The 137,784-nt window shown below is 33.5% G+C and overlaps 9 protein-coding genes and 3 pseudogenes across 11 annotated transcripts; 8 read left to right on the forward strand and 4 right to left on the reverse strand.

Annotated features, from left to right (window-relative positions):
- The first annotated feature begins 8,781 nt into the window (after positions 1-8,781).
- LOC142610174 (chromatin-remodeling ATPase INO80) lies at positions 8,782-21,084 on the forward strand. Its single transcript, XM_075781919.1, has 23 exons — positions 8,782-9,137; positions 9,351-9,438; positions 9,632-10,022; positions 10,129-10,555; positions 10,708-10,908; positions 11,107-11,217; positions 12,121-12,545; positions 12,653-12,761; positions 12,902-12,982; positions 13,055-13,227; positions 13,997-14,122; positions 15,006-15,167; positions 15,273-15,330; positions 15,559-15,789; positions 15,962-16,108; positions 16,702-17,262; positions 17,374-17,634; positions 17,740-17,847; positions 18,584-18,678; positions 18,821-18,977; positions 19,242-19,439; positions 19,805-19,960; positions 20,453-21,084. The coding sequence occupies exons 1-23, from the start codon at positions 9,078-9,080 to the stop codon at positions 20,744-20,746; spliced, it is 4,620 nt and encodes a 1,539-aa protein (XP_075638034.1). The 5' UTR covers positions 8,782-9,077; the 3' UTR covers positions 20,747-21,084.
- Positions 21,085-23,820: 2,736 nt separating this feature from the next.
- On the reverse strand, positions 23,821-31,054 carry LOC142611299 (S-formylglutathione hydrolase). Its single transcript, XM_075783406.1, has 7 exons — positions 30,820-31,054; positions 29,202-29,319; positions 26,901-26,948; positions 25,741-25,937; positions 25,487-25,585; positions 25,334-25,399; positions 23,821-24,248 (listed from the first exon to the last, which is right to left on the reverse strand). Exons 1-7 carry the CDS (start codon positions 30,964-30,966, stop codon positions 24,066-24,068), a joined length of 858 nt encoding a protein of 285 aa, XP_075639521.1. The 5' UTR covers positions 30,967-31,054; the 3' UTR covers positions 23,821-24,065.
- Positions 31,055-36,645: 5,591 nt separating this feature from the next.
- LOC142609254 (uncharacterized) lies at positions 36,646-37,344 on the forward strand. The gene has a single exon (XM_075780841.1). It carries the CDS (start codon positions 36,646-36,648, stop codon positions 37,342-37,344), a length of 699 nt encoding a protein of 232 aa, XP_075636956.1.
- A 6,997-nt stretch (positions 37,345-44,341) lies between these two features.
- LOC142609960 (uncharacterized) lies at positions 44,342-50,197 on the forward strand. Its single transcript, XM_075781686.1, has 3 exons — positions 44,342-44,470; positions 45,244-46,922; positions 49,433-50,197. The coding sequence occupies exon 2, from the start codon at positions 45,464-45,466 to the stop codon at positions 46,898-46,900; it is 1,437 nt and encodes a 478-aa protein (XP_075637801.1). The 5' UTR covers positions 44,342-44,470; positions 45,244-45,463; the 3' UTR covers positions 46,901-46,922; positions 49,433-50,197.
- On the reverse strand, positions 49,437-50,161 carry LOC142609961 (protein DMP4-like; annotated as a pseudogene).
- A 13,640-nt stretch (positions 50,198-63,837) lies between the features above and the next one.
- LOC142609340 (putative glycerol-3-phosphate dehydrogenase [NAD(+)] 1, cytosolic) lies at positions 63,838-69,846 on the forward strand. Its single transcript, XM_075780911.1, has 6 exons — positions 63,838-64,059; positions 64,654-65,314; positions 66,978-67,199; positions 68,054-68,301; positions 69,148-69,287; positions 69,572-69,846. The coding sequence occupies exons 2-6, from the start codon at positions 64,657-64,659 to the stop codon at positions 69,693-69,695; spliced, it is 1,392 nt and encodes a 463-aa protein (XP_075637026.1). The 5' UTR covers positions 63,838-64,059; positions 64,654-64,656; the 3' UTR covers positions 69,696-69,846.
- A 5,212-nt stretch (positions 69,847-75,058) lies between these two features.
- Positions 75,059-77,951, forward strand: LOC142611068 (uncharacterized). Its single transcript, XM_075783095.1, has 5 exons — positions 75,059-75,243; positions 76,305-76,347; positions 76,441-76,532; positions 76,614-76,715; positions 77,497-77,951. The coding sequence occupies exons 1-5, from the start codon at positions 75,169-75,171 to the stop codon at positions 77,551-77,553; spliced, it is 369 nt and encodes a 122-aa protein (XP_075639210.1). The 5' UTR covers positions 75,059-75,168; the 3' UTR covers positions 77,554-77,951.
- A 996-nt stretch (positions 77,952-78,947) lies between these two features.
- On the reverse strand, positions 78,948-85,886 carry LOC142609537 (uncharacterized). Of its 3 annotated transcripts, none has more exons than XM_075781140.1 (13): positions 85,731-85,886; positions 84,534-84,589; positions 84,325-84,393; positions 83,894-84,228; positions 83,132-83,329; positions 82,801-83,007; positions 82,488-82,703; positions 82,190-82,396; positions 81,728-82,075; positions 81,405-81,617; positions 81,119-81,295; positions 80,627-80,824; positions 78,948-80,342 (listed from the first exon to the last, which is right to left on the reverse strand). In XM_075781140.1, exons 2-13 carry the CDS (start codon positions 84,568-84,570, stop codon positions 79,317-79,319), a joined length of 3,231 nt encoding a protein of 1,076 aa, XP_075637255.1. In that variant the 5' UTR covers positions 84,571-84,589; positions 85,731-85,886; the 3' UTR covers positions 78,948-79,316. The 3 variants fall into 3 exon arrangements, with proteins under 3 accessions (XP_075637255.1, XP_075637256.1, XP_075637254.1); XM_075781141.1 differs by having other exon boundaries at positions 85,638-85,884; XM_075781139.1 differs by lacking the exon at positions 85,731-85,886 and having other exon boundaries at positions 84,534-84,722.
- An 8,379-nt stretch (positions 85,887-94,265) lies between these two features.
- LOC142609571 (F-box protein At3g07870-like) lies at positions 94,266-98,196 on the forward strand (annotated as a pseudogene).
- On the forward strand, positions 96,869-97,927 carry LOC142609255 (F-box/kelch-repeat protein At3g06240-like; annotated as a pseudogene).
- A 10,373-nt stretch (positions 98,197-108,569) lies between the features above and the next one.
- Positions 108,570-109,754, forward strand: LOC142609986 (F-box protein At3g07870-like). Its single transcript, XM_075781707.1, has one exon. The coding sequence runs from the start codon at positions 108,570-108,572 to the stop codon at positions 109,752-109,754; it is 1,185 nt and encodes a 394-aa protein (XP_075637822.1).
- An 8,191-nt stretch (positions 109,755-117,945) lies between these two features.
- LOC142611216 (uncharacterized) lies at positions 117,946-121,913 on the reverse strand. The gene is made up of 2 exons (XM_075783263.1): positions 121,786-121,913; positions 117,946-120,377 (listed from the first exon to the last, which is right to left on the reverse strand). Exon 2 carries the CDS (start codon positions 120,372-120,374, stop codon positions 118,515-118,517), a length of 1,860 nt encoding a protein of 619 aa, XP_075639378.1. The 5' UTR covers positions 120,375-120,377; positions 121,786-121,913; the 3' UTR covers positions 117,946-118,514.
- Between the last annotated feature and the right edge of the window lie 15,871 nt (positions 121,914-137,784).

The following is a 137,784-nucleotide window of genomic DNA, read 5'->3' on the forward strand; positions in this document are numbered from 1 at the left end:
TTAGATGCAAAATTATTACTAATTAACATGAATAATGTAGATTTTTTTTAGAAAGTCTGTAAACACAAAAAATTGACAAAACTTTGACACCTATTAATATGGTAGATTGATAGTGGTAAGTAAAAGAGTAATATTAGAGGTGTACTTAAGTAAAAACTAATAAAAGTTTGTCAACTCAATTATTTGTGGAAAACATTGTGAATTTTTTTTGTGAATTGCTTTTTTTTTTTTAAGATGTTCACAACAAATCCTAATTGTTAAGTTGTTACTAATTCTAATTTGAACTCACTACTGAAATTATTTATTTTGTTATCAATAAGTAACAGCCTTTAATAACCTACTTCTTAGGATTTGTAGTAAAATATTGTAAACGTAACATTTCTACTCGAACATTTTTTTTATGTAATGGCTAATATTTGAGCTTAATTAAATTAAAATTTAGGGCATTTTTTCTATTTGTGCCTTAGGCGAACCCATCAATTGTTTACCCTGTAGAGTATCTTGAGTGCTTGAGGTTGAGGCGGTGAAGGCTGGGTCAATGGGTTTGGTTATTTGGGGTCGGCAGCAACTGGGACGGTGGGTCTATCATTTGGAGATGAAAGGGGCTGGAGTTCAAATTGTTTCCCAAGTTACGATTTTTTGGTATAAAATTTGATTGTTTTTTTTTTTTGGGTATTTGGTTTATAGCAATTTAATTTTTATTAACTTTTTTTTTATTTAAAAATCTGTTTGAGGAGTGAGGACCAATTTTGGGCTTTTAAAATATTTTTATGAGATTTTAAATTTATTTGGAGGTTTTCATTGGGCTTGTTATTATTATTATTATTTTCATATTTTAATTCAATAAAAAAATGTGGGCTTTTTCTTTTTGTTTGAATAGGCTTAATATATTGTTAAGAGGACCAAATTATTGACCAACATTTAATTTTAATTATTGGGCTTAAAAAAATTTAGGGTGATTCCAACTTTTTTATTTTATGGCATGTTTGGATGTTTAAAAAAGGAGGGGGAGTAGAGTAGAGGGAAAGGGAGTAATTCAATTACCTTGTTTGGGAGTTTTTTAAGGAAGGAGGGGGAGAGATTTGGAGGGGTTTGGAGGGGTTTCAACTACCTCCAACCCCTCATTTTTAATTCCCCCAAATTGGAGAGATTTGGAGGGAGAGTAGAGCACATAAAATTATTTATAAAGTAAATTACATAATTTACCCTTATTATATTTATAAAATTACAATGTTAAAAACAAGAGAAATGGCTAATTACTCCCTTCCCCCTTACTAATTATAAAAACATCCAAACAAGGTGGAGGGTAATCATTCTCCTCTACTCTCCTCCCCACTACTCCCCTCCCCTCTACTCTCCTCCTTCTCTAAACTCCCAAACAGGCCATTAAAGATGTACAAATATAAAATTTTAATTATTATGTAAAGCTTTTTTTCTACATGACCACCCTGACCTCACCATGGCGCAGCCTGATTGATAAATAAAATGAGAAACATGTAATTTCCTTCCACGTAAAAACTCAGCAAAAAGGTTTATGTCATATTTATTTCTTAGGCCACAAGAAAAGACTATTATTTTGAATTGGGTTAAGCAAAATAATAATCACAAAGTTGGCGAAGCTTCTGGAAAGTGCATGTGCAACAACGTGACGCCGCGTCCATTGACAACTTCATGCAGAAGATTTTTAAGATGTTTGGATATGATAATATGATATATATTGATTTGATATGACTAGTGGTAATTAATTTACAAATTACCGAGTCTTGTTTGACCAAAATATAATCATTCAGCCAGCCTCTCAAAAATACTTTGAAAGTTTGAACGTGTAATTATTATTATATATGTTTTGCTCAAACTTCAGATAAATATTAATATTCATGTAGATAGAAAGTAGTGCTTCAAGAAAATTATTTTTCTAGTGTGCTGTTGAGGTTTTCGAAATTTCAGGCAACCATATCCAAAACTTGATGATGAGTCATTTATCAAAAACATTGACAAAGGGACACATTAGCAATGCACCATTTTGTTGACTTTTCATCAAAAGTCAAATTTCTCTGGAGGATTTAGCAGACTCACAAAGGGACACGTAAGCAATACAACAAGCTAGAGTTTCCTTAATATTAGTTGGGTTTTACTTACGTATGCCCTAAGGACATATATTAGTACATCACTTAAAAAAAAAACATATATGAACAAATAAAAAAGTAATTAACTGATTTGACAATTGTTTTCAAAAAGTTTTGGTGCAAAAGCTGTTTTAAAATATTTGTCAAATGCAGGAAAGGTACAAAGCACTTTTTGGATGCACAAAAAGAGCTATCCTTTAAATCTTCTCAAAAGCTCTCCAAGTAGACTATTCAATTCAAATTAAATGGATAGAGTTTTCTTCTAAAATGTGTTGTTTTATAAAATTATTCAAATGTATTAAATCATTTTTAAACAAGTCATGTGAATATTAAGTTGGTCATGTATTTAAGGTACGTGTGTGCTCGTTTGAGTTCTAACATATTTGATTGGAAGAACTTTCATCTAAATTGGTCCGGAGATAAATTTTATCCATGTTCAATAAATCAAGGCACATAATTTTCCATAATTGTGACGTCAATGCAGGGCCGGCCCTAGACATTTTGGGGCCTAAGGCGAGAATTCAAAATGAGGCATTTTTTATACCTATATATTAATTAAATTAATGTTTTATTTAATATTTTTATATTATAATATATTTCATTTAAAATCTATTTTTCTTGCCATTTGAGATGCAAATTGACTAATTAAATTTTTGTATTCAAGTTCTTCTAACATCTCCTTTTCAATCGATAATATAGCTAATCCATTTAATCTTTCTTGAGACATTGTTGATCTTAGATATGATTTATTAATTTTAATTTTGAAAAACTTTTTTCTGCAGAAGCTACTATAACAGGTATTGTTAGTAAAATCCTATAAGCAATGCATGTATTTGGAAATGAATCTAATCTTTTTATATAATTTAATATGTCAATTGGAGTATAATCTTTTATTTGTAAAATTTCTTTTAAAATGTTTAACTTTGAAAATAAATCTAAACCATCAATATCATAATAAACATCATGTTTGAGAAACTTTTCAAGTTTAAGACAGTATTTTTTTTCATATCTAGATGTATATTTTCTAATAGACATTTCTAATCAAACAATACATTTATAAAGATTAAAATAAAAAATAACTTTCAAGTGTAGAGCAAATGAGAATTAGAACCAGATTTATATAGAAATTATTGTTGTAGTTTCACCGAACAATAACAAGTTTTTAGCATTCTCAACCTGCATAAATAAAGACTTATTTAATATATTATCACTAACTAATATATATATAAACACAATATTACATTTTTTTTTTTAAAAAGCACAAGCATAACAAAAATTTAAGCACAACTATAACACTAGGCTTATTAATTTATAATACCCACCCAAAAAATAAACACAAAACAAATCCTATATATAACAAAAAAAAAAAGGCTGAATCATTACAAATACGTAGGACCGAATCATTGAAAAAAAAAAGGGGTGAATCATTAAAAAAAAAAAAAAAAAAAACTTGAAGGCCCAAAACTGTTACAAAACCAGGCCCAATCTCAATCAGTCAATCTTATTACAAGAATACAAGTAGTGCTCCCAATCTCAACCAGTCAAATCGGACCCCAAATTATTTATAAATTATACCTGAAAATGAAGATAAGTGAACGGCTGGTGAGTCTGTGAGTGGTGAGCTGTGAGTAGTTGACTGATGAGGGAGGGGGAGCCGTGGAGAGCAGATTCGGAGAAAGAATGAGAGAGGCGGCGAGGCGGACTGATGAGGGAGGTGCCAAGGCAGTCCAGCCATCTAGGCTTGCTTCAGTTCAGCTGCTTGAGCTGTTGCCTGTTGAGCAGATGAGAAGTGATTCAAGTGAACAATGGAATGGAGAGAATCAGAGAGAATGAGAGGCAGAGAGCAGAGAGAAAGGTAAAATTTTTAGGGTTTGAATTGTTTTATTTGTTTTGATTTGTTATTGTTTTGTGGTTAATCTCTTAGACTGGATTTGTAGTTTATCTGGATAATTTTTTGCTTGTCCAAAGGATAACAATGTTTAACCGGATTTTTGGTTTGTTTGATACTAATTTTTTTTCCCCCTACTACCCCTTATTTTTTAAAATTTGGGGGTTTCCCTTCCACTTGGGGGTCTTAGGCAATTGCCTAACTTGCCTAAGGGAAGGGCCGGCCCTTCGTCAATGATTGACCCAAGTAAAAGTGACTTGCTTTAATCACAATAAATCATATAAACAATTGTGAAAAATAATACATCCCTAATATAATTTTGTAATTTGGGCTTATTAATGTTACAGTGATTGAACTCATTCTTTGACGGAGATAGCTAGTGCTAGTGCTAGGGCTAGGGCTAGGGGGATGAAGAGCTTAGGCCCAAGAGTAGCTCAAAGGGCCCACACTTCAATGAGCAAGCCCAAGCATTGTTTCACCACGGCGAGAAATTATTGGTTCCTCTGGGTGGACCACTGATGTGGAACTCCCTGCTCCTGCCAGCCAATAGGAGTACGACAACTGTCCTTTTTTTTTTATTCAGCTCCACCTCAGCACTAACCCATTACTTACCCATTACCTTAACTCTTGTTAGCAACTAGAACCATGGTTAAGACTAAAACAAACTCAACACGACAGCAACCCAAACCTTCACCGTGTACGCTTCTAAGTTCTAACCCAAGTTCTAACTCAGCAACCCAAACCTTCTCACCCAAATCTTTCTTCAAAACTTTGGGACATCAATTTGACAATTTCGCAGCATCAACAACAACATTCAAATGCCAAAACCATGAAACCCAACATTACAAATTTGAAAAAACTTAAAACATCTTTATGCCCTGTTAAGATCGAATGGGCATGAATCTTAAAACCAAAACCCAAAATTCCCATAACCACCAAATCCGATACCAAAACCGATCGGAGCTTGTGGGCTTTGGGTCCAATCTTTGCTTCTTGGCAAAGATGCTGGTTGAGAGAGATTTCGACCTTGTCGCAAATGAGAAGAATGACGCCGGCTTCGTCGAGAACCTGAGAGAAAGTGGCTGCCTCTTCGTTCGATCTAGTGACGCCCATGCTTTCGCACACTTGGGGAATTTGCATTTGATGATAATTTTGGCATGATTGAACGGGCCAAATGCTGAAATTATTTAAAGTTGGTATTGAATGTCCAACACAATGATGAAGAGGGTTGGATTTGTTCTTAAAATTGTAGTGAGGGACTGAAGGTTGTATCTGTGCCACCGGTGCATCAAACTACTCTTGTTGTTTATATGCACACACACACCCAAGTGTGTAAAAGTTTGTATGTGTGACATCTTTGAATTGAAGTTCACTAGGTGAGTCTAGCTGGGTTTCCCTCTTTTGGTCTCTACTTTTGTGTACTGAATGATTGTGAGTCTTACAAACCATAGAAGAAACAATATTTATGTTCCATTTAAACTCATAGTAATTTAAAATTTGTTTTTTATTTTACAGAAAAGAAGAAGGGCTTATGGATGTTCTGCTAACTGTTGGGTTCAATCAGTCCAACCCATAAATTTTGACATTAATGATACTTGTGTAGTTTGTTTATATTAATTTTAATATATATAATTTGAGTTTCCAACATGCTTATGGATACGTATGCTAGCATCTTGTGAAATTGTTGTTTTGGGTTTGCTCTTGAAAATGTTCTTGGGACTGAGACATTGCAAATGGCTTTAATGGTGCTTGTGAATGACTATGAACTTCATAGATTTAATGAAGCAAGGATCTGGCTTTTCTAAAGCTGTGGCAGAAGTTTCTGGTTCATTGGACAAGGCTGTCATAGAATCCCGTTACATGGTTTTTGTGTTCAGTATCAATTTGAATCTCATCATCATCTTTTTGGGAAAAGTCTATCTTGTTCATGGAACTGCATTTATCCCAGTGCACACAAGGACAATAATTTTTTTTTGTTCTTCACTTTGTTTCGTCGCAATTGCAAAAATAGACATCCACATTTGGAAGACAATGCAAGCGCGAGAAGCATATACTTTCACCAAATGCTGAGTTAGAACTTGGGTTAGAACTTAGAAGTGTACACGGTGAAGGTTTTAGTTGCTGTCTTGCTGAGTTTGTTTTAGTCTTAACCATGGTTTTAGTTGCTAACAAGAGTTAAGGTAATGGGTAAGTAATGGGTTAGTGCTAAGGTGGAGTTGAATAAAAAAAAAAGAACAGTTGTCGTACTCCTATTGGCTGGCAGGGGTAGGGTGGACCATAACCGGAGGAACCAATAATTTCTCCACCACGGCCTAGTTTTGTGTTGCCCAATACTGCCAAGTCTGCAACCTAGTCTAGTTCACATGCTCTAATAGTTTGGTTGAGGGCCTTGGGCCAATATTTGAATTCAGACCAATTTATTTGGAGACGTTACCTTTTATATCTTACTTTGTGTAATAAATTAAATTTTATCTCTATATATTAAGAAATAGTTTTACCTCAAAAAAAATATAAAAAATACCCATGAACTAATTAGATTATCTTTATTCTTAAAAAATAAGGTTAAAATTGTAATTTACCAAAAAAAAAAAATTCAAAAACTTTTTTTTTTCTTCTAAAAATTAGCACTCTGTTTAAATATATTTCACGACACCTTTGATTATTTTTCCCTAAAATTTAGCACATACTAATCCCTTCGTGTGCAACCTCACTAACCATAGATAAATTTAAATTGAAAAATTACATTAAACTAAAAATAAAAGAAATAGCCTTATCACACGTGTAGAGCATGTGTGATGAAACTAGTAATTTTTTAAGTTATGAATTAAATTTTAAGGTTTTAAAAAGTAAAAGAAAAAAAATCAATTTCAGTCTAATGGGGCGGAAATGCGGAATGATGTTGTGAATGAGGTTTAATATGAGTTATGAATATATATATATATATATATATATATATATATATATATATATATATATATATATATATTTTTTTTTAGCTTTTCAAATTTTAGGATTTAATCTGTCGCGTGCCATAAGTTTTAAAGAAAGTTGTGTTTTGTTTTTGAAAATAAAGAAAGTTGTGTTTTTAAAATGGAAGAATAAGAATACAATTTCAAATCACAATTGGTATTTGGTGGGGTGCTTTTGAAAATTGACTTCTGAAAAAAACAGGGGTTTTCGCATTGCAATTTTTTCAAAACAACATTTTGTAATGAGTCATCAATTATTTAGATAGATATTAAAATGATGATAATTAACATTTATTTTTTTTATAGAGAATTTTAACATATGACGTCTGCTCCTGATGAACGCCTTTTGTTATCAAACTAAGACACCAATCAGTTTTTGGTGTAGGCGCGGATCAAACCCTAAATCTCTTATTCAATCATCGGAGATTTTATCAGTTGAGCTAACTGGAACCCACAATTAACATTTAGTTAAATGCTAATGATGCAGTGAAATTAAGTCTCCACTCACTCTAAAATGGGTGGAGAGTTTTTTAAGAGTTTCACAAATGGAAAAATTATATTGTGAGATTGGCCACAACATATGGGTCCTATTTATATTGCATTGCACAATATCCATAGGTGGGAGGGTACCGTGAAATAAGAGATGGTGTTACATATAATAATTTTTACAAAATAATTTCTTTTGTTTTATTGGGAGGATGAAAAAGTAAGAGGATATAAAATGTGAGAAAGATAGAAAGGAGAATGATAGAAAAATGTTTTAATTTTTTCTCATGTGTATTAGGTAGAGTCGTAGAGATAATGGAAAATTAACAAAATTTTTCTTTGAGGGGAGAAAAGTGAAATGATTGAAAATGTGATTTGAATAAATTTATTGTTATACCCTTATTATATGAAAAGATTATAGAAAACATTGTAATAAAAACTTCAAGCCTAAAGTCTAAACTCGATTGTTAAACAAGCTAAGATTTAATATAATAATGTGTTTGAAAACAAACTATGAACATGGGGGTTTGATTTAATTATTATATATAATATTGAATTTTTTATATGTATACTTGTCCAAAATATATATTTATATAGATTTAAAATTAGATTGTATAAATTTGTCAATATGTTTATATGATATTAAATTATTATTTGTAGCTTATCGATGATATAAACAATCTTTTTGTAATAAAAATTCATAGAATTGTGAAAAGGTAAAACATTTTAGTTATAATTTTACAGTATATAAGAAAAAAGAAACAAGTTAATCAAGATTATATGTATAAGTTCATTTTTGCTCAACGAGAACATGAGTTAAACTTAAATATATAATCTTGTTTGGTGTTGAGTTTGTGTTTGGAAAAAAAAAATTAAATGAAAAAATTTGAACTTAAAATAGTAAAATCAGCTTAGCTAGCTCGGCTTAACTCGAATAAAGTCATAAAGAAAAGAAAATTGAGGAAAGATACTCCAAAATTATAAACCCAATTCCCAAAAACTTCGAACAGTTCCTTGCAACTCACAAACAATCAAAACCCATACACTCCTTTTCACGAGAAAATATACTCTGTTACGAGTGTATACTTTCTTTCCCTCACAATTGGTAAGACCAGCAATAGATGGGTCCCACCAACAGGGTGTATTTTTTCTCCCTTTCCACAACTCCATATCCTTTTGGCTGGTTTCCTACCGTTAATTCAATTCCACCCACAACATACATACTCTCTCTCTCTTCCAAGACCAACCAAAAAAAAAAAAAAACTATTAATAAAAAAGTAATTAAAAAAAGAAGAAGTTAGCAGCGCACGTTAAGAAATGTCACCAATGGAGCGTACGTTAGCAAGATCCGATGCATCCTACGTCGCCTGTGACAGCCATCCCAAACACGCGCACTCTCTCTCCCCCACCTTATCCTACGCACCCCTCCCATTCTCTTCCTTTCGTTTTCAGGAAGAGGAGTCCATTAGGGTTAGGTCTTCTTCTTCTTCTTCTCATTCTCATTCTTTCTTATTACATCGCAATTACTTCTATTCTTCTTCTTCTTCTCCATGCTCTTCGAAGAGGAGCTAGGGTTTTTTAATATTACAGTAATAGCCACGGAAACACATGGAACACAGGAGACAATCCAAGGACTCGCATTCCTACTCAAATCTCTTCAATCTTGAGGTATTTCCCACATGGGTTTTCGCTTTCCTCAATTGGGTTCTTTTTGTTTTCTCCAATTACTGCCTCCTTTTGAAGTTTATGGCTTAATTTGGTGTTGTTCAGTGGAGAATTTTGGGGGTTTCTTGATGTTTCACTGTTTTTGGAATTTTGGGTTTGGTAATTTTAAGCTTAAAGTTTTTTTTTTTTGAAATTGTGTGTTGGGTTGTGCTGTAGTCTTTGGTGAACTTTCAACTTCCACAACAGGATGATGATTTTGATTATTATGGGAATAGTAGTCAGGATGAGAGCAGAGGTAGCCAAGGTAGGCTTTTTTGTTCTTAATTTAATATTATTTTACTTGAAATCACAATGACCTGTTTGATTGAAGCTTGTGATTGCAATTTTAGTGTGCAAATTATGCACTTTATGTATGTATGGACTTTTGGTTTAGTGGGGTGTGCACTTATGTATGTATGTTTGCCTGCATTGTGGTTTATTGCTGGTTACACAAACAGGTGGAGTGAATGTGAAACACGGTAACGGGGTTATGCGCGAAAGAGAATTGGGTTTGTTGAAGAAAAGGAGGCAGGGTGAAAATAGTGAGGACGAGGAGGATAGTTATTACGGGACACGCATTACGGAGGAGAGATATCGATCAATGCTTGGAGAACACATTCAGAAGTACAAGAGGAGGTTCAAGGATTCCTCAGCAAGTCCTGCATCAACCAGGATGGGAATCTCTGTTCCAAGGAGTAATATGGGTTTAAAAGCTAGGAAACTAGGGAACGAGCATCGAGGAGCATTACATGAAGTTGAATCCACGTCTGACTGGCTCAATGATATTAATCCTCAAAAACAAGGGAACTATCATGAAGCAGATTTTTCACCACTAAATGGCACTGAAAGGTTTGCCATCTTCTCTGGTTGTTTTATGAGAATTTTTAACCCCAAAATTTTGGAATATTCACAAATTATTTTGGGTGATATATTTTCATTTATATACTCTTTGCAGAACAACATATGAACCTGCTTTTGTGGATATTGGAGATGGTATCACGTATAAGATTCCTCCAACTTATGATAAGGTGGCAGCATCACTGAACTTGCCCAGCTTTCCAGATATTCAGGTGGAGGAATTTTTCTTAAAGAGTACATTGGATCTGGGGTCCTTGGCATCAATGATGACAAATAATAATAAGTTTGGGCCTAGAAGCCAGGCAGGAATGGGGGAGCCTCAGCCCCAGTATGAATCACTTCATGCAAGATTGAAGGCCTTGTCAGCTTCTAAATCACCCCAAAAGTTCAATCTCAAAGTATCTGATATGAATTCCTCCATTCCAGAGGGGGCAGCTGGAAACATAAAGCGATCTATTTTGTCTGAGGGTGGCGTTTTGCAGGTTTACTATGTGAAGGTTTTGGAGAAAGGAGACTCATATGAGGTTCATATTCCACTCCTGATTGTTCAATGATTTTTTTTTTTTGAAAGGGGGGATGGTGGATCACAATAGGTTGCCTTTTATTTTCCATAAGGGGCTGGTGAAGGTTAATATTATTATTACTAAATTCAGTTTTGGTTCTTTCTGGGCTGCAGATCATTGAACGGGCTCTGCCCAAGAAGCCAAAGGTAAAGAAAGACCCTGCTGTGATTGAAAGGGAGGAAATGGAGAAGATTGGGAAAGTGTGGGCAAACATCGTAAAGAAAGACCTACCAAAGCATCACAGAATTTTTACAGCTTTTCACCGAAAGCAACTAATTGATGCCAAGAGGTTCGTAGAGAGCTGTCAAAAAGAGGCAAGTATAATCTTATTTGGTCCATGTAGATTTACAAATTCCATTTTTGATAAACATATGGGATGTGGGTTTCTGTTCTTCAATAGTGGTTACTTATCTTTAAAAAAGAAAAGAAAAGAAAAGCAATGGTTAATTTCATTCATACGTCCTTGCTGTTATACATCTTGAAGAAATGGTATCATCTGTTTCTTTTATCAGGTGAAAACAAAGATGGGAAGATCGCATAAACTGATGAAGGGTGCTGCGATTCGCACTAGGAAATTAGCTCGAGACATGCTGCTGTATTGGAAGCGAGTAGATAAAGAGATGGTATCTTTCTCATTGTCCTTTATGAAGTTATTTTAACATACATTACAAGTAACTGCACTATAGGAAATACGATCTGTCAAAGAAGTAAGTTTTTCTGTGGAGGCAACATGTTGTATTTGTGTGCATCAACATGCACACGCACACATGCTTTCTCTTCTGTCTCTTCCATGCATATTTATGTTTTTAGAGTTCTATGCATACACATGAACGTTGTTTACCTGATTATTTATATCAATCAAAAGGAAAGAAAAAAACATATGCATAAATCCACATATACATTCATGTTCATCTGATGGGCTAAGTTCTTCATCTTCAGTGATTGGTACATCACATGAATCTGTTATGCATACAAATTACGTTGTAGGTTCTGTAAATATCCTGCCAGTCCTCACTTTGTTGACTAAATTTGCCCATGTCTCAAAATGATTAATATGTTATCTCATCTTAATTAACTATTAAGCTGGAGGGGAATCTTCAGAGTCCTTGAATAAAAAGAAATTAAGGTTGTCAGTTGTGAATTGAAATCTGTAGCTGTCTTCTAGGTTGGTATTTGATACTTAACAGAGTGTTTTGGTGTTGTGGCACTGCATACTAGTAAAAATTTACGACTGGAACTCTTTCATACTCTGCTGTCTTTGGACCAAGTGGCATTTGCTACTCCCATAAATAAGGGGTTGAGGGTGAGGTCAGAGGTGTAATCGCCTAGGAGTCATTGAGTTCTATTTATGTATAATCAAAGGGAAAAAAAAAGAATTCCTAGCTTATGAATATGTTGGAAGATCATCTATGTGTTACAAAAAAAAAAGAAAGATCATCATGTATGTTTATTTTAATTTAAAATAAATAATTCAAGTGAATAATTTATTTCAAAGAGTCAGTAATATTCAATCTCTTTGCTTGCAGGCCGAAGTAAGGAAAAGAGAGGAGAAAGAAGCTGCTGAAGCTCTGAGGCGCGAACAAGAGCTACGAGAAGCAAAGAGACAGCAGCAAAGGCTCAATTTTCTTATACAACAAACGGAACTCTACAGTCATTTTATGCAAAACAAGGCAAATTCACAGCCCTCTGAAGTTTTGCCTGTGGGAGATGAAAATCTAAATGACGAAGAAGTACTTCTGAGCTCTTCAGATGCTGTACCTGATGAGGAAGAAGATCCTGAGGAGGCTGAATTGAAGAAGGAAGCCTTGAGAGCTGCTCAAGATGCAGTTTCTAAGCAGAAAAAGTTAACAAGTGCATTTGATAATGAATGTTTGAGACTGCGACAGGCTTCTGAATCTGAGACTTATCCACCTGAGGTTGCAGGAGCTAGTAACATAGATTTACATAACCCGTAAGTTATTCTTTTCTTTCCTCCCCCCAACCTTCTCTCGTCCTTATTAAGCACTTGGGGAAAAGCTTTTCTTGTCAATTAACAAAATTTATATTTTATATTTACAGAACTACAATGCCTGTAACATCAACAGTTCAGACTCCGCAGATGTTTAAAGGTTCCCTTAAAGGATATCAGCTAAAAGGCCTTCAGTGGCTAGTTAATTGCTATGAGCAGGTTGTTAGGCAATTTCTACATTATAATTTAATATCTTTCTCATGATTTTTAATCTAGGAGATCCTTTGTCCCTCAAAAAAATGGAAATTAAGAGTGGCTGCAAGCAAGAGTTTCATTTCTTTTGGCTTCTTTTCTTTCAGGGTTTAAATGGCATACTTGCTGATGAGATGGGCCTTGGGAAGACCATCCAGGCCATGGCATTTTTGGCTCATTTGGCAGAGGTAAGTATTGAACCTAGTGTTTTGTACATATAGATTTTCTTTATAGTAACTCTTGTTGCTTGTCCCATTCAGGAGAAAAATATATGGGGCCCTTTCTTGGTTGTTGCCCCAGCTTCTGTATTGAATAACTGGAATGATGAAATCAATCGTTTCTGCCCTGACTTGAAAACTCTCCCATATTGGGGTGGGCTTCAAGATCGAACTGTACTTAGGAAAAAGATCAAACCCAAGGACCTGTACCGCAGGTTACTTTCTATTTCACAGTTGTTATTTTACTTTATCAAGAACAATGATTATGATATGCTGGCCTATGTATGTGTTTAAGTGCTTTAGATGGTGCCATGTTTCGTTAAATTCTATATTTTTGTAAAGAAGCTTGTTAAAGTATATATATGTATGTATATATTTGATAATTAGCTCGTTAAAGCATGTATTTAAGGCATAGACATGAGATTCTATACCACTGAAATGAGTAAGCTTATAAAGAAATCTGGAACAACTTGATGTTGACGCCTGAAATGGTGTCTGACATGCTTATGAGTTGGTATATCTGGTATATTTGAAGGCAAAGATTGAGAAAATTAGTCTTCCTTCTGAAATATCCTTCTTCAATTGCTTCAATTTGGACTGTGGAGAATTGAGGAAGAAAAACACTTTGTTTGAGGACATGGTTAAACAACTATCAAATATGCATATCTTGATTTTACCTCATGCCTTCTCCAAAAGCAACATTAGTTCCTCTTTAATTTTTTTTTAACACCGATAAAGAAATATCAATAGTAAACAGATGATCAACTAGCTTCCTTCGTATAGTCCAGGTCTTCTAGAGTATTTGAACTTTTCATTACCTTGTCAGCTCTTAATGCTTCTTATCTGGATAGCAGAGCAGTCAAAACATTTGCCATTATTTAATTTTTAAAAAAAAAATCCATTAACCTGATTTTTTTCATAAATGAAGTGCATTATATCGTTTTTTTTTATTATTTTTTTATATGAGCTTCTTTCTCTTGCCAGGGAAGCTGGATTTCACATTCTCATTACCAGCTACCAGCTGCTAGTGTCTGATGAGAAGTACTTTCGGCGTGTGAAATGGCAATACATGGTGTTAGATGAAGCCCAGGCAATCAAAAGTTCGAACAGGTTCTAACTTTTTTCTTTGTTGTTGTAGTGGCTTTAGTCTTTGAGATGTTTTTATTCTTTGGTCTTAGTTGCTATCATTTTGTTTCTTGCATCCCACTAAAGAGTCAACCGTGGGGAGTCATCTTATTTTGTGTGTATGTAATAAAATGGACATATAGTGGGAAGAGAGTAATACCATTAAAAAAAAGGGTCATACCTAGTACCTATAAAAAAAGGGGTCATACTTAGTGCACAAGACTCCACTTTTGCAGGTTTGGGAGAGGCGATTGGTAGGCAATCTTACCTCCAAATTTTTCTTTTTAGAGACTAACTTCTAGATTCGATATTGCAACTTGTTGATTTTGGTTGAAGGCACTTGCCATCGCATCAAAGCCTAGAGTAGTACCATAAAAAAATTGAAACAAACCCAAGAATCTACTGAAATCGTTTATTTATTCAGCATTCTTTTAGTCACTATGTAGTCACTTAAAGTACACGTTTTCTCATCCATCTGATCTTTCCTTTCCTTTTTTGAACTCCACTTTTATTTCTTTTAATAAATTGATACCTGCTGTTACTTTAGTTTTCAATTCATATCCATTGTGTTCTTTTTATTTCAATGTGCTTTTTTATCATCATCATCATCATCATCATTCTTGTTGATGTTGATATCATTATTAGAATTATTTTGTTAAGAGAGATTAAGATTCAACATAAAACGTCATCCAAATAAATTGTATCTTTTTAGTATTGCAGTATTGACATGTCTATAGCATCACATAAGAATTCAGTGTTAACCATTACACCCCTCCTAAAGTTTCATGAATCATCTATCTGGTGAATAGTTTATGTTTCTAATCCTTTATATTCTCATCATTAATTCATTGGATATTTGACTTGGCAGTATAAGATGGAAGACACTGCTTAGCTTCAATTGTCGGAACCGATTGCTGCTGACTGGTACACCTATCCAGAATAATATGGCAGAGTTGTGGGCCCTTTTGCATTTTATTATGCCAACCTTATTTGACAGCCACGAACAATTTAATGAGTGGTTTTCAAAAGGGTAAGCATTTTTTCTTTGGTTGGTTCATCTTTTCGGTTAGTGTAGCCTACAGTCTACAGAATTATAATATTTTCCTATCAATGATCTTTTACTGCATACTATCAGAATTGAGAACCATGCAGAGCACGGGGGTACTTTGAACGAGCATCAGCTTAACAGATTGGTGAGTTTGCCTTTTTCAGTGTTGTCATTGTGAGAGTGAACAATAAAGTTTTTTTTGTCTACTTGCTGCCATGTACCATCCTTAACATATATGTATGCTATTTAAAATAACTACAATAATTCTCAGTTTCTTTTTAGATCATGATCTCTGCTGCCTTCGCTTTTGACCTTTGATATTAATATAACTATATCTTTCTAACTTGTATTTTGGTTGCCTTTTTTCTTACAGCATTCAATTCTAAAGCCTTTTATGCTGCGAAGAGTTAAAACAGATGTAATTTCTGAGCTGACCAGGAAAACTGAGGTTACAGTGCATTGCAAATTGAGTTCTCGCCAGCAAGCTTTTTATCAGGCTATTAAGAACAAGATATCTCTTGCCGAGTTGTTTGAGGGCAATCGTGGGCATCTTAATGAGAAGAAAATACTAAATTTAATGAATATTGTCATTCAGCTGAGAAAGGTATATTCTCAATTCTAATGGCGTTCTGTTTGGTTCCCCTTCTTCATTTAAAAAGTATAATTTATCAACTCTGTGGGGGCAAGAAATTGTGGAATTTCGTGCATTTTGTCTGTCATGTGGAATATTTCTTTTTACTAGTTGTCCATGACGTGTTCCAATTGTGCAATGGTAGGTGTGTAATCATCCAGAGTTGTTTGAAAGGAATGAGGGAAGAACATACCTCCACTTTGGGGAGATCCCAAATTCTCTTCTGCCCCCTCCCTTTGGGGAGTTGGAGGACGTGCACTATGCAGGAGGTCACAATCCTATAACATACAAGGTACTTTCTTAAAGCTTTTTCTGCCTTACAATAATGTTTTTGTTTGTTATATATACTACCAAAACATTAAGCTTCATTGTCATGAAAATGCCAACCCTACTAAATACTCAATTCTTAGGTTTCTCTCGTAGCTTTAAAAGTGAGGAAAGTTGCTTTGCTTTTCTTTTTTTTTAATAAAATAAGTGAATACTTCATGCGTTTGCACTTGCTTTATGTATTTGTCTATAGACACGACACATGTCTATAGTCACCTAGGCCAGCAGGCCAATATTCTTTTCTAGGACAGGCCATTTGGTGAGCTCAAGTATTTTGTGGGGGGGGAACGGGGTGGGCAATTCAATTTTTTCGAATCCCAGCCTTTGGCAGGCCTCTATATATGTGCGTGTGTGTTGTAAATGGGAATTCAAATTTTGGTGGGCCCCATAGCCACCCAAGGGATATTTTGACTCTTCCAATGTGATGAGAATGCACGCTCCAGCTTCATTCTCTGCTTTAGTTTATGAGAATGAGGAACTTGAGCTCTTCTTTTTTGGATAAATAGGGACTTGAGCTCATTCTGTTATGGATCTAACTTTCCTTTTGTATTTTCCCAGATTCCCAAACTAGTTCATGAAGAAATTACCCATAGTTCGGAAACTCTTTACACAGCAGTTGGGCGTGGTGTCTGCAGAGAATCTTTTCACAGACTCTTCAATATATACTCCCCCGAAAATGTCTATCGATCTATATTCCTGCGAGAGGATAATTCAGATGGATTATCTTTTGAAAGTAGAACTTTTGGTTTTACACGTTTGATGGATCTGTCCCCGTCAGAGGTTACATTTTTGGCTACTAGCTCTTTTATGGAGCGACTACTGTTTTCTGTAATGAGATGGGACCAGCACTTCTTGGATGGACTCATAGAATCACTTATGGAAACCATGGATGATGACCCTGAATGCAGTTACCTTGAGAGGGGGAAAGTGAGAGCAGTTGCGCGGATGTTACTGATGCCATCAAGATCTAATACAAATGTACTACGAAGTAAATATGCAACAGGGCCTGGAGATGCTCCATTTGAGGCTTTAGTTGTGCCTCATGAGGACAGGTTTCTATCCAATAGTAGGCCTCTTCATTCAGCGTACACATTTATTCCGAGAGTTAGAGCCCCACCAGTATGTTTTTCAAGTATTCGTTTTGTACTCTTTATTTACTATTAAAAAAAAATCATTTATCTTATTAAAAAAAAAAAAATTTCATCTCCAATTTTTATTTTACCTATATAGGTTGGTGCTCACTGCTCCGATAGAAACTTTGCCTACAAAATGACTGAAGAACTACATGACCCCTGGATAAAGAGGATGTTTATTGGGTTTGCACGCACATCTGACTGTAATGGACCCAGAAAGCCAGTTGGTCCTCCTCATCATTTGATTCAAGAGATTGATTCTGAACTACCAGTTTCACAACCTGCTCTTCAGTTGACATACAAGATTTTGGGATCTTCTCCACCAACGAGAAGCTTTGACCCGGCAAAGTTGCTCACTGTAAGCCTTTTCTTTCCTGGTGTCCTTTTTGTTATTTAGTGAATATTGTTTTCTTTTGTATTGAACTTAATTGCTCAAGTGTTTGGTTATGTTACATCTGAATAGGACTCTGGGAAGCTTCAAACACTTGATATATTGTTGAAACGTTTGCGGGCAGAAAATCACCGTGTTCTCTTGTTTGCCCAAATGACAAAGATGCTGAATATTCTTGAGGTATTTTTAGTTCTTTAATCTTTGAACCTTCTTCTGCAGCTAACATGAAGCTGTCCCAAGTTTAGCCAAATCAGTACTATTTCTGATCAGTCCTAACATGTTTAAGATTTTGTCAAAATCATGATATTGGCAGGTCCTAATAGACAGAGTTGTCCTTTGGAGGAAATTTCCTTCAACCCACTACGTGAGACTTAAAAAACTATCCATGCGTACTTTAGTCACATGACCTACTTAAATAGTCGTGATGTTTTTAAATGATTTTATAAACCATGTGATTTAATACGTGGGGGGTCATATTAGCTGCCATGTAATGGGTTGGAGGAGATTCCTCCAGCCCAGTTTGGAGGAAAACTTTGTTCAGTCCTAATACAAATTGGTGTTGGTGTTATGGATGAGCCTTTGCATTTGTGTGTCAATGCATATGTTTAGTTATGATACAAAAAGTTTACTTAATAATTCACTTATGAGTTAAAGAGATAAGTTCGTGGTAGCCTGGGTTTGACTTGCCTTGGTTTCATATCGGTTAGCAAAATAAACTTTAAAGAGGATCTGAGATGAGAAACAAATTTCAAATCATTATCAGGTCTATAAATTGATTTTGCAAGCCAGCTTGGCAGATTGGAAATCTTACCACAATAGCACTGTAGTTTACTACTTCACTTGTCTTTTTTAATGGCTTAGCAATCTTCTCTGGACATTCTGTTTTGTTGTTCATGAATCTTTCATTTACGTGCAGGACTACATGAACTACAGGAAATATAGATATCTTAGACTCGATGGATCCTCCACCATAACTGATCGTCGAGATATGGTCAGAGATTTCCAGCATCGGTATGATTTCATAAACATACTGATTTTTTGAATGGAATTTCAAAGTTGCTCTCTCTCTCTTTGGTTGCTTGTTCTTATCATATATTATATACATGGGAGGTGTAAGAGTTTGGTACTAAGATTTTTATTTTTGTTGTTGCAGGAATGATATTTTTGTATTCTTGTTGAGCACAAGAGCTGGTGGACTGGGCATTAACTTGACAGCAGCTGACACTGTCATATTTTATGAAAGTGATTGGAATCCAACTTTGGATTTACAGGCAATGGATAGAGCTCATCGGTTGGGTCAAACAAAAGATGTTAGTTCCATTTTTTATTGCTTTAGTTTGGTTTTTCCTTTTCAGAATGCTACAGGCGTATGGATGGCTTGAGAGCCTCCAAGCAAAGCCATTTATTTCTTTGCTTTAGGGATTCCTTGCTTCCTTATGTGTTTGTTGTTGTTTGTCCTCTCTCTTGCCCACAAACACACACATCCACTTGGAGACAAACGTTGGTTTCTCAAAATTTTAAATTGTTTTAGATTCTCTAATTTAATTTGAAATACTAATGATTTCATGGTGTAGGTTACTGTTTACCGACTTATTTGTAAAGAGACAGTTGAAGAGAAGATTCTTCAAAGAGCAAGTCAGAAGAATACTGTTCAGCAACTTGTAATGACGGGTGGTCATGTTCAGGGTGATCTATTGGCCCCTGAGGATGTTGTATCCTTACTTCTGGATGATGCCCAACTGGAGCAGAAATTGAGAGAAATTCCATTACAGGTGGGTTTAAAATCTGGTTATCTGTCTGTCTATTGTTCTATTCCAACTTAAAATCCACTTTGCAGGAGATTAGTATCTCTTGTGCTTTTCTTGTAAACACACAAACACACACCAAAGGTTCCTGTTTGGCTTCCTTTTTGAGAGACTGTATGTTGAGAATAAAAGCACATCATTTTTTATGTTCCCTGAAAATAGGCTATGCAGATTTTTTTTCCTGGAAAAAAAAGTTCTTAAAATATGTTAGTAGACATGGTTTTACACCTACTCTTTCTTTACTTGGAGAAAAAACAAAAGATTTTGGAGACCAAAGTCAAACAGCTACTGGAACTATTTTCAGAAATTTTAATTATCTTTTCTCTGGCCAGGTTAAGGATAGACAAAAGAAAAAACAATCAACAAAGGGTATTCGGGTAGATGCAGAAGGTGATGCATCTTTGGAAGACCTAACAAATGCTGGATCTCAGGGTACAGGACCTGAGCCCTCTCCAGATCCAGAGAAAGCAAAATCCAGTAACAAAAAGGTACTGACATTCTTTGTCACTTGTCTATGTATTTTATGTTTAGTTCTAGTTCTATGTATCCAATCAAATCATTCCTTATTAATTGCTACTTGTTAGAATATTAGCGAAACAAAATTATTAGAGATCTTTGTGTACTGTGGTGGTTTACCAATACCTGCATTGTGTTCTATTACATGGGTTTGACAATTAGAATAAGTTCATGGGTTCAATTCTCAACCATCAATACATTTCATAACACTGTAGTGAACAACATTCCATATAACTTTATCAATGGGATAATAATAAAATAATAAATAGGCCTGGTTAGTCTAGTAAGTACTCTGTCCCCTGAATGATGATATGCAGATCTGTGGATCTGCCCAACTCCTCAGGTGCGCAAATTATGCACCCAGTTTATTAAAATTAATCTCATGAGTAGCATTATGAACCTTAGTTCTTATAAATAATGTTTTTGGTGCATTCAATGTTGTTTTCGTTAATGTCTTTGTGCAGAGAAAGGCTGCTTCTGACAAACAAGCTCCATCAAAGCAAAGGAATCCTCAAAATGTGACTTCACCAATGGACTACGAGTTAGATGACCCCCTTCAAAATTCTGATCCACAAGCACAGAAGCCCAAGAGGCCGAAGAGACCAACGAAGAGTGTAAATGAAAATCTTCAACCAGCATTTACCGGCACACCCATGGTAGTTTCAGAACAGACCCACTATCCACCCGTGAATGAGTTAGGATCTGGTGGTTTCAGAGCAGGGCAAGATATCTCACAGCATACCAACCCGTTCACTTGATAGTTCAATGAAATATAGAAGACTCGCATTTGTCAATCAAGCTGTGGGTACATCCAATGGGTGATTACAATGTTGCCTTGTTTAATCAGCAATGAGGGTTTTTTTCCTGCCTTATGGCTGCTGCGAGATGAAAGAAGCAACCGGCGAAGGCAGGTGGAACCAGAGGATTGTATATACTATTTGTACGGATTAGGTTGTAGATTACTGGCTATATACATAAGAGGGTTGGGGCATGTATAGATGGGCTCTCTCTCTCTCTAATTATTTTGACTGCACAAGCTATGTAGTCTTGATGTTGTAGTCAGCCCCATTTTGAAATGTTGGTTTAGTGACAGAAATCTCATAGCCTTCTCTCTCTCTCTCTCTCTCTCTCTCTCTCTCTCTCTCTCTCTCTCTCGTGTGTGTGTGCCCCTGAATCGGATCATCTATAAACCCTTATGAAGACATGGTATGTGACTTAAACTTGGCAAATCAAGAAATTATAATCTAACGGAAACCAGAGCATTAAGCTTTCAATATGCCATTATATAGTGTCATGAAGTTTTCTTGGTCCCTTAAGTAAGAACATATTATAAAGATGAGATGTAAAGTTTCATATAACTAACACTTATCAAAAAGTTTCATATAACTAACACAAGCCATCAACAATAGTTTTACTAAGTTGTCAAGGGTCTTGTAGCTGAATTAATACATTTCAATGCACTTTGGAGGTTTAAGGAGAAAAGGCTTAGCATCATATTATAATTTATAATTGTGAAAAAAAAAAAGAAGCTTTTTCGAGGTTTTTTTTTTTTTTTTTTTTTAATCTTAGCTCTACTGAGTTGGCTTTTCACTTAAGGCAATAGCAAATATCTGTTACTAATTAAAGCAAGGAAGACCGAAGACCCAAAATAACTTAAGTATTAGTAATTAAAAAAAAAAAAAAAAATTCAATTAAGGAAGTAATAGATAAAATAACTTCAGATATAGTAAATTGAGAGAAAAGAATACATGTGAGCTATGTAGCCGACTCTAACTAATTGTTGAGGATTCATAGTCAACTCTAAAAATTTTGGGATTAAGACTTATTATTATTAATTAACACTAGGACACCCTTGGATTGGCTTAGCCAGGCCTAATTGGATTTTCAATCATAGGTGACTCTCTACCTCTAGAGCAATTTGCCAAATAAGTTCAGTTCACAGGTTTTTTTACCATCATAACAGAGTATGATCCTCTAGCGTTGTTCAACGGAAATTTGTCAAGCACTTAATACCTCACAACCATGCTTGCATTATCTTAAACATGTTTTAAAACCCAGCACGCCCCAATAAAAGTAGATCAGCAGCACAAATCTAAATTTTGTGCCGTTCCCTCTTTAATTACAAGAGCAACAAACTAAATTTTTTCAGCACTCTTGTTTTCATGAAAATTTAACATAGAATCTAAACAGGAAGTAAATTTTAAAGCATTTTTGTCTATTTTAGCATAAGATTCTACTTATTTATTTATTTTATATACTCATTTTACAAAACATCTTACATCAAATTATTTATTTTACATTACGTTACATTAAAATTTTTCTTGATTTTTTATAATTGTTTCCGATGTTGGGAGAGTCAGAAAAAGCACACACGATATTCTCTTGATGAAACAAAAACTAAAATATTAGCTTCTGGTAATAAATCTCAAATCCATGAGAGGTTTTCCTGAATCTACAAGGAGATAAAAACTAGAATCCACAAACGTTTGTGTTTATTGATATAAGTCTAGTTTGCCTCTGACAATTACAAAACATATAAATACTAAGAAAAACGTTTAAAACCCTAATTTGCATTAATTATGCGATTAGGTGACAAAATACCGAAATTTACCAAAACATGGCAAAATTGAGTTAAATGCAGAATCATAAACTACTAACTTTAAGGGTTGTCACAAGATAAGCAGGACCTTATTTTGACTTTTGAGCAAAAAGTTATTAAGGAAACAAATATTGCTATAAATGGTAAAATCACAGTTTTCGGGGCCTAAATGAAGGAATTCACCATTTTCAAGGGGTACCTCATGGCATAGCAATAACTATTGCTTAGAAGGCCGTTTTGCTTCAGCCTACCAAATTTCTTGCGATTCCGATTCCGACTTCGAGGTCTATGATTTCTACTAGTGCCTTTTTGCCTTGTATGTTGATTTCAGGCAAGCGTGAGAGTCCAAGAAGGCCATGGTGGTCTGTTCTACATCAATTTCTCTTTCTTTACACATAATAACCACCATTCACTATTTTCCTTCAATCTTGGGAAGCGTAAACAAATAATAAAAAATTATATACGAAGTGAAGTTTCCTCCTGGAAACTTAAATCCTGGCTCTTGTTCACCACACCCAACAAACACGTATACTTGTTAAGCAACCATTGCACCAAGGGTGCATGGTGATAATTTACACATTTTGCTTGACTAATATGAGTGATTTTGAAGGTTTTTTTTTTGTTGAGATAAAGTGATTTTGAAAGTTGAATGTGTAAAATTGATACCTTTTACCATTTTGTGCATTGATTAATGCAAATGCTCTTACACATTTTGCTTGTCTAATATGGGTGATTTTGAAGGTTGAATGTGTAAAATTGATACATTTTACTATCTATTTTGTGCATTGATGAATGCAAATGCTCTTACGCAACATACTGTACATTCTATAACTGTAATCAATTTTCAATTTAGTCCATTATGTTTAACAAATTTTCATTTTAGTCCATTAACTTTGATAAATTGTCATTTTAAAAATTTTCAGTTTAGTCCATTGGCTTTGAATAACTCAAAGTTTGAAATTTATATTTTTCTTGGTTTAAATAAATTAATAACATAATCTCTAAAATTATTTTATAATGTTGAAAATGCAGAACACCATTATTTTAAGGTAGTTAGCGCCAACTTTTTAACAGCAATAGATGGAAGGACTAAAGTGACTGTATAATCAAAGTTCATGGACTAAAATGAAAATTAAACGAAGTTACAGGTGTAAAGTTATTTTTGCCTATATTTTACCTACTTCAGTGAATGGATGGGGTAGAAATTTCGCTAAGGAGTTAGGAGTCACTGGATATGGAACATTTAGCTATAGTATTATCAGAGAGGCATAAGTCACACCATGTTTATCACATAATTATATCTCAAGTACCAGCATGTTTACCAGTGCATGTATACTAAATATTTCCATGGGAAAATCAAAACCACTTAAATAAAAGCAGAAGAGCGACAATCGTCAAGGCCGACAGTTTTTATGAGAATCTAGTGCCCATAGTCCAGGACAACAGTTCTGGTTCTAGATTCTCGAAAACTGTAAGCTTCATTTAAGGGACAGAGCTTGAGCATGGTGGCGGATGTGATCATCAATGAAGGTGGCAATAAAATAGTAAGAGTGATCATAACCAGGTTGCAATCTCAGAAGGAGTGGAACATTAGAATTTTTGCATGCCTCTTCAAACTTGTGGGGCAGGAGTTGATCATGCAAGAATTTGTCATCATCCCCCTGCACAAATTTGGCAATAAACAGTAAAATGAATGGCCACAATATCCATTATGTATATTAGATTTGAAAACACAGGAGCTGTTTTCCTTTTAATTTTTCCTTTTTTTTTTCTTTCCCCGGATGGTTTAAACCCAAATGCTCCTTTTTTCTAGAAGGCAGAGAAGTCACAACATTTAGGCTTCATAGAGGACAAATGTGTAGCAAAGAAAGCAGCAACAAGAGAGTATGATAATATATTTGCAGATGGTAAATCCATCCACAGAAATATTTCAATTTACGTGTCACTTACACATTATTCACCTCGTCCACTCTCACATTAATACATTATTCACCTCGTCCACTCTCTAAGGGTACATTTGGAGCTAACGAAGATGAGGAGAGTATACTCCTATCACCTTCCCCTCCAATCCCCTCTCCTCTCCCTCCATCTCTCTCCATCCAAACACAAGATAAAAGAGTTACTAAAGAACTTTAGTGAGATCCTACTAGGAATGGTTTATTGTCTTAATTTCTTCCAAAAATTTTACTTTCTTGTCATGCAAGTTAGCAATCCTTTATCCAAATTACAAAAATGCATAAACAAATTTTATCAACCATCTGTAAAAAGACTCACTGCATTCTTTACTTTTTAATTTTGGATGTTAAAGAGTGTAATCAATAAGTAGAAAAAGTTAACTATAGGGTGCTTTATTTAGCATAGATTGCCAAGTATCAGTCACCTAAAAGCATAAATTGCTTTAAGACTGTTTTTCATGGCTAGTCATATAGTATTAAACTTTTCTTTAAATCAGCTGGGCTTTAGTGAAATCTTAAATGAGAAAACCGAAAATTACATTCACATATAAGGAAATTGCTGAAACCATCCTCTATACATGGAATCAAAGTGACAAACAACACAAAATTAACCAACACCACATCAAATTATTACTACCCAAAAAATGCTACTTTTGCTTATCATTGGCCTTGGTAATTGATATCAGCATGCTATAATCACCTACTCATTCGATTGTCAACTTAAAGTGGGAAAGTTTAAATGACAGATTTATATATGCATGTGAAATTAACTTAAGAATATGACCTCTTACCTGATCGATCAGAATGGTAGCAGATACATCATGGAACTTCGAAATCAGGAAAGTGGCATCATATTCCTGCATTTTTAAAAATTCATTTGTTATAACTAAGGCACCGTGATGTTATAACTTTGCTGTGATTTCTGAAAATTTCTAAGAAATTACCTCCCAATCGGCTTTGTAGCTGCCTAGATAATTTGTGAAAGCCTTCTGGCCCCAGGGACAGTTTATAGGATTCACAATGGGAGAATAAGCAGACACCGACTGAAAAATGAGTGAAGGAAAGGAAATAAATCAAAAGCCAAAGTGATTACAAGAGGTTTCCATGTTGAAAGAAAATGGTCAATTTCAGAACTCTGTTAATTTGTAGAAATCTTAAGACCTTCAAGTGCATAGAAGTAAATATTATCATCTATTACCTTATACTTGTCCAGGTTTTTAAGGTAGATTGTTAAAGCACCATGCCCACCCATAGAATGACCAAATATAGATGCCCGTGAAGTATCAAGCTGTGGGAAATTTTCACTTAAAAGTTTTGGCAATTCTTTGACAACATAGTCATACATACGCCAGTTCTTCCACTTCTCTTGTGTAGCATTCAGATAGAATCCAGCACCTGTTCAAGAAAAACGAAATTAAATACTGCAATTAAAGACTAATTCAACTCCACCAGTGTCTGTACTTAAGTGTGATATGTTTTTCTGATCCTACGCCCAGGAAAAAGGAGGATAGCAGTAGGCTGATGGCCAGCGTAAAATTTAGTAATGTTATTACAGGGGAAAAAGGGGGAAGGGGGGGGGGGGGGGTTTTGGTAAGAATAGAGGCTAACTTACTCTCTAACAGATCTTGCACTCCCTATTATTTAGAGGGTATTCATATGCAGTAACCTTTGATACATTATTTGATAAAATTGACATACCAATGTACTTAATGCAGATTGTGTCAATAAAAATGAAGCACCAACCAGCATCAGTTAAACTCCGTGATGTAATGTGTCAGTAAAATGCTACCAAATTGTCAATATCAACAAGAATGAACAATTATGATAATAGTAACAACAAAAGCAACAATCCTCAAGAGAGACTCATCCAAATTTACACTAAGGCATGCACCAAAGTTCACAATAATTGTACAAATAAAACTAATTTCTCACATCCATACGAACCACTGTAGTGCTGTATTGTGAACAGTAAAATTACAAGTAGTTAGACGATGATATGCTTGTTTTACTTATTATATATGCAGAATAGCATATGAATAGTTAAAGAATAGTAACTAATGATACAAGCCACCTACTGAAAGCAATTATAGCATAGGTGTCATACTCAATTTACTTACTACCACACTTCTTTAGATAGAAGATATATAAAATCAAACATCTCTATCATTTCATCATGATTGAGGACTGCCCAGTCATGAAACATAAAAGAACTACCCCACAGTTCATAATATGGTACTCCAAAATTGAATATTCAAATGGGTCAAACCCATAGCATTTATCTGACAATTCAGATGGTTAAATTTTTCAAAAAGATTTGAGAATTCAGAAAACAAAATTTGATGGCCTGATGTTGCATACCTACACCAAAATCCCAGCTGTCTGCCTCTCCTTCTACATTCAGGCCTCCTGTAATAAGGAATATCATGTAAGAAACAGTTAGCATTGAACATCCTGGAATGCAACTACTAGTCATAAGGCAGTTTAAAATCAAAATTTGACATCTTAACAATAAGATCAGGAGGAAAAAAACAATTTTAAGAAAATAAGTACTGCATAGGCTTGGTTACAACAGCGAATAAATGCATTCATGCTCATTGAGGTTTTTTTTTTTTCAATTGGTAACGTTGTCATACCCACCAAGGGTTGGATTACTTGAGCATTATGTTTCCTAACACAATTACTATATCTTTCACTCGTATGCTATATAATGCTATCCTCTACCTCTTTCCTCGTCTCAGCAAATGAGAGAATTAATATCTCAAATTATGACAGAAACATTACACCTAAATAAAATGACTATTTTGGTTGTTTATCATACTGTACATTTGCTTTACCAGTCTCTCAGTGTGTGTGTGTGTGTATTTTCCATTTGACAAACTAGTCACCTGTTTTTAAAGGATTCTTTTGAATTCAGAAACAAGAAATTTCAACAGAAACAAGATGAACATGGGCATAAAGTCTGATTCTAATTCTTAGTAATTATAAAGGGAAAAACCCCTCACAGAGAAGATAACACAGATGGTGAGTTCCCTAAGCCCAATACTTGCATTGAATGCAGTCTAGTTTGAAACAATGTCAATAGATTTTGCTGATGAGCTCTAGCTCAACTAGCACCTCCTCCCCTTATAAGTTCTAGGTGGAGGGTGAGGTCACGAGTTCAAGATCCATTATGTGCTAATTTATCAATAAATAAAAAAATTCAATGAGATTTTACTTCTGGTTAGGAAACATCAAAGACAATAAGTCAACCCAAAATTTTTTAAAAAACGAAACAAACACATCCTTGGATTCAAGATTTGATTAGATTATTTTGAAAAGATAAACTTAGAAATTCAAGTATATATGGTATATCATTAGCCATGGCATGCTAATCAGTCAACAAGCTTTCCCAATTCTTTGAAAATTGAAAGAGTCCCTAGAGAGTGGAAAAAAAAAAGGGAATATAAAACCTATGGCTAGTTGGCATGATAAGCCAACAAGGCGACAAACTTCAGCTATTTGGGATAAAAATCGTAAAATATTGGGATGTAAAGCTATATTCCAAATTGTAAATACACCATTTTTCATAAATTCTAGCATTTCACTTTGCAGTTATAAGATAGAGATGTATTAACAATAATGTGCAAAGCTAATTCAAGTTACATAATATAAGAAAGAATTTATGATGTATATCACAGGCTTGTCAAATACTTGAATACAGCAGATGTTAAAACAGTTCCACTCAGTTTTCACTTAGCGTCTATTTGGGAACAACTTATTTAGCTGTTTGCTGAAAGTGTGTTAAAGTATATTTGTACTTTGAAAAAGTAAGAAAAAGTGAGGTTTTATAAAGTTGTACATAAAAGCTAAAAGCTGAGCTTAACTCTAGCCAAACAGACACTTAGCCTACTCTAGTCTTTTTGGTAACTGTCTTAGTTGCACACTAAAAAGCATGGAAAATAGCCATTTTGCTAACTGTCTTAGTTGCACACTAAAAACCATGGAAAATAGCCACCATAACTGAGGATGGACACATTTCTCAGATTAACCACCTTGCACACATCTTAAATAGATATGCTAGGATATTGGAAGGGATAAATATGACACAATAATCAAGTGCTTGAAGAGCTATGAACACCCATGCTAGCACCCAAAAAAAAAAAGGCATGGATAGGTTTCGGGGGTACAAGTTGAATTTATTAATAAAAAATGGGTTTAAATGTAAAATACAAGATCTAGTGTTTTAGAAAGCTAGAGACCTTCAGAATTCTATATTCCTATATCAAATATGGATCATAGATCAAGTTTTTTCCCCCTATTTTATTATTTATATTTCTATATTAGTTTCATCATTTACACATATTTTGTATATTTTGATTTTTTTTTTTAATGTAATTATCTTAAAAAAAAAAAAAAAAAACTAAGATAATGTATATTTTAAAATATTTTGTATCCCTGCCATCCATATATCCTAAACTTTCAAGAATTGACATATTGCTTTGTCCATATTATATTGTATTTATGTCCCATATCCATATCACTGTTTCATGGGTTGCATGTGACTCTTATAGCATAAAGCAAAACAAAGACATCATGCGTTTTAAGTTCTAAATGTGTGATTAAAACTGGTGTCTAAAAATAATAACCCAAAGATTGATTCTATATGGGTTGTTGACTTACTTGGGGATGTATCAGGGGCAATCAAAGCAACACCCTCACTTGAAGCAGCACGTTGAGCTCCTGACTTGACTATAAAGTTCTCATCTGTGCAGGTAAGGCCAGAGAGCCAGTAAAGTACCTGCTCATGATGAAGGAAAGACCTTTAAACTGCAATTATCATACATTCTAGAGCCCTCAAATGCTACATTGGTATATAAGAGTAAGAAAGTTGATAAATTTATTGCAAATATGTTTAAGTGTATTTTTTTTTAGAGGGAGAGGGTAGGGTTCAGAAGTGCTTTCTAATTATAATATGTAGTGAACAATGAGCTCTACCTCAACTGGCACCTCCTCCCCTTGCAAGTGCTATGTGGAGGGTGAGTTTTGAGTTTGTGGGTTCAAGACCAACGGATTCACATGTATAAAATTATAATATGTGAGAGTGCAATAACACACCTCAAGTATTGCTCTTTGCTGACACAATTCGATGAGTTTTCTTTATTTAAAAAAAGAAAAATCAATTTTACCTAGTGTATCACATTTTTTAGCCTCTAGTAAATAATGGTATTTTGGGAGATGATTGAAGTTGCAAATTAACAAGGGCTCATTAGAGGATTAATAATCGTTTTCCAGATTTGACGACTACTCAGTGTTATCAAGATTCACGATGAATCTTGTTTAAACTAAAGAAAATATAGCCACAGACTCAGATCAATGATTAAAAAAACATGGATAAGTCAACAGTTTTGATTTATCTATTTGTTTCAACCAGAAATTCACATAAATAATTAGAAACTTCACACAAAACTTGACAAAATTTCACTAATGTCCTTTTTCTAATAAAGCAATGTTCTATAAACTTGGCTATAACTTCAGTAACTTAAATCAGGTATGGCTTCAGCATGGGAACAAAATCAAAATCACCACCTAATTTTCAATCCAAAACCAGTTATCCAAACTCCATCAATCACCAATTACCAGTTAAATTATAGTGAAGACATATTCCATGAACAAAAAAAACATGCAACATTTGCACTAACAATAGAACCCAAAACACTAACAAGATTCCACAAGCTAAGAAGCATGGAGACGGATACTGACACGAACACAACACCAGACACGGCAATTCTTGAAAATTTTGGACACAACATGGTAGGGGTACAACAATTAAGTGTGTGTTTTTAAGGTAAATTCTATAATATAAGCATATTTTATGTTTATTTTAAGCTATTAAAAATAAGAACTATCAAAATCATTAAAAACATGTCTAAAGTCAAAGGATTGTTTAAATAAATAAAAAAATATTTTTCCCCCAACACACTTAGGATACGCATGCAGGAGTGTTCACCGTGTCGGACACGCCAAACCCTGAACTACAATATTGATTGTTAAGGTAAGCATGCAAGTTTGATCACCCAAAAATTTCAAACACCCACATAATAATTTACACCATATAGCAAGTAAATATGCTTAGATGTAAAATTCATCACATAATGTAGTACTCAACATTGGCATGGAAATCAAAACCCAGAAATTAATTTTGGGTATAATTTATCTTAAAAGGGAAAAATTGGAAATGGGTATGTGAGGAAATGGAGAAAAAAAGAAGAAGAAGAAGAAGAACGTTTTGAGGACTTACAGGGAATTTGGATGAAGAGGTAGGAGAAGGAGGGAAGTAGATGTAGAAGGTCATGGAACAGCCCAGAGTGGGGCTGAAATGCTTGTACCTCTTGTTGTACCCTCCAAACATCTTTGAGCTACTGATCTCTGTTGGTTTAGTCTCCATTTTCTTTTCTTTGCTTTGCAGTGGTGACTGGTGAGTGGTGTGTCTCTCTGGGGATCAGAATTTAGAGGAAATGAGCTCTACAGAGCTATTTATAGAGTCTATGATTAATTTTGACATAATAAATAATAAAAAAAAGGTTATTAAAAATAAAAATAAAAAACAATTTCAGTGTGTACGACGTTTTAATTGAAAGCAATCCACAATTTCTGTTAAATTGTAAAATTGTGTTTTTAAGATACAATTTTACAACTTTAAATTTATAATTGAAATTGTGTTTTGAATTAACGTTTTTTTTTAAAGTGTTGTGTGAATGATGCGCCCACTTTATATGGGCAGTAACAATTTCTCATTAGCATTAATTATAATATGCCTTTTTTTTTTCTTTTTGTTTTGTGGGTATCATAATGCATGCAATCACGGTTAATTATGGTGGAATCAAGTAGAAGATGTTAATACATGGTTGTAATGGGTGATCACACCATAAAATGATATACCTTCTCACATATGTATTATTATTATTATTATTTTTTTTATATTTGGAATAGGGGAAGACTCAATACTTAGCGAAATAGAATAAGGACTTAAACTCAGATGAGAGTTTTACTTATATATACACTTAAATTAGATTAGAAATTTTTTTTTTCTTGTATAATATATATATATATATATATATATGATATTTGGGTAAAGTTGTTACTCTTGGGTTGAATTATAATATATTGTTTCAAGGGCTACAAAACTCCTCAAGTGAGGATGAATCACTGCTTTCATAAAGAAAAAAAAAAACGTGGATGCAATGGCTAGAAAAGGATTCGGATCAAGTCAAGATCTTTTGTTTTTTGATAGTCCATCTATGGACCTATGTATACTTTTATTTTATGATAACATCGGTTTGTATTATGACATGCTTTTATTTTAGGCCTATAACTGCTGTTTCTACTTAGCTTAATGATATTCGGTTTCTACCACACAAAAAAAGGGCTACAAATTTGTAAATAAATATCAGTACACTCATTTGCATTTAGACTCATTTTATGCCTTTTGTAGACACTATAATATTCCAAGAGAACTCTCGTACTTTAATCCTAGTTTCAGAAAATTATTAGGTACTTCCGAAGTACTAGGAACGGACCCACTAAGAGGTTGGGGGGGGGGGGGGGTGCCTCCCACCATCTCTTTGAAAAATTTAAGTAGTATATAGGATGACTCATATTTTAGATTTTGGGTGTGAAATTGCTATAATTGGCCTCCCTCAAATTTTTGGATTGGTCCAAATAGCCCAAAAGAAACTAATCACCTAACCCTTTATTTGGGCTTGTGGCCCCTCCATAGTCCAATTACAACACAACAAAAAATCCCAAAATCACCAATATCGTATGTAACTCTAAGTTAAAAGACCCACACGGTGCAACGTTTCAGTAACTTAAAATAGCAAAGTTATTGCGTTACGCTTTTACACACCGTTTAACTTAACAATTCAATAAAACCTGTTAACTAAATATAAAAACCCAAAAGGATCGAGAGAGATACAGAGAGTTTGAGGGTTTGTAAGGCGCAGAGAGAGAAGGAGAGACATCTCATGGCACCGGCGCCGCCGCCGTTCGTCTACAGCCACCGAAAAACTGGCTTTCCCCAACGCCCTAACACCCCTATCAGACGACTGAAACCACTATACATAAACGCCACAAGGTGCGAATAGAGAGATCAAAGGGTCGCTATTGGTAAAGTTTTTTCTTTCTTCGTTAGGTTTTGGCTTTGAGTATTTTGGCCAGATTGGTTTCAATAATTTATATGACTCTTTTTAATAGTTTTATAAATTATGGGAAAGTCAATTACAATATTAAATTTTTTTTTCAAAAGATAAAATGCAAAATTCTTTTAGAAGCCAATATTGATGATATAGCATTGCCAACTCTTAATATTGATATCCCAATTTTTTAAAATCCTCAAACCAAGTTTTGAAAACTTCATTAGTTCTCGTCCGTCTGTCATGTAAGCCTTAGCAGATAATTACTGGGTAGACTCACTGTGATCACCTACTTGCTTCATGTCAGTTAGCTACAGTCTCATTCTAAAACCCCAGACACTTCACTTCTTAACTGCTAGTTTTAATTGTTTGCACTTTTAATTTTTCTTTTGTTGGTTGAACTGTTGTAAAATGTATTAACAAGTCTTAGGCCAACACTAGTAGGGAGGAGAGCTTGGATATAACTAATTTGTATGCCTAGCCAATTTTAGAGGGGTTGTGTGTAAAGTCAAGTAATGACTCTATTGAGTGCATACTAGTCTCCTTATGCTTATTCTACTTAAGCCCACACTACCTTCCCAAAACATAGTATGTAACAACAATGAGGCCAAACAAATAGTGCCTTGGCTTCGTGCTTTCGGATTAACAGTGCTGAGGGCTGACTTTAATAAATGATTTTCTTTGATGCTGGTTATATGAGCTTGGTTGTTCCCTTGTCCTGAACTATTTAAAATTGTAACAATACCATACACCATTATTAATGGTCATCAAATAGCCACCCATGGGCTGGCCCAGAAGCCCGCCAGCCCACCAGGCTAATGGGCAGTCCGGCCTGGTAATATTGAAGCTCATGGATTGCCCATGGGCTGGTTTCTTTATCCATGGGTGCCCATTGGGCCAGCCCCAGCCTCTTTGCCCGACCCGTTAGCTTAACCCATTAGACTAACTCTGCCCAAAATTCATAACAAAACAATTTGGGAGGTGGGGATGAGGGATTGAACTCTAGACATTATAAACACTTTTAAGACCACACACCTACCTAACCGTTATATACTTAGTGATTGTGAGCTCAGCGTATACGTAGTCCAAATATCATACATGGGCCTAGCAGGCCTTTTTAAGATATCGAAACGGGCCGACATATACCAACGTTTATACTTTTTCACTCTTCAGCACAAACAGTTTCTCCAAGACAAGAAGTACTGATTTATAATAATAATAATCTGGAGATCTGAAGTCCTCTTTTTTTCTTTTCTTTTTTTATTCTTCTTCTTCTTCAAAAAGGTTAGAATATCATATTGTAACTTTCAACTTTTTTGGCTCATATTATTTCCTTCTTGACTTAAATATTTAGGTAATAAAGTGCAATTGTTTTGTCTACCATGATTTTTTTTTTTAATAAACCATGTCACTTGAAATTTTTTTGGCTCATGCTTTGGCCCCCTAGGTTCAAATCCTGGTTCCCACCATTCATGTGAGAGAAGAGAGTACACATTTATAGTATTCCGGGAATACACAATAATTTCCCGCCCAACCCCACTAAAGTTTCAGTAGTATCAGTCAATTGGCATTTGAGAACCAACTTCCCAAAATATTCAAATCCAAGGTGTTCCAAAATCCAAACAACATGGGTGTAAATATTTGCTACTAGACCACTCGTCCTTGATGGATAATAGTTATTTAGACATATATTTGGAGGGTTTTTCAAGAAAAGTTAGTCCTTTTTCTTCTTATTTTTTTTCAAAATTTTTATATTTACTAATTCTGTTTCTACCACAATTTATATTATTGGGACTTATTTTGGGTTCAATATTTTAGTGTAGTGGATCCGTCAAAATGATGACTTTTATAACTGTTCCAACAAACTTTACCCATATTATGGGGGTAAATAATAACGTTATAGCCATGGGCACAAAGTCTTTTGGTTGAATATTGTATAAAATGATGTTTATTTATGATATGGACACTGTTCAAACTTATTTGGAAAAATGAGGAGAGATGCGAATTTCAGTAATGTCATTGCCGAAATTTTGAGAAAAGTAAGAGAGAGGAGAGAGACATGATGTGATAGAAAAGAAAAAAAATAAATTGTGGCAATACTATTGCTGAAATTAGGAGAGAGAAAAAATTTACAATTGTGACAATTTAGTTGCCGATATATGAGAGGAATAGTAAAAAGAGGAATTTGGAAGTTTGGCAACCATGTTGCCGAAATTTAAAAAAATTTGGGGCCCAAAAGAAGAGAGAATTAGTGGAGGGAGGAGAGAAAATTTGGTAAAAATTGGTTGCGATTGTTTTTGGCAAGAACAGAGGGTTGCCGAAATTTAGAAAATTTTGGGGCCCACAAGGAGAGAGAACTAGTGGAGGAAGGGGAGAAAATTTGGTAAAAATTGGTTGTCATTTTTATGATGTTTATTTGTGATATGGGCATAGTTTAAACTTATTTGGGAAAATGAGGTGAGATGCAAATTTCAGTAATTTTATTGCCGAAATTCTGAGAAAAAGTAAGAGAGAGGAGAGAGACATGATGTGATAGAGAGGAAAAAAATTGAATTGTGGCAATACCATTGCCGAAATTAGGAGAGAGAAAAAATTTGCAATTGTGGCAATTAAGTTAAGTATCAACCACTTGGCTACACTAAGCTTTGTTGTTTGTAATGAAAGCTAATAATATTTATTACAAATGTTGATAGTAGCTACAGTTTCTTTTCTAAGATTTGCAGCTTTTAAAGAAACTAGATATGAGAGTACAATACACCACACTTTATTGTCAGTATTGAAAGCTAAAATTATTTATTCTTAGATTAATTAAATATTTCAACAAAATTTTTTAAAATAAGGATAATTATGACAAAAAACAGATATGTTCGAAGTATAGAGGTTAAATCCATATTTAATATGAACTAAATACAAAAAATATATTAATTTTGTAAACATTAATAACCCTAATTTAAAAAACTATCCACTAAAATTTAAATAATTTTCAAAAATATTACACGAGTTAGAAAAAAAAGAGAGGAGATAATATAATTAATACTTCAAGTATGTGGCATAATTTCTAAACAAACACATAATTTTAAATTTATAGAAAAATGTATCTTCTATTTTGAGAGAAGACTAATTAAAATTTTACAATAGAAATAGAAATATATTAATTATAATAAAAAAAATTTTAAAAATTATTTATTTTACTGATATATGCAGGCTGCATATATCAATAAAATAAATAATTTTATTGATAATGCAACCATATCCAATTTTTTTAAAGCTACAAATCTTAGAGAAGAGACTGTAACTACTATCAACATTTGGAATAAATACAATTAGTTTTCATTACAAACAACAAAGTTTAGCGTAACCAAGTGGTTGGTACTTAATTAACTCACCTAATTTACAAAGATCTTTGAACCCCATGCTAGTGCATGACACAAATGTGGAGGCTAGTGCATGACACAAATTCACTTTTCTATAAAGTGTTTAAAGCCAAATATTTTCCTAATAGCAGTGTGTTTGAAGCAAAAGCAAAATTGGGGTCATTTGCATGGAGAAGCATTTTACATGCAAGAAAGCTCATCCTAAAGGATGCCAAGTGGAGAATTGGTGATGGCTCTCAAATAAATATTTATGGGTCAAATTGGCTGCCTAGGAAGTCACAAGGCTGAGTGGTATCACCTCCATCACTTACACTAAGATCAGCAACTGTCTCGGCTCTAATTGATCCACACACAGATGGATGGAACTCCTACATCATTGACAATAACTTCTTGCCATTTGAAGCAGAGCAAATAAAGTCCATTCCTCTAGGACTAATCAATCAACCTGACATCCTATATTGGCCGGAGAGTAGAGATGGGTCCTATTCAGTAAGCACGGGGTATAAGTGGTTGTGTGCTGAAGATAATAAAGAAGTGGCTTCAACCTCAAACTCAAAAATGACTCACGCCTTTTGGAAGCAAGTGTGGAGAGCTGATGTACCTGGAAAAATAAAGCATTTCACATGGAAAGCTTGTTCAAATGCTCTGCCAACTAGAGAAAACTTAATGCAGCGAAAAATTATAGCAAAAAGCTCATGTCAACAATGCAAAAGTCAGTCCAAATCTGTGTTCCATGCCCTCTGGGATTGTGCCTCTATCCAACAGGTATGGGAATCAGATTTTGGATGGGTTGATCGCCAAAAAACTTCAACGGGATCCTTCCAAAACTTGGTAGAATTGATCACTCAAAAGCCATGCCAATTAGAGCTCTTCATCACCATTGCTTGGTTCCTATGGTCTAGGCGGAATAAACTCAGGCTGAAAGAGGAAGCTCTCCCTCAAAACCGTGTGGTTTTTGAAGCAAAGAGATACTTGATTCTACATCAGCAACCGGTCAACACGCTCCCAAAGAAACAGTCACAAGCGAATGAAACAAAGTGGAAGCCTCCAGATTTCAATAGTTTCAAAACAAATTTTGATGGAGCCATGTTGTCAGACAGGGGAGAGGCAGGCTTGGGGGTGGTAATATGTAACCATGAAGGAGAAATCATCGCGGCTCCCTCTGAAAAATTCCCACAACCCCCTTCAGTTATCTGTTTAGAGATATTAGCAGCAAGGTGTGTTGCCATTTTTGTCCATGAAGTAGGTCTCCATTAGTCCATTTTGGAAGGAGACTCAGAAATTGTCATCAAATCCCTCCAAAAAGGGGATATGTTTCAATCTGCTTATGGTCATCTCTTTAGAGACACTATGTTCTATGTCAATTCCTTGAGATCCTATAGTTTTTCCCATACCTATAGGAAAGGAAATTTTGTAGCTGATGCTTTAGCAAAAAAAGCTAGATTTAGTTCTGATTTAACTGTCTGAATGGAGTCTGTTCCACCAGATATCAACAAATTTGTATTGGCAGATATGCCTCTTTCTTGATTTAATAAGACATTTCAGACTGGATTCTCAAAAAAAAACTCACCTAATTTAAGAGGTTCAATATATGCCAAAAACAATGATAACCAAATTTTCTCTCCTGCTTCCCCTAATTCCCTCTCCTTACCGAATTTTCAAGTTCCTCTTTTTACTAAATTGCAACAATTGCAAATATTCTCTCTTCTAATTTCGGCAATGGTATTGCCACAATTCATTTTTTTCCTCTCTGTCACATCACGTCTCTCTCCTCTCTCTTAGTTTTTCTAAGAATTTCGGCAATGACATTACTAAAATTCACATCTCTCCTTATTTTTTCAAATAAGTTTGAATGGTATTCATATCACAAATAAACATCATTTTATACAATATTCAGCTAAAAGACTCTACAAGCACACACACTTGTCATTTTTTCTATTTTAGGCTTATGGTTGAAAAGAGTATGGGAAGGTAATTAATTTGAAAAAAAATTGAATGTTATTATATTTGTTTTTTTAGGCTGGTCTATATTTATATTTTTCCTGTTCCTACCAGTGAGTTTAAGTTTTGATGCCATAATTGTATGATATATTGATGGTGACTAAGCAATTCATCACATGATGCTAAATAACCTTTGTGATGCAAGTACAAATAAGGACAAATGGATTAATGGATGTTCATATGGCGAGATATCATTAAAGTGATTTTGGGGATGGTATTACAATAATTATGTAAGGGTTGTACAAAATTCTAAATGCATCAATAGATATTATGATATTACTACAAAAAACAATCACAACCAAATTTTCTCTCCTCCTTCCACTAATTCTCTCTCCTTGTGAGCCCCAATTTCTAAATTTTGGCAACATAGTTGCTGAAATTTCAAGTTCCTTTTTTATTGAAATCCCATAATTGTAAACATTTTCTCTCTCCTAATGTCAGCAATGGTATAGCCACAATTCAATTTTTTTTTTCTCTTTGTCACATCATGTCTCTTTCCACTCTTACTTTTTCTTAGAATTTTGGCAATGACATTACCAAAATTTGCATCTCTCCTAATTTTCCTAAATAAGTTTGAACAGTGCCCATATCACAAATAAACATCATTTTATATAATATTCAGCCAAAAGATTTTATGGGCACACATATTTGTCGTTTTTTCTACTTTAGGCTTATGGGTGAAAAGAGTATGGGGAGGTAATTAATTTGTAAAAAATCTGAATCTTACTATATTTTTTTTTTTTTTTGGCTGGTGTATATTTATTTTTTTTTTTGTTCCTACAAGTGAGGTTAGGTTTTGACCCATAATTGTATGATATATTGGTGCAGACTAATCAATCCATCACATGATGCTAAATAACCTTTGTGATGCAAGTACAAATAAGGATGAATGGATTAGCGGATGTTCATATGGTGAGACATTATTAAAGTGATTTTGGAGATGATATTACCATAATTATGTAAGGTTTGTACAAAATTCTGAATGCATCAATAGATATTATGATATTACTACCAATCAAAATCATTTGACTTTTGGTTGACATTATAATATTTTGTCACATAAATTTGAGGCCTCACAATTTTACACATTATTACTCTTTTTTTCTTTGTTGTTGAGAAGATACACATCATTACTCTATTACATTTATTTTTAATTAAAATTAAATTATATGATATATTTAAACCCACTATTAGAGTTTTGGTACATTAATTTTTTTTTAAATAGTAGAAATATATAATTTCATGTATAAGGGTTAGCACCGGTGCTTTAGTGCATTGGAGTCGACACGATATAGACACGTCTTTCTTGTATGTTACACATATTTCAAATTATTATTTAAATATAAGAAATGACTCCTTAAAGGTTTTTAGGCCCCAAAATGCAAAGATAGATAGTTACCTAGTTATGGTAGATAGTTTTTATTTATTTATTATTATACAAGATAGAAATTTTACTCTTAACATAATCTAAATGTATGTATGTGAAACTCTCTTTTGAAAACTTGAATCTCGACCTTTACCCTCCACCCCATCCCATAAGAACTTTGTACTTGTAGAATGATCATCATGCTAAGAATGCGCGATGGTTATGATAGATAATTAATTAGTTATGATTTCAAATGATTGAAATAGTATAAATTCTTATTAATATGAATTTTTATTGACATAGTTCTTATTGATGTGCTTAAAAAAAACCCTATAAATTTTTACTGATATATGCTTGGTTTACAACAGTTTTTGTGTTACATTCACAACTTGCCCATTAAAAATAAGAAGAGATGAGACATTCATTATAACTCAAACACGAATTACTAACTTAGATACAAATTAATGTATTGATTATATATAAAATCCAAAATAAGAAGAGATGAGACATTCGGTATAACTCAAACACTAACTTAAGAATTACTGACTTATATACAAATTAATGTATTTAAAGATGCAAGCTAGTAACTTTGAGGATGTGGAATTGCAAAGCATGGCTATGCAACATACATACTTAGTTGAGAACATATTTTCAAGACTACATATTTGCAAGGCATGGCTATGCAACATATAGACTTGGTTGAGAACATACATACTTGGTTGAGAACATATTTTCAAGACAACATATTTGCAAGGCATGGCTATGCAACATATAGACTTGGTTGAGAACATATTTTAGATTACATATTTTCAAGACTACCATTCAAGTCTCTCATTTGTGTATCCAAACCATGCAATGCTTTTGCCATTCAAGTCTCTTATTTGTGTATCCAAACCATGCTATGCTTTATCACCGATTATCAATTTGCTATGTGCCACTCTCAGAAATCATCTTTGAATACCAATGCTCATGTCCTTATAGCATGTATAAAATAAAAAATATTTGACTTTTGGTTGACCTGTGACACAAGTTTTTCAAGCATCACAATTTTATATGTCATCATTTCTTTATATATATAAATTTTAATTATATTCTATATATTTTTTTTGAAACAAATTCTATTCTATATTTAAACCCTCCGTTAAAACCATGTACATCATATTTTCTTTAAATAATAAAATATATAAGTCCATATGTAAACACAAGCACAAACAATTCTTAAGAATAAAAATAAAAATATATACATATACAAGCATAATAAATGTCTATTAACTACCATATTTATCAAATTTCATATTTAAATAAAAAAATAAAAAAATTATATAATGTTAATTTTTTCGTGCATTATACAGTTTACTGATTAGTTATATACCTGAGACAATGATTCATATTAATTCCCTCCAATATCTTATGAAACTTTTAAACTCATAAGTTTTCTAATTTTTTCCTATCAACTTATCTAAATAACAAGATATTTTGTTTTAGATTTATACGTGATACACATATCTTCTATATTTTATGCATCTTTCCAAAAAAAGTGTGATAATCAGATCATGCCAATTATGCCCTTGCTCAAATAAACCTTGTTTGATATTTTGTAAATATTACTTAAAATTTTCAAGCCAAATATACTTGCACAATTTCTTGGTCCTAATATTATGTTAGACTTGTATCATGCCATATGAAGAAACTATTTCAAAATATAATTAAAATTTATTAATAACATAGGTGGTGAAAAGAAAAGAACAAAAATTACGTTAGGTTACTTGACAATTGCACATCATATAAGACCAAGTTTTAGAATTACTAAAATAAATAAGGGCTAATTACAATTTACTCATCTGTGATTTGGTCAAAATTTAAGTTACTTACCCGTAGTTTGAAATTTGACACTTTACCTACCTGAGGTTAGCTCAGTTAGGGTACTGTTACCCATCTCTGTTAAAAATGATGCTAAATATATATTTTTGCTCTCTTTTATGTCTCTCACCCCTCAAAACATAAAAAATATAAAAAAATAAGAGAAAATAAAATCAAAATGTAAGGATTTTGTAAAAATTAAGAAACCAGAGTTATTGGTCTAATGATTAAGAAACCAGAAGCTCAATTGAGGGTTACTCCCTATCTTAGGTAATGTCTATCTTAAGGTTACTCAATTAAGAAACCAGAAGTAATGTATATCTTAAGGTTACTCCCACGAGGTTCCTTCCTATAATAATCAAATACTCAAAGAGTTGTGGACACCCTTAATAGCAACCAAAGAAAAAAAAACCATTTTTACTTGTTTAGGAAACAAGTAAGCATATATATCAAGGGGAAAAAAAGAGAGGCGAAAATACTTTTTTTTTTTTTGAGAAACAAATACACACACACACACACACAAGGGAGAAGGAAAAAGATTCTAACATAAAGAAGAGGCGAAAACACTATTTTGGTTCATACATTTTGGGGTCATTATTAATTTGGACCATATATTTTGGTAACAGTAAAATTGGTCCCTATTATTTACTTCAATTTAATCCCTATTATTTTCAATTTGTAATTATTTTGGGTTCAAATTTGGTTTTTATTTATTTTAAATACCAATTTGAAATGTGTGTTTATCAGACTTGGAAATTGGTAAAATTGAATTATGTTTTTGTGTTTAGTTGTTAAGAAAGTGCAAGAAAATGTAAGAAATTTATGTGATTAAACTGTAGAAATCAATTTGAATTCAACTTGAAAATAACATAAATTAAATTAAATTCTATCAAAATGCAATGTACGATATTTTTCCTCCTAAGTGTCCGTTTGGCAAAAATTATTTTTGTCAACTTATTTTATTATTCAGCTTATTTTTGCTACTATTCATGCGTTTCACTGCACTATTTCAGCTAACTTTTACTTTTATCTATAGTACTTTCAGTAAAAAATTTTCAGTTTCAGTAAAATAAACGGATCCCAAACGAATCCTAAAAGGAATAAAAATTCAAGCGTTCAATGCTTTCATTGCCCAAACTTATTAATGGGAAAGTAACATGTCATTTTTTTTTAGGTAAGAGCATTCTTATCAAGAGTTTTAAAAATTTTAGCATTTAGCACCTAAAAAACCAACTTTATAACATTTAACACATCACTTTACAATACACTTAACATAAAAACTTCTATTTATTTATCATTTTTTATTCTTTTTAAGAGAGAGCAAAGAGTGAGATCTAAGGGGAGAGAGAGAATGTGAATAAAAAATAATAAAAAATGAGTAGCAACTTGCTATTGTAGGGTGTTAGTAATAACATCTTATGCTAAAAAATTTAAAATTTAGCACCATTGATGTAGGAGTTTTTTAGTGGTTTTTTGTTGTTGTTGTTGTTGTTGTTGTTGCTAAAAATAGCTTTTAGCATTTATCCCACTTTTGATGAAAATGCACAAGTAATATGTCATTGAATGCTTGTGTTTGGAAGAAAAATAGGTGGAAAGAAAATGAAATGAGCGAAAAGAAGAAAAAACACACACACTCGATTATTTATTCATTGTGATTTCTTCTATGTTGATTTTAGGGATGGCAATTTAGATCCGGCCCGCGGATACTCGGCCCGGCCCGACCCTAATGGGCCGGATTTTACCCGGCCCGATAAAGAATAGGGTTGGGTATGGGTTTTTAAAAAAAAACCCGAAGCGGGTTCGGGTCGGGTCCGGGTTTTATAAAAAAATCCGAAACCCGCCCCGGATAAAAACCCGATTATGGAGGATAAGACATTTTGTAAGAATTTCTTAGTCTTTTTCATTTGTTAGTTGGAGGATAAGCCATTTTGTAATTTCCTAGACTTGTGGGATTTATTTTGTAACTTTTTAAGTGATTTGTTGATTTAAAATCTTAGTTGTGATTTATTGATTTATGATTAACTTATAATTTGGTTTGATTTGGTTGCCCTATAATGTGGCCTAAATGCCAAATTTTGGCATTTGGGCCATGTTAAATGGCTTGAATAGGCTTGAATCTAGGGAAAAAATTTAATGGGCTTAAAAAAAAAAAATTTGTTAGGCTAGATTTGGGCCCAAGAAGATAAACGGGGCCCGTGGGGCCCGGCGGGGTGGGTATGGGCCCCGGGAAAAAAACCCGATTAATAATCGGGCCGGGTCCGGGTTCCGGGTCTTGGCCCGCGGGTCGGGTCCGGGTATGCAAAAACCCGGCCCGAACCCGACCCGTTGCCATTCCTAGTTGATTTTTTGGAACTACGTGTGAATTTGAGTTAGTTTATTTATTTATTTATTTATCTATAAATGTCATGTCCGTAATATTTTTACAACATTTTTATAATAAATTCTAAATACTAGGTTGTTACAAGTTGTTATTCGTGAGACAAAAAAGTAATTTCATTGATAGGTTCAAATTAGAATCAATAACAATTAACCATATATAATTTGTTGTGAATATATTGTGAAAGTAATACTTCTTCTTATTTAATGTTTACTACTAGACTCACTTTATTTTTTGTGTCAACCTTATTTTAAAAATAATTTAATTTTCAACCTTTTGAAAAAAGTTATCTTTTATTTTCTTCTAAAAAAAAGTTATCTTTTATTTTCTTCTAAAAAAAAGTTATCTTTTATTATTTATTTTTGTTTCAATTTATACAAAAAAAAAAAAGAGAGTAAAACTACTGAGAATAAACAAATTTCATACGGACACGTCCTATTGTTGCAACATTAACACCATTTTTATCAGCATTAATTACTAGATGTCACGTTTCTTTAAATTTTTGATAATTATCCAAACTTATGTTTCATTTAAGTACGAATTACACAAACTTTTAACATGCCACATTGCTGTATCCAAACACCCCTGGTAGAAAAAAAGAATTGTCATATTCAAAAAAAAAAAAAAAAAAAAACACATAAGAAGTGTCACACGCCAACGTTGATTTTCACTTTCTTATGTTTTCTCTGCCTATGTCTCTCTGTTTTAGCCAGTTTTCTCATTGACCCAGTTCTCGTTCCCATGTCCCTGATGTTGTAAGAGGCCGGGCCAAAAATACGGTGAGCTAATTCTGGCTTTAGCTATCTACTCTTCCTCTTAAACTGGAATCCCCCAATTGCTTTCTCTTACTATATCAGCCTATATTTGATGCGTTTACCACCTGTTTGATAAAATGTGTAAGAGAGTTGTATTTAACATTGGCTTGACAATCACAAATATAACCAGTGGCTTTGTTCGTGCATAGACTTTTTGGATGGTTTAAAAGACTATTAGAATAGAAAAATACTATCTTTCATGGGAAAATTGCCTGAGCATTGGGGGGGGTCTGAGTATGTTTGTTGTTTGAAGAGAATTTAAGTTTGTTTTAGGCCAAAATACAATTTTGGTCCCCTAAAGTTTAGCCCGTGAGCGATCTTAGTCCTTGAAGTTTAAAAAGATTGCTTTTAGTCCCTAAAAGACTTAAAACTGATCTCTTTTAGTACCTAAAAATTAAAAAACTAAAAAGTGGTCAATTTTACTCCCTAACAAAGTTGAAGTGCTTGCTTTCTTTTAGTGCATACGGAGTGATGACGTGTCAGTTTTTGATTTGGCATTGTTATCTAAAGGATCGAAAGCGATCACTTTAAGCTTCAAGGACTAAAATTGCTCATTGGCTAAAATTTAGGAACCAAGAGTGTATTTAAGTCTTTATTTTATTTTTATTTATTAATGTTAGTTTACATGTTAAAGGTATTGATTGTTTGCAGAATTTCCAAGCATCTGATTTAGTTATGACACTATTGGGTCTTGATGAGTATTAAGAACTTCTTGTCATTGTTTATTACTCTTACAGGTACCATGACCTTAACATTGGGAGACTATGTATTGTAGCTTAGAGAAGATTTTTCAATTCAGAAGTGACCTATTTCCTTACTTATTAGCCAATGCTCATCGGATGCTGCAAGTTGTCAAAATTGCATATTTTTGTTGGTAGAGTGTTTGGATATGTGCCATGAATAAATGGATTTGATTTCATTTAGAATGTGGTGATTCAAGAAAGAGAATTTCCAGTAATGGGTAGTAAGGCAATGTTTAAATGGTCGAGACAAATCACACCTTCCCTAGTTGAGCAGTTGTTACGAGCTGAAAGGGATGTACAGAAAGCTGTTCTGATATTTGATTCAGCGACAGCTGAGTATGGTAATGGGTTTCAGCATGATCATAATACCTTTGGTCTAATGATTTCCAAATTAGTCTCCTCAAACCAGTTTAGATCAGCAGAGGAGCTCCTAAATAGAATGAAGGAGGAAAAGTGTAATATTACAGAAGACATATTCTTGTCAATCTGCAGAGCCTATGGTCGCGTTCACAGGCCACTGGATGCTGTTAGGGTCTTCCACAAGATGGAAGACTTTCAGTGCAAACCAACCGAAAAATCTTACATTACTGTATTTGCCATTCTTGTTGAAGAGAACCAGTTAAAGATAGCTCTAAGGTTTTATAGGCATATGAGAGAAATAGGCATTCCACCTAGTGTTGCTTCTCTTAATGTTTTGATTAAAGCCCTTTGCAAGAATAGTGGGACAATGGATTCTGCTCTTTGGATATTTCGCGAGATGCCTAATCGTGGGTGTACTCCAGATTCATATACATTTGGTACTCTGATTAATGGGTTATGTAGATTTGGGAAGATTGGTGAAGCAAAGGAGCTATTCAAAGAAATGGAGACAAAAGGTTGCTTGCCTAGTGTTGTGACCTACACTTCTTTGATACATGGTTTGTGTCAGTCCAATGATTTGGATGAAGCTATCGGATTACTCGAAGAGATGACAGTTAAAGGTATTGACCCAAATGTGTTTACCTATAGTGCTTTAATGGATGGTTTTTGCAAGGGTGGGCGTTCTTCACAAGCCATGGAGCTATTGGAGATGATGATAAGCAAACGCCAAAGGCCCAACATGATAACTTATAGTACTTTAATTCATGGACTCTGTAAAGAAGGAAAGCTTAGGGAAGCTTCGGAGATTCTTGACAGGATGAAGCTTCAAGGATTGAAACCAGATGCAGGATTGTACATGAAGATTATTAATGGCTTCTGTGATGTTTCTAAGTTCCAGGAAGCTGCAAACTTCCTTGATGAGATGGTCCTTGGTGGAATCTCACCAAACCGATTGACATGGAGCCTTCATGTTAGGATATATAATATGGTGGTACAAGGCCTTTGTACCAATGGTGATCCGAACCGGGCTTTTCAGTTGTACCTTAGTATGCGGAGTAGGGGTATCTCAATCAACACTGGAACGTTTGATTCTCTGGTGGAGTGTTTCTGTAAGAGAGGAGACCTGCACAAGGCTGCTCGTATTGTTGATGAGATGGTGATTGATGGATGTGTTCCAGCTGAAGGGACATGGAATGCAGTGGTTGGTGGATTTTGGGATCGAAGGAAGGTGCGGGAAGCTACTGAGTTGTTGCAGGTTGAGCTGATGAGTAAATTTGTTGAGCCAGAATGATAGATCTGAAATTTATGAGTTAGTAAGTCATTTTGTTGTATGGCACCTGTTCTTTCTATTCATAAGATGCTTTGAAATGCATTTCTTCTTTTCTGAAAGCATGCATTAGTCAGCTCAGGATATTATGATTTGCTTCTTGTGAGACATGCACAACTTTGAGGTGTCTTTTGTATTCCTAACCCAGTCACACCCACATATGAAGTGATAAGGAATTTTCACAAATAAGCATTTTAAAAGCTTCATGTCAATAAACTTGAAGTACGTTGCACTCTTTTTTATAATTTTAATGGATATGAGAGTTTTTTAAGAGTTAAAACCGTTATTCTTATATGCGTGAGAATGAAATGGGAAAAAAAAAAAATCCAGAGCAGATAAAGAAAATATAGCTTCCCTTGTGTCTGAAAAATTGCTAAATGATTAAATTCATCATTTCCTAATAGCTTAAGTTATTGGGACAGGTGGTAATTTATCATGGTATAAGAGTAGAATGTCTAGAATTTGAATCCAATCTCCACTTTACCTCCCATTTAAAAAGTTAAAATTTCACATATTTGGCCCACATGAGGGGCAGTGTTAGAATAATGGCTAAATGTCACTTCCTAACAACTTAAGCTTTTGGGTAATTTATCACCTTGGAATGTTGGCAACTTGATGAAGAACATTCATTTTATGGCTTTGCCATTTTGATTCTCTACATTTGGCCAGCTATATAGATAATCAAATAGAGTTTCTGAGTTTCTCAAAAAAAAAAAAAAAAAAAAAATTTCTGGTGCTCAATGTGACAAGTTGATAATTGTTGGACTTGGGATTTTCATGGCCTTGGATAATTGGCAGGACAACTATTGAGGACATGGGGACTGCTTTTTTCAAGTTGTATCTGGATATCTTCTTGTAATTTATATTTCCTTTACCAAAAAAGAGGAAAACTAGGAAGGAGTATGTTTATCGTCTCCATTAACATTACATATTTATGTATCTATATACTGACATATGCCATCTCTTTTACTTCAGAACCTTATTCATTTATCTAATGAATTATACAGTTTTAATGTATAAGAGTTGTAATTTGATGGAGTATCTCTTAACATTAACATATCCAAGTAACTGATATTGTTCATAAGAATGTATCGAGCTGTTTGGTATTCATCAGAAAATTTTTAGCAGTCCTTAAAACATTATCTGGACCATCCTCTATAACTATCTAGTCAGAAGATTTGATCAAGAGTTGTTTCTGTAAAAGCGTCATAGATGTTGGGAATAGGACTCATAAACACTCCATGTGTTTATTAAGTTTATGAAGTCTGCATATTCTCTTAAGAGTTTATTATGTTAATTATGACAATAAAATAATTGGTGAGTGATGAAGTTGATTTCTGAATTTTCACGCCTACCTAACTAGAATTTAAGGCATATGCCTCAAAGCAGAACTATAGTGTGAAGGCCTTAAAAAGTTCTTTAACCCAGTGCTTGCCCAACTCAAGTGGTGTCCTGAGAAGGGTGGCTTGTATAGCCTACCATTCAAAAATTTCTTGCATGTGTACCTTGATTTGCAGATTAATTAATTATACACTTCCCTTTCATTTCATGAATAGTAATGCCATAAAACTGACGTTGATCAATGGGAATGCTATCCTTAGACTATAAACACACACACGCACAAAAGAATTCAGAAATTAACTCTGCCCTTTCTGCTCTTAGCCAAGCAAGCTTCTTTCTCCTTTTCTCTAAATATGTAATCTACTTTAATGGTATTGGTCTGGCATTTTGCAAATCTTACCTTCCTACCTACGCTTTTTACAGGAACATTTTCTCTTTCAAAATGTAGATTATCACTTTGGTATTTTCAAATCACCAAATTATGCTTTATGTTGCTTGTATAGAGTGATTTGGGTGAATGAGTTAATGATTAATTGTCACATTCTCCAAAGTGCATCATATGGTTTATGGCGATTCCAAGTATGTATTGAGCATTGAATTGGCTCAAACGATCATTTTTTACACTACTTTTTTTCCTTTCTTTTTGATAATTGCAGTGTGGTGGTTCTTATTGAAATGGTTATGAACTTATGATTTAATTCCGTAGTGTCAATCTTCATTTTTGGCTGAACCAAGGGGCAAATCCCAAATATTATCTGATTTTTCTTGAAATAACATGATTTGGCAAATTTCACAAAAGCACTGTGGCTGGTGTGCAGAAGTGTGTTTGCATATGCATGTGCATTTGAATTTGAATTTACCCTTTGGAGTTCAGTCATTATAGTTCAAATTAAAATTGTACATTCTTTAGTACACGGTTCAGTGATTTACTCAAGATTTTGATAAAAGGACTGTGGCTGGTGTGCGTGAGTGTGTTTGCATATACATACTCAAAATTATTGATTTTAGCCATTATTGGCACTATAATAGTGATTACATGGTAAAATCCTTTCCCAACACTATTGTCATCTCCTTGCATTGTCAATATTAGAAGTTCTTGTAATTTTGACAGGCAAAAACAGGCTATTTCCAACTAATATAGTGGTTCAATTGCAGAGAATCATATTGTCAATTCAAATGGAGCAGAATGTAATAATGTTGTGACCAGATGAATCCAGAGTCTGTAGACTTTTAAAAGGCCAGGTTGACACCAAAAAGAGATTTTTTGTTCATTTGCAGAGAGTGGGAAGCCAATTCCATTGCGGTTGGTAGGAAATATAATAAACAGCATACTGCAAATGTCACCATTTCCAACTGGCAATCTTGTATTAATCTCTTGGGTCTCATCTGATAGTGTTGGGAAGAAGCAACTTATGACATTCTTATCAAAGGGCGCAACTGCTACAAATACCAATATTGAAATGAAAGCATGCATGAAATCTATGAATTGTAGCTAGTACTCTGCGGCAACTCCAGGTGAAAGGGTGGCTGAACCCTGGGTGGTGGCAAACCCATACTTTCCCTTTTTGTCGCTGAAGCTGTCAGTGGAGCCTAGTAGGAAACATGACACCCCACAGGGGGTCACAAGTGCAGCATTCATGATCTGGCTGACCATGTCACAGTTACCTTGCTTGGTGAGAATGTGTGATAGAAGTTGGCAAGCTAGGACTGATCCAGTGGGTAAAAGACTGGCCAAATGCCCAAATGAGCAATGGTCTGAAAAGTCTGGCTAATGGCTTTCTGTGTTAGTGTTCTCTTCCGTTTCAGTTATGTGTTGCAGGAGGGCATGTTTTAATTCATCTTGATGCTTGGAATCAGATTGACATGTTCTACCTTAATCTCCATTTCCTGCAATTAAAAAAAATAAAAAATTCTATAACTATCTAAAGATTTTTTTTCAGATAACTGGTAGTTGATTTTTTTTTTTTGTGTTGTAGTAAGATGTAAAATTTTCCTTTATATTAGTAAGAGTTTTAAGTAATATAGGGATTATTTAAGGTTTTTTTTTCATCGTTTTTGTCATAATTTTCTAAAATTGTTTATTTATTTGCCCCTAAAGATTAATTAGAATGAAATGAGAGACAAAGAGATTATGCAAGAGAAAGAGCGTCTATCGACAGATTTCCAAGATGGACATGAAATTGTTTAAAATTGTAATGCTTGACGTGGTGTTTAAAGATATTCATTTAGTTTAAGCCCACCTCTACATCTTATTTATCATGCTATATTCACATTTTAATTTTTTTTTATAAGATTCACATATTATTACACATTATTTACCATAGCTTTTGATTGGAGTTTGTGACATGCCTTTGTGTTAGAATCTTTTTCTCTCTCTCTTGTGTGTGTGTGTTTGTTTCTCAAAAAGAATATAAATATATATATCATTACTTATTAGTACATGAAGACTAGAGGAGCAACAAATAAATACTTTAATTACCTTGCTCTTTGTAGGTTTCGTATCTCTTTTAATGCTAGACTAAACCTTCTCAAAAAAAAAAAAAAAAAAAAAATCTGTATATATTTTTTTTCATTGGTGTTTTGTTCTCATAAATTGTTGGAAAACTTTGGAAAGGATAAATGAATGTAGATTTAGGAATTTTCTTTTATTATTAATTTTATGGATTGTTCTTAATGTCAAATAATGTTTTTCTATTTTAAGTTGGTTCTAAAAAAAAAGCTTTTATTTATTTATTTTTGTTGTTGTTGCTTTAGTTAGTTTTCTAAAAGAGAAGATTGCTTTGCAGTTATTTCTTCTTTGAACTAATGAATATATTTTATATGTTGTTTCTATTCAAATATTTCAAATACAAAAATCTTGGACATAACAAAAATTTGTAACTAAGCTATTCGATCCCAACTCCCCATTAAGCTTGGGAGATAATATTGAATCATTTTGTTCTTCTATTTTGTGTTGTATTTGGTAAAATTTTACGAATAGTGATTGTGAATTGATATTACATGTGTAAGTGTAATTCCAGTATGATTAAGTTGGAGAATTGTAGTTAGTGATTAAGATTTGGTTACCACTAGTTGCTAACCCGTGCTATGCATGAGAACTTACCCATTTGTGAGGCAAATTAAAATAATTTTATAATATATTTAAGAAACTACACCATTGCATGATTTGCTCTTGTATGATTTCAATTTGTGTTATAATTTGATGAAGAAGCCATTGCTTGAATGTGCAATGACTTACAAAAAATTTGTCAAACAGTTTTAGATATTGCAAAAAAAAATCAAAAATTCAGATATTAAAACTTCTGAAAGACCAAAAAATATTAAAGAATCAGATGATTCACTGCTTAAAAATTATTGAAACAAAACAAAATATATATGACTAAATAATAGAGAAATATAAGAGAAAGATGAGTTACATTCAAAAGTATAATTTCAATTATTGCAAGCTTTTCTATCTTGTAAAAAATGGCTAAAGAGAGTTTGGTAGTTCATGTATGAAAATTACTTTTTAAAAAATACATGAAAAACCATAAATTTTTTTTTTTTAACAAAGTAGAGGAGAAGAAAATAACATAAGAAGAGCTCATACCTCTACTTGGCTTTAAAAAAATAATATTGGGGTTTGCTTTGCTTTTATAGTGTTTATGATTAACCTCGCAAATTTGGAGATAATGTTCTAAAAAAAGTCCATTTAATGTTGAAATTTATTTCAAAGAAATCTAGTGTTTATAATTTGAGACTTATTTTTAATTTAATTTTTTAATTTTTAAATATTGTGCTGACGTGAAAAATTGAGAGAGTTTCAAAGGTTTCGGTTATATATATTGATAATAATAATGAAAATAAGGTATAATGTATTATGGGTGAAAATGGCCAAATACCATAATTTTCAAAAATTTGTAGCAAAAAAACACTGTTTCAAAACTAAATAGGAAAATACCACTTTTCAAGAACTTGAATTTCAAAAACTCGAGTTCCAAATGGTACTCGAGTTTATGAAACTCGAGTTCCTCATCAGTTCTGCCACCGTGGCACTGTTGAGTTGGAATTTGGGCGATTAAAAAAAATAATGTGGTACTCGAGCTTGGTAAACTTGAGTTCCATGCAACACAGTACTCGAGTATACCAAGCTCGAGTACCTATTATAAATAAAATTATGTTTATGTTTATTTCTATGGTATTCAAGCTCAGCAAGCTCGAGTACTTTGTAAGGAACTCGAGTTCCTTATAACTTTTTTTTTTTGGGATAATTGACAAATAAATATAAAAATAAAAATAAGTAGATTTTTTATGTTTTTATTTATTTAAATAGAAACATTGTAAAATATAGAGATTTTAATTTCAAAATATGAATTAATTTCTATATTAATTAAAATTGTTCATTGTTTTCTCATAAAAATTGTTCACTATTTTCAGCATAAACTATTTCTAGCATTTTGCATAAAATTATTTCATGTTCAGCATTATTTAAAAAATTGTTTACTCTCTTTTCTGCGTAAATTATTCTTTGTTCACTATTTAAAAAATTGTTCACTGTTTTCTCATAAAACACCTAGTGAAATTGTGTTTTCTAAATTTAAATGCCAAATCTGAATGTTTTTTCATGTTTGAATTTCACAATAATCGAATCTATTTTTCTGCATTGATAAAATCTATTTCTACATTAATAAAATTTGCTCTCTGCACATCATGTTTACTGTATATTTGAATCTACTTACTGCATTCATAAAATCTGTTTTCTGCATTAATTAAAACTGTTCATTGTTTTCTCATAAAAATTGTTCACTGTTTTTTGCATAAACTATTTCTAGCATTCTGCATAAAATTATTTTTTGTTCAGCATTATTTAAAAAATTGTTCACTCTCTTTTTTGCGTAAATTATTCTCTATTCACTGCATAAATTGTTCACTGTCACATAGATAGAATCATGTTAGAATTTGTAAAGTTTTTGAATTCTAGTCACCCTGATCATCATGGCTACTCTTATACCACTACTTAGCACGAGCACAAATGTGTACAGAAAAAAGTTTGTTTTATTATATATGCTTTAAATTTTAAAGATGATTTTCTTATAAAACATTTTAAAAGGACTTTACGAAAGGACATTGACAGAAATGCTTTGGAATTACATCTTGTTAACACTAGTGCATTTATTGAAGCATCTGGTTGTCAACTCCCTGGCAAGGCGGTTGGAGATTCAAGCTCCACAAAGATAGAATCATAGTCTCCTAAAAGCTATCTTATGGGAACAAGCTTTTCAAAGCTCCACCTTAAGATTCAGCAAAAAACGAGACTTGTCACTAGAACCTTACCCCCTGAAATCCAACAGAATATACTAACCCATAAAGCCATAACAAGTTCTTATGATAGATGGATGTACCTTTTCAAAGTATTAGTCTCTACAGCATTTATCAGAACAGAAGACATGACAGACGACATATGGCTATCTCATAAAGCTATATGGTATGAAAGTTTTGGAGAAGCAGATAGAGTTTATGAAGGAACAAGAGACAGATACAATCCCTATCTGGGATTACTTATCAATACGGAGACAGAAGATCCAGTAATTTGGGATACTTTATGGTTATCTGAAATGCTAGAAGCAGGGTTTATCAGCAAATTAATCATAACTTCTGGAATTCAGATTAGTTTATTTCCCAAAGTCATCCAAGAAGTAGCTGCACAGATTGGAGGACTTAATTTTATGAAAATTACTATTTGGAGTACTCTTCCAGCTTGGGACAGTAGTTATTATATGCAAGCTCGGCTAGCACACATTTTGGTTCTTATTCATGATTGAGGTTGTATCCTTGAATACAACTGGTATATAAGAGATACTTATTTACCGCTTAATGATTCGGATGCTCTGGCTCAAGAATGGTCTAATTTCATGAGTAATAAGATTTATGAGATACAGAAAGAATTAGACAGAGGCTTTTACTTATATAGTTACACAAACAGGATAGCCGTATATGGTCCAATACCTTCAGCAAGGAGGCTATTTGGGAAAAGAAAGATTGTTAAGGATCTTGGAATGAAACAGATTCAAAGACAGACAAATAGATCACTATTCCCTAACAATAGATCACTATTCACTGGTGACAAATCACTATTTCACTAGCGACATATCACTATTCACCAGCACGCGTGAATAGCTTCCAGACAAATCAAGACAGTCCAGACAGATACAGACAGTCTAGACAGATACAGACAGATGTTCAAAAGTTACTACTATTTACTAGCATGGGTAAAAAGAGATCTGATAGATTCCCGAGATCTGAAAGATTCCTAGACAGATGCAGACAAACTATTAATTATCAGTACTAATTTCCATACCACCAACAGATTAACTTGAGTTAAATTTACCTACTCAGATTACTTTACCATGGTTCATTTCACCTATAAAAGAGACAGACTACAAAGACAGAAGACAAGTTTCTAAGTTTCTAAGATTCTAAGTTTTTAAGTTCCAAGTTTTAGAAAGCCTTTTGTAATAGCCTTCCCTTTCTCTCAGAAAGACTTTTGTACTCTCTCCCCCTTTTGTAATATTGTAAGTTATAACCTTTCTCTTCAGACAGTTTTATTTTCAAGCTTGTATCAAAGACAACAGTTTGTTTTCAAGTTTATCAAAGACTGAAGTTTTTATTTAAGTAAGATTTTACTAGTTTCTGTTTTCATATTCCATACTTCATTTTAAACTTATTTTGAATATATCTATTTTGCTATTTAGTCTCTTTATTATCTATTTTATCATTGTTTATGCTTCCATATTACTGTTGTGCTCTCTCCTGGGTAGTCATTGGTATTAGAGCATCCAGATCATAAAACACCTAATGAACAGTGAATAATTTATGCAGAAAAAATAGTGAACAATTTTTCATATAATGCTGAATAGAATATAATTTTATGCAGAATGCTAAAAATAGTTTATGTAGAAAACAGTGAACAATTTTTATGAGAAAACATTAAACAGTTTTAATTAATGCAGAAAACAGATTTTATGAATGTAGTAAGCAGATTTGAATATACAGTAAACATGATGTGGCACCAACTGTGGCATGAATAGTTTTTTGAAGACACGTCACCAGCCCGCTGCTGTAGCACCAACTGTAGTCATACGAACCACATACGCCAATAGACGCCACTGTTTCACACGTGTTGCACAACAACTCGGCACGATTTCACACACTGTCCAGTCATATTATCCACATTCACGTGAATACTTAAATATATGAATAATCGTACCCTGGTGCTAGGGACATAGCACTGTGTCAATTAAATATGACGCTCTGTTCAAGAACATTGCAACTACTGCCCACATCTTCAAATCTCACTGTGACATTGGGAACATTTAAAATCTTGTTCATGTAGTGTTTTTCTAGCCTGTATTGACATTACAAGCTCTAACAACTGAAATTATAATGCTTGGAACATGAAATGAGGTTATAAATGCACCACAATAATGATCTTATTTCTACACCACTAACTTCGTAGATTGACTAAGGTATGAGTCGCAATGCCTCAACATCAAATCGTACAATGCGAAACAAGTTTGGACCTACTTCAACAAATGGATTATCACAAGTTCTACCAGATCAACAACTATAGACATACATAGACCACTATGGAGGGAAATGGGTTGGAAAGAAGAGAGATTTCCTTAATATGCTAATATACACGTATGAAAGTCTTGGAAGCGTCGGGCACATCATGGTCGGCAAACCTACAAAACTAAGTACAAATATCACTGTAATAGAGTTCATTGAAGCAAAACCACCATGGTCAACCCTATATGAGAAAATGTGTGAGTTTGAGGTGTATTGTCAATGGCATGGGTTATGAGTTGCTAAGGCACGCTCAGTCGAGTTACCTAGAAATGAACCTGCCAACATACTTGCTCATCTTGAACAAGAGAACAATCAAATGCAAAGGCGATTAGACCGTTTTCTTGCAATCCAAAAAGCTAGGAAGTATCTAAAGGGGAAGGTGCAAGAGCGAGCCATCAAGGCTATTAATGAAGTTACTGCGTTAGATGATGAAAGAGATATTTCAGACTTTTCAGATTCAAGTAATGATGATTTCCAAAAATTTCTACCTATGAACATTAGACGTTGTTGTTAATGTCCACCATTGCTACACTGATGTTTGCAGTGCTGCATGTGTTGCTCAATGATTTGGTACGTTCTTTGATTTTCCATTGAGTTTAAACGATTTTGTTCATTCAACGATTTTGAATTTCTCAACAAATTCAGATGATCAATACATTAGTACATAGTTTTCCATCTAATTTTCACGATTTTGTACATTTAACGAATCCAAACTTTTCAACAAATTCAGACTATCTGTACATCTAATTTACACAATTTTATTTTGTACTTTCAAGATTTTATACATTCAACGAATAAATTTTGTTTTTTACAAATTCGAACTATCTATACATCTAATGTACACAATTTTCTCTTGAATTTTCACGATTTTGTACTTTCAACGAAATTTGATAGGCCAAAAACGTATTGACCCCTAGTGATTAATTAATTGATTAATTAGTCAAGTTTATTAATTAACCAAATTAACATGCAAAGCACATGGTAGCACAAACAAATCACCAATTAAACTAAGTGCAGCGGAAATTAAATTGACACGGTGATTTGTTTTCGAATGGGGAAAATTAACACAGCAAAAACCCCACCAGGTGATTTTAAGGTCGCCACTCCCGAGAAAACAGTGAACAATTTTTATAAGAAAACAATGAACAATTTTAATTAATGCAGAAAATAGATTTTATGAATGCAATAAGCAGATTTGAATATACAGTAAACATGATGTGCAGAGAGCAAATTTTATTAATGTAGAAATAGATTTTATCAATGCAGAAAACAAATTCGATTATTGTGAAATTTAAGCATGAAAAAGCATTCAGATTTGGCCTTTAAATTTAGAAAACACGATTTTAGTAGGTGTTTTATGAGAAAACAGTGAACAATTTTTTAAATAGTGAACATAAAATAATTTACGCAAAAAAGAGAGTGAACAATTTTTTAAATAATGCTGAACTGAAAATAATTTTATGCAAAATCATAGAAATAGTTTTTGTAGAAAACAGTGAACAATTTTTATGAGAAAACAATGAACAGTTTTAATTAATGCAGAAAACAGATTTTATGAATGCAGTAAGCAGATTCTAATATACAGTAAATATGATGTGCGGAGAGCAAATTTTATTAATTTAGAAATAGATTTTATCAATGCAGAAAAACAAATTCGATTATTGTGAAATTTAAGCATGAAAAAGCATTCAGATTTAACGTTTAAATTTATAAAACACGATTTCAGTAAGTGTTTTATGAGAAAACAGTGAACAATTTTTACGCAGAAAAGAGAGTGAACAATTTTTTAAATAATGCTGAACAGAAAATAATTTTATGCAAAATCGTAGAAATAGTTTTTGCAAAAAACAATGAACAATTTTTATGAGAAAACAATGAACAATTTTAATTAATTTAGAAATTAATTCATATTTTGAAATTAAAATCTCTATATTTTACAATGCTTCTATTTAAATAAATAAAAACATAAAAAACTACTTATTTTTATGTTTATGTTTATTTGTCGATTATCTCAAAAAAAAAAAGTTATAAGGAACTCGAGTTTACTAAACTCGAGTTCCTAACAAGGTACTCGAGCTTGGTGAGCTCGAGTACCGTAGAAATAATCATAAGCATAATTTTATTTATAAAAGGTACTCGAGCCTGGTATACTCAAGTACTGTGTTGCATGGAACTCGAGTTTTCCAAGCTTGAGTACCACATTATTTTTTTAATCACACAAATTCCAGCTTAGCAATGCCACGGTGGCAGAACTGATGGGGAACTCGAGTACCATTTGGAACTCGAGTTTTTGAAACTCGAGTTCTAAAAAAGTGGTATTTCCCTATTTAGTTCCGAAACAGTGTTTTTTTGCTACAAATTTATGAAAATTGTGGTATTTGGCCATTTTCACCATGCATCATGTATAAGATTCAAAGCTGAAATTATTGAAGCATAATGAAAATATTTGATTGCACAACAGAGAAATATAAGAGAAAGATGTGGCTACTGTCAAAAGACTAATCCATGGCTATATAGTTTAACAAATTCAATTTTAGCAAAAAATGAACCCAAAAATTCAAATGTTAAAACTTTCAAAAAGCCAAAAAAAAAATTAAAGAATTTGAATATTCCAAGCCTAAAAATTATTGAAACAAAACAATATATATATATGTCTATGTGATTACACAATAAAGAAATATAGAGAAAGATGAGTTATCTTCAAAAGAATTAGTCGTGGATATAGTTGTTGAAAATTGTTAGACAATTTCAGATATTGCAAAAAAAAAAAAAAAAGTGAGAAATCAAAGAATCAGATGTTAAAATTCCAAAAGTCCAAAAATAATAATAATAAATTAGATGATTCACTTGAAATTTTTACAATATTTTTACTAGTGGCTCCACTATTGCTATAGCTATTTTCACCAGGGGTAACCAATCTTTTTGTTATACTCTGTATTTCTTTTTTGTCATATTTCTCTATTGTGAAGTCATATATTCTTTTGTTTTGTTAAACCCAAAATTCAAACCAAACTATACACCAACCAATACATTCATGCATACACATACATACATACATACATACATACATACATACATATATATATATATCATCATGTACATCCTAAATTCAAATTTATTAAACCAGAAAAAAAAAAGATGATCCTAAAAAAAATTCAGAAATTTATTTTAGGGGCAAACGAAAAAAAAAATCTAACAAAAATCTTTGCCAAGTAGGAAAAAGTTCTAACCAAAAAAACAAAAATCGACAATATATAGAAGCATATATTACAAATAAGAATTTGTAAGTGAGGCTATAATACCTCTGCCACTATGTGCTTCCCAAAATGCAGAATATCTTATTTTCTACACCAACCAATACATTCACGCATACATATACATATACATACATATATATATATATATATATCATCATGTACATCATAAATTCAAATTTATTAAACCAGAAAAAAAAAAGATGATCCAAAAAAAATTCAGAAATTTATTTTAGAGGCAAACGAAAAAAAAAATCTAACAAAAATATTTGCCAAGTAGGAAAAAGTTCTAACCAAAAAAACAAAAATCGACAATATATAGAAGCATATATTACAAATAAGAATTTGTAAGTGAGGCTATAATACCTCTGCCACTATGTGCTTCCCAAAATGCAGAATATCTTATTTTTGGTCAAAGCTTCATGCTATAGTATATAAACATGTCGCCTAGCCGGACGTACAAACATGAAACCTGAACAACACAAATACGGGAGGGAGGCGACCGTTAGAGCTTTTGAGTAAGAGAGAGATAACGGGGTTTAGATGTTGTTTTTGCTTTTTAATAGGACTGGATTAGTAGTGTTTTAGTAGGATAGGTAATAGAGTTGCAAAAATATAAACGGTTTAAATCATGCATAGATTTTATGTATTTTTTTTATACTAATTCTTTGTTTTTTTTATTAAAATAATGCTGATGTGGAAAAATGTGGAGAGATTAGAGACTTTCTTTTTATATAGATATATAGATTAGTGAGTTACTCCCAATGATGGTGTGTGTGTATATATATATATATTTTTTTTTTCTTAAAATTTTAATAATTAAATTTAAAGAAGATTTATGTTGATTCTCTTATATATTATTATTACCTTTTATTCTGTTTTTAGTTTAAATTTGTTGTTGTTGTTGTTTTTTTTTTTTTGAGAATCAAATTTGTTGTTGTTAGTTGGGTATAATGTTGGACTGTGCCTATATGTAATATAAAATATTGTATTTTGAGTGGCACTGACTGATGGTTGAAGAAAGCAGATGAAAAAATAAGTTCAAATATGAAATTGTAAATTAATAGTTTTCTTCTTATTTTTTTGGATTTTAGTGGGTGATGGCTAAAACAATTGTTGTAATGTTGTGTAGGCTAGAGTAGAATATCCTTTTTAGCTCATGAAATTATTTGTTTAGCTCATGAACCACAAAAACTCTTTTTTCTTTTTCTTTTTTTAGTGTAATATATATCCAAACTAACTCTTAAAATGTCATGGTCCATATCCACTTTTTATTTTTTATTTTTTTAAGTGTAATATATATCCAAACTATATATCTTATAGTAGGAAATTAAACAGATGTGTCACTTTTTTAAGGACACAGAAGTGACACAACGAAGGGTTAGGGGTGTGCATGCATTGATAACGTTGTGTCACTTCTGTGTCCTTAAATTGACACCTGTTTAATTTCCTACTATATAAGATATATAGTTTGGATATATACTACACTTAAAAAAAAAGAAAAAGAAAGTGACACAACGTTATCAATGCATGCACACCCCTAACCCTAAGTAGTGTCACATTTGTGTATTGATTAGTTTTTTTTTTTTTTTTTTTCATTTTTATGAGAAACTGTATTGATGAGTTTAATGTTATAGTTTGAAACACCAAAACTATTTTTAGATTTCTGGATAAGGAATTTTTCCATAGTGAAACTGTACAAGTAAACATTCACATCATTCAAGGCGAATGACTTAGGTAACAGCAACACTTTGGCCTTTGGGCTATCTTAATTATGATATATATACTAGCATAATGTTTCTTAAAAAAAATGTTAAGAGATTTTTTTTTTTTTTTAAAAAGAAGATTGTTAAGAGCCTTATAATTTAAAGTTTGGCTTACTCCAGTATATTTTTAAGGACTTGATTTAGGTTCAGTGCATCCAGTGCACTGAATCCGATTAGATGGTGACAAATGTTCAAAAGTGAATACATATTATCATCCCAACGGGTCCAGTACTATTAGACATTGGACCTAAGCCTAACCCTATTTTTAGTTGGACATATCATTTTTATTTTAAATATGTAATGATAAGTGATAATAAATTTTAATTTTTATATTTATTTAGTTAACGAGTGATGTGACAATCTCTTATTAAAACAAAAGAAAAATCATTTAAAAAAAATATTGAAGGTAAAATAAATCCTATAATTTAACTAGTCGACACTTTTTAATATTTTCTAAATAGACTTGTTAATTTTAGACATTCCCTCTTTTTCTTTTATTAAATGATAATATTATTATTTTATTAATTCAGAGAATAAAAAAGTGAGGTAACAACTATGTCCAGAAAAAAAGAATAGTTCCTTTTTGTTTAATTTATTTATTTTTTGCTAGTAAAAAAATTATTTTGAATGCATTTAATGTATAGAGTCGTGTACGAAAAGAAAATTTAAATAAAGAATAAAGAAAGAAGAAAGCGAAACATGCCACGTGATGCTTTTTTTTTTTTTGCTAAATGCCACGTGATGCTTTGCTATCATAGCACGTATTTTTTTTCCCTGGTTAAACAATAGTTGTGTGACCAATCAGTGTCACTATTTAATTGTGTTCATAATGGTTTCTTAAGAAAAAATCCTCTCTTTCTACTCCCCCCCCCCCCCAAAAAAAAACTATGCTCATAATGGGTTTTCATTTCTTTTTTCTAATCACAAATATTTAATAAAAATGATGAGTTTACTCTGTAATTTTCAGTGTGAGTGTGAGTGAATACATACATAAAATACTTGATTTCTACCCCCCAAAAAAAAATAACACTTGATGAAATAGTTAAGTAGTCCAAAACACTCTAAACATTGTCATTCTCAAAAATAAAAATGATGGGTTTCATTTGTTGCACATCAAAAGTTTACTCAATCAAACTACGACAATTTTTTTTTTGGTTAATAGGCTTGAATATATTAAAAAACAGAAAAACAAAGTACAAGCTGGCCACAGAGGCCAATGTTGTGGCTATAAGCCTAAGGTCAGACTGACCATTAATATCCGATACAACAAGATTAACTTAATCACCAAAGGGTGGGACATCAAAAATAACAAAATCTTCCTTCATATAACAGTCCCTCCTAGCCAAAAGATCGGCGCATTTTTTTGAGAAACAAACTACAACAATTTTAAGTGTCAGATATTAAAATTTTTTTGAGAAACAAACTACAACAATTTTAAGTACAGTATTTTATATTATTTAATTAAATAGTATCTATTCAGTAAGATCATCTGCAAAATAGTGGATAATCGTGGCCATTTGACCATAGTTATGGATGCTTCATAAATCATAGATAAAAAAATAAAGGAAATATTGGATGTTTTTTTTTTATTACGATCACATATTGCCATGGCCTATGACGACTTCGCTACAGTTATAAAGTTATAAAAGAAATTATTTTTTTTAGTGTAAAAAATGAGAAAAAAAATTCTTTTTCTTTTTTGAGTAATATTAGAGATACAAACTATTTTACAAAAAAATTTACAAATTGTTAATGTGGCGAGTTTTTTATTTTTTTTATTTTTTATGAAGAATAAAAAAATAATGTTAGTGGTGGACTTAGATGAAAACTAATAAAAAGTTGCCAACAACAACAATTTATAAAAATGTTATAAAGTAGTTCGTGGTTACAGCATTACTCTTCTTTTTTTTGAAAAAAAAAATTTATTCTTTTATTCTTTGATGAAAGATTTTATTCTTAATTTAACTTTATAAACAGTTTTTTATAATAAAAAAGGGAGGCGGGGGCGACCATATGTGACTTACCCCCAAGACGCGACCTAATAGGAGTACCCCACATATAGATGTACGTAAAATATGTGTGGGGGTTACATATATTTATGAAATAGACCTTAATTACATTATATGAGAGACAATTTGGCAAATAAAGAGATATGACTCCAAAAGTAAATTGGGGAGTTGGGGATGACCAGATGCATGGGATTAAGTAAATAACAGTACTCACACAATAATGAAACACCAAGAATTATTCAAAACTCCTAAGATTATGCATTTTCCTAATATGAATTATAGATCATCCAATAGTTTAATTAATAGCTTTATTAACTGGTCCTCAAACGATATATCTTAAATAGTAGCTTATAGCTAGCTTAATTGACTTTTAATGCCATCAAGTTCAATTGATTGACATCTCTTTATTTTTCTCCATTACAACTATCAAAGTATCCACATCCAAAAAAATAAAAAGGGTTTCTTGTTGCCAAACAAGAAATCCGGATAAATTGGAGATTATGGTGGCATGCTAATTTAGGAATATCGTGACATTTTGTCTATAGGATTCCTCATTTCAAATACGTTTGAATCTTCCCTTAAACATTACTTTTTTTTAACGAAAGTTTTAATCTATAACTTCTACTCCTTTAAACAGTTCTTGTTAATTGTAATGGGCTTAACTAGCTGAGAGAATTTTGCAGGTAGACAACTGTAATGGGAATTAGTCATGACAAAGCTCAAAATATAATTAATGACCGTTGGGGAAGTTGGCAACATCCAAAACTTATTTAATGCAAAGACACCAAACTCAAACTCCAACCATACCCTTACATCAATGCAAAAATGTGACCATGACGTACAGCTAAGCTAGCTGCTGATTTTGGCTCATCATCATTTCCTTGTTGCTTCTTCATGTCCACAGCCCCACAACAAATGCACTTACTTTTCATGCTAATCACTATCTCTCTTCAAACTTTAAGAGCCTTCTGTTATTTTCAGCTTCTTCTTTTTTTTCTATGGTTTCCCTCCAACATTTCCGGCTCTGAGAATTGAATAAGTGTTCAGACTCTGTGGTGGGTCTTGACTACTGATAGCTAGGAAATTCAAGCTGAACCGCCGCTCTCAAAATTGAAGCCAAAAGCCTTTGTGGTTACCGACAAGAGGTTGGCTTTCTTTGACTTTGAAGTTTATTTTATTTTATTTTTATTTTTGTTTTCTGTTTTTATTAGTTTGTAGCTTTGGTAGATGAACAAACTCAATCAGACGGAGAAAACAAAGCTGTATTAGAATATTTTTTGGACTATTCTTCAAGAAAGTATTACTTAGTAGCTCTCAGAAAATAAAAAAGCTGGTATATATATATATATATGTATATGTGGCATGAGATCCATTTTCTTGATAGGTAGGACCGATAATCTTAGTGGAAACGCCAAAAATTAGTTTCAGTTTTGGTAAAAGGGTCTACCAATAAGATTTGATTCTTTTGAATGCATGCAACATGTAAAGTGGGGTTGGTCATTTTATGTGGCGAGTTGAATAGTACTGTGGGATTTGGAGTGCAAGACCCATATAAAAATTTGAGCTTGTTTGCTCTTACAAGTCTTGTGTAGTTGAGAAAGTTATAAAATTGAATGTGAAACTCAGAGGTGGAAATAGAAGAGAAACCAGAAAAGAGGACAACTAATTGATACAATTAAAGATTTTTGCTTTGTTTGTATTGATTTATTGATCTTCTTGGTGTTGACATTACTGGGAAGAACATGGTGGGAAGCATTGAGAGAATGAGCCATAATTTATACTCCAATGGGTCTATTCAGAACTTTAATGGTTTGGAAGAGAAGCTTGATGAGCTTCGCCGCCTTCTTGGCAAGGCTGCTGGTGATCCATTAAGGATTGTTGGTGTTGGAGCAGGTGCTTGGGGCAGTGTTTTTGCAGCTTTACTACAAGACAGCTATGGCCAATATAGAGAGAAGGTCCAAATCAGAATATGGAGAAGGCCAGGAAGAGCTGTTGATAGAGCCACAGCTGAACATCTCTTTGAAGTGATCAATTCAAGGGAGGATGTATTGAGGAGGTTGATCAGGCGCTGCGCGTATTTGAAGTATGTTGAGGCAAGACTAGGTGATCGGACTCTCTATGCCGATGAGATTTTGAAAGATGGGTTTTGCTTGAACATGATTGATACCCCACTTTGTCCTTTGAAGGTTGTGACTAATTTGCAGGAGGCTATTTGGGATGCGGATATTGTGGTGAATGGCTTGCCTTCCACTGAAACTCGGGAGGTTTTTGAAGAGATCAGTCATTATTGGAAGGAGAGAATCACAGTCCCAATCATCATATCCTTGTCAAAGGGTATAGAGGCTGCACTAGATCCTGTTCCCCACATAATAACTCCCACGCAGATGATTAACCGAGCAAGTAAGAATTATCTTCTTTTGCTTTGCAAGTCAGTTTGTGGTAGCAATTATCACCTTTTTTTGCATATTATAGGTAAAGGTGAATAGATTTTTTAAGTAAGAAAGATAAAATTTTCATTCTTTTGCTTCTATTTTATATGCAGTGGTGAGCGTTAAAAAGAACTTTTGGAAGTGTATAGCCTTAGGAATTTGTATGACTGATATAAACAAATTATTCTCAATGAAAGCAAAAAATTGGTTATATCTTACATGCAGTGGTGAATGTTGAAAATAAAATTTTATAGTGCAAGACCTTATGAATTTGTAGGACTAAAACAAACAATTATTCTTATGAAACCAAGCAATACGTTAACTACTACCATTTATGCTTGAATTTGTTGAGAGTGTTCTTACTTGGTAGAATCATTGTGTAGTGTAGTAGGGGTGGCCCAACAAATTTTGAGGCCCAAAACGATATATTTAAATAGGGCATTTTTGTTATTAATTAAATAATATTTAACTAGTTTTCAATATCATAATTTTTATATAACATTAATGCATTCTTTTTATCTTGTAATATGTTTTTTTTTTTGGAAGAAAAGCTAAAACTATAACAAATTTTACTAAAAAAAAGTACAAATGTTGTAGCAAAGAATGTAATTAATGACACTTAAAGAAGATAATAAACAAGTATTTGAATGAATGATGTTAGAGATATTATAAATGAGAGGTGCTATGTCCACAATATTTTTATAACAATTTTACAACAAATCATAAGTGGTTTGTTATTATTAGTTCATATGTGAACATAATATTAAGATTACTTTTTTGTCCCAATAATAATAACCAGTAATAACTTGTCATTTAGGATTTGTTGTAAAAATGCTATGAAATTGTTGTGGACATATTTTTCTCATTATAAATTTTACAACAAGATGCTTATAAAGATGTATCACCAAGTAATTTAAAAATGCATTTAATAGGTTGTTGATGTATACAAATCATATTAATTGTCACATTAATTTGTATAAAGGTTTTAAAGTAAAATTTATAGTATTTATAGTATTTTCCTATCTAAATTATTTTTTGTAATTAGTGACACATATTTGTAAGCCCTATATATTTAAAATTGTAATATCTCTAGCATTACTCAATTCTTTGGTACTTCTTAAAAGTAGAAGAAAAATGTAAAACTATTTTTTTTCCTATATCTCAAAAAAAAAAAAAAAAAATTAAAAAAATATGTATCTCTCAATTTTTGCCCCAAAATTTGGGGGTCTTTCTCTAGTACGGGCCCTAGGCGATTGCCTAAGTGGCCTAAGCCTAGGGTTGGCCGTGGTAGTGATTGGAGCTTTGGGAGGGGAATCACAATGTCTAACTTTGGGTAGGAACTTAATTATGTTGCTTATGTATGTTGATGCATTATACTGTTGACCAGCCTCATCTCTAGGATTATGAGGATCTGCTTGAAAGTTATAGGAAATGTACTTCCCTCATCTACATCAATATGATTAATTAATTTCATTGCTTGTGTTTCAAGAGCACAATATATGCAATTAGAATTTTGTTTTTGATTTTGATTTTTTTTCCCTTAAATTGAATGGTTTTTTTTTTTTAATAATTTAACCTAGTGATGCAGAAAATATTTTCCCTATTCTCTAACCTTTAGTTTATATGCCTGGTAGCCGGAATGTCTATGGAGAACATACTTTATCTTGGTGGACCAAATATTGCATCAGAAATTTACAACAAGGAATATGCTAATGCTCGAATTTGTGGAGCTGAGAAGTGGAGGAAACCCCTTGCAAAATTTTTAAGGCAACCCCATTTTATTGTCTGGGACAATAGTGACCTTGTCACACATGAAGTCATGGGTGGTCTGAAGAATGTCTATGCCATTGGCGCTGGTAAGTTTCAGAGTCATTGTGTGGGTAAACTTGATCTTCTATGCCAATTTTGATACTGCTATTTTTTTTTTTTTTAATGATCCCTTGGGTAATTGTATTATTCCTTTTCCTAGTTTCTTGTTTAGCATATATAGAAGTGACATCCTATTATTGAAAGATCACTTTGCTGATCAAGCATTAGAAAAGGAAAGAAGACTGCAGCATAAGCTTTCCTCATATTCCTGGAAATGAAATTCAGTGAAAAATAAATAGAAAAAACACGACGGGCAAAAAAGTCTGATATTGTCAATTGAGACATGTACAAGGATGCAGTATTATGTATTAACAACCTTTTTGGTGTGACAATGATGGTCACAGTTATTATGAAATGAAATTCACCCTTATAACACTTTAGCTGGAGATGAGTGCTGATGTAGACAGTTTCGTTGATAAACCTCTCCCAATGTGTTTCTTTCTCGCTATTACAAGCTAAATTTTAATAAAATTACATTAAAAGCATGGTCTTTTGATAGAGTGTTTACTCATGGCACATTCAAGTTATATCTTAATAGTTTTCTTTGTTCTATTGATCCATTGTCAAATTGGTGACTGTGTTGTACAGATTTTTGACATATAATGTATGTAATAGAACAGAGATATGTATTTATATATGCATGCATGTATATGAATTAACAACCCTCAAACTCTGCTAGGTAACTCTTGCCGAGTCCAATCCCCTAATTATTTCAGTTCAGAGTAAAATGTTGCAACATCTGGAATAATATATGTTGATTGTAAATGCACGTTTTATTTATTAATATACATGGTCTATGACCTGAGTTTACATGGTCCGTTTCACATTGTGGTTTTCTCAGGAATGGTAGCAGCCCTTACAAATGAAAGTGCTACCAGTAAATCAGTATATTTTGCACATTGTACATCAGAAATGATATTTATTACCCATTTGTTGGCTGAGGAACCCGAGAAGCTTGCAGGGCCTTTGCTGGCTGACACTTATGTAACCTTGTTAAAAGGTCGTAATGCATGGTATGGCCAAATGTTAGCCAAGGGTGAACTAAGCCTAGATATGGGTGATAGCATCAGTGGCAAAGGAATGATTCAGGTACTGAGTTTGATTGAACATTTCCTTTGGAATCCATGTAAGATGCATTCTCATCAAATTCTGCAATTATAGACTATGGTAGTATGTGTCAGTACTTTACAGTGAGTTTGGGAGCAACCCAAAGGAGAAGCAGTTGCTTTGAAAATTTTATGTAAGTTTCATCTTATAAGAACAAAAAAAAAATGTCACTGTAGACCCTCCACATCCAACCACTACATACTTCTCTCTCAACACTAGAACAGGTCTAGGCCTTTTAAACTTTTTGAATGTGCAGTGCACTTGACATAATCATTAAGTATATTGCATGGCAGATTTGGCTGGTCATGGGATTGACATGCCCTTAAGTTTCTTTTGAAGGCACCATTAATATAGCATTTCTCATAACGTTATTTGCAGAACAAGGTTCTGTTCAATTTTGTATGGTTCTGCCAAATATTGCTTTATTCTTGAATAACATTCTCAGCTTGATTTGAGGGATCTTGCTTCTCTCTCACAAATGTGACACATTTAAATTTCATTTTGTGTTCTGTTAACAATAGCTGCAATGCTGATATTGTCCCACTAAATGCATCCACAAATGATGCAAATGGCAAATTACAGACATATTTTATTATAATTGAGACGCTTTCACACTAGTGAACTAAATGCACTATGTTAGATGAATGTGAGTTTTCTGTAAGACATCACCAGAGTTCCTGAGGCCCCTGGCCACATCAGTTGGACTAGGAGTCTGGACTTTGACTGGGAAAAGAACCACATTTTTCTTTCTAGATTAGTAACATTCCTTTTTTTGTTGACTTGCATCTTACATCATGATAGTGCTAAATCTGCCCTATTATTTTCCAGGGTGTTTCTGCAGTAGGGGCTTTCTATGAACTTTTGAGTCAGCCTAGCCTAAATGTACCGCATCCCGAAGAGAACAAGCCAGTAGCTCCTGTAGAGCTATGCCCCATCTTAAAGACACTCTATAAGATACTGATCAGAAGGTAAAGTTTCTGCAACTCATTAATCTCATTTGTGATCTCAACCTTTAGTGTACTTGTTATTTACTTATTGTGGAGCCTGAGTTCTTGTGACAAATGGCACTTAAAAATAAACCATGCATGAGCAATGACAAATTAACAACCAGGGGTGTTGTTTGTTTTGTTCACTTTTATTGTGAACCACTTCAATAAAACATGACCCTTGTGTCATTCTGACTCACATGTATAAGCATGGATTTGGTCAATCTGGAATTAAAATCCTTTTGTCTTTTATGTTGGATTTTCAGGGAACAATCATCACAAGCAATTCTGAAGGCACTGAGGGATGAAACCTTGAATGATCCTCGAGAACGCATTGAGATCGCACAAACTCATGCTTTCTACAAGCCTTCACTTCTTGGACAGCCTTGATTACTTTTTTCATAGCGAAAGAAAGTTATAACATAATTTAAAGAAGCACTTGCTGTATTAATGCATGATGAACAAAACATATTGGTTATTGTAATAGACTGTGTATTGATTCAATAAATTATATATAACTAATTGGCTATCTTCAGCTTCCAGAAGGATATAATTGAGCGATGGAAACACTAAATAGAATGGAATGGCTTCACCAGTTCCGGCTCTACATGTGAAGCAACTGAGACAGCCACCTAAGGCCCCAAGTAGAAAAAAGGCTCCCAAATTTTAACTAATAGGGGTTTTAAAAAAAAAAAAAATTATAGTAGTATTAATTAAGTTCAAATATTAGCCAATAAATAAAATTATATTTTTTTATCAAATAAAAAACAAGAAAAAAATTATTATGTCCACAACATTTTTCACAACACTTTTAGGCTCCGATTGAGAGGAGGGAATGGAATGAAAAGAATAATTTTAGAATATTCTTCCCTTCTTTTGTTTGGGAGTTTTAATGGAGGGAATGGAAAGTCAATTCTCTTGTTTGGGAGTTTAAGGCTGAGTTTGGATACAGCTTCTTGCGTCTGCGTTTGCGTTCAGTTTTTTTTTTTTTTTTTTCCAACCGCAATTATTGACCCATTCTTCTGTGAACAGTGCATTTGTGCACTGTTCACGGACCCACAAATTTCACTTTTCAGCAACTTTTTCATTAAAAATGGGTCCCGCGGTACTATTCACACATTTTAAAATTATTTTGCTACAGTGTTTTCAGTTTTCAGTTTTCAGTTTTCAGCAATAAGCTCTATCCAAACGGACCCTAAGTGGGAGGGAATGGAATGGATAGGAGGGAACACTCATTCCACTCTATTCTCTCTCAAATTTCCATTCCCCCCGAAATTGGGAGGAATGAGAGGGAATATAATTAGATTTAATGAATTTTTTACTAAAACTCTCAAAATACCCCTATATATTCAACCATTTATTTTAAAATAGGGGTCTAATAGTAATATTGTCATAAAATGATTCCATTCCATTCCCTTCATATTACTCCCAAACAAGATTATTTTCATTCCTTTCTATTCCTTTCTATTCCTTTATTTTAAAACATCCAATCAAAGTTACTTAATTCCATTCCATTTCATTCTTTTCCATTCCTTTCTCTTACTTACGCTCTGTTTGTTTCGATGGAAAACCTTATGTAAAGATAGTTTTTCATGTTTTCCAGTGTTTGGTAGCATAAAAAAAGATGAGTCAGCAGAAAACTATATTTGGTAAACATAAAAAGTATGACTTATTTTTAGAGATTGTTTTCCTTTAAATTTTTTTGGAAAACAACTATATCTCATAATAAACTAATTAAGGGAAGTTAGGAGGCTGTTTTTCAACTTATTTAAAGTTGCTACCAAATATTGAAAAATGAGATAGTTTTATAGAAAATACTTATTAGAAAATGACTCATTTTCTAGAAAATATCATTACTGAAACAAACAGAGCGTTAAATACATTCCATTCCATTTCCTTCCCTTATGAACTCCCAAGCAGAGCCTTAGAATAAGTTATAAGTGGTAGGTTGTTACCGGGTACTATTGATAACAAAAAATTAATTTAAGTGATGAGTTCAAATTAGAACCAGTAACAAATTAACACCTAGGATTTGTTATGAAAATATTATAAATGTAGAACTTCAAAAAAAAAGAGTAATACCAAAAAAAAAATCACATTATTTTTCACTAGTTGAATTAACAAACTAAGTCCACCACTAATATTACTTTTTTACTTACCATTATCAATTTGCCACATCAACAGAGGTGAAAAGTTTTGTCAAATTTTTTGTCTATAGACTTTCAAAAAAAAATCTACATGGTTCTTGTTAATTAGAAAAAGTTTTAGAATTTAAGTAATATATATTTTTTTAAATCATATTTAAATATATAAAAGGCATTTGTGCGTACCAAAACGGGCTTTAACCAAGATGGGCCAGCATTTGGGCTCACAACTTATTTATATGGTGGGCTTAAGAGTTTCCTACTATAGGTGGATTTTTGCTGGGCGACTCAATAGTACCCCTAGTTGTGGTGAACTCTCCTCTCTCTTTTGGTTGCTCTCTTCTCCCCTGATACTATCGCTCTTTTTCCTTTCTATTTCCTCTCTCCACTTGCCAACCCCTATCTCTCCTTTTGTTCTCCTATTTATAGCCTCAGATAGGTGGAGGGGTCATGATTGCTTCCGGACCTCACTTGTGTGGGTGGGGTTTGGTATCATCGTTTTTGGTAAGAAGATGCTCTGCTGTGAACAGTGGTAGTGTCATTGGAATTGGTTCCACCGTTGCAGCCTCCAAAAGACTAATCAGTAGCGATATTTTTCAAGGCAATACCGGGCAGCAGAGGACATAGGATATTCTCGGCACGTGCGTTTCCTGATCAACACACAACTGATCAGCGTAAGCCTTTGTTGATGTTTAGGAAGAGAGGGACCCATTTTGGATATTTGGGCTCATGTTGGGCTTGAAAGAGTGTTCGGATTAAGATCACAGGTCCAACGGGGTCGGGGTTGTGGACCGTATTATAAGGCCAGGGCCCAAGGCCCATTGGGCCTAGTACCCTGGCCCGTATAGCCTTAATTTCAATTTTTATCTTGGGAACCCAAATTCATTAAGTGCCCCTAAGCTTCATAGATTCTAATCATTTCAAAGCACATGGTCTTACAATTCTGCATAGGGTTGAATTTTATCGTGTAGGATGCATAACAATGTCCTATAGTGATACACATACACTTGCCCCAAAAAATTGAGTACTAATTATTATATAGCAAATACTTTTTTTAATCGCTAGATATACTGAATAATTGTAATGTATTTTACAAGCAATAAAATATATGAGTGTCTTTATAAGCAAAGTGGGCCTACACGATAATAGCTCCCCTCAAACTCAAGGTGGGTGTGAGACCAATGAGTTTGTCAACCAAAACACAAAGTTGACCCTTAGGTAGTGACTTAATGAATATATCTGCAGGTTAATATTGAGAGCAGCTTGAGAGCACTATAAACAAAATGATGACGGATAAAATGACAATCAATCTCAATGTGTTTAGTTTATTCATAGAAAACATCATTGTGAGCAATTTGAATAACGCTCCAATTGTCACAATAAAGTAGAGTGGTTGTATATGTGGACACACTTAAATCCTTAAGAAGGCATCAAAGCTAGAGGAGTTCATATGTGGTATTAATAAGGGCACGATATTTCGCTTCAATGCTGGAGCAGGCTATAATGATTTGTTTCTTGCTTTGCCAAAAGATCAAAGAAGAACGAAGAAGAAAACAATACCTAGTGGTTGACTTTCGATAAATAGAATCTCTTGTCCAATCATTATCAGAGAATGCATGGAGAACAAAAGAAAGGAAGACCATTTCTTAATTTTTTTTAAAGAAAAATTTATTAAGAACAACCCATATACAACAAGTAGCTTAAGCTGAAAATCGCAGAAACAAAACCCTCTTGACAGCAAACAAAACTAGAACAGGCTACACCTATACAAAAAACACTTGACGAGAATCAAAGATAGACATATGAACTTTCATAAGCACATACAGAAGGAATGAAGGACACATCCAATACAGAGGTCTTAACTCCTAAATGCTGATAATGTCCACAAATCTAAGGGTCATTGGAAAGTTGAGGATTGATGAAAATGGGGAAGTCAATTCGACGTTGGAAACAACAAAAATTGTCATTTGACCCTTTTTTTTAAGGGAAAAAAAGTCATTTGACCTTAGAGTCATTGAATGTGATATGAGACTTCTTATTTTTTATTTTTTTTGGGTTTAAACGTTTTATCTTACCTTTTTAGACATATGACTTCTCTTATTTGAATTCCAACACCTCTACATGAGAGTTAGATAAAAAAAATCAAGAGTTGAAATAAAGAATTAGGACATAATCTTTATCTCACTTTTAAACATTATGATTCTAAGCTCAAGATAATTTTTTTCTTAAACAAGTATCGTTGCAAGTGCAAAGTGTGTGTGATAAGGCTAGTGAAACAACAAGGAGGTTTAATTATAACACTCGTATACTTTCGGGTTTAATTTATTATTTGTGAAACTATATGATTTAATTGAAACCACATTTATCTATCTATACTACTATTTAAGTACTTGACATTTTTTTATGTTCCAAAATACCCTTACAACCTACATTTAAGTAGGGGCAAAATTTGGTAATAATGCTCTTTAACTCCCACGTAAAATTATCTACAAAAAAGGACCACACTCCTAGCATCTATAAAACAGGACCACACTCTTAGTACACTCACGTTGGTTTTCAAAACTGAAGGATAACGTGACAAAAATACATTTTTAACTTCCACATTCAATATTGTCTACAAAATAGAACCACTTTTCTGCTGGTTTTCAAAATTTAAGGATAACTTGGTAAAAGTACATCTTAATTTTTTTTAATATTTATTTATTTTTTTCAAATTTTGGAGTAGACCCATTAACTCCTTAACTGAAGTTGTCATTCACCTTTTTGTTTTTGTTTTTTGTTTTTTGTTTTTTTTTTAATCTCACGTTTTAGGGTATTGGATATATACAAAAATTAAAACAAATATTATCCATATTTTCCTATGTTTATCACTACTTTTTGGATAACTGTCTTTCTTTCCTTCTTTTTTATTTATTTGTATTTTTTTTTTCCAGTTTTCAAAGTAAAATGTTTGAATAATTATCATTTGTTTTTCTAGTTTTCAAAGTAAAACTGGTCATCTTTATTACTCCATGGTATACACTTCCAAGTTTGCAGTTTGCCTCCTTTAATAAAATAGTCCATCTCCCTTCGTCTCTGAATGCTGCAATTGAAAAGATGGGATGGATCATGCGATTAGATGTAAGAATGTTTTATGCAGTTTTATGGTAGTACTTACATTTACTTCCATTCCTACAACTTTATAAAGTTTTATGCTTGAAAACTATCCAATATTGTCATATGATCTTATGTTTTGATTCAATGTGGTTCATGGGAATGTTTGCTTGATTTGGTAAGTTATAGCTTTGGTGTAATTGGGTCTTACATTATTATTTTTTGTCTTTTTTTTTTTTTTTTTATTTGGTCGATCAGTGTTTAATATATATATATTTGAGATAATTTCAATCTATGGAATCTGTTATTGATAATAGTTTTTTATTGTTAGAACAAGAAACCAATTAGCTTTTGGTGATAATATTTTCTCTAATTGTTTCACTTTGCAAGAGTTTTTTTTTTTTTTTGTTAATTACATAAAAACAACCCAAAGGGCCAAAACCCATATGGGCCATTGCCAAGCCCAGGAAGCCCTAGCTAGAAAAAGGTAATCACATTACACCTTTTCTCTCCTCTAAAACCCGAGCACCACGCCAACGCAGTTGACGGTTGAAGAAGCCGTTCTGAAAAACTGAGACCTCCCCCCCCCCCAAAAAAAAAAAAAAACCCAAAATAGAATAAGAAAAATGGGGGAATCTGAGAATCGAAGCCACCTGGAAAAGACCTTGGAGCCCTTTTACCAAAGAGCTTCTGAATCTGAGGTTGGTTTCTTCTATTTTCATATATAAATAAATAAATAAATATATATATATTATAATTTTTTTTTATGAATTCCAATGATTTTTTCTTTCTCTATGTCTAAAGATATTTTTGATAAGTCACTATTTCTGATTATATGTTTCATAATTCTGGGCTTTTTTTACTGTTTCATGGTATGGGTTTTTTTAAAAAAAATTTTACAACCTTTATGTCTTTGTGTATGCTTCTTCATTTATATACACACATCGATGTATGCATTTATGTGTGTGTTTATACATGTACATATGATTAAAGCATGTTTGAGTAGTTTGGAATTAAACTTGCAATTGGTTGGACTCAAATTTGGGCATTGTATATATTCTCTGTCTTCTTATGTTTTTGTTTTTGAAATTATTAAAAAAAAAAAAAAAAAGTTTGTTTTTATGACGTTGTTTGTCATAGATGTTGTATGTGGTGAGAGATGAAATGCTTGGGTTTTTGATGGCCACTTAAAGCCTCATTACAAGACTACAAAAAAGTTGTCTTCTTTTCATTTAGAATTGCTTGCAAGTTGAAAATCACATTGGTTGGGCATAAATTTTTTATGCCCACAAGAGCAATTTGATTTCCATAAGAGCAGGAGGGGGGGGGGGGGGGGAGTAATGTCATTGGTTAAAGAACTGGCGACCGTGTGTATAACTTTCCCATTCAAAGGGTTTGGCTTGGCTCCAGTTCTCACTGGAGGCGACACTAGCTAGCACGACATGTATCCTAAAATGGTCACATGTTTGCCCAATATCCCATCCAGTGGGGAAGATCACTGGATGGAAGTTTTTCCCTTAAAAAAAAACATGCTTGTCAGGAGCCTGCTGTGTCCCAAATGTGTTCCCATTCAACCCAATTTGAAAATTAATTGTATAAAAAAATGATTTCATGTGGCTTTTTTTTTGCTCTTTATATCTTTTAGATGCAATTCATTTAGTAAAAAAGTATTTATGTTTCTAATGTAAATAATATAGGTTTTTTTTTCCCCTTTCCAATTTACACTGGAATTTTGCTAACTAGTTGGTTTTTATATTAATAGGATCGCTTGTCCAAACTAGAAGCTGCCCTTACAAATAAGAAGGGTAGGTCCCAAGGCACTTTACTGAACCGATGAAATTTCCAAGCTACAAAATTTGGTCCTAACTATTTTTATCTATGTGTCTATACTTGTTCAGCTGCTAAAAATGAGGAACATTTGAAATTGATAAGTGAACTTCAGTCAAAGCTTGAGGAGGCTAATGCAGAGCTGGTTTCAGAACGAGCAAAGGTTCTACCAATTTCTATTGTGTTCTCTTCAAATCTGGATAGTATGGAAGAGAGCTAAAATATTTTTACGTGTGACTTGCAGGCGCAAAAGCTTGCTGAGGAAAATGCAAAACTCCAATATCGTATAACCCATCTTGTTAAGGCAGCAAAGGGGGCTGATCTCAAGTTGGAGCAAATGGAGCAAGTGAGTTTTAGTAATTTCTCAACCTCCTTTCACACTATTAATGGATAATTATTAAAAGATATACATTGTCTATAGGTGTATTAAAGTTATTGGAAACTTACAACGTGTTTTTGGCTGGTAGTTTCTGAAAAATGGATTGCTTGGGACTGTTTTTCTCTGTGCATTTTTGGATGTAATGTTCTTGTCTGTGTTCGTTATTTGGAGTAGACAGATAGGTTTCAAAACCTAATAACCTTTTTGGTTACAAAGGAGACATTTCTACTTTTTTTTTTCCCTCCTCTTTGAAGTAGCTTTCAGAGCATAGAGAAGAGTGGTTTAACAGAAGATGAGTGACATTACACACAAAAAATTGATGTTGTTGTGTTAATAAAACCAAAGTATAATAAAAATCAATTTCCAAAGAAAACTTACCTCGCTTGCAAGGTGTTTTATTTTTTTTTAATAATAAGAAACAAAGCTAGGTTTTTGTTTGTAAGATTTGAAGTTATAAACTCATAAAGGTGATATATAGGTGCCCATATTCCTTGAAGGTTGAAGGTCGAAGGGTAAAGGCTTTTGGAATTTATATTCAACTTTCAAGGGCAAGAAATTGTGTTGACTTTTTTGGGGGGTTTGTTTTCAACTTTATTACTGTATCATTAATCCTATTGGCAATTGCAATGAGGAATGGATTGTATCTCAAATTTTAGTCTATTTTAAACCCTTTATGCAGTTAGGTGGCTTGTTTTAATGAATGATATGTGAAATAATTGATTTGGTGCGTGTAATTTCTTTTGTTTAGGTATTGGCAGGGAAGCTGGATGCCTTGAAGTTGGAAGATTCTAAGATTTTGAGCTGAGAGAGACAAATTGATGGTACTTCTATGAGTAGATTGTGAGCTGAAAGGACAACTTGTGGTACATTATGTTTTAGAATGTTAATATGATGCCCCCTTCATCATTTAATGGTTTTCTTGATATAGAAGTGGTCTAATATGCATCTCTGCGGGTTACCGTCTATAAAATATGGTGATTGTGATCTTACACAACATACATAGATTTGCCAATGTACTTGCAACTGCCTTAGAGGAATGTTCTCTAATTTTGGATTATGGTGCCCCTTTCTCTGGGGTTCGGTAAAGCTGAACACAGGGTCAATTTCTTGTACTTGCTCATTGTCTCCCATCTCAAAGAACTTGCTCTTGTCCAGACTGAAAAGTGTTTGCAAAAATAGTGAACTTTTTTTTTTATGGCTCTATTCTATTACCTTATATGTATAAAATAAATGCAAGAAATTATTGTGTTTTACTAATATCTAAATAGAAAACTCCAAATCAATTAAGAGTTTCAGACCCTTTGTTAATAGTGTATCAGTGTATGACTGTATGGGGATTTGGGGCTGTGCTTAAGTGGGTTAAGATCATGGAATACTTACAAGTTACAGGACGACAACTCGTTTGAAAAATTTTGGTTCTCTAAAAGAATTTAATTTTCAAGTTCCCAAATCATCAGAAACCTTTAAAAAAAAATTGTTTTGCAAGTGATTACTTTATTTTTGAAAACCTTAACTGGAACTTCGTATTAACAAAATACAACCAAAAAAAAAAAACCCCGCAGGAACTCAATTGATTATGAAAAACAAAAACCTTATAAGAATATATATATATATTTGCATGGTTCTGTATGTGGGCGAGTGAGAGAGCGCATGGGAAGTACAATTCGAAACAGTAAGCCTAGCAACATCATAACCAAAGCATTATTAATGCGACGGCAACATGCTTAGCAATTTCAAAGACAACTTGGAAAATACTACAGACTAAACGATATTGAAATTTCAGACCTATGTTCTAAGCGCCTTTTTTTTAAGATAATAATAATAATAATTTGTTTGGCATAATTATATTTCAACTCAACTCCAAGCGTTGGTTGGCCAACATGAAACCATATTTATTTATGAATTTATTGTTTTCTTTACCCCTCTGGCCAGAGAAAGCACATCGTTAATGCTATAGAAACAACTTTTTTCTCAACAAATTTTACAATTACTGGACTAGGATTCACCACTTTTTCCCGGTCACTCAGTAGCCCCATTCAACAATTGTGAAAAAATTGTCACAAACTGCTGAAAAAGGCCTTCTTTTGCCCAACCAGCTAATGATATTTCTCAAACATGGCCAGGATTTTTTGTAAACAAAATGGCATAACCTTCAATGAAATATGATTACAAATAGAACATGTTTTCACTAGCTCATCATGTACCACAAGTTCATAAGCCATAAGATTGATGGCAAATTTGACATCCTGTTACAGTTGGGATATTATCGTTGTCATCAAAGGTATTATCTTTTTTGATAAACATCAAAGGAATATCTTTGTAAGACATGAAACATAATTTCATGAAATCTAAACTAAACTTTAAAAAGAAAATACTATACTATATTTTCTTTACTTCTTTTCCCCCTTCTTTGAGTTCCTACTGTGGATGATGAAGATATACCTCAAGAGTCTTAAATAGAAAAATGGAACCATTCAAACTCCATGGAACATCAGACGATCACAAAGAAGGCACCTATAGAAACATGGAAATGAAGCAGATGACCAATATGTACACCCACTCGTATAATCAGCAACAACCCAGTCTTTCTGCTAACAGTTCAACCAGTACTTGTTTTTTAAGCTTATGATACTTTGTCATATTCTGTTCCTTTGCAATGCGCTTCAGTTCGTTTAGTGACAAATCCATCAAGTTCACTAATTTTGGCGCCCAGGCCTCCATATGGGAGTCATTCGAGGAGCAGGACTTGATGTTCTGAAGACTTTCCTTACTTCCATCATCAGCTGCATTTCCAGGCAAGTTTGAGAGGTCCTTACGAACAATTGAATCTTCAATCTTCAGAGTCATTGGCAAATTTGAAGTTTTCTTTCTTTTCTTCTGTGACCCTGAAATTGAAATTTTGCTGTCATCAGGAGCAACACTAGAGTTTTTGGCTTCACACTGGCCAGGCTGAACTAATCCCTCAATGACCTCATTATGAGACTGATTTAAAATGACAATGTCGGTGCTGACTCCAGATTTTCTTTGGGTCTTGGATTTTGCAGTAGAAAAAATTGATTTAAGTTCAACGGATGAGAAAGCTGGTCCTTCGATCCATGGTTCATCTGACTCAATTTTCCTCTCTTTCTTCAGCTTCAGTGGCTTCAGAGGCAAATTTGAAATTGGTCTCTTTCCATTAGAAGCAACTTCAACCTTCCGATCGTCTTCTGCTTGTGATTTCCTCCCCTCTAACTGTTGCAGCTCGGTTGCTTCTTGCCTCCTTTGATCTGGCATCTCTGAAAGTGAAGTTAAGGAAAAGAGTCCAGTTTCTTTAACTTTCACTCTTAGTGGAGGGATTTTCCTCTTGCATTCTGCCTTTGCAGATGATTCCGAAGCATCAACTTTGTCAGTTGGAGCAATCTTTGATCCTTTGCCACACCCTTTACGTGCAAATTTCAGTGCCAAGTCACTTAGCTTTACTTCTAAATCAGGATTTCCACTTCCTGCTTGTCTGAAAGCGCCTATTTCAGAATCAGAATCATTTTCCCTTCTGTTGAACCCAGTTGCATGTCTAGATGCCTCTGCACTACTCCCTTTAACAATAGCATTTGCAGGCTGCTCAATGGTTTAAAAAGATATTAACAATAAAAATAAATAGCTGTATAAGCAAGTGAAAAGAGTAGAGTTGTGATCTCACAAGTTTCCTCTCTATCTCTCTCTCTTTTCCTTTTTCTTTCTATATCTTTTAATTTGTAAGATTTGATCCTTAAACTTGTCCCAACATTATTCAACCCGTTCTCTACTTGAAACAAGGCCCAAGAGTGTATAATATCTCAGTTTGTATTAACTATATACTAATCAATTGATTCAAATTAAGTGAAGAAAAGAGTTTCTAGTACCTCATCTGTTTTTGGAACATTTCCCTTGCCTTCAGGACTCGAAGATGAATTTAAGGTTTTATTTTGGTCAGCAGCAGTAGAATCATATTGTCTGACTTCTTCATTTTCACTAACATTCAAGTCACTTTTACCAAAGGAGAAACCAGCTGCATCTTGAACAGCATCAGAGCTAGAATCCTTCCCAATAGTTATCGCAGGCTATTCATGTAAGAGGGAAAGACAGGAAAAAAAAAATTAGGATCGACTAAGGACACTTAGTGGTGATAAGGCACTAGGACCACCTAATCTCAGTCTCAGTGTAGTAACCCAATGATTAAAGCTAAAGGTTCGACCAAGTCTTCAACTAGTAAATGGGTGGGGTGGTGTCAAGGAAAGTCTTAGGTCCAGACTTGCTATAAAAAGATGGGAGAGAGAGGGAAGGGGTGTCAGAGAGAGAGAGAGAGAGAGCGGAGGCCCAGGTAAACAAAGAGCACAAGAGAGATGGGGCAATACCTTGACCTTTTCACCATGATCTGTTCTCTTTTCTTCAGGCTTGGATGATGAGCCTAAAATAATATCATCTGCTGTTGGACTGGAATAGTAATCACCCAACATTTTCTTCTTGTTGGAGTGGCCAATTGCATATGGTGAAACATTTTTACTTGAATTTTTCATTACAATTTTTGCAGGCTGACCATTGACAGAAAAAAAGGAGAGAGGGAAGGGGTGTTAGAGAGAGAGAGAGAGATAGAGGAGACATGGGCACAGGTGAACTGAGTATAGAACAAGGGGGCAGTACCTTGACCCTTTCACAATGATGTGTTCTCTTTTTTTCAGGCTTGATTGATGAGCCTAAAATAATATCACCTGCCAAGGGAGTGAAATTGTGTTCTTCAACTTCCTCATTCGCGATTTTCAAATTGGAATTGCTCAACATTTTCTTCTTGTTGGAGTGACCAATTGCATGAGGTGAAACATTTTTCCTTGAATTTTTCACTGCAAGTTCTGCAGGCTGACCATTGACAACAAAGAGAGAGAGAGAGAGAGAGAGAGGGAAGGGGTGAGATAGAGAGAGGACATGGGCACAGGTAAACAAAGAGCACAAGAGAGATGGGGCAATACCTTGACCTTTTCACCATGATCTGTTCTCTTTTCGTCAGGCTTGGATGATGAATCTAAAATGATATCATATACCGTAGGAGTGGAATTGTGTTCTTCCTCACTCATGTTTTTCAAATTGGAATCGCTCAACATTTTCTTCTTGTTGCAGTGGCCAATTGTATGTGACAAAACATTGTTACCCTTGACCTTTTCACCATGATCTGTTCTCTTTTTGGTAGGCTTGGATGATGAGCCTAAAATTATATCATCTGCTGTTGGACCTGAATTGTAATCGCTCTTCTTGTTGGAGTGACCAATTGCATGTGGTGAAAGATTTTTACTTGAATTTTTCATTGCAATTTCCACAGGCTGACCATTGACAACGAAAAGAGAGAGAGGGAAGGGGTGTTAGAGAGAGAGAGTGTGAGGACATGGGCAGAGGTAAACTAGGAGGAGCAGAGCAACATGGGGGCAGTACTTTACCTTTTCACCATGATCTATTCTCTTTTCGTCAGGCTTGGATGATGAACCTAAAATAATATCATATGCCGTAGGAGTGGAATTGTGTTCTTCAACTCCCTCACTCTTGATTTTCAAATTGGAATCACTCAACGTTTCCTTCTTGTTAGACAGGCCGATTGCATGTGGCAAAACATTGTTAATTGATTTTTTTATTGTAATTTCTGCAGGCTGATCATTGACAAAAATGAGAGAGAAGGAAGGGGTGTCAAAGAGAGAGAGCACATTGGCACATGTACAGAGTAGAGAGAGGAGGCAGTACCTTCGTGACCTTTTCCCCATGATCTGTTCTCTGTTTTTCAGGCTTGGATGATGAGCCTAAAATAATATCCCCTACCATAGGAGTGAAATTGTGTTCTTCAACTTCCTCACTCTTGATTTTCAAATTGTAATTGCTCAGCATTTTCTTCTTGTTGGAGTGGTCAATTGCATGTGGCAAAACATCATTACTTGAATTTTTTATTGCTATTTCTGCAGGCTGACAATTGACAAAAAAGAGAGAGAGAGGAAAGGGTGTCAAAGAGGAGAGAGAGGACATAGGTACATGTACAGATAATAGAGAGAGGAGGCAGTACATTCTTAGCCTTTACACCATGATCTGTTCTCTTTTTGTCAGGCTTGGATGATGAACCTAAAATATTATCATCTGCCGTAGGACTGGAATTGTGCTCTTCAACCTCCTTACTTATGATTTTCAGAATGGAATTACCCAACATTTCCATGTCAGAGCGGCCAATTTCATGCAGCAAAACACTTGAATTTTCTATTTCAATCTCTACAGGCTGACCATTAACAACATAAAGAAAGAGAGGGAAGGAGTGTCAAAGAGAGAGAGAGAGAGAAAGAGAGAGAACATATAGGCACAGGTAAACGAAGAGCAGAAGAGAGAGGGGGAAGTGCCTTGACCTTTTCATCATTATCTGTTCTGTTTTTGTCAGCCATGGATGATGAGCCTAAAATTTTCTCATCTGGTGTAGTAGTGGAATTGTGTTCTTCAATCTTCTCACTGGGGATTTTCAAATTGGAGTCGCTCAACATTTCCCTCTTATTGGGTGCAATTGGCAAATCATTTTCACTTGAATTTTTTATTGCAATTTCTGCAGGCTGACCATTGACAACAAAAAGAACTCACAACAAGCACTGATGCCACAATCCAAATAGAAGACTGGTTTGAGAAAATAATCTACATAAAATTTTGGGGGATGGGAGAATCTGCAAATTAGTATCGTCAAATTTGGTTTCAGAGCAAGTTAAAAAGATAAACAAATGAGATGAAAACATTATGTTGCTGCTGACAACCAATAACAATACTTCTGTTTTAGTTTAAATTCTATATTACAGACAATTAGGATACTTAAGATCTGATCACTTCTCTAATATTTAAAGATATTTTGAATAATATTAACAAATATGAACTCCTTACTATACTTTCTTTGCTACCCATCCCTTAATATGATACACAGCCTAAGCAGCCATTCAACAACTCAAACCCAACTGGTATGAACATATACTCCACATTATCTCATTGCACTGCAGTCAACCAATGAGGGACAATATGGTCCCCAATTTTTATGAGCAGTATATTTTCATAAGCAAATTTTCTTGAAGCAAAATAACAGAGCAGGCAGAATATTAAGGAAAACATAATGAGAAATTTTCTACTCAAACCTGCTCATCTTTCTTTTGGAAACAATTTCTGAGTAAAGCCTTCACTATTTCATGTACTTCCTCAGCAGGTCCTGTATGCATTAGCAACTGAACCTCAACATCATTCTCATTGTTATTTTTCAAACTCCTTATTGAAATGTCAAGGTAATTAATCTTTTCTGTCAAAGTATTACAGCATAATTCAGACCATTCTTCATCTTCTCCCCAGGCTAATTCACTTTGAAGGGATACAAGATCTTTTTCAAGTTCATGAATTTCACCATCTGCCTTAGTGATCAAAATCCCCAACACTTGTACACAAGATTTCTCATTCAAAGCATCTTCTTCTATCACATCTACAACCACAGGAAATGATTAGCGTAGATGTAAGCGAAACATGGATTTAACAAGAAAAAACACCAATAAGAATGCAGAGATGAGAAGGAATATACCATATCCATAACCAAAGTAGAAGTCGCGCTGCCATCCAGATTGCATACTATAACTGCTTTCTTGATCAACTGAAAAGTAATCACCAAATTCAACATATATTACAACAAAAATTTACATATTCAATATGATGTTTTACTTCAAGAGTTCAATCTGAAACAATAGTTATACAAAATCAAAAAGTAAACTTGACTGTGGAGGTTTTGTAAACCTGGTTGATATGACGAGCCCCATAGGTCAAAAACCATGATTTTCAAGAACCTTATCCTGAAATGCAAATAATGATAACATTGTGATTCACCCATTAATACAAGAGAGCATATGGATATTTCAAATATTTGAGTGAAATATGGAGGTTTCATATAGGACCTCCATGATTATTTACCAAAATTGGTCTAAGGAACACTAGCTTCTTAATAGTATGGCAAACAATATTTCATACGAAAATTGACCGAAGCTGTTCAACCCAGGATTACAAAAATTTCCACAATCAGGTCAAGAAACTCAGTAGCTTTATAAACAAAATTTATTTCAACCACGTATGTTAGCACACTATTTTAACACCTGAAGACGAATACTTGAACTGTGTATTAAGCAAATATTGATAAAAGACAAACAGCAAATACTCTACCAAAAAATCAGATAAATTAGAGTCCAGGGTAATACAATTAATGGGATTCAGGCAAAAGCTATTTACTTGATGAGAAGAGTAAAGCCCTGAAAAAAAATTTCATAAGAAGAACTTGGCAAAATGGTATTAAAAATTTTGAGCAAAAATTTAAATTAATCTAGCATCCTATACAATTAGAAAATTAACAAGCAAGCAAACTATCTCTTCCTCAACAAAGGAGTAAGAAAAAAATTAGGCAATGTCTAAAGCAAAAATTGATCAAGATCAAATACTTAAGCAATAACCCAAATAAATTAGCTTCAGGGTAATTCAACAAGTGGGAATCACATAAAAAAGTTTGTACTGAAAAAAAATAAGCAATAATAACAACATATTAAGCCATAATACAAATTCAAAATTAACAGAAATCTCCAACAATAACAGCAAATAATTACTTAATTAGTCAATTCTATCATTTTTCTATATAGCTAAAGTGACTTACAAGTATTATTATCAACGAAAAAGCACTCCAAGACCATAAAATTTTCAATCAATTTGAAGCATTTAAAGAAATGAAAGTTCACAAATTAACAAAAATTTTTTTTTTTTTGGGTGTTCAACGTTCAAAATGAATCCTTTGATAGAAAAGTAGATTCTTCTTTTTTTCTCGGGAACCAAACAAAGTCCACAGACTGCAAAATGTACCTTCCTTTTCTTTTCTTTTCCTTTTTTTTGTCGAAAACCAGACACTCACACACACACACACGCACACAGAGAATTATATGATTATATATATACCTCAGGTTTGAGTTTTCTGTGACAGAAACTCCAATTGAGTTTCTAGGGTTTTGGAATCTCGATTTTAGAGAGAGAAAGTGTTATGAGTTTTTTTGTTTTTTTAGAGAGAGAAAAGCTGTAACTGAGAGTGACTGAGTGAGAGACTGAGAGTGACAGAGTGAAAGTGAGAGCTGGGTGGGTATATATAGGAAATTAAATGGCTTGTTGAGGGCAATATGGTCAAATGATTTTTTTTTTGGTAGTGGCGGGTTAACTGGTCTGGAATTTGTTATGTCTGTTTTATGTTTTAAGAATAGTGGAGAAGTTTTGGTGGGCCCTTACCATTAATAGATTAATAAATTCTTTGGATAATTTATATTTTAAATCTCATGATTGATGAGTATATAATAAATTGAACCCCTATGTTTTAATTCATATTCAATTTTAAACCTCATGGAAAGGGTTTTTTTTAAAAAAAAATAAAAAATAAAAAAGGGTTTACTTTGCAATTTGTAATTTGTTATATCTTTTGAATGGTAAGATTTAAAAAGTAATTTGCAATGGATTCTGTTAGATCTTTAATGTACATGACGCAACAACTCTCGACGGTTTCATTTAGTAAAGTTTAATCTAGTTGAACTTTCTACGCTTTTTTAGAATTAAGATTAGGGAGGAAAAAGAAGGTACTAAAGTAAGAAAACTGTCGCATGTAGTTTTAGTTGTGGCGTGTAAGTTTAAGGTTTATCAAGAAAAAGAGAGAGGAAAGAGAAGATGAGTTAAAGCACTTTTATTACATTAGCTTTAAGAATAATGCCGTTGACATTACATGGACTAAATTCAAATACATAATTCCATCAATTTTAATTTTTCTTAGAAAAGAAAAAATTGTTTATACTTCATTAGAAAATATAACTATGTGTTTGAGTTTAATTAAAGAATTGAACGTACATACCTTGGTTTTACTCTACAATTAAGAAATTTATTTAATATATACTTGATGTGACACAAATTGTAACCATTGTCATATGAGTTTGTAAGTATTTCTCAATAAATCTCATAATCACTTCAACATTTTCAAGTAAAAAAAGTAATTAAAGTTTTGTAATAATATTATACTATTTTCTATATATGTATATTTTGATTACAGGATTCATCAAGTGGGGAGGAAAGTTCAATGAAATTACTATGAGCTTTGTTATATTTAGTTTATTTACTTTTAAGTGTACTCCCGAAAATGTTAACATTTTCAGCAAAAAAATAAAACAACATGTTAACAATGGTTAGCCAGTGCATTAAGGCCATTTTAGTTGACAGCTTGTGTATTATTACCAATTTAAGATTGTGTCATATGCAAATTCTTTCTTTTATATTGTTACGTAAGATACATAAATGAAAATGACTGTTCATATTATTCAACTAAAATTAAATGCTTTCATAGGTGCAAATAGCTACCTACAATTGTCACTAGCTAGTTTAAGATTAGATCAATAACTTCTTTCTTCATTTTTGTTTTTTCCCTTTCCTGTTTTATTAGCTAAGATAGTAAGATAGTAACATGGTCCTAACCACTTCAATTTTACAAATATAAATTGTTACTTGGAAGGGAAACCATAGCCCACACGCTAAACTAAACCCATTACAATACATAAATGCAAGCAAAAATCTACATGAAAGGGGCTTAATACTAACAAAATTCAAATCTGTGAAATCATTTCTACACTGTGGTTACCTTAATAATGCACCCTATGAGAACATTTTTCAAAATTAAAACACCATTAATTTTCTTGTCCATATAGATTAGGAAATGAAAAGTCAAAATCCATGATGAACAAGGTACTCTGTATAATGAATTTTCACATTTAAAAATAATGCTTGGTAATCACAGGTAATGCTATATCAAAAGAATTGTACAAAGGAATCTCTTTCTTTTTTCTTTTTTTCTTTTTTTCTTTTCTCTAAATAAAAAAGATATGGAGGCAACCAATTTGTTGATAATCTTTGTAGAACATGATCATAGTAGCAATTAGGTACGTAATTACTTTGGTATTGCCCAACTTGTTTCATCACATATTGACACTCTTGTTTCATCACACACGCGCATGAATGCATGCGCATATATATATATATATATATATATATATATATATATATATATATATATATATATATATATATATATATATAGACACACACACACATTTCCCTCTATTGTCTTTATCCCATATTATATTTAAGTTTTTTTTCTTCATTATCTCCATAATTTACATGGTTAAAATGAAAAAAAAAATTATACTTTCCCAAACATATTTGTAAACATAAATAATGACATGAATATGGTACTCCTGGCTTAAGACTTGTGCGCTTTGATGTACAGAGAAATGGTCACTTTGGTAAGTTTGGTAAAACTTCTTGAAATTGGTTTTTTAGAGGAAAAAAAGTGGTTGTTTTAAAAATTGTTGAATAAAAATGGGCATTTTGAAAATTTTGAGAGCATTTGGTAACATTAAGTAGAAAGTGTGGTTTCAATAGTTTGAGTTCGGTCAACACCTACCAAAACCACTCTTTGAGAAGCAAATTACCAAAAAGGATAAAGTATCTTGTAACGGGTTCTAACTTGTTATCTTTTTCCTTAAGAAAAGTAATAATAATTGTTATTTATTATGGGTCATGCTAACGAATGCTCTTAGGGTATTGGTTAACAATCCAATTCAAGAAAATTTTGACATCATTTTTATGGGAAATGAAAAAAACTGTCAAAACATTAATTGTTTTATTTTCTTTTTCCATAAAAACTTTCTTTAAATGGATTATTAACCAATACTCTAAGAGTAATTCTTAGGTACTCCCGGAGCACGGAGAATGGTGCTCCCTCCTCTCACATTCATAGTGGGGTCCACTCATTAAATTCATGGTGGGGTCCATCATAAATGTGAGAGGAGGGAGTACAATTTCACTATATTCCGGACTACCTAAGAATTTTCCATACTCTAAGAGCATTCATTAGTATTTCCCATTTATTATTAGTATTATTATTGATTTATTTTCAATAATAATAGCTCATTTAATTTTCTCCCGCAATAATGATCTAATTAATAACTACATTTAATGACTTTTAACTCTTTCTGCATTAATGAACACACAATAACTCTCTTTTTTTCTTCTTCTTTCTTATCCACTAACTTCTTCCCATTTTAATTTTATTTTGTTTTCATTTTTATTTTTTTCTTCCCCACACTCCAAACCCTCTCTCTCTCTCTCTCTCTCTCTCTCAACCAACCAAGCCCTCCTTCTCCTCATTATCATTACCCTGGCTCTCATCTCGATCTCATTTGTGGATGGAAGACTCATATTAGGTATCAGAGCTCTTGGCCCTCCAATCTCAAATCAAGTGTGATCCACTTAGATGACAACTTTATCTCTTGCATCGAATCAGAAGTGGAATTAGATGGGCACATCCACATGCGAACCTAGTGATCTATCTCATTTGCCCTAAACTCCTCCATACCAATCAGTACCACACGATAATATTAAACTCAATTTAGGGGCGTATCTATGTAGGTGTTATTGTAAAATGGAGTCTCTCACTACAATTCTCTAAAAGAGAGAGTCGAGGGGTTTGGGAGCAAGAATAGAGAACAAGAATTCAATTTGTGTGCATTTCTTGTTAGTGAAAAGGGTAAAAAGGAGGGTTCAACAAAATGTGAGGGTAATTTAAAAATAACAGCTGAAAAAAACCCAGCTAACAATATTAAAAGTTGCAATGGGACATAAGTATGATTTTGAAATGCAACTTGCAGTGTCCATTAATCAAATGTGCTTATTTCCCCAATAATTGCACTTTCTTTTAGTGATTTATAGGATTTTGAGGAAATACAACCTATGATATTTATCCACAAATGTTAAAATAATTTTTGACTTTTACTATATAACACAAAACAAAAGCTCTCCCGCTCAACCTTTTGAGTTGAAACCGTCCAATTTTCAACTGACCTCCTAATTGAGGTTGGTAGGTTAGTGGCGATTTAGTTGAAACTTTAGTTCTCAAACAAGGTAACCTAAACCCTGCACAATCCTAGTAGCAACTTTGATTAATCCTAGTAGATAGTGAAGAATTAATACTTCAGCCGGTCTACATTGGAGAAGCATAAATACTAAATAGTCCCTCAAGTAAGTTTAGTCATTGATAGCCTCAACCCCATTGAAGCCCTGGTAGTGTCAATTGATAGCCATCATGACAATTGTATACATCTGAGGATTCGAATTCAAGATGTTGACCTCAATCCCAAGGAAGCATTCGAATTCAACCTTAACGGTTATAGGTATCTCACCCTAATCTCATGATAATCCAATCACCTTTATTAACAAGAGTCATGTTCTAATCACCTTTATTATTAAAAGTCATGTGGATTATGCCACTGAACGTATTTAATAATCAATTCTTTAATTCAATACTTTTATCCCTCTAATCATATGATAAATCACAAACCCGCAACACCCTAACTAACAAAAAAAAAAAAAAACAGTGATTTGTATTATTACTATTGTTATTATTATAGAAAAGGAGGACCATACTCCAAGTTCATCCACCTATGAAGCTTTTTATGCCATTCGATCCAAAAATCACTAGTAATTGTATCATGAAGATACTGGAATAATCTTGTAATTTGTTAATGTCATTCTTCTTGTACTTTTGAGCTTAATAAAGAAATAAAATATATTTAACACATTTAAATTAAGACAAATGACAGTATACCATCGAGAGAGGTGGCCTAGCGGTCTTGGTGTGAATGTGGGAGCACTGGGTCCCATATTCGAGTCCCAATGGGTGAGACTGTGGGATTTTTCCTAAAGACAAATGACAGTATTAGGATTTCAACATACTAATCAATGCACGAGAATAAAAATGCTTTACAAATTAACAATACTAGTTGGTGGTGAAGAGTCTCAGTGTGCAATTCATCCAAACATTAGCTTCGGAAGACTTGTAAGAAGATAACACTCAATCAAAGTGGTATCGGTATAGTGCCAGCATAAACTTCTCTGAAACTTATGGCAAAACTCACAAATACCAAAAAAATATAGAAAACATGAGTTCCCATGGGTTTTCTCTCATACCTTTGGAGTGGTGTTGTATGGTCTTTATACAAAGTTAGTTTCTAATCACTTCCATCTTGATTTTCTGCATTTTATAAGAAAACAGAGAGTTAGGAAAGTAAAACAGATAAGAGAAAATGAGAACAAGCTAGAGAGAAAAGCAAGATTGAAGGAAAAATTCCATTCAATTGCATTAATTAGAAACTAAATGTACATGAGGTATATATAAATTATAAGTCTTACTAGCTTCCACTGTCGTATAGCAAGCTCCACTGCTAATCTTCCAATGCTCTGTTTTGATGCTCTGCCTCTCTGCTTGAGCCTACTCTTCAACTTTGTTAACTTGAACTGCTTGCATCTTTCTTCTTCTTTTGTTTTTGATCTTTACAATCAACTATATTTTGACACATTTATAATTATTGAAGTCATGGTATAATGGATGTGATGACAATGATGGAAGCCGGAAGGCATGGATCTCGAGATTCATGCTCATATTTGAAGATGATGGGTTTGTGTAGTGTTGATCATGCCGTTTGGTTTAAAAGATCACTCCTTTCCATTTGGAGGTATCGTTCTTCCATAGTCCATAGTCGTCCTCCCCAAGGTTGGAAGGTTATTGCTGGAGTTTGCCATATGAAAAAGAACGAATGAACGAACTTAGACGAAGAGAATTTCGTAGCTGAACAAAGGTACTTAGATGAACGATTCACATCACTACTAACTAACAATTCAAAACCATAATTAGCCCAACTAAAAAGTGTCTTGTCATCAAATAAGGAACTTGAATTCGAATCTCACTTATACTATAAAAAAAAATTGGTGTCCAGATCTAATCATAAATTACAATCATTATACAGCGAATGCTAGGAGTTTCAAATCCTATATATATATAAAAAAAAAAAAGGCCAAAATGTTGTTCCATTTCATTAAGTTTGCGTGAATATTGGGTTTTTTATTTTGGTCTCTTGACCTTTAAATTTTTTTTTTTTTTTTTTTTTTTGAGTTTCAACCTATGACATTCACTCCTGATGAACGCTCTTTGTCATCAGACCAAGACACTAATTAGTTTTTGGTGTAAGCAAAAATTCAACCTCAGATTTCTTATTCAATCATCAGAGACTTTAGTTGAGTTAACTGAAACCCACCTTGACTTTTAAAAAGTTAATTGTTATCTTAAATTATTCAAACATTATACTTGTTGCCATTTTGTCAATTTTTTCCATTTAGTCTAGTTCGATCTATTCAGCATAATTTGGTCCATTCGGTCCATTTAAGTCAACTTGGTCCAATTTGGTCTATTTGGTCAAATCGGTCAATTTGGTTCATTTCAGATTACTTCGGTCCAATCTATATCTATATATATCTAAAAGCTAAAGCATAGCATTTATTGTTGCTACGCTCCTGTTGAGCCACATTAGGAGCCACATCATCCACAATTTCTAACATTCTCTCTTCTTTTTTTATTAACTCTTTTTTTTTTCTCTTATTAATTTTCCAACTTAATGTTATACTTTCACCAACTTTTTCCCTCCCTTTTATCTTTTCATCTCCCCATTACTATCTATCTTAATATCACTTTTCCCTATCGTTTTATCTTCCTTTATTTTTGGCTTTTTTAACTATAAATTTATAATTCTCAATTTCATTCTATATATAGTTTTTCCACACACATAAGGTTATTTCTCTCTTATTTTTTTTTTCATTTTTTGGAGGATTTATTTTATTATTTTTCTTGTATCTCTACTTTAATTTGTTAAGTTTTTGTATTATTTGAAACTCTACTTTGAGTTGATGTGATTTAGCTATGTTTTTAAGTTGTTATCTTTTTTCTTCTTTTTGATTTCATAGATGTTATCATACTACATTATATATAAAGATAGTATATAAGAATATAATGTTATTTTATTATATAACATAACATGACTTGGATAATTTGGTGTTTATTACAATATTTTTTTTATACTTTTTTTCTTGCTATATTATTTTCTATAAATTTCTTATTATTCTCTCACATTCTCTCTTGAAACGTGGTTACTCTCTCTCTCTCCATTTTTTTTTATTATTCTTTCTTACTATTCTTCTTTATATTGATGAATCATTGTGATTTTTAAAACTCTATTTTCAATTCATATGTTTTGGTGTTGTATTTTTTAGTTTCCCATTACAAGTAGCATATTTTTCTTTCTTATAGTTTTGGTTTGATTTTTGTTTGAGTTAATACTTGATTATTTTGGAAGTAAGAATTTGAATTTATTTCAAAACACAATCTTGGTTATGCTAATAACAGATCTACATTCAGTCCACTTCATCAATTCGGTCCGATTCGGTCTACTTCAGTCCACTTTGGTCAATTTTGATCCAATTCAGTCTACTTCTATTCAATTATATCCATTCGGTCTACTTTAGTCAATTCAGTTCATTCGGTATATTTGGGCCAGTTCGGTCCATTAGGTCTTCTTTTTCAATTCAGTCCAGTGTAGTCAATATGGTCCATTCAGTCCATAAGGAACTTCGATGAACGATTCACATCACTACTAACTAACAATTCAAAACCATAATTGGCTTAACTAAAAAGTGTCTTGTTATCAAATAAGTAACTTGAATTCGAATCTCTCTTATACTTAAAAAAAAAATTTGATGTCCTGATTTAATCATAAATAACAATCATTATACAGCAAATGCTAGGAGTTTCAAATCCTATAAAAAAAAAAAAAAAAAAAAGGCCAAAATGTTGTTCCATTTCATTAAGTTTGCATGAATATTGGGTTTTTTTTTTTTTGGTCTCTTGACCTTTAAAAAGTTTTTTTTTTTTTTTTTTTTTTTTTTTTTTTCAAGTTTCAACCTATGACGTTTACTCTTGTTGAGCGCTCTTTGTCATCAGACCAAGACACCAATCAGTATTTGGTGTAGGCAAAAATTCAACCTTAGATCTCTTATTCAATCATCAGAGACTTTAGTTAACTGGAACCCACCTTGACTTTTAAAAAGTTAATTGTTGTCTTAAATTATTCAAACATTATACTTTTTGCCATTTTATCAATTCTCGTTAACTTTTATTTTGGGTCTAGCAAGGTGACACTATTTTTCCAATATTAAAGAATCTGATAGGTTTGACATGAGCCATTACACTTAAAAAGAGAAAAAAAAAAATGATACACATGAGGTGAACTATTAACAAAATTCAAATTCACAACATAAAATATATTTTTAAAAATTAGGAATGATAAAAAACATTTTTCAATAGTTTCTCAAAAAAATAATCTTAAAATTTTAAGGACAAAGTGACAACCGACAAACATGATCATATTTTCCAAGGCTTCAAGCAAAAAAAAAAAAAAAAAAAAAAAAAATTAATTTAATAAAAAAATTTAAAAAAAAAACAAAGAATACAAATAAATATTATGGACAAAAATAATATTAAAAAAAAAAAAGAAAGAAGGAAAGGTCTTTTGCGTTTTAAGTCCAGACTTCAGTCTCGCCTTCTCTCCACACTTCTTAACCTTGGTTCTCTTTCTCTTTAAAATCGGGGGCAATGTCAGACAGCAAGAAGTCAATTGGATGGGGATATTTACCTGATGAGATTCTTACCCATATTTTCACTTTCCTACCTATCAAATCCATAATCATCTGTACCTTAGTCTCAAAAACCTGGAAATCCCTAATCAAAAACCCAACTTTCATTTCCACCCATCTCCACCACTCCCACAACAATAACAAAAACCTCTTCCTCGTAAGCCTCTCACGGAATGACAAACAAGTCTACACTTTGCATAAAGAAGACGATGATCCTGATTTCATTGAATACACCAGCTTTGATTCCCCTTTCCTTGCTCCACACCTTCAGCACCCCCATCAGTATGTCATCGGTACTTGTAACGGCTTGATATGCCTCTCCTATAGTTTACCCGATCCCGCTGAGGAAACCCTTCTCGCTGCGGAAATCTTTCTCTTTAACCCTTGTGTGAGAAAGTTTCTCCAACTTCCTTATCCTAATGTCACCTTCTCCACGTCTCTTGGGTTTGGATTTGATCCAAAAACTAACGATTATAAAGTGGTCTCCATATCGGATAGTCCTTTGTACCCTGTAAAGTCTCGATCCGTGGTCGAGGTTTACTCACTCTCCACCGGTGAATGGAGAATGCTTAGTGCTTTTGCTTCTCTGCCTGCTATATGCGCTATAAGTAGTGGTTGGCGGCCGGCATTTGCCAATGGGGCATTGCATTGGATTGCTGTCACTGATGACAAACAGTTTGTTTTGGTGTTCGATTTGGGGGACGAGGTCTTCTGCCAAATTCTGCTGCCGGAACTCCAGGGAAGACGACTTGGACTCGTCTTTCTGTATATGGGAATTCCATTGCTGGGTTTGTAATAACAGGAGGGATTGTAATGAATCAGATCAATATATGGGTGATGGAAGAGTATGGTGTTGCATCGTCATGGACACCATTTTTTACTGCTAATTTTGAATACAAAAAGGTGCCAATAGGTTTTAGGAGGAATGGGGACGCTGTATTCGTATTTGATGAAAGAAAACTTGTCTCTTGGAATCCTGAGAGCAAAGAGTTTAAGGATCTTAGGATGAATAGAGATCACAATCCTTATATTGATTCTTACATTGAGAGTCTAGTTTTGCTTGACAAGGCCGCTAACGTTGCAGTTACATACTAAGGAGAATAGGTAAGATGCATTTGCATGTTTATTTTTTTAATGGTTTTTCATTTTGTTCTTTATATATACTTGGCATTGATAATATCATACATTAGATATGAATATGCCACTGTCTTGTAAATCCTTATTATAGTTGATTCATTACCTTAATCAAGTGACTTTGTCTTTACAATAAATAGCTTATCAAGGTTGTGGTCATTGTCGGTTATATTGAGGTGATAGTTGAGTCCATAGAATACATACTTAAAATTATTTGTTCTCAATTCAAATTTTGTTTAATATAATATTTAGTTACTTAAAAAAGAAAGTGGTCAGCGTTGCTTACCAACTTTGAGCAAGCTTATTTATCAAGCCAAGTTCATGTTTCCTGCCACTTATTATCTACAAAGTACAGATAGATGTGTTCAATTGTTTCTTTGCTTACAATTTTATGGCGACCTCTTTTAACTCCTTGTTTTCACACTTATACTAAATGTTCTTCATGTTCTCCTTGTATTATTTATTCAAAAAGTTTCTCATTTTGTCAAATGTAATCTGTATAATCTAAAGATTTTGCTTGTACATTTTAATTCTTCTATTGCCTTAAATGCCTATCTTCTTACTGAAAATCAATGAGGAAGCAAGTCTCTAGCTAGCATTGCTTGCTTTGGGTGATTAAGAAATAAGAATTGAAAATGACCTGTTCATATCTCCCAAATCTGTAGTGTTATCTTTCCATCCTTAGCATGATTTGCATCATTGTTTTTACTCCCAATGAAGTAGTTATGCTTAGGCGTATTGTTTTGTTGACTCCATTTCATACCATTGTTTTATTTTTCTCCCTCTTACTCTTTTGTTGATGAGTTAGTATTTTCTATTAAACAATTTTTTGATTGTGTAATTTTTTTTTGACCCTTTCTATTCATCATCGTGAACATAAAGTGTTTTACTTCAATAAAGAAATTCTACTTATTAGGAAAAGAAAAATTACACAATTGTATGAAGTAGAAGCCAAAGGCTGACACTAGTGAAAACAATAAAGAGAAAAATTATGTAAATAGAAGACATCAACTTAAAACTTTTTTTTGATAAGTAAAAGTTTATTGATCTCAAAAAAGGGGAAACACCTTAATACACAAGGAGTGTACAAAGGGTAAAACAATCAAGAACAAAAATTACCGGAATCTAAGAAATCAAGAAAGGATGAAAAGGATTGGTTCTGCAAGGCATCAACTTAAAACTACTATGGTTTACCCAACAACTAGTTCTGGTGGGTGGGGTCAATTGCCCATAGGCTTTACCGGCTATAAGGAAGCCCTTAGGACTCTTCTTTAGAAATGTTCCCTAGGTTATCAAAAAGAAAAAAAGCATCGGTGGAGTTGTGCCTCTTGCTAAATCATTTGAGTAGCTAGTAGGAAATGTATGAATATGTCATCAACAATATAAAGGGACTTTTTGTCCTTCATTTCATTGTCAGAGTTTTCTTTCTTTTTTCTGATGATAAAAATAATTACCAAAGTCTAATGCCATAGGCTCATAGGTTGAAACTTGTAACTAACTCTTTAAAAAAAAATTCCAATGTCACCTTCGATACACACGGTTTGTTCCACACGTCTATTGGTTTTGGATTTGATCCAAAAACTAATGATTATAAAGTGGTCAGGATTCTCTCTACACTGCATAGTTGTTGTGACGGCTTTGGAAAGTCTCGAGCCATGGTGGTTGAGGTTTACTCATTCTCCACTGGTGAATGGAGAATGCTTAGTGCTTCTGCTTCTCTGCCTCTTATGTGCGGTATACTTAGTCGTGGACCACATGCATTTGCCAATGGGGCACCACATTTGATTGTCATCACTAATGATAAAAAACCGTTTGTTTTGGTGTTCAATTTGGGGGATGAGGTCTTCTACCAAATCCTGCTGCCGGAACTTCCATGGAAGATGGTGTCGATTCGTGTTTTTGTATATGGAAATTCTATTGGTGGGTTTCAAAAAAGCGTAGGGGGTGGTAAGCTCAATATATGGGTGATGAAAGAGTATGGTGTTGCCTCGTTGTGGACACAATTTACACATCAATATCTGAAATTGGGATTGGCCAAACAATGTCCAGTTGGTTTTAGGAGGAATGGTGAGGTTGTATTGTGAAACGATAGAGGAGGGCTTGTCTCGTGGAATCCAGATACTCAAAAGATTAAGGATATTGAAATTCACGTATTTTGTTGTACTCTTGTGGGTTCTTATGTTGAGAGTCTGGTTTTACTTGACAAAGCCTCCAACAGTGTATTTATATATTGATTGAAAATGGAAAATCGGTAAGACTCATTTCATGCTTATCAAGGTTGTGGTCACTCTCAATTATATTGAGATGATAGTTTAGTTCATATTATGTATACTTAAAAATGTTTGTCCCCATTTCAATATTTCTTTAATATAACCATTTATTACTTAAAAAAGAATGGACTTATAGTTCTTAAATTCTTGTAGGACCTCATGCAATCATGGTTGGTGATGAGCTCCAAATGAGTAACAGACATTAACTCAGCAAAAGAAAAGATTCAACAAAGCTCTTTGATAGTGTTAGTACTGAATTAGCTTATTCTGTCAAAATGGCTTGTAGTTGTTTTATGCTAAACTCCTTTTGTGACTTCACCATTGTTATATTTTCAAAGATTTGCAGTTTGGTTTTAGTGTATTTACAGAAATGATTAAGCATTTGATTTTGTCTGCCATGCTTGCATTGTGATGAAGATGCTTGCCAATGTAGTGTGTGTAAACAAGGATATACTGCCTAGTTGAGTTAAATTTCCTTTTGATCCTTGCCAATAATATAGTGCTTAAATTTTCTGATTTTTTGATCCTTGCTAACGAGGGCACTTCCAGCACTGGCCGTGTAAGTTTATGGAATCTCCTTTTGTAGTGCTCTAATCAAAGGTTTTGGTGTAAATTATTGCTTAATCATAAATTAGTTTGGTTTTGTTATCACTTACCACAAACTTAGCTATTGGAGACTAGTGTTTGGCCTTAGGTGAACTGGATTCTTGTTACTAGTACTAGTGGCTCAGGTGCCGTTTTGATGAAGTTTCATCATCAAATGGAATTTGGGTGAAATCTGAGGGTAATTGGCGATATCAAGCTCTCAGATATTCTTTGTTTGTGCATTGACTAAAGAAAGAAATTGGGATTTTGCTATCCTCATATGAGACTTGGTCATAAAGCTCGGGCGATGCTGTTATGGTTACCAGTTCAGGAAATTGAACTGAATTTTATGATCGATCTTATAACCTGGAAGTTCCTCATGAACGTGATAAGTTGTGTCAATTTCCATTTGCACTTTGCGTAGATTTTTCTTTGTGGTAGACTTACAAGTTTTGTAGTTAGTGGCAAATAACTTAATTTCACTTGATGCTAATTAGTTGCTAGGGGACCAAGGAGGACACATAACCAGTGTTGGTAAAAGCGAGGGGTGCACTTAAGCGCAAAGGGCTCTTGGAGCCTAGGTGCAAAGCGCAAGCGCGCGCCTGATTGAAGTGAAGCGCACATTTTAAAAGAATAATTTAAAAAATTTAAAAATTATTATTAATGGGAAATACAACAATCAAATGATCAAATTATCATATAAATTGAAATAAAACTTTTTATATAATCCCTATAACATTTAGATATGCGCTACTTTTGCAATTTTAACACAAAAATTGCAAGTCAAGTCATTTCGATTTTTTGGATAAGTTAGATATCAGTACTTCCATGTAATATCCTTTCTTAAATCTCCTATATCTATAATGCCCTATGACTAATTAGTAATATTAGTTAATAATTTAATCACTTAATGACTATAACTTTGGAAGAATTAGTTTGCTATGTTTAAAATCAACCACTAAAGTAACTAAACAATTACCACAAATATTATATCATACGTTTTTTTTATTCCATGAATGAACTAAGAATACGAGGACATTGCAACATGGTACTTGGTACCAAGGAGCTAGGTGGGTTACTGTTTCAAGGAGAAAAAATAAAAATAGAGAAGATCAAGGAGGTTGCGGGTTGGGTTTTAGGATAAGTTATACTCAAAATATATATATTTTTTTTTGATAAGTAATTTACACTAAAAATATACAAAATCAATGGTTTATATCAATAATGTCAAGATCCTATAACTTTAATTCAATTTTGGTTTTTTTTTTTTGAAAAATATAAAAAAGCTCCAAAAAGTGTGCTTTGAGCTTTTTGAAAAAGCGCGCCTAAAGCATGCTTCTTTGAATGAGCTTAGCTTTTGAGGCAAAAAGCGCTGGAGCCTTGGGGCTTCAAGCTTTGAGCTTAAGCATGCTTAAAGCACGCTTTTGACAACACTGCACATAACACTTCTACCTATTTGCCTACTTGCTGATTACTTCACTTGTTTGAACACTTAATTGGTTCCCATTTGGAAGATTATGCTTTTAAAGCATCTATATACTCGTGCTCCTGGGCATGAGTATAAATTGCTTAACGCATTAGGGGTGATAGCCCCTTGATTACTCAACAATTGGTTCTGGTGGGTGGGGTCAATTGCTCGTAGGTTTTATTGGGTAGAGGCAAGTCCAAAGGGCTCTTATTTAAAAAGTTTCGTATGTTGTGGAAAAAAGGAATTAGTAGAATTTTGCCTCTTGCTAAATCATTTGAGTAGTCTAGTTGAAAATGATGATTATTTCATCAACAATATAAAGGGACTTTATGTCTTTTATTTTGATGTCAAAGTTTTCTTTCTTTTCCTTTCCCTTTAAATCTTTAGTTTACATTAGTATCAAATTTTGAAGACAAAGTAGGATTCGTGAATGTTTGAGTCTTTGTGCATGTTTGTTTGTGGTATCACTTCCAATCTACATCTTAGTGCTTTATATCAAATAGAATGCTTGATATATATATATATATATATATATATATATATATATATATATATATATATATAAATAAAAGTCTGATTTTTTGTTTTTTCACTCACTATCTCTGTGGAGGTTGCCAAACTTTGCTGTGAGGATTAAGATTTTCTGTTCAGTGTCATTACTCTTATTCACACTTTATTCTTTCAATGATTTCTATTGACTGTATAAGATGGTATACAAAAGACCATTTCATGAATTCCCATACACATTCTTCTATCTTCCAGTTAAAAAGTTAGCATTCAGTCAAGACCTTCAAGTTCATACCTGTATAACCTGTGGGGACTGCTACCTAGATTTTGGTGTCAGCCATGGTTTTGTTAAAGGGAGATTGGTATGTGATAATTTGTTGTAAGCACGACTTGATTCAAAAATTAGATAGACTAAGAAGGTGAAAACTGAAAACTTGGTTTGTAGCTCTTAAAAGTTGATATGAATAGAGCTTATGATTGACTTAGCTAGGACTTCATTTTGGCTGTGATGGAAAAATTGAATTGTAGTTGTCATTAAATCAACTTGATTTAGCAGTGCTTCTGTACAGTTTCTTATCAGATGCCATTGAATGGTTCACTGGTTAAAATTCTTTTCCCTCAATTTGGCTTAAGGTAAGGGGTCCGCTTTTACCTTTATCTTTTGTCTCTGGCCTTATTGGAGTGACAATTTTGAGGTATTATTAAAGGAGTATGGGTTGCAAGAAATCTGGACCCAATTTCTCATTTCATGTTTGCAGATGATTGCATTGTTTTTGTGAGGCACTAATGATATGCAAGATAATGTTTTGAAAAGTTAGTGGGATTGTGACCTTTCTGGAAAGATTGCAATTTTAACAAATTTGAGGTGTTTTTCAGTCCTAACATTCCTGAGCAGGGTATAACCCTATGTTAGCTCTTTTTATGGTGAAAAAAGTTGATGGACTAGGTAAGTATTTGGGTCTAACTTAGATATGGGTCAGAAAAAGACATCATTTCCTGCTTCTTCTTCTTCTTCTTCTTTTTTTTTCTTTATATAGACTTGGTATTGATCCTACATTAGATCTGAACCTACACTTTTTTTTTCCCATTTTGTTCTTTATATAGACTTGTTATTGATCATACTTTAGATCTGAACCTATAATGTTTGATATGGCACTATTCTATAAATTCTTATTATTGTTGATTGATTACTTTAGTTAAGTAGCTTTATCTCTAGGATAAGTAGCTTATCTAGGTTGTGGTCGCTGCTGTCAGTTATATTGAGGTGATAGTGGACTACGTAGCATGTATACATGAAATTGTTTATCTTCATTTCAAATTTTCTTTAATATAGTCATTTATTAATGATATTAAAAAGTGGTTAGTGTTGGCTGTCAACTTTGAGCAATCTTATTTATCAGGCCAAGTCCATGTTTCTTGCCACTTATATATAGATATATGTGCACAACTATTTCTTTGCTAGCAATTTTAGGGTGACCTCTTTTACCTTCATGTTTTTACACACATACTAAATGTTTCTCATTGTATTATTTATTTAAATTTTTTCTCATTTTGTCAACTGTAATCTATTTTGTTTATGCTAAAGATTTTGGCCAAGAGCCTTATAGTTTAACTGTTATTTCTTAACATTTCCTAAGGAAACATTCATAGTTTAAATCCCCCTTCCATTGTAATTATTAAATTATCAAAAATGGCTTTTCTTGTACATTTTAAATATTCTATTGCCTTATATGCTTATCTTACTACCAAAAAAACATTCCCATAAATGTTTGATGAGAAAGCAGCTCTCTAGCCAGTATTGCTTGATTTGGGGGTTAAGAAATAAGAATTGAAAATGACATTGACCTGTTTATACTCCTCTTTTGGAACTATTTTGCTATATTTCCTTAGCATGATTTGCATTATTTTTTTTAGACCCAATTAGTTATGCTTAGAATAGATGTATTGTTTTGTTGGCTTCATTTCATTCCATTGTTTCTCTTTTTCTCTCTTAATACTAGTGATTGGGTTAGTATTATCTATTACACAATGCACAAAGTAGAAGCAAAGGAGTCTTTGATTAATGGCTTGGACTTCTAATGATTTCTGGACACACATGTTGATTCTGAAACATTACGACCCTCATCATGAAGAGATTTTTAATGGTAAAAAATTGTAATGCTTTTGGCATCGAATCACCCACCTGCACTGCATAAATATATTTACTCTAAAGTGATGATTTGAGTCATTTTACGATGACTGGAATGAGTGGATAAAAGAATATTATTATGGATTATGGATACTGTTTACTCTTCGATGTGCAGGGGGTTTGCCCTGATGATAAGTTTGTTGGAAGCCAGCAAGAAGTAGAGATTTTGAGGCTCGAGGTTTTTATCTTTTTATCTAGTCTCCTACTTGCTCTTTCCCTTGGAGGTTGGTGTGGCAATCGAAGGTTCCTCCAAGGGTGGCTTTCATTTCATGGTTAGCTTCTTTAGAAAGTTCTTACAATTGATAACCTTTGCAAAAAGGGTATTATTGTTCTTGATTGGTGTTATGTGTAAGAGGTGTGAGGAGTCGGTGGATCATCTTTTACTTCATTGGGCTATAGCTTTTGAGATGTGGTCTTTGGTGTTGTGTTTGTTTGGACTTTAGTGGGTTATGTCTCTTAAGGTAATTGAGTTGTTTGAGTCTTGGTAAGGTAAATTGCGGGCGACAGTGCATTATAGATTTTTGGAGACTTGTGCTGCATTGTTTAATGTGGTGTATTTAGAGTGAAAGGAATGCTAGATGCTTTGAGGGATGCAAACGGTCATTGCTAGAGATTAATTCCTTTTTCTTACATACTCTCCTTAATTGGAGTCTGGTTTTGTCGCATTTTTCTTGGTTCTTCCTTCCTGTTTTGTATGATAGTAGTAATCTTGGTTCTTGATTTTTGCTCTCACAATACATCCCGAATGTGCTCGGGTTGGCTACTTTTTATTAATGAAATTTTTCTTTAACTATAAAAAAAAATTATTAAGGATTAATTTCATTGGTGTTTGCCAGTCAACTGAATCTAAACAGTCTTTGCTATGATGATTAACAGAACTGGATAATAGCAACTTCAGAGCTTGGAGGGAGAATAAAAAATAGGAGTTTTTTTTTTTAATTTTTAATTTTTAATTTTTACCCCCTCCTTTCTTTGCGTTGCTACTGCAACTTTGGGAAGCAAAATTGCCTCACTGCTTTAAGCTTCTTCTTAAAATTTCAAATTGAAAGTACACGAGCTGTCTTTCATTTAAGCTCAAAGTTCAGGAACCGCAATCATGCTTGATGCGCCCCCACCCCCCCCCCCCCCCCAAAAAACATTCTTATAAACATGATATTTGTTAAATAGCAATATATTTTCTTATTATATAATTCTTAGCATGGGAATATGCTTTTAGATCATTTACCTTTGCCCCCAACCCCCCTTGGTGCATGTTTGTGTGGCCTGGGATACTTAATACATAAATCCCACAAAACCACAAAATATTGGTGTAGGTTTATTTATTTATTGTGGGTGTGGGGGGGAGGGGGGGGGGTCACTACACTAATTAGTGTTATTTTATCAACTAGTAAGTTGCCTGTATGATACATAGATAGATAATATTGTAATGTTTTATAAAAGATGATTTTGGAGAATGTTGTACATATATTATGTCATAATTGTTATAGAATTTTGTTAGTAATATATCAATTATAAGAAGTAACAATTATAAATTACACACACACACACATATATATATCCATTATAATCATACAATTCAAGTAATGAGAAATAAAATAATAACTTTGGAGGAATATTATAAAATAAAAGTTATTGTAGAATGTGTTGTTCTTTTCCTCCTTAATTCTAAAACAAAATACACTTTTGACTTTTCATACAAAATACATTCTAAACATACACAGTCAATCACAGCTTTTATGAAACTCATAAGTTAGTATTGTTTTTTCAATAATGTTCATATTTATGTTTTAAAAAAATAGTTTATTACATTCATTGAAGATTGATAAACAATTAAATTCAATTAATAGTTTTAGGGATCTAATTCAAAATTATAAGGTGTGGAATATGTGGAATTAGAATTTTAATTCAAAATGAAACTTATTTAAAAAATATTGATAAATTTTCTACCTTCTGTCTATTTGTGTATATCACAACCCTAGCTATGCCAGTTAATTTTTTTGATATAAACCCTGGAGAGTTTTAATTGCTGCAATGTGGCATTATTGTTTTTTTTTTTTAATTTTTTTTTATACAAGATAGAATTCTACTCTAGCCTAATCTAAGTGTATATGTGTGTGAAGCTCTCTCATAGAGACTTGAACCCCGGCTCTTACCCCCCACACTCCACAAGCACTTATACTTGTGGAATGACCATCGCATCAAGGATGTGCAGTGGTTTATTGTTACTACAACATTAGTTGTATATTTGTTATTAGTAAATTTATGTTTTCTTAGAATTTGCTTTGTGGATATTATTAGACCCTTTTTGCTGTTCTAAACACAAAAGAATTTGGCGTATTTTATTTGGTATTTTTCATTAATATTTAATGTGATATGTTGGTAATGTTTTCCTGTAATGTGTAAACATATATTTATGTTTTTTCTTAAAACATTTTATTACATTCATTGAAGATTAATAAATAATTAAATTGAAGCTAATATTTTTAGGGATCTAATTCAAAATTTTAAATATTAGACCTTGTAATATGTCACTTTTTTTTGGAAGTGGTTGTTTTCTAACCCCCAAAAAAAAAAAAAACACAAAAACAATAATATATGAGGTTTAAATCCCCATCCTATTCCTCTAATTATAGAATTATAAAAATAAGTAGAAATAAAATACTCATTTTTTACTGCCACCTTATATACCATTTGTGTAGTATGTTTGTGCAAACTCAAATAGAAAATGATATAAAGAGATTCTAGGACATATTTCCAAGATGTTGATCTAAAATCCTATAACAACAGAAAACAAATCTCATAATGGATAGTGTCTACCCTTACTCCAACAATGTTAGATAAATTTATTGTGATACTAACATAAAAGGCTTTTTTAAAAGAAAAACGTCTTAAATGCTATTGAAAGATTATTAAATATATTTTGATGCAAAGGCATCTCGAAACTAGAGTCATTTTTTCCAATTAAACTTCGCATTTCTTCAAAATCGGTCATTTCTTCAAAATTGGTCAATGCTTTATTTGCAGGTAGGTATTTATTAAAACACATCGAATGCTTGCTCTGGGTTGTCCTGTTGACATTAGAAAAATCTAAATGTCATACCCTAGCCATAAACCCTTGAGAGTGTGAGATTGTCATACCCACAATTCTCTACACCGTCCATTATGGTTTTCCTCTACTCCTACCTCTCCATTTCCAAATCCTTGAGAGGTTGATAGCTCAAACACTTATCACACCCATATTGAGTGTCTAGTGAGTTCTTGGTACTGCTGGGAAGTATTGGAAGAAGCCAAGTTTTGACAGATGCAATCGAGTGCATTGCGGGATCCGGAAAACTAGACAAGACACGGTTTCGAGAAGCCTTGTTAGAGTAAGAGCTTGGAGGGCTTAGGTGCACTAGGTAGACTATGTTTGGAGGGTCTCTTGTTATTCGTGTATTCTAACTTACTGTTTAGTGGATCGATTTACCGCTTAGAGGGCGGCGAAGAGGTTTTTCGCCGAGTTATTCGGTTTCCTCTTCGATAACACATCGGCGTGTTATCTTGTGTTTGCATCTCTTTTCCCTACTCTTTTAGCTTTCATTTTACTGCTGTGATTTGTTGAATATGGTTTAGAGTAGTTGTATTGTTTGTTCGCTCGTATTTACTCTATTCCGCACTTAGTTTAAGTTAGAGTAAAATCAATCGAGCCGTATTTTATTAATTTGGGGTCTAAACAACTCTTGTGTTTTTAACACAAATCCGAGCTTTCAATGGTTTTCGCAGATAAAATGTCCAATTTTATCACCAGCTACGAACTAAGATTCCGAGTTTACAAAGAACTTGTGTATATATCTTTCGTAACTAAATCATATACTATGCATTTCAAGGACTATATCTTAATGTCCAAATATTTATATTACCATTATTTTAAATAATAAAACAATTTTATTACTTATAACTTAATGTCATACATAGCATTATACTGTAGAATTTTAGGGCACTAATCCTAACAAATATAAGTGTAGGTAATGCCAATTTATAAATTTGGTGAGATGCTCTAGAATCTCAAGACTTTCAATTAAGTAAAACCAAAATAGAGTACATGGATTGTAAGTTCTAATAAAATTAGAAGCAAAGATGAAAGGATGGTAAAACTTTATGGTCAAGAAAACTAAAGAGCTAGAGCTTTCCATATCAGCACAAATTTATGTTTATAGCATAATACAAAAACATTCATATATGTACAAGTTTATGTTTTAAAAAATAGTTTATTGCATTCACTAAAGATCAACAAATAATTGAATGCAAGTTGATGGTTTTATAGTTTATGTTACTTGTAAAGATTTTTAAATTATTTGGAGTACAAGTATGAACATTTTTTGTTGTAATAATTGTATTAATATCTAAAAAGTATTCAATGATTTAACTTTTAATTGAGTTCTTTTTTTTTAATAAATGAACATGTTTAGTAAGTGTTAGGGATTAGGAATTCGCAAACTCTTGGCGTGATGGTCACTCCACAAGAATAGGTCTTGTGGGGTGTAGGAGGTAAGGATGGAGGTTCAAGTCTCTAAGAGAAAACTTCACATATATACACAGATTAAGTCAGAGTACAACTCTATCTCAGTTCAAAAAAAAAAAAAAATGGATTAGGAATTTTAATACATGTATAGTGCATTGTGTAAAAAAAAAAAAGAAAAAGAAAAAGAAAAGAATAGATTCAAACATTGGATAAGTATCATATGAGAGAAAGGAGTATGCATTTATGGACAAACTATTCAATTTGCATATTAACCCATCATAACCAAATCACTAAATGAATAGAGCAAGTATATAATCAGAAACTAGAAAATCTTACCTCATATCTAACTTTGGGTTCCTCCATTTGGATTTGAACATTGGATTTTTGGTTTGGAAATCTTGGTCTTCCAATAACTTTGCAAGAAAGATAGAGGACCTTTTCCACATCTTGTAGATTTAAGTTGATCCACATAATATGCAATGATAAGAATTGCAAACCACTCAACGAGTATAATAATCAATATCTCTCTCATCCCATTTGTGCTATCATTTGAATCCTATAACCTTATACCATCTATGTAGTGTATTTGTGCAAACTCAAATAGATGATATAAAGAGATTATAGGATATAATTCCATCTTGATGATCTAAAATCCTCCGACAACAGAAAACAAATTTCATAACAGATAGTGTTTATGCAAAGTACAAAGGAAAAACATAAAAATTGAATTGGAATACATAAGGGTTGGGTCTATGTGCAATCTTGCCAAATTATAATCATTTATGAATTATGCCATATGTCTTCTATAAAAATTGAGTCAGAATACGAATTTTCAAATTAAATTCTCATCCCTAATAACCTTGAAAGAATGGTTACTAAACGTACTAGTGGTATGATAAGGAAAAAGAAAAAAAGAAAAAAACCCTCAAGAGAGGTTATTATAATTTATCTAAAACAATAAAAACAATTCGTACATAAGCTCTTGACAGCTCACCACCATCAAAACCAAGAGATCCATTTTAACTAGGTCACCTTCTGAAGCATGTTTATAGGAGTGTGTAGGTCGGGTTGGATTACGTTTAAGGTATTTTCTAACCTAATTCAACCTAGAACAAATTGTAGGAATTAAGGTTAGGTTGGGTTGGGTTGTCAAGTTATAGGATTCCATTTTGTTAGGAATGGTAAAAGAATTTGGGTTACATTAAATTATTTAAAATCATTATTCAATATAAATGAAACAATTTATAATATTAGACATAATATTCCAGTTTTACCAAAATTAAATCTCAAAAAACTAAAGTAAAATCAAACTAATAAATTTAAATTAAGTATCGAAATTAAAAACAAATAAAACTAAGTAGAGAGTCCAGACCCAAATTCTCTACTTCACTCGCAGAGTCTAGAGTCCACAATCCAAAGACCACTGATAGTCCACAACCCTTCCCTTCCTTTCCTTTTGCCTTCTCTACACACACACTCCGTTAATGCCATTACCACTAGCCCCTCTCTCTCTCTCTCTCATCTCTCTTTGAAAGCAACAATGTCAGCCAACAACAAGACGTTAAATCCATGGGGATCGCTTTTACCTGATGACATTGTAACCAATATTTTCCTTCGCCTACCAATCAAATCCATAATTATCTGCACCTCTGTTTCAAAAAAATGGAAATCTCTAATCCTAGATCCCAAATTCAATTTCATCTCCACCCATCTCCACCACTCCTACAACAACAACAACCACAACCTCCACCTCTTCAGTTTGGACTCACAAAAAACTGAAGACAACAAAGAACTCTACGTGTTGTATAACGAGGATGATACTGACTTCACTCGACGTGCCAACTTTGATATCCCTTTGCATGGTCTAGAACTTGATCCTCTCAACAAAATAGTACATGTGGTCGGTACTTGTAACGGCCTTCTCTGCCTTTCGGATTATTCACTAAAAACTGATAGAATCTTTCTATGGAACCCTTGTGTTGGAAAGTATCTCAGACTTCCTTCACCTAATGTCACCTACGCTACACATGGTGTGTTCAAAGGGTCCCTCGGTTTTGGATTTGATCCCAAAGCTAATGACTATAAAGTGGTCAGGGTTGTGAGGTTTCCCATTACACCTAACCTTCCAACGTTGCAACACAAGGTCGAGGTTTATTCATTTTCCACTGGTCAATGGAGAATGCTTAGTGATAGTTTGGTTCCCACATGTGTTGTCTATGGTATTTTAACACAGTCATCTGTCAATGGGGCTATGCATTGGCTTGCTTCCAGGACGGCTAATGATAACCAATTTGATCATTTTGGTTTGGTTTTTGATTTGTACAACGAGGTCTTCCATGAAATGATGCTACCAGAACTTCCAGCTTATACACGTCAAAGAAGTACGCTGTGCGCTTCCGTTTCCACATATCAAAATTCCATCGCCTTGTTTCATGACGATTATAATAGTCTCTGTCTCGATATATGGGTGATGAAGGACTACGGTGTCGTTTCCTCGTGGATGAAAGCTCTAAGTTTACCTTTAAGAAAGAACATAATGAGGGCAGTAGGATTTTGCAGGAATGGTCACATTGTGTTGGAATTCGATGGTGGACAACTCATATCATGGGATTTAGAGACCCAAGAGATTAAGGATTTTGGGATTATTGGATATAATTTTGTTGATGCATATGTTGAGAGTCTAGTTTTGCTTGACAAAACTGCCAACAATGCAATTACATATTGACAGAAACAGGTAAGATGCGTTTCATGGTTTTTTTTTATTAAAATAGTTTTTAATTTTGTTTTTTATATAAGCTAGGCATATTGATCATATCATACCTTAGATATCAATATATACTGTTTGATATGACATTGTTCTATAAATTCTTATTATTGTTCATTGATTACCTTAATTAAGTGGCTTTATCTTTATGACAAATAGCTTATCAAGGTTGTGTTCGCTATCAGTTTTATTGAGGGGATAGTTGAGTATGTAGCATGTAGAAATAAAAAATTTTATATCCATTTCAAATTTTCTTTAATATAGTCATCTATTACTTAAATAAAAAAGGTGGTTAGTGTTAGCTGTCAACTTTGAGCAATCTTATTTATCATGTAAAGTACATGTTTCCCTGCCACTTATAATAGATAGATGTGCTCAATTTTTTTTGTTGTTGGAAATTTTACGATGACCTCTTTTAATTTAATGTTTTCACACTCATACTAAATGTTCATATTGTAGCAATTAGTTTTGTTATAATTTATGATTGTTGCTAGACAAGAAATTATTGCTCAGTTACTTATAACAAAAGAAAAACCAGAAATTGTGGTTCAGTTTGTGCTTTCTGCATATATTTTTCTAGTTAAAAGGGATTTTTTGAATCTAGTTTCTTTTACTTTTCCCACATTGAGTACTACCTTCACTCTAACACGGTGATGGTTGTATTCAATCCAAAATCCTAACTTACCTCCTAAAAATAAAACTACCAAGAAGCTAAGTTAACAACTTTTACTTTGTGGTTTATGTTGCTGTAATAATTTCATCTTATAATGTAATAATGCTTTTAGTTTGTTCTTTAGGTCAAGGTTATGCAATTTATGAAAGTGGGCATTGTTGTTATGAATGAAAATAGTACTCGAGTGACCAATTATTGTGGATGAAGGATGACACCCTACGAATAAGACACATTGAATACTCAGAGGTGTATTTTTATTTTTGAAATACCCGAGTAACAGCTCGGAATGTATTACTGAGAGCATGTTGACGGATGATGCAAACCTTAACTCATAATATTGTTTTGTGGTTGCCTAGTTGGCATTAGCTTTACTTTCAAATATTTTATTTTGGTTGTAAAGAAGAACCGTTGATGTCATATCGTATTTGTGTTCTTTGTTTTACTATGAATTGTACAATATATTTACTTTATTGTTTTCTTTGGAACACTTTGTCTTCTCTTCACAATTGCCCTCTGTTACTAGCAGGATATCTTCTTATTATGCATGTAATTGTTGGCATTAGAATATGCTTAGATCATTTACCTTGGTCTCCTATTCCTCTTGGTGCACATGTTCTGGTGTTCATATGGTAAAGGCTTTGGAGTAATTCTTAATACGTACATTCTGTAAAACGACAAATATGGTTACTACACTGGTTAGTGTTATTTTATCTACTTCTGGAGTTAAATCATAAACAAGAATGCACTTACAGTTCTTAATTTCTTGCAGGACCTTTTGCAATCATGGTTGGTGATGGGTGTAGTAACAGACTTTAACTCAACAAAAGAAAAGATTCAACAAGGCTTTTAGATGGTGTTTTGTTTCCTAGTATGGAATTACTTTATATACCAAAATTAAACGTAGTTGCTTATGTTAAGACTCCTTTGTGGTTCATTACACCATTCTTATATTAGTATTTCTAAATGATTTGTAGTTTGGTTTTAGTTTGTTTGCAGAAATGATTAAGCACTTAATTTTGATTGTCATGCTTGCATTGTGATGAAGATGCTCACCAAAATAGGGTGGGTGTGTGTTTTGGGGACAATCATATGTTGCCTAATTGTGGTAGATTTCTCCTTGCGCAATTTTAGTTGTTTATGTTTAATTTTTGTTTTTTGGCTACATCATTATTATGTTAGTATTTGTAGATGATTTGCAATTTGATTTCAATGTGTTTGCATAAATAATTAAGCATTTTATTTTGTCTGCCATGCTTGCATTGTGATGATAAGTTTGAACTTTGAAGCGCTCACAATTTAAGGATGATAAATACATTAATTGTTTATGCATCGCACTCAAAAGTCATCTTTTGATATTAGAAGGGAAGTTTGAAATTTGTTACACCTCTTTGCATGCTTTACTCTCTTCCATGACCCCCGACCCCCCCCCCCCCCCAAAAAAAAAAAGAACTAAAAAAGAAAAGAATCATCACTTTAGACCTTGACCAATTCTGAAACATGAAAGATGATGATCAGATGAGCTCAAGTCTTCTAAGAAGTTATAGATTCCTCAAGCACCAGATGAAATTCAAATTTAGGTCAAGTTGTTCGCAGTTGGCCCTGTACTTAAAGCAGTTTTATTATTGCATTTGTTTATGGTTGTTATAGACTTGAATCAGTTGAACCATCTTTACTGCTATTTGGAAACTACTCTCACCTGTCACCGCATTTGTACATTAGTTGATTGTGTGTGTGTGTATAAAAGATAAATTGTTCTTTTGAAACATCAAAACAATTTCATCAGACAATCCATGTTGAGAAGTTTGTACGAATGGTCGATTAATATAGGCAAAAATTTTCATGTACTTTTTTAGAAGTCTTCAATAATTTAATTTCGAGATTGTAAGATCTTACTTCTTAGGTTGTTGGCAATACTCTTTTTGTAATATTTCTTTCTTCTCATTCAATAAAGCTAAGCAGCATTTTGATTTGCACATACTCTGCTTCTGTCCACATTGATAGTGATAAGTATGTCAACTGTATAAACAGCTTCTCATATATATCTATTTTCCTCTAGAATTTTTTTTTTTTTTTTGATTAAATGAAGACTGAGTAGTGCTCGTTTTAAGGTGCTTCCTTTTTTTTTCCCCTTTCACTCAAGAAATCCAACTCTAAACACTGGTATGCTCTTTGGACGTGCTTTTCTAGCTCTTAGCACGTTTAGCTGAAAGATCAGGGCAAGAAAAATCTAGTTTACCATTCATTGTAGGACAAGTAGGTCTTAATATGTCTGTGACTTGAGACATGTTTGAATCTTGAACTATGTTTTGTATAGTCTGTAGTTATGGATTTACTTCTCCCTTTTTTGTATATAGTCTGTGGATGCAGACAAAGAATGTGTTTCCTACAGGTTTTTAAGCTGATATTATGTATTGACTGCCAATGCTGTTTTCCTCAGAGAATTTATTTTCATACTGTATACAAAGAATGTATTTCCTACAGGTTTTTAAGCTGATATTATGTATTGACTGCCAATGCTATTTTCCTCAGAGAATTTATTTTCATACTGTTATTATACAACGAATCCAGTAAGACGAGGATATTGTTGAACTTTTGTTCTTATTTTTTTCATTAATTTATTATGTCCAATTTGAAACTGTGGACAAAAATCATTTCTAAACATTGGGGACCGTTATAATGAACCCTGTCAGAACATTTGTCAAAATTAAGACACCAATAATTTTTTTGTCCAGTTACATTAGAAAGTGAAAAGTCATAAGCCATGATGAACTCGACACTCTGTAATGCATGTATAATGCCTTTGGACTCGAAAGAATAATGCCTGATGACCACAAGTAAGGTAATATTAAAAGAACTAGTCGTGGAACCGCGTAATGAAATTTTTGTGGTGGCCTCTTTCTTTTATTTTTGGCAATTTGGACTAATGTTAAAAATAAAGAATAAAAGTATATGTAAAGTTTTTAATATTTATTAACTTAACCACCGCGTATTCTTGGTGTGGGGTATGGGGGGGCAAGAGTCGGGGTTCAAGTCTCTAGGAGAGTGCTTTATAAACATATATACTTAGATTAAGCTAAAGTAAAAATTCTATCTTGAATAAAAAAAAAATTATTAACTTAAAGACAATGGAAAACCAATTGACTACTCCATAAATCACATACTACACTACTTTCTTAATTGAAATTTTCACCATTGTTGGAAGAGCTTAAATTCGAAAAAAATAAAATTTTCTTCATAAAGTGTCCTCATGAAACATTACAATGCATAAAATGAAAACCAATAATTTTTACTTCATCTTAATTATTCTTTTAATAAAATTTATTATTAAAAAATAATATAATTTTCTTAGAGATTCAAAAGATAAGTTAGTGTAAATATTCATTTTTTTAATAAAAGTTATTTATAACATTTTTTGTATCATTAAAAAGTATATAGAATTTGAAAATTATTCTTTTAATTTAAACAAAATTTCTCAACCCCAATTTTTTCTAACCTAATAACCAAATGGTGGCTCATGATAATTGTAACACTTTTCATTTTTTATACAAAATTCAATTTTGTATTGATTCTATTCACTAGTTCATATTGTTCCTATAATATTTTCTAATGTAAAATATTTCAAATTAAGAAGATTATATGATTGACTAAGTTGTTAACAAATTTTAACTTTTGTTATTATTATTTACATAGTATTTTAATAATTGTTAACATTACTGAATTTTTGTATAATCATATAATCTTCTTATTCTCGATCATATTTTTATCCTTATGATAATTAGATTGTATTTCCAATTAATTTTTATTTTCTCTCCTTTTTTATCACTTAATTGTAGCATTTATTGTTTCTAGATTCTAGTTTATGTTTGATAGGCCAAGAATGTATTGACCCCTTGGATAAATTAACCAATTAATTAGCCAAGTGAATTAATTAAGTCAATTAACATGCAATAAGCGTGGGAGCACAAACAAATCACCAATTAAACTAAACAAACGGAAATTAAATTTGACACGGGTGATTTGTTTAAGAATGGAGAAAACCACCGAGGCAAAACCCCACCAGGTAAATTTAAGGTCATAACTCCCGGGGATCCACTATTTTCAAAACAAGCGGTTACAAGTAAAGAAATCCCAGTATCTTATACTAACCTACAGTTGAACTCTTACCTCAATACATAATTGAACTTGTAATGTAGTGACAATCTCTCATTTTAATGTACGGCTCCAAATACGTGACTAACCAATTGATGCACGGATCCTACTAACACACCAACTTGTGAAAGATGTTGGCTGCAAAGTTCTTCAGTTCATCTACAAGATGAAGATCAAGAAACTCCTTGGTCACAAAACCCTACGGTGTACAAACGCAACAGCTTCTTCAAGAAAAAGATGAACTAGGATAGATTGTCTCCGGTCACAATATGCATATAACAATAAGTGCAACCACCTTATAACAGCCTTTAAAATAATCCTTATATATGTCTAGGGTTGTGAGAAAAGAAAACCTAAACACATAACTTGGATATTCGTGAAAAACAGATCTGGAAATCTAAATTTCATAATTATCGATAGATACAACTGTCGAACTTCAAATATTAAACCTCGATGGATACATCTATCGAGCTATCTATAGAACTTTAATGAACAACACTTCTTCACTTGATTATTAGACAGATTTGCATGGCTTCAATATTTGGACTTGAACTCTTATTCCTTAAAATATTAAACACATCTTAGATCTACCCAATTACAAGTAAAGAGTGTTTTGTCAAATGATTAACCAATTCTATATGACATATGTTCATAACATGTTCCACATATGTCCTAACAATGTTTAACTACATTAGCAACCATGTCATTATCATTTTCCTTATAATTTCCTATAATTTTTTTCAAACTTTTACTCATTCAAGGTAAATTAAAAACTCCATTATTTAACAATAAAAAATCATATATCTTTTATTTTTAACTTTTCTTATTATTAATTTCTCAATTTATTGTCACACTTTTTCCAACATTTCATCTCTCCACCTTAATTCATATGTGGTATAATATATAATATATTATTTAAAATTTATTGAAGATAATTTGTTCACCTTAAAAACTGAACTTTCTAAAAGTATTTTCCATATCTTTATTTCTACAAATATATCATTCTATTATTTTGGATGCACTTAAAAAATATAAAATAAAAAACTTGGGTGTGTTTGATTGATATTACTGTATTGTTTTTTGAAGCGGTCAATATTTTTCAAACTTTTTTTTAGAAAATTTCAACCTATGGCGTTCGCTCCTGATAATAGCTTTTTATCATCAAAACAAGATACCAATGAGTTTTTGGTGTAGGCAGGGATTGAACCTCAGATCTTTTATACAACCATCAGAGACTTTACCAGTTGAGCTAACTAGAACTTACAATATTTTTCAAACTTTTGTTAAAGTGTGTTTTTTTTTTTTTTTTTTTTTTTGTACAACTAAACTTTTTTAAGTTTCAAATTAATCATTCAAATTTCTTGTTATCTTAAAGAGATTATCATGATAATAAAACATCACAAATTTACAATTGATGAATACAATCTACATGGATATTACTCAAATAATTGATAGACAAATTCAAACATGTAAATTGTATTTTAATATAAACTCAAATTTTCACTACCAAAATATCTAAGAATTAACTCAAACCAAAACTATAAGAAGGAGAGAGAGTACATGTGATGGGGAATTTTTTTTTTTTTTTTAAAAATCAAAATTTTATCAATCAAAAGTGTTGATACAAAAAAATATCAAAATTCATCAATCTAAAATAGAGTTGCAAGAAAGAATAAATAAATTATATATACATATATATATATATATATATATATATAGAGAGAGAGAGAGAGAGAGAGAGAGAGAGAGAGAGAGAGAAATCACCTTCTTGGTAGAGAATATGAGAAAAATAGTAAATTTATATAAAAGAAGAGTAAAAGAATACTCAAAAGAAAAAATGAATTATCCAAGCCATGTTATGTAATAGAATAACATTAAATCATTATATACTATGTCATAGGATAACATTTATCAATCAAAGAAAAGATAACAAATTAAAATAAAACCAAATCACATCAACCAAAAGAGAATAATCACCTTTTTGGGAGAGAATATGAGAAAAATAGTAAATTTATATAAAAGAAGAGTAAAAGAATACTCAAAAGAAAAAATGAATTATCCAAGCTATGTTACGTAATAGAATAACATTAAATCATTACATATTATGTCATAGGATAACATTTATCAATCAAAGAAAAGATAAAGAAAAAAGATAACAAATTAAAATAAAACCAAATTACATCAACCAAAAGTAGTGTTGAATCCAAAAATTCATCAACCTAAAACAGAGATGCAATAAAGAATTAAAAATACACCAAAAGAATTATATATATATATATATATATATATATATATAGAGAGAGAGAGAGAGAGAGAGAGAGAGAGAGTATTCACCTTTTTTGTGGGCAAAATATGAATTGAATAGAAGAGAGAGGAGAAAATTTTTATAGTAAATAAAATGGGAAAAGAATAGTCAATGTAAGATGAAGGGATAGATGAATCATAATGTTATGATATAGAGTAGTGGGGCGATAAAAATGTAAAAATGAGGGGGAAATTTTGGAGGAAGTGTAATTGTAAGGTGAGAAATTAAAAAATAGAGTAATAGTTTAAAAGGAGAGAGAAAATGTTGGAAATATGTGGATGATGTGGTTGTTAATGTGGCTCAACTAGAACGTACAAATACATTATGTAGGCATTTTTTTTCTTTCTTTATTTTTTCTAAAAACAGAGAGAGAGAGAGAGAGAGAGAGAGGCAACCAAATCATGTGCATCAACACATTCAAAATGCTCAACCTACTTTTATCCCACATTGACTCACAATCATGGATATGATATCGATTACCCTTGTGAGTTGAAATGGTGTAACTATTAAGGTAACTAGTAGAAGACCCATGCGATGCATGAAAATATATAATTATTTTGAGACATGGTATAATGTATAATTTATTCTTTATTTTATGATAGATAATTTGTTCTCCCTAAAAATTAAACAATTTCTAAAAGTAATTTTCATCTCTCTAAAAGTAATATTATTGATATTATTCTTTTTTGAAGTAATCCATATTCTTCTAACTATTATTATTATGCATTACACTTTCCAAATTTCTTTTAGTACAACTAAAAGTTTTAAGTTTCAAATTTGCTCTCTAGTAATTAGACTAGTGAGCTTTCAAACATAAAATTGGTAATGCCACACTTTTTTTTCCAAAAAGCCAAATAGTCAAATATAGGTGTTTTTTTTTTTCTTTCTAAAGAATTAAAATTAAGAAAGCAATTAAAACAATGTACTATCTTAGGATAGGCGTTGTGGGATGCCTAACACCTTGCCCACACATGATAAAACTCTCGAGTCCATGCCTTGGGTTCAAGAACCCTTAAGAAAATCCTTAGTTAATTAGGTGATAAATGGATTAGATATAGATGACCAATTACAACTTAAAAACCAATAGTTGGTGGTGATTCTAAATAAAATGGACTCATTAATTACACACAAGTACACTCAAGTATCCACTCATCACCGACATTCAAAACGTGTCTCTGCCAGGAAACCTTATGGAGGCATCAACTGTAGACGACAACAACCAGCTCAAATTTTGTTCAAGACTTCCAAATGCACCTACCAAAACAGAGTAGCTACAATTTATCACAAATTCATCAGAAAGAAACAAAAAAGATCAAAAACTCACCTTTAGGTTGCTTTTGGCATCATGTTTGGTAGGTACAATGAAGAATTTAGTAAGCTAATTGTAGGATTAAAATCTAATTAATTGTTATTGGAGGTACAAAACACCGATACTAATAAGCTTCATCTCAAAAGGGGAAAAATAAAGTTCCCCCTAAAATACACTAATAACATATTAACAATAAATATGAAAAAATTTATTTAAAAGGGATTACACTTCTGAAATTGCACTGGGTGCATTGATAAAGTAACTCTTCACAAGCTCTATGGCATGTCACTTGCAATTTGGGTTTTCTCCCAGAATACATCGAGGATGAGCAGGATAACTGCAATCTGCACAAAAGTAGAACCAATGTTTTGGGTCTCGCTCTTCTTCACAGATATCACAGTAATATTCACCAGAGTCATCTTCAGCAGTATAGCAGAGAGTAAAGGGATGCTCATGTTGTTTATACCTTGAGGTATGTGGTAGTGTGACACATTTAAAGTCTAGTGCAATTTCACATGTGGTACAACTGAAGACTTGATTTCCTCTATAACCACAACTATTGCAACTCTGTTTATAGTTTGTTTTGGAGAGGACAAGGCAGTGCTCATGACTTGGGTGGGTAAGGAATTCTTTGACCAAACTACATTGCACATCAAGTTCAAACCAGCAAACATCACATGTATAGATGAAGCCATTGCAACGTTGCCAACATGCATCACACCAAAACCACTTTCTAATATTAGGTGCCTGTGGGAGGAGGGTGAGTGGATGTTGATGAAGTGGGTGTCGTATTTTTAGGGGTAATTCAGCACAAGATGTATGAAGAAAGAAGCTACAGTTTGCACAACTATAAAAGGGAGGGAGAATAGTTCGTACACATCCATTGCATTTTTCGTTATTCATAACCTCATCAGTAAGCTTTAAATTATGCTTATGACTACGATGTTCAATTTCTGTGACTATTTCAACTTTGTCTTCCCCCATTTTGATCATTTTTACTTCGTAAGCTTTTCCTGAGCCAACATCTTCATCCTCCTCCTCTTTAAGTTCTAGCAAATTTATGTCCTCTACGCCTATCTCATCCATAACACAATTGAGGTGGGCAAAAAAATTGCATTTGGAGCAACTGTAAAGCCCATAGTTTGTGTCCACATTTCTAGCACAAAGATGACAAAATGGGGAGTTAGATTGATGGAGTTGAAGAGAATGGATGAGGTTGAGAAGGTGCTTATGACGTACAACTTTGACTTTTTGTGGTAAAGAAACACAACTTCTATGACACCAAAAACCACATAGGTTACAGAAATAGGGCAAGCCCTCGCCTTTTTTGCCACAAAAGTCGCAAGTGAACGGGATCCACATCCAAAGGAGGATCAATTGGTGGTCATGGATTTCAGCTATCATAGTGAAAGGTAGAGAAGCACATTTGTTGTGAAGGCTAAAGTTGCAACAAGAACATCGATAAGTGTATTCATTACGAAATTGTTTGCATACTTGGCATTTGTTAAATTCTTCATTGTTTTCATAGTTCCATTCAGGAAAGAGAACAAGAGGATGTATTGGGTGCAAGGGATGGTAGATCCCAAGGGGTAGTTCTGCACAGGATTTATGATGGTAGAAATCTCCACATTCTATACAACTATAGCTAGGACCAAATATCGGTTCCTGGCACCCAAAACAAATATATCCTCGTTTTTCATCTTCATTGAAGATCAAGGGATGCTCTGAATGGGAGAAATGTTGAAGCTCCTTCCTCGCAGTGGAGGTTGATGGGTGGTCATGGACTTTAGCTTCCATTGTGGGCACTATAGAACCACATTTGATGTGAAAGTTATAGTCACAACGAGAACACCGATAAGCGTATTCGTAACGAGATTCTTTGCATAATTTACATTTGCTAAATTCCAAATCATTATATCTCCATGGGATAAAAAGAATAAGAGGATGTATTGGGTGCAAGGGATGGTACATACCAAGAGGTAGTTCTGCACATGATTTATGATGGTAAAAATCATTGCATTTTGTACAACTGTAAAAAGAACCCAATATTGGTTCCCGGCACCCATCACAATATTTGTCAGAAATTGTCTCTTCATTGAAGATCAATGGATGCTGTGGATGGCAAAAATGTTGAAGCTGCTCCATCTTCTTTTCATGCACAATCACAGACAACGTCCAACTTATTTAGAAAAAGAAAGGGAATTAATAGAATGGGCAGGAAAACAAACAGAGAAAGAGTGTGTGGTTTTAGTAGGTGGTGCACATGAGGTGTTTTGTTGTGGGAATCAGTGAGTGGGTGGTGCACATGTGAATATGTGATGTACCTTTTGCGTTCGAACAGATTTGGGTATATGGTTTATTAACGGTGTTTATGTGAGCATCAGTGAGTAGTGCACATAATGTGTTTAATGTAAGGTATGAGGTTACTGCCGTTTTATTTATTACAAAATGGTATTGGGTTGTCAAATGGTGCTGGCCTAGAACTATAAGTGAGCGGTGCACAAAATAAATATAATATCTCCCTCTCTAACACATACTTCAGATATTTTTTTTCTTGAGCAGCGTTTGTTATACACACACTTGGAATCCTGACTTTCAGTACATTTTCTGCATGTGTGCACAGACGTGTAAGATAGCGTGTAACAACATTTAGCCTATTTTTTTTACCTTTGTCCCAAAATTATAATGTATATTTATTTTATTTATCATCAAAAGATACTGTTGCCTTTTTAAAAAATAAAAAATAAAAATAAAAGGAAAGAAACTATTGCCTTTTGTTTTGGCAATTAAAAGTGAAAGTAGTTGTTAGAAACTTTAAAATATTCAAATAGATGGGTTTTAATTATTTATAAATAAATAAAAGAATCTGCATTTTCAAGTAAGACTATTTATATAAGACATTATGAATATTTGATTGAAATTATATTCAACTTTTTTTTTTAGAAGAAAATTATTATATTCAACTTACACATAGGAAACATTTACAAAGTTATACAACTCAATAACTTTTCCCATAATAATATATTGCTAAACCCATCCTTTGATTGAATGTCTTTCTTGTAATTAATAATTATCATTCTTACGAAATATCAAAGGTAGTTGGACAATAAAAATTCAATTATCTATGAAGAGATCAAAATTATAGCTTTTTGTGTTTGTGAAGTTGAGTATACTCCACAAATAAGCAAATAGATTTAATAGTAAATTTTGTGAAATTTTGTGTGCATGGTTAACCTATGGACAATATTTAATCAAACAATGGCTTCCACAAGAGAGTAATTTGGTAAAAAGAAAATCAAGTGATGTAGCTTCTTTTTTTCTTTTTTTTACCATATAGCTTCATTTAAATTTACATTAAATGTAACTTGGATCCATTTCCTTTCACAATAATATACTTCACAAAAGTATATTATTCTTCTAAAAAACAAACAAAAGTGTATTATTAATTCAATTGCAAACTAACAACTAAATGGGCACGAAATTTATTGCATTTAACATTTACATGACAAATCACATACATAAAAATAAACTTACGAAAATAGCCTACAATACTTACTTGAACAAGAATCAATTTTGACTTCAAAACACCATTAGGAAAGCTTCTAAGTAAGCCATGTCATTGTCATCCCTTCATGAAAGTTAAGTTCACCTTGTTTTTTTTTTTTTTTTTTTTTGCTGAGCAAGTTAAGTTCACCTTGTAGTTGATCTATAATTTATACTACATATAAGACTATAGGGTGTTACTCTTTGAGGATAAAACAAGTTCTATATCTTTATTACATTATGACTATGTCATACCTTCTCAAACACAAAAGAAACGAAACTGGGAAAGAAAAAAAGAGAAAGACAAAAGAAACGAAATTGAGAAAGAAAAAAAGAGAAAGACGTGGGCAACACACTTTTATGCTCATCTACATAGATTTATATACTTCATTTCTCTTAAATGAAATCTTTTATTTTATTTTGTAATAAAAATGTCTTTTATTTTATGTTATATTTTTGTCCAAAATCTAACATTTCTTTTTCTTGTAATTTTTTCAAACTGACATTTTATTTTCCAACTCACTAATCAGATTTCTTTACCTATCTCTCTTAAAGAATAAATATTCATCAGATTCTATCTCTTAGGGATGTCATATATCTTACTTCTTATGGATATTTTATTAATACGTTGCTTTAAAGCTATTTTTTGTTAATTGGATGGGCTTAGACACGCAAGTCTCCACCCCCCACACACATGTTGCTTCCCAAATGATATTATCACTAATATTACCAATTCCAATGAGCAATCCACATCAGCCTATCAAGTTTGGAAGTGTTTCGCGAGAAGGGCCACCCCGCAAAGTACTCGCGAAACATTCTGTTTGGCAAAAAATTAAGTTATTTTACCAAATTCTTTACACTATAAATACCCTCATTACCCATGAATTGTAAGAAATGTTTTTCAGAGAGAAAACCCTAGCAAATACACTTAAGAGTTAAAGATTGTTATATTCACAATCATCTACACATTTCCTTGTGGTTTTCCTCAACGCCTACATCTCCATCTCTAGATCCTTGAGAGGTTGTTAGCCCAAACACTTACCACACTCATTATGAGTGTTAAGTGAGATTTTGATGCTGATGGAAAGTATTAGAATAAATCATTTAGTGGCAGATGCAATCGGACTAAATTGCGGAATCCAGAAAGTTAGAGAAAACAAGACTTTGAGAAGTCCATTGGTAGCAAGAGCTTGAAGGGCTCAAGTTCATGGGGGTAGACTAGGCTTGGAGGCTCTTTTGTTATTCGTGTACTCTAACTTTATTCTCTAGTGGATCGATTTCGACTTGGAGGGTCGCGAAGAGGTTTTTTGCTGAGTTCTTCTGTTTTCTCCTGGATAACTCGTCTTGATGTTATCTTGTGTTTGCATCTCTCTTCCCTACTCTTTAAGCTTTCATTTAATTGTTTATTGTGGATGGATATGGCTTAGAGTAATGTTATCGGTTTATTGCACACATTTACTCTTATTCCGCACTTTGTTTAAGTTAGAGTAAAAGCAATCTAATCGTAATTTTTAATTGGGGGTTTGAACAAGTTCTTGTGTTCTAGCACAAATCCGAGCTTTCAAGTTAGCACTAGAGTTCAAATCCTAATAACAACATATTTTAATATTTTCTATTTTTTTCTTCAAAAAACTTTTTTTTTAAATTTCAACTAACCAAACATGTTTTTTAATTTCAAAAATACAAGAAATTTTTTTTTTCTTTATATTCCCCAAAACAAGTTTTTGGGGATAAAAAACAAAAACCGTTACCAAACATAACCTAAGTTTCTCAAACAAAAAACAAAAAACAAAAAATTAGTAATATTTCAAATAGTTCTATTTTATACCAAGGAGAGGGACAAAAGAGTAATTAATGGAAAGATATATATATATATATATATATATATATATATATATATATATATATATATATATAGCTTTGGTTCGGTTAGGTGGATTTGTGAATCTCCTAACCTAATCCCAGCCCAACCCGTAGCAAAAAAAAAGAAAAGAAAAAAAAGATGGCAATGTAAACAAACCCTTTAACCTCTAAAAATCAATCCAACCCATCAGATTGAGTTGGATTGAAACAGTTTTAGTAGCTAGATTGGTGAATTCACTTCACACTCAGACTCTAGCTAGTCTCGTTACCTTCTCTCTTCTTCTTCTTTTTCTCTTGTTTTTGGATTATCATGTACCTTTTTTTTTAGAGAAAGTTTCAATCTATGACGTCCGCTCTTGACGATAGTTCTTTATCATCAGACCAAGATACCAATCAGTTTTTGGTGTAGGCGAGAATTTAACTCTAAATTTCTTATTTAACTATCAGAAACGTTATTAACTAGCTGGAACCCACGGATTGTCATGTACCTCATGCTATTGTACGGGACATCATTGGCTATTAAAAGTCGCACCTTTAATGGCCTGATTATTACCGTGATTCTAACGTAAGTTTTTTTCTCATGGGAAAAAGAAAGTCGCACCTTTAACACCCGTCAAATCCAAGAATAATATGGTTTTTCTTTAGGCTTTGTGGAAACCTAATAGTTTTATCGGAATCTATCTTATTATTATTATTATTATTAAATTGCAATTTACACTGGAATAGCCTTCAATTGATGTAATTTCTGTAGGATTTTACACGTTTGCTTCTAGCCTACGTAAAAGGCCCACGGTTTGACAGAATTCCTTATAGAAGACTTAGAAGTATTACTTATTAGAATTTTCCAGCATCCCGTGCCTCTTTTGATCAAGGAGTTTGTATTCAATAATAAATTGTCATGTCAGTTTTTTACTTAAAACTCAATACATTTTGCCACACCTAATAACATTTTAATAAACTCTCAATTGGATTAGATTTTCAAATGAGTATTAGATTTGATTGGGTCTAATTGTGTATATTTTTTAATTTGTGATATGATGATGTGGCATATCGGCATTGAAGGGTGGAAAACCCAAGTTTTACACCTCATCTTTATAGAATTTAATCTCTTATAGTTCATTTGGATTGAGAGGGAAGGAGGGGGAGTAAAGTATAGTTGGCTCAAAATTAGCATATTTTCAATCAATTCTACTCTACTCCCTCAACTCCCTCTCCCTCTCCCCTCAATCCAAACAGGCCCTTAATGAAAGTATGGGAGAGAGTTGATTTTATAAAAGCTTTCTCATCAAATTCTATCACATCTATCAAAAACAAATTAATTAAATTAAGTCAACTTGTAATTAACAAAAACCTATATAAAATTACATAAATATATAATAGAGTTGGGTTTAAATTACACCTAGTATAACTTGAAATTTGAATAATGACATAACTATTGATCTCAGATCATCTTGAAATTTTGCGTGTATGTAGAGTATAAAAAGAAAATCTAATCTAATAGTGGATTTAGATTAATTCACATCCAATAAAAAAAATATTATGTTACAATTTGCATCCAATAATATTAAGTAGTGTAAACATAGCTTAGAGTTATATTTTTTTGGGGTACTTGAATATAAGACATAGTTAACAATAATTTATGATCACTCAATTATTATATTATCACAAATTTTCAATTCATAGACCTAAGCTTCCTGCCACAACCTCAATTTCTTTATGTAACAATAGATAATTGAAAATATAGTAGAACTAATTTGAGGTGGAGGATATTACTAATATGTGTAGTGGAATTTGCCAGGCTTAAATTGGAATGAAAGAAGGTAGAAAAGACTGAGTACATGACTCTAGAAGTAAAAGTAGATATCCAAAAATTGGAGTATTCTTCTTCTTTTTTTTTTTTTAAACACACACACATATATAGGGGAAGGGGGACGAACTAAATCTTCCGACTTAGGCACATTTACGTAGGAGGAAAAAATTTGTGATAGACATCTATAATGAAAATTTTACATATATTAATTGTAAATGTTGGATACCTATTGAAGATATTAGAATTTATTAACCAAAATCGAAAATATCAATACTAACCATTTCAGGTTTTTAATATTGAACAAGATGAAGGATGCGTTGATTGGATCGGGGCACACAAAAGATTACTATCAAGTTTGGAATAATTCATTTTTATAAATAATTCAATAGATTTTTTAGGAAAGATGAATACAATGCAAACAAAAAACAGGTATAGTTCTTTCTTTCTTATTGTCATTCGATAAATTTTTTTTGTTTATCAAGAAAGAATTGCAAGATGCTAACAGATCTGATTAAAGCAATAAGAATAAATAAAAGGAAAAAAAGCAACAAAACAAAGGAGAGGGGAAGAATAAAGTTTAATTACGTTACTTTTTCTTTTCTCTTGTTGAGTTGTTCCTTGATATTGGCAATGAAGCAATGATATGGTGAGGGAAGTTATTGGCCATCGAAAATTTACACCTTTAAATCTTTAAACAGCCTTCAAATGCAAGTAAAGTACAAGGCTATGTGGAACCTAATACCAACGGAATCATCTTTATCTTTATCTTTATCTTTATCTTTTTTTTATTAAAAAAAAAAAGAAAAGAAAAGAGGAAGCCCACCAAATTCTTGCTTTGTTTCAACTTTTTTTTTTTAATCAAAAAAAGAAAAAGAGAAATTTTGTTAATAAAAAAAAAAGGTTTTAAAACGATATATTAGAAGAAATTTTATAACAGAAGACTAAGATATGGATGGTGTCACGACCCAAGGGAAGCTCTACATAAGTTTGTGTTTATACCCCCAAAAACACTACTCAAGTTATAATTGGGCCGCACAATATACTCTTAAAAATTCAATCCACATAATATGGGGTCACATGGTTGTCCCAAAAAAAAAGAAAATCTAATCGACATAATATGGGTTACAATCTTCTCATTTAAATACCTCAAAAGGACTACTCATGTTGTAATTGGACTACACAATACCCACTTAACAATCCAATCAACTCCAATAATAAATACCACCGTGCACTCTTGGTACGGTGATCACTCCACAAGCATAAATGCTTATGGGGTGTGGGGGGCAAAGACTGAGGTTCAAGTCTCCAGGAAGAAGTTTCACACACATATACACTTAGATTAAACTAGAGTAGAAATTCTATCTTGTATAAAAAAAAAATTTTAAATAAATAAAATCCAATCCACATAATATGGGGTCAAAATCTCTTTCCTTAAATTCCTAACGCCTTCATCAGGTCCCACATTGTGCTATAATGCTCTTGACTCATGTGATGTTACCAAATTGGCTTTGATACCTTTTGTAATGATGCAAGAGAAGCGCTAGCCACATATATGTTTATACCCCAACATGACTAGTTAGGTTATATTGGCTCCTCAGTGTCCTCATAATCACTCATATATTTGCTTGATCTAGTAAACAGTCGATGTAGAACTCCACACATTCTCGCACAACAAACTTATCCAATCCAATCCAAAGATGTTAGTGTTTAAAATTAAATTATAAATATAAGAAAAAAGATTAAATAAACACTTTTAGGGTCCTACAAAATAACAATACAGATCCTAAGGGAAAAAAAAAATTCAAATTCTAAACTTGCCCTCTCTACTATCCACAACATAAAAGATAAAACGTCTATTAAAAAAAATACATAAATTATAGAAAATAGAAAAATATAAAATAAAATAAAACAAACACTTAAAAAGAGTCCGCATCTTAAAGAAGTTAGGTTTCCAAATCATTGAATCGAGGTATAAATAGACCATGGTTCCATTTGTCATGGAAAGACTTGATTTAGGAAACTTAACTACAAACAAGGCGTAGCCAGGAATTTTTACATAGGGGGCCGATTCAAAGTATTGATATAAAAAACATAAATCATAAGTCTATTGAATATGAAATTTTAATTTTGATATATCTTAAACATTTTATGAACATACAAAAACAGTCTACTTCACTATAGACATATACAAAAATATCTACAAAAAAAAAAAAACATTTTACATCAAAATCATGCCTAGCGACGATTTTTCATGGAATAGAATTCATCCATAATCATTTCCATGGTGGAATTCCCAGCAATTTCTTTTTTTATATAAACTATCATATTATCTGTCAAAAGTTCATCCTTCATTCTATTGCAAAGTTTTGTTTTTATTAGTTTCATAGCTGAAAAAGTTCGTTCTGTAGTTGCTATAGAAACTGGAAGAGTCAACACAAGATGAATCAGTCTATCAATTAAATGATAGAATTTAGACTTTCCTAAAATTTCTAATCCCCTACATAGCTCAGATATTGTACCCATATTTTAAAAATCTGGATGCTTTGTCACATCAAGCTCATAATGTTGCAATTGATGCTTCAAAAGACAAATTTCCTACTCAGTGAAATCTTGAGAATAATAATTTTCAGCCAAATTGCAAATATCACCAATTTTGAATGATCTAAAAGTATCCTTAGGATTTAATGCTAAACTAAGAGTGAGAAGATCTACTGTTAGCTCACAAAATCTACTATTCTTAAATGATGTTCTATTGTTGTCAAAGTTTCATCTTGATGACGATATCTACCTCGAGCTTTAGTGTAACGACCATTTAAATCAGGAATATCAATTTTATATTGTCCATAAAATGATGTATCACTAGCAAGTAAAGGCTCCCATCCATCATCTCTCAACTTTTGAATAAGTGATTTTATAGTTGAAACTAAATGCATGGCATTTAAAAGATCTTGAGAATGTTGTTGCAAAGCTTGGCAAAGAATATTAGTAATTCCCATAATCTCTTTCATCATATGCAAAATTAAAACAAATTCAAATGATGTTAATACCTAATAAGCTTCCTCGACATCACCATGTTGTTTATAATTAGCCCCTTCCTTAGAGATAGTATTGATAACTTTGTAAGTTGTATCAAACATTATTATCAAACTACAAATAGATTGAAAATGAGATCTCCAACGTGTATCTCCAGCTTGTTGCAAAGTACCAATTTGGTTTGCTCATCTTCCAGTCTCAATTTCATTAGAAGCAATCATATTCTCTATTTGTTTCTCTTAAGCATATTGCAATTCATCATTATGCTTACTAGAACCAACGACAATATTGATAATATTAGTCAAATGATCAAAGAATTGATGAACAACTTTTACTTCTCTTGATGCTGTAACTAAAGTCAATTGCAACTTATAAGTCATGCAATGTACATAATAAGCATATGGACATTCTTTAAGAAATAGAGCTTGTAATCCATTTCATTCACCACACATATTACTAGCTCCATCATACCCTTGACCTCGAATATTCTCAATGTGAAGGTTGTAACGAGAAAGGACTGCACATATCTCCTTCTTTAGGGTCAACCCAGTAGTATCTCTAACATGCACAACATGAAACATGTTGAAATAAATACATCTGATCCGAGACGACTTATTCTTTCCAAAAAAGTAGCAAGGTAGACAATGAAACTTGAAATCGATAACGATGAGTATCATCATTGTATGGATAGTCTATATTTTTAGGTTAACATGGACCTTCTTTGAGATAAGCTCGTCAGGTTTCATCTTGTTTGTTGATAGGGAATTCACATATTTGTTTATGTGATCCTAGATCACGCTATATCTCTTCAGATTGAATTCTTGAACATTTGGAGGGGTGTTCATCAAGCATTGAAATATCAACATTTGTTTCTACAGACACAGGTGTTCTAATTTCTGACTTGCTAACATCTTTTTTCTTAAAGAGTGCATTAATTGTTTTTTGTTTGCTCATAATTTTTTTAGCTTTAAGAATATGACTCAAAAATTAACCTGAAAATAACTTTAAAAAATAAAATTTTAATTAGAAATTTTTGCTTAGTTATATGGATGTTGTAAGGACACAATTCAAATTCCCAAACCACGACTGGGAGGAAAATGGGCTTGAAAGGCCTTTCTTCACAATGAATTTGTAGAGGATGGGTTTGTAATTTAGATTTCAATGATGGTTTAGACAATTACAAAAAGAACGGGCTTTGGGCCCAATGGAACAAAACAAAGAATCGTTTGCAAAGAGTAAGACTGAGAAATCGTCCTCGGATTGTTTCCGAGGATGGTTTATAATAATATTTCTCAAGTTTGGATACAAGTGTTGATTCTCATTTACTATTGACTCTATCTCTTCTACTCCAAAAGTCCTCTCCCTTCTTCGTATGCCTTCCCTCCTATTTATACTCCTCCTCTTCTCTTCATCATCTTCCACTTTATGGTTGCAACCCTGATTTTTGGATACTTGTCCCATCCATTCTTCCCTAAAGCCCGCTGGGATTTTGGGACCAAGTTCCAAGCTCTATGCTTAGGTCCCATCCTTCCATCTATTCTGTCAGCGTATCAATTACAGAGTCTTTAATACATGGGCGGTGGTAGCAGCTTTACTTTAGACATTCCACCGCTCTTTCTACTGTCCTCCACGTACACTGTGTATCCTCGGCCTAACATTCCGAGGACAAATCTATTCCTCGGACGGTATGGGACACTTAAATACTCCACGATCATTTTGATGTTTTCGGATTTGGGTTTCTAGCCCAAAAGACCTCGTTGGGACGTCCTTCATAAATTACTGGGCCCAATACCCCAACAATAGCCCCTCGAGATTCTTTATTTTTCTTTCACCTCGGGAGGAAAATAGGATCTCGAATTAAAAGACCTTTTTACCCGGCAGAATCCTGGAATATTACTAACGGAAATAACTTCTGAATTACCCATCGCGTGTTCCCGATGCTTCGGTATGCGAAACGCCCCCGAATTTATTATTGGCGCTTCTATGTCCCCCACGTTTCATTGATATGACACATATCCAACGGTCGAGAGCGATTCCTGTGTTGAGGCGGGAATTCGCCCGCTTCAAAACACCTTTTGACATATAAATACTAATTTTCTTCAAACTTCTTCACACTACAGAAACCTGATAACGTACCTGCCACACTTTCCATCTCCCCGTACTCTCTCTTTCTATCAAGTACTCTGTCCGAGGTGACGTGCTTTCTTCTTTTTTAAAAGTAAGTTCTTCAATACTCTTTCCCCTCCTTATCAGCTTTTTGTTTCTTTTGTTTCTTTTCCTTCCCGTCTTCTCTTTTTCACTGTGTCTTTCATCCTCGGCATAGTTAGTTTTCTTCACACCCCCCCCTTTTTTCAAAAAAAAAAAAGAATGGGTAGGTTTGCGTCCCTGGTAGATTCAAACGAAAAAATAGAGCAGTTTAAGGTTAAGTACAAAATTCCCTCGGATGTATCCATTAGGTACTGTAACGAGGAAGAGTATTATACAAAAAGAAAAACGGGGGAAGTCGTAATCCCGATGATTGCGTTCATCGAAGGGGGAATGAAAATCCCCATAGGAACCGTGACTAGGGATTATCTTAGGGCTTTTAGATTAGCTCCCACCCAGTGCGCCCCAAATGTCTTTAGGATCCTAGGTTCCATAGATGCCTTAAATGAGAAGATGAACTTACGGCTCACTCACCACGACGTGAACTGGGTTTACAACCTCCACTACCTAAGCAAAAAAGACGAGTATTACCTAAAATCTAGATACCCAGAAGTTAGGCTAATTCAATGTCTGCCTGAATCAAATAAGGGCCTAAAAAACGACTTCCTGATCATATCAGGAAATTGGCATGACGGCCTCCCCTGTCCGACAAGGGAAGGGACTCCAGGTGAAATTTCTTTTACATACTATTATCCTTTGTCTTTTTACTTATTCTTACCCTCTTTTACTTGGATAACTCTACAGATCCACACACCGCGGATCGTCATCCCAATCTCGTTGACTTCGGACGGTTGGATAGGATCCTGCAAGCTGAGGTTTTTGTGCATACTGACGGCCAACTCCGAGCAGCTCATCTGATCCTCGGCTACACTCCAATATCCAAAGCTTTTCAGGCGCCGAAGTGCGTGATCAAAGCCCACGATCCTCATCTTCCTCGGATCAGTGTTGCTGTTGAAGGTTTCTTGCTACCGGAGGGGACTGCCATTCCTCAAGGCACCTTGGTCACCCAACCAATCCAACCACCACAATTCGTTCCGGTTGGGATTCCCACAGTTCCTTTCTCCACAAAATTAACATTTGGTGAAGCCGCGCCTTCCCACTCCACTGTAAAGGAAGAAGAAGAAGAAATAGTTGAGGTATCAGATTCCGAGGACGAGTTTGAGGTTTTTAATCAACCCTACTCTCCTGAAGATTCAACTTCCATCCTCGGCACCTCTACCCATATCTTACAGGCTACTACTGAAGAATTGGACAATATGGGCATTCAACGAAAGACTAAGCCCAGTCTAAAGGATGTCTTTGAGGGCACTGATAAGGCCCCTCGAGTCCAAGAACCACCAAAAGAGGTGCGCCCTCGGACTCAAGAAAAGGGTGCTGACAAAGGCCCTGAAGCTAGGCTTCCTCCTCCTCCCCCATCCTCCCAAACCCAATGCGCCAACATAGCTGATCTCAAAAGAAAAAGGGATCAGCCAAAAGGAAAGGAAGTGGTGGAGGTAGGAAAGGGCTCTGTTTCCAAGGAGCCCGAGGTGGAAAAGGGTGGAAAGCAGGCCCGCACCATGCAAACTAGGTCGGAAAGAAGAACTGACCAACAGGTGGCCGTGCGCGCCCCTGCATGGCTCCCTGACATGTCTATGGACGACGAGGTCATTACCGTGGATGCGTCCATTAGAAATTCCGATGAAGGGACAGCTGCATGCGTCGCGGATGCATTGGAGCAGGCGCTGTTACTCCCCGAGGATATGGTTGAGCTGAGAAAGAAAAGGGACCATACCGTCTTCATGACTTTGAAGAAGGAGCTTGCAATGGTAAGTTTCTCTAAAATCTTGGCTTTTGTTTTTATTTCCTATATACATATGTCTAATTTTTATATGTTTTGTTCGTAGGCCGTTCAATCTGCCCATAGGGCAGAGGAGATTGCCATCAACTCCTACAAATCTCTGAGGGCCGAGGAGTCCAGGCGTGAAACCGCCCAAAAGATCTCGGACCTTCACAAGAAGAAACTGCAGGAGGTCACAGCAAAGTTGGCCAAGGCAGAGAGTGATAAGGCAGGCTTGGAGGCTGATTTGAAGACAACGACTAATCAAGCCGAGGATCAGCGCCTAAAGCTCCGTGAAGCCGACAACAACCTCTTAGCAGCACGAAGGCTCGTAGAGGATCTCAAGAAAGATCTGAACGAGTCTGAGAAGGCCAAAGAGGAAGCCATCAAGGGCAAAGAGGAAGCCATTGAGGAGAAGAAAAAGGCCGAGAAAGCAAAAGAAGAGGCCGAGATCTCAAAGGACCAAGCCGAACAAGACGGTTATGATATAGGCGTGAAGGAGGTCACCGAAACCTTCAAGGCTCAGGTTCCCGAGGTATGTAGGCATTACTGCCTCCAAGTGTGGAATGAGGCACTTTCCCAAGCTGGGGTTGATGCCTCTTCCACTCTTTGGAAAGCAGAGAGTGTCTACTATCCTCCCGCAATTCGCGCTTCTTCCATTCCTGAAGTTGCCCAAGAAGCTGCCCAGGGATCATCTGAGGATAAGGGGGGTGATTTGGTTGAGGATTCAACTCTTCCCGAAGATGCTCCTAAGCAAGCTGATCCAGTACAAGAAAAGGCGCTTGAAGACGTACAGCCCTCAAGTGACCTTCAGGAACCTTCGAAGGATGAGTTGGGTGATCAAGCTAATCCAATATCCTTGATAGATGATCCCAAAGGCAAAGGAATTGCCGTTGAGTCCTCGGTCCAGCTTCCATCTCCTAAAGACCCCAAAGGCCCTCTGAAGATCAAGCTGAAACAATGAATGCCTGCTGCCTTCCTCTTTTTTTTTTTTTTATTATTTATCTTTAAGTGTAATTTCTAAATGTGATTGAAAAAGTACTTTATTTTGAATTTAATATAAGCGCGAATGTTGTTTTACTTGTTTAGATGACTCTTACTTTTTGCTCTTTTTTGATCATATCATTCCATAAACATCATCTCTTTGTCTTTTACCAAAGTTATTAGCAACAACTTGAATTGAAATTGATACTCCAGGAAGGTTTTATTATGCCGGGAACTGCATTAAGTGATGCATTTTAAGTATTTGATTCTTCATTTTGGATCTCTAGTTTGAACTATGTAAAAATAAGGCGTATGGTCTTTTGATTTAGACATGCAAATATCTGATGTTTTTTGACAAAAAAGAAAAGAAGTGTTAAATTTTCCCAAGTAAATGACCCGAGGATCCAGGCACACCAAGCTTCAGCTTGGTACTTAGATAAATAAATTCGAAATGTTAATTTTCCCAAAGTAGATGATCCGAGGACCAGACGTAACTTAGGTTCTGTTTAACACTTAGTAAAGAGTATCAATTTAGACGAGTAAATTTAAAATGTTAATTTTCCCAAAGTAGATGATCCGAGGACCAGACGTAACTTAGGTTCTGTTTAACACTTAGTAAAGAATATCAATTTAGACGAGGTATGTGGTCCGAGGATCCAGGCATACCAAGTTTCAGCTTGATACTTAGACGAATAAATCTAAAATGTTAATTTTCCCAAAGTAGATGATCCGAGGACCAGAAGTAACTTAGGTTCTGTTTAACACTTAGTAAAGAGTATCAATTTAGACGAGGTATGTGGTCCGAGGATCCAGGCATACCAAGTTTCAGCTTGATACTTAGACGAATAAATTTAAAAATGTTAATTTTCCCAAAGTAGATGATCCGAGGACCAGACGTAACTTAGGTTCTGTTTAACACTTAGTAAAGAATATCAATTTAGACGAGGTATGTGGTCCGAGAATCCAGGCATACCAAGTTTCAGCTTGATATTTAGACGAATAAATCTAAAATGTTAATTTTCCCAAAGTAGATGATTCGAGGACCAGACGTAACTTAGGTTCTGTTTAACACTTAGTAAAGAGTATCAATTTAGACGAGGTATGTGGTCCGAGGATCCAGGCATACCAAGTTTCAGCTTGATACTTAGACGAACGAAGATAACGAATATAATGTAGTTTACAACAAAGAACGGCCGAAGTGCCTTTTATTTAATAATAATACCTTCGTAGATTATTTACATTCCAGGGACGTTGTACAACACGTTCGTCCAAATCTTCCAGATTGTAGGCCCCTATTCCTGCGACCGAAGTAATACGATAGGGTCCTTCCCAGTTGGGCCCCAATTTTCCCCACGCAGGATTCTTCGTCGTACCCAAAACTTTCCTTAACACTAAGTCACCAGGTCCAAGAGGTCGAAGTTTCACATGAGAATCATATCCCTGCTTGAGCTTATGTTGATAATAAGCTAGTTGAACCATGGCGTTTTCTCGTCGCTCCTCAACTAAGTCCAAGTTTCTCATTAATAGATCATCATTGCTATCTGAAGTGAAAGAGCTTTTCTTCAGGGTTGGGAACCCAGTTTCTAATGGTATTACTACCTCGGCTCCATAAGTCATGGCGAAAGGTGTTTCACCTGTGGATCTTCGTGGTGTAGTTCGATACGTCTACAAGACATGTGGCAGTTCTTCCACCCACTTCCCCTTGGCGTCACCCAACCTCTTTTTGAGTCCGCTCACTATTACTTTGTTGACAGCCTCGGCCTGCCCATTTCCTTGGGGATAAGCCGGAGTGGAATATCTGTTTGTAATGCCCAAATCACAGCAGTATTTCCGAAAGGCTTTGCTATCAAATTGTAAACCGTTATCTGAAATGAGAGTATGAGGGATGCCGAACCTGGTAACGATATTCTTCCATACAAACTTTTTTGCTTCCATGTCCCTGATATTTGATAATGGCTCAGCTTCAACCCATTTGGTGAAATAATCTGTTCCCACGAGAAGTCACCGCCTGTTTCCTGTTGCTTTGGGGAAGGGTCCAACAATGTCCAAGCCCCATTGAGCAAAAGGCCATGGGTTAGATAGAGGATTCAGGACTCCCCCTGGTTGATGTATATTTGGAGCGAACCTTTGACATTGGTCGCACTTCTTTGCATAATCTTGCGCTTCTCTCTGCATATTTGACCACCAATAGCCCTGAGTGAGGGCTCTGTGAGCCAAAGACCTTCCCCCTGTGTGACTTCCACAAATCCCTTCGTGTAACTCTTCCAAAAGTAGCTCCGTTGCCTCGGGGTGTATACATAACAAATATGGTCCGAAAAGGAACGTTTGTACAATTTCGGTCCTCGGACAACCAAAAACGAGTGGCTTTCCCGCGAACTTTATCTCGCTTCGCCTTTTCTCCAGAGCGGGATGTCATTTCGAGAAATGTTACTATTTGATCCATCCAACTAGGCCCAGTCCTAATTTGGAGAATTTGAGTGGAGTTACCGTCCGTCCCAGTAGGTTTCAGCAGATCTTCAACAAGGATAATTCGTGGTAGACTTTGGGCCGAGGACGTTGCGAGCGTGGCTAATGAGTCGGCATGGGTATTGCCACATCTGGATACATGCAATAGTAAAAAAGACTCAAATTTAGATTGCATATACCTGACCTGGGTTAGGTACTCTCGCATTCTGGAATCCCTTGCTTCTAGCTTCCCTTCTACTTGGCCTACCACCAACAGTGAATCCGAGAACATTTGCACCGTCTTTCCTCCCATTTTATGAACCATGCTCATCCCTGCGAGGACGGCCTCATACTCTGCTTCGTTGTTGGTGGCCGAGAATCCTAATCTCAAAGATTTCTCAAAAGTAATTCCCTCTGGGGATATCAAAACTAGTCCTATACCCGACCCCCTCTGATTTGCTGCTCCATCAACATGGACTTTCCATAATGGAGGCCCTTCACACGAAATCATGCCTACTGACTTTTTACCCATGCCTTCTTGATAGTCTTCTAACGAAGGCTCAGCAAATTCCGCCACAAGGTCCGCGATGACCTGTCCCTTTATAGAGGTGCGAGGCATATACTTGATATCGAAAGCTCCTAGGACAGTTCCCCATTTGGCAATTCTTCCCATATAATCTGCACTTCGCAGAATTGATTTAAGAGGGAGTTGTGTAAGAACAACAACTGTATGAGACTGGAAGTAATGGGGAAGTCTTCGTGTAGCATGTACCACCGCCAAGATAGCTTTCTCCAGTGGTAAATAACTCAGCTCGGCCTCGTGCAGAGATTTACTTACATAATAAACCGGTCTCTGGATGTTATTGTCATCTCGGATAAGAACCAAACTAACTGCGTGGTTGGCCACCGCAATATATGCAAACAGAATTTCATCCACTTCTGATCGAGACATAACTGGTGGTCGCGAGAGATATTCTTTTAGCTGTTGGAAAGCCACTGCGCACTCCTTGGTCCATTCAAAACCTTTCCATTTATTTAATAATTGAAAGAAAGGTCTGCATCTGTCCGCGGACCGGGATATAAATCGGTTGAGAGCAGCAGTCATACCTGTTAGTCTTTGCACTTCTTTAGGATTCCGAGGTGGGTGTAAGCTGTTTATTGCCTTAACCTGAGCAGGATTCACTTCAATTCCCCGGTGAGTCACCATATATCCTAGAAACTTGCCCGATCCTACACCGAAAGAGCATTTAGAGGCATTGAGCCGCAATTTATATTCTCTCAGCTTCTGAAAAGTGTTGCTCAGATCTTCCAGATGTGCAGAAACTTCTTTACTCTTTACCACCATGTCATCCACGTAAACCTCAATAGTTTTCCCTAGCTGTGCCTCAAACATTCTCGTCATCATCCTTTGGTAGGTAGCCCCTGCGTTTTTCAAATCAAATGGCATTACCTTATAGTGATAATTCCCTGTCGGAGTGACGAATGCAGTCTTCTCCTGGTCCTCAACGGCTAAAGGTATCTGGTGGTAACCTTGGAAAGCATCAAGAAAACTCATCCGAGGATGTCCAACAGTAGCGTCCACTAATTGATCAATCCGAGGCATCGGGAAGGAGTCCTTTGGGCAAGCTTTGTTTAAATCTGTGAAATCTACACAAACTCTCCACTTCCCATTCTTCTTTTTCACCACCACAGTATGGGCTAACCATTCAGGATAAAACACTTCTTTGATAACCCCTGCCTCTTTGAGTTTGATCACTTCCTCTTTTACGGCCTCGGAATGTTCTTTGGAGGACCTCCGAGGTGGTTGCCTCCTCGGCACTACAGTTGGATTGACCTTTAAATGATGACATATGAAG

The sequence above is a fragment of the Castanea sativa genome, chromosome 9 (genome assembly GCF_040712315.1).
Source record: "Castanea sativa cultivar Marrone di Chiusa Pesio chromosome 9, ASM4071231v1".
NCBI classification, from domain to species: domain Eukaryota; kingdom Viridiplantae; phylum Streptophyta; class Magnoliopsida; order Fagales; family Fagaceae; genus Castanea; species Castanea sativa.

Bases quoted from the DNA above. Each gene is read 5' to 3' on its own strand.
- LOC142611216 (XM_075783263.1), bottom strand. From the start codon at position 120,374: ATGGAGCAGCTTCAACATTTTTGCCATCCACAGCATCCATTGATCTTC.
- LOC142611068 (XM_075783095.1), top strand. From the start codon at position 75,169: ATGGGGGAATCTGAGAATCGAAGCCACCTGGAAAAGACCTTGGAGCCC. The intron at 75,244-76,304 runs GTTGGTTTCTTC...TTATATTAATAG, and splicing joins AAAGAGCTTCTGAATCTGAG to GATCGCTTGTCCAAACTAGA. The intron at 76,716-77,496 runs GTGAGTTTTAGT...TCTTTTGTTTAG, and splicing joins AGTTGGAGCAAATGGAGCAA to GTATTGGCAGGGAAGCTGGA.
- LOC142610174 (XM_075781919.1), top strand. From the start codon at position 9,078: ATGGAACACAGGAGACAATCCAAGGACTCGCATTCCTACTCAAATCTC. The intron at 9,439-9,631 runs GTAGGCTTTTTT...TTACACAAACAG, and splicing joins TGAGAGCAGAGGTAGCCAAG to GTGGAGTGAATGTGAAACAC. The intron at 10,556-10,707 runs GTTCATATTCCA...TCTGGGCTGCAG, and splicing joins AGAAAGGAGACTCATATGAG to ATCATTGAACGGGCTCTGCC.
- LOC142609537 (XM_075781139.1), bottom strand. From the start codon at position 84,684: ATGAAACCTCCATATTTCACTCAAATATTTGAAATATCCATATGCTCT. The intron at 82,397-82,487 runs GTACTGCCTCCT...GTCAATGATCAG, and splicing joins ATGGGGAAAAGGTCACGAAG to CCTGCAGAAATTACAATAAA. The intron at 81,618-81,727 runs GTATTGCCCCAT...GTCAATGGTCAG, and splicing joins ATCATGGTGAAAAGGTCAAG to CCTGCAGAACTTGCAGTGAA.
- LOC142609960 (XM_075781686.1), top strand. From the start codon at position 45,464: ATGGGTAGTAAGGCAATGTTTAAATGGTCGAGACAAATCACACCTTCC.
- LOC142611299 (XM_075783406.1), bottom strand. From the start codon at position 30,966: ATGGAGACTAAACCAACAGAGATCAGTAGCTCAAAGATGTTTGGAGGG. The intron at 29,320-30,819 runs GTAAGTCCTCAA...CATCATGAGCAG, and splicing joins CCTCTTCATCCAAATTCCCT to GTACTTTACTGGCTCTCTGG. The intron at 25,938-26,900 runs GTATGCAACATC...TTTCTTGAACAG, and splicing joins CAGCTGGGATTTTGGTGTAG to GTGCTGGATTCTATCTGAAT.
- LOC142609340 (XM_075780911.1), top strand. From the start codon at position 64,657: ATGGTGGGAAGCATTGAGAGAATGAGCCATAATTTATACTCCAATGGG. The intron at 65,315-66,977 runs GTAAGAATTATC...TATGCCTGGTAG, and splicing joins GCAGATGATTAACCGAGCAA to CCGGAATGTCTATGGAGAAC. The intron at 67,200-68,053 runs GTAAGTTTCAGA...TGGTTTTCTCAG, and splicing joins TGTCTATGCCATTGGCGCTG to GAATGGTAGCAGCCCTTACA.
- LOC142609254 (XM_075780841.1), top strand. From the start codon at position 36,646: ATGACTCACGCCTTTTGGAAGCAAGTGTGGAGAGCTGATGTACCTGGA.
- LOC142609986 (XM_075781707.1), top strand. From the start codon at position 108,570: ATGTCAGCCAACAACAAGACGTTAAATCCATGGGGATCGCTTTTACCT.